Source organism: Mirounga leonina, unplaced genomic scaffold (assembly GCF_011800145.1).
Source record: "Mirounga leonina isolate KUSES-001 unplaced genomic scaffold, KU_Mleo_1.0 Mir_125, whole genome shotgun sequence".
Lineage (NCBI taxonomy): Eukaryota > Metazoa > Chordata > Mammalia > Carnivora > Phocidae > Mirounga > Mirounga leonina.
In genome coordinates, this window is record NW_023270305.1 from 8,755,026 (window position 1) to 8,887,325 (window position 132,300).

General features: G+C 40.0%; 1 protein-coding gene across 4 annotated transcripts; it reads right to left on the reverse strand.

The window, feature by feature from the left end:
- Positions 1–8,529: 8,529 nt before the first annotated feature.
- Positions 8,530–121,233, reverse strand: LDAH (lipid droplet associated hydrolase). Of its 4 annotated transcripts, XR_004678444.1 has the most exons (8): positions 110,795–111,553; positions 103,155–103,310; positions 94,493–94,636; positions 79,651–79,820; positions 42,371–42,605; positions 36,086–36,144; positions 27,378–27,460; positions 10,695–10,781 (listed from the first exon to the last, which is right to left on the reverse strand). XR_004678444.1 is itself a non-coding variant. In XM_035000663.1 (7 exons), exons 2-7 carry the CDS (start codon positions 103,306–103,308, stop codon positions 10,590–10,592), a joined length of 978 nt encoding a protein of 325 aa, XP_034856554.1. In that variant the 5' UTR covers positions 103,309–103,310; positions 121,156–121,233; the 3' UTR covers positions 8,530–10,589. The 4 variants fall into 4 exon arrangements, 3 of the variants coding, with proteins under 3 accessions (XP_034856554.1, XP_034856553.1, XP_034856556.1); XM_035000663.1 differs by lacking the exons at positions 36,086–36,144; positions 110,795–111,553 and adding an exon at positions 121,156–121,233 and having other exon boundaries at positions 8,530–10,781; XM_035000662.1 differs by lacking the exon at positions 36,086–36,144 and having other exon boundaries at positions 8,530–10,781; positions 110,795–111,555.
- Between the last annotated feature and the right edge of the window lie 11,067 nt (positions 121,234–132,300).

Below are 132,300 nucleotides of genomic sequence, written 5' to 3' on the forward strand. Positions count from 1 at the left end.
AAAAATTGAATTCTTTCCAAGAGGAGCTTGTGCACAGAAAAAGGCAGACTCTTGCCTTGCTTGAATCTGGTCTCCAGAGAACGGGGTGAGAAGAAGAGCCAGCACGATAGCTGTTTCTGGGTCACAAACATCATGGGGGCCTCGCTGATCTCCTGAGAGTGCGTCGGTGGGGATGCAGAAGCCTCCCCGGGCTCAGAAAGCAGGGCCCTCTCAGTGGGCCTGGGCCAGGAGGCTTCAGGCAGGTGCCCAGTGGGCTGGGAGGATTGAGGGTCTGGAAGGCAGCCATCTGTCACTGGCAGGGAAGGACCTGCATTGTCCCCTCAGGGGTCTGGATTGGGAAGGGAAGAGAGGCAGCTGACAAGTTGGAAGATGTTGGGAATGAGATGGGAGAGAACTGGGTCCCTCTGAGGTGTGTCTGAGCCGCACTGGTGTGTCTGGGGCCTTCTACGTACCCAGGAGGGAACCGCCCCACTTGAATGTGTGTACGTGTGTGTGTGTACGTGTGTGTGTGTGTGTGTGTGTACGGAGACTTCTGCAAAGAGGTGTTTCTGTAGTCAGGGGGTCTGTTGGCAGGACCGCTTCACACGCTGGTCTAGGGAGCACTTCCTTCCGCCAGGTTGGAAGCTCTGCATTCCAGACAGGCCCACCAGGTAAGAGCTGTGGTGCAGAAACTTTCTCCTTGCTCTAAGTCGGTGATAGGAAGCTGAAACAAGTCGTTGAGAAAAACAAGGACAAGCTTCTGATGGTCGAGCGAGTCCCAGGCACCTTGCCGCTGGGTAGCACAGACCTGCCGGGATGTGGCTGGCTGCTTGGTTTCTGCGTCTCTATTCCACCATCTTTTGAGCCGTCGGGGAACAGGAGCGTGGCCCCGGGGCAGCTGGAGATTTGGCCAGGCAGGAGGTGGGCCGGTGGCTGTCCTTCTTTGCACAGTCGCCTCCGCACTGCTCCGTCGGGCCTGCGGTGGCAGCGACCACACCCAGCTCCTGCAGCTAGAGCCGGGCCGGATGCCTGTGCTGAGCCTACACCCTGCTCGGCCGCTTGGCGGCCAGAATCTAGAACCTCGTCTGAACCTTCTGGTCCTGAGGTGTGCTTGTGGTTGACAGAAAGCAGATGCCCTGGGAGGCTTATTCGTGGGAGTCCTGCTGAATTGGAGGCAAACACAAACCCATCTGAGGCACAGAGGCTAACCAGCCCCTGAAGCCGGTCCCCGGGCTGCAGGATGGGAGGGGGCGTGGTGGCCCGGTGCACCTGCACACGGCGTGCGGCCGTCTTCTGTCCGCGCACGGCTTCCCGGCGAGCCTGGCCTCTCGCAGACCTCACGCGTGGGCAGCCCTAGCCTGGACTTGTCAGCCCAGGGAGTCTGAGAAGCAAGTCTGACGACGTGCAGGGGAAGCCTTTCCCGGTCTGCGTGCTTGTCTCCGAGTGACCGAAGGCTGCCGAGGGCCGAAGATGACACACGCGTCCCAGGTTTGCCCTGGAGCTCGGGACAGCAGCAGCATGGCTTGAGATGAGCAGGCTGGTTCGAGGATGGGGTGCACCTGCAAGACAGGGCTTATTTTTCTTTGCAGTTTACATTTCCGGGTCAGGGCCTGTCAGAGTCCGAGGAAAGCCAGCCATTCAGCATTCTGTTTAGAAAATGATGATATATGTTCAGGGAGAAAGCAAGAATGTATTTTCTGGCTGGGAAATCCTCGAGGGTTCCAAGCCAGGAACAGAGACTCTGGAAGGCGGAGTTTCTCTGGCTTTCTCCACCTCGGGTAAGTCACAGATCCAACATAAGCTTCCTTACAGTAACGGCTGTTTTGTTGTTGTGGTTGTTGTTCGGGGTGGTTTGTTTTGTAGTCCACTTTGACAGTAGTGCAAAGAGCTTCTGTGTTTTCTGTGACAAAGAATCATAACTGAGTCACTTTAGGTCTTTCAGCTGAAGTATTTCGCCCCAAATGAAAAGTTAATACATCTTTTTTTTTAGAAGGATTAGCATACTGACTGCAACTTGCCGTTCATCAGAGAATAGGGGATTCAGAAAAGTTTGGGAAGCTTTTTTTAAAAAAAATACCTATCAAGGGCGCCTGGGTGGCTCAGTTGGTTAAGTGACTGCCTTCGGCTCAGGTCATGATCCTGGAGTCCCTAGATCGAGTCCCGCATCGGGCTCCCTGCTCAGCAAGGAGGTTGCCGCAGAACACGGGCACCAGCTTACGGCATGCCCCTCTTTGTGCAGGCTCTGCGTGGGCAGCGTCGTCCGGCAAGACGGGCGCCTGCCTCTTAGCCAGTCCCTTGACTCTGCCGCCAATGCTGTGGTTCTAAGGAAATGGGCAAAACTCAAAGTGACAGCTATACCATCACAGCTCAATACGCACATTCCAGCAGCTGAAGACAGAATGTATTATTCTGGGGGCCTGAAGTCCCTTTCCTTTCGCAGTGATACCCACTATTTCTCAGCTCAGCTCGGCAGTAAGATGGGGCAGGTGGTGAGAATTGTAAACTCACTGAATGCAAGCTGAAATCCCCTTGTCGGCAGTCTTCCAGCTCTGGTCTGGCCGGAGCAGAGCTCCGAGGCTTGGGGGCTGGAGACCGGGCCATCTCCCCTCTGCTCCGCGGGGTGGCTGGGGCAGCAGCCGCTGATGTTGTGAGTGCTGCCCACGCCCAGGCCGGCTGGCAGGGAGCGCAAGGCCAGGTACAAACCCACTGTGTATATGTATTCTCAAGTTTAAATAGATTGTACATATTGGAATGTAAATGAACTGTAAAACAGCAATCTCTATTTTTCTTGACAGTTATATAGCAGTATATATTTGTTAAACGTGCTCTTGTATGCTCTTCACATTAACCATTTTAATATTTTGTACAGATAAGTTGATTAAATATTTTATTGATAAACCTGCTCCTGGCTGGCCTTCAGAGAACTGTGTTTTGCCTTGTTATTCAGCCTTTCTCTGGTCGTCTGCTCCCACTGCTGCGCACTGAGAACAGAAGCCGGCCACTTAGGCGGTAGGACACCTGCATGGAAACGGGGCTCCGTGGTAGCTCTGGGCCTGTCGGTCTTTATGTCCACCGCTCCCCCTTGAAACAGCTTCGGCTGTCACGTGCTTCGGGTCTTCGTGACCGGTGTGGCTCCCTAGGACACGGCACAGCCCGTATTGCAGGAAGCCACTGCACGGGAAGGTATCCAAGCTGGGGTGCGGGGGTGAAGGGGCCAACATGCAGCAGAAAGCATTTTCGCTTTAGAAAACTAGCACCACCATGTGTCGCGAGTGAGCGTTGTCCTGCAAACACAGTCCGAGTGGAAAGGTTTTGCTCCATACACAGCAGGCCGCAAAGCCTGAGCACCCCCACTCTGAGGCTGCACAGGGAGGCCTCTGCGACCCACACAGCCACAGCAATGCCTAACTGCGGCAGCTTCCTCTGCAGGGCCTGTTACATATTTTAGGGAAACCAACAGCAACTGCAGCTGCTTCAGCAACGCGGCCGCTCTTGCTCAGGACTCTTCAGACGAGTCCAGCGACCTGCGCTCTGTGGCACCACCTCGCATCCTTCAGGACCTCTCCCAGACCGGGCGGGAGAGGACCAGCCACTCACAGCTTTTTCCTGCAACACAGGAAGGAGAAAGCTATTTCATCTGTTCCTCCTGTACTTCTGGGAGAGGATTAGCGACAGAGCAGCTGTATGGGGAAGGTGACGGGAATGATTTGGTACCAGAATTACCTCCTCTGGGACATGGGCGCGGCCAGGGGGAGCCCCCTTCCTGCAGAGCAACGTCGGCTGTTCCTGCCGCGGGTCAATGCCAGTCCCCATGGTCACGTTTGTCTCTCTCTGGCGAAAGGTAGACCAAGAAAGTCTGCTCCCCTTCTGCTTCTTAATTTCATTACTACTAAATAAGGGAGTCTTTTTTCTTTGGAAGAAAATCATGTTCACCTTTCAAGTAACTCACTTGGTAGGTACATTCAAGTGTAAGATTTCAGACTCTGCCGTCAGAGTGTGAAGTCTTGTCATGATTGTTTATAAGGATCCTGGGTCGGTTCTTCATTTTCCTCTTTCTCGGTCTCCACGTGGCCCACCCTGGCATTCCGTGGTGAGGGGGATGCAGAGTCAGCAGACAGGGGGCAGTTTTGGGGAGAAAGGAAAGTCAGGGGTAGCATTTAGACGTTGATCCGCGTCCCCGAACACTGATGCGAGCAAGCATCCACGGTCCACAGTGACAGACGCTAATGGGAGGTGCTGTCTGCCCGCTGCGCCCTCTCTGGTGGGTGCTGGTGTGCCCGACCCGCCCTGCGTGCCCTCTGCCTGTCCCTGCCCAGCAGCCGAGGCGGATGCGTGCCACCTGCTGTCCTGCCAGGCTTGGTGCCCCCCTGACCTGGTTGTGCGTGCATCGTGCTCCTGCGCCCCGGCAGATCCCACACTCTTCTGTACGGGAGGAGGGGGGATCTGGGGAGGAACTCCTCCATTGCAACGTGTCACCAGCGTGCAGCCTCGGACTGCGAGGCCATGGGTGTCTGCCAGTCCTAATCGCATGCAGGTGTGCAGCCCTTCGGCAGTGCCAGCAGGAGGAGGCCCAGCTGTGGTGTGGAGCCGGTGCAGGCTGGACTTGCAGAGACGGGATTCTGGTCCCTCTGTGAGGAGGGAGGCCCTGCAGGTGCACGGGCACCCCTGGCTGTAATGGATGCCCAGTCACCGGGTCACATTCCCATCCCGGGGAAGAGGAATTTTCCCATAGACTTACCCAGCAAGGAAGTCTGTCCCAACGTAGGGAGGTCAGCACAGGCCCCTTTGCCAGAATGTCTGAGGAATGCAATCCAAGATGAAAACGCTCTGCTCTGAAAGCCCCGTCTCATGTATTGTGGCTGTAATTCCCACTTGGGGTGCTGCACCGTGTTAGCGCTCAACAAATACTAACTGCATATTTGGTAGTTGCTAAGACTCAAACTCCAGAGGCTTTCTGACCATGGAAGAATGGAAGTAACCACTGCAGTTGGAGGGGACAAGAATGGCCACGAAGTGCGGGGGCCTTGCTTTCTGTGGTTCCGCAGTGCCAGAAAGCCACCATTCCATGTCCCCAAGTCTAACTGCCCCGGCTGTGCCCGGCTCAGCTGGGGAAAGGCTTCAGGGATAAAAGAGCTAGTCCACCTCCCATTTCCATTTACACATTCAGTCGTGAGGGACGCAGAGTCCCTGAGATGTGATTCCCTGAGAGTCTGACCAACTGAGAGAATTGTGTTTCTTGAGAGGTTGACTATCGGGTATGGTAGAAACTTGTATTGAGTTAGGTAAAGCTTGTTGAATATTCCGTGCGGCGGGCCCTATTCTGTAAGCCCTGAGAACATGGAGATGACAAGACGCAAGTTCCATGTCCTAGGACTCTCCTTTTAAGGGCAGAAAGGAGTTTGGCGGTGGGGGTGGGAGGGGCAGATTGGAAAAATAGAATTCCAGCAGTATCTGGTAAGTACTCCAGTAGAGACAAGGCCAAGGCACCCTGAGGGCTCAGAGGGAGGGAGCCACGCTAGGAGGCAGGAGCTATTGGCCCTTGGGGCCGTGTCTGGGGGCGGGGGAGGGTAGGGGCACGGGCACGCTCTGATCTGGAGCTGTGGACGCCTAAGGTTTCAGAGCACATGTGTGGTCGGAGAGCTCAGCACCTGGAGGCCGAGTCAGCTGCGGCGGAGCGCAGAGGGTCACAATGAGGCTCAGCGGCCTCTGCTTTGACTCCTGCAGGCAGGCCTTCCTCCTTGCGATCAGCTGCCTGATGCACCGCGCCCCCCATGCTCCCCTCCCTGTTCTCTCCCTCATTCTTCTAAAACTATTCCCTTGTTACCAACTACCTATTCTACCCTGGGCCTGCTAACCGGGCCCGCATTTGCCCTTCCCTCAACTCCCTCGTCCAGACTTCCGCTCTTGCTGGGCGGCCACGGTTGCCTCCAGGAGGCAGCACGGTGCCGTGGAAAGGGGAGGAAGCCTTGACTCTTGAGTAGAGGCTGCCTTTGAATTCCCGCGGCCTCTCAGTAGCTGTGAGATCTTGAGCCAGTCACTTACCTGTCCCCTCTGTGACGGTCTGTACTGAGTACGGCCCTAGCCTATGGCCTACGGGACCACAAGGCTTAACTGAGACACTGAAAGTGCGGGGTGGCGGGGGGGGGGGGGGGGGGGGCAGCAGCTTCTTTCTGTGGGCTCTCTTCTCTCTCCCACATCACCCAAGCTCTCCCTGTCTTTCTGGCACTAGGAGCAGCCGCCTCCCCTCTCCCTCTAGGGCTTTCCTCTTCACAGGACTGCAGCAAACCAGAGCCTTCAGTCTGGTGGAAGAGGCCAGACCCGTGTCCCACAGTGGCTCCCCCCGTGGACCGGAGCCTTCACTCGCAGGAATCGCAGCCCCTTTGGAAAGGGACTCCTGCAGGACAGCTTCCGCTTTAAGGCCTTGGAGAGAGATCTGTTCACAGGACACACTTAGTTCCAGCCACTGACGCCTCTTTAAACCCCACCTCCCACGGGACGGAGCAGCCCAAGGATGTCCTCTTCTGTCCTGCAAGAGAAGGCCAGGACAAAGATGATGTCTCAGGTTAAGAAATGTTTTGCTTCCTGCACCTTTTCTAAATCCACCATAAGGTCCTCAAGGTGATGTTCCAACATCCTGCGCTGCATGTGGGAGGCCTGCATGGCCTGGGGCCAGAAAGCTGAGCCAGGTGAGCAACTGTTTCCCCCCCCCCCCCCCCCAAAAGCACCAGAAATGCTAAGACTGCAAGAATCAAGTTGCAGGCTGGGTGAAACCATGTCGAAGCTGAAACATCACTGGGTTGTCCGCTGCACCAAAGAGAAGAGACAGCAAAAGTCTGCTAGACTTTCCTTCAGGTACCATTTTACAGAACATCTACCATAAGACAGACAGGGTGCTAGATGCTGTTATGCATGACCTCAGTTAGCCCCATTAAAAACAAACAAAAACCCTCCCCAAATCTAACATTCTAACATCCCCAAATGAAAGCAAGTATTTTCATGGACAACAAGATGGGGGGAGGGGAGCCTCAGGGAGGCTAAGCCAATGTAGCATCGCAAACCCAGTAAATGACAGATCCAGGATGTGAACTCAGATCTCCACTTACTGCTTAGAAGAAGAAATTTACTTTCTGGAAAAGAAGCAATGAGAGACAGATGCAGGAGAGAGCATGGTGACTTTTTAAAAATTGCTTTTACAAGTTTCAAACTCATCTCAAACTTATAAAAAAATTGCCAAGTACAAAGAACATTTTCTTTCCTCTCTGAACCATTAGGAGTAAAATGACATGATGCCTCATCACCACCAGAAACTTCAGTGTGTCTTTAGTACAAATAAAGACATTCTCTTCACAAACCACTGAAGCTGGAAAATTAACATTCATCTCTTACTCCTAGCTCATCTGTAGACCCCGATCAAGTTGTGCAAACTGTCCCAACAATGTTTTCTTTTATAAGAAAGCATCTGATCCAGAATCAAGTGTTACATTAAGTTGTCATGTCTTTTTAGTCTCCTTTAATGGAATTAATTTTGGTCGCCTGGGTGGTTCAATCGGTTAAGTGTCTGACTCTTGGTTTCAGCTCAGGTCATGATCTCAGGGTTGTGGGATTGAGCGCCTTGTTGGATTCTGCCCTCAGTGGGGAGTCTATTTGAAGATTCTCTCCCTCTGCCCTTCCCCCTACTTGCGCCAGCTGTCTCTCAAATAAATGAATAAATCTTTAAAAAAAATATGGAATTAACTTTAATATAATGTAGGGTGAAGAGCAATCAAGCCTTTGGAGGTCCCTGGCTCTCCAAGGGTTGGGTGGAGAAGTGGATGGTGAGAGGTCCCTAGCCACCTCGGACACGAGTCCAGAGGGCCATGGGAGCTGCCTCTGGAAATCCTCTCTGTCCCCTGGCCCGGGGCAGCCTGAGAACAACCTGTGGGCACTGGGTATGACTCCAGCTTAGACTTTTCACTCAGCACTAGATAAACCCTTATGAAGCTAAATCTTTGACAAGGACAATCCGTGTGGTTGACTGGTACATACAGGCAGAAATGCTTCTGGAAAATGAATTTCATCCACTGCTTATCAATTTTAGTCTTTTCTTTTTTATGATGATGATGTTTAATAATGATAATAATTATTATAGCCAATCTTTATTGAGAAGATACTCTCGGCCAAGAATTGTACTAAATGCTTTAATTTTATCATCCCACTTAATTCTTCCAACAATATGAGGTATGCTTTATTATTAATCCTATCTTATAAGTGAGGACACCGAGGCATGGAAAATTAGAGAAAGTTGCCTAAAAATCAGATGATGAGGCCTCCAGAATTCTTATACCGTATCATCACCTCATACATATGCATGAGAACATTTAGTGTTTTGTTTAATTCCTAATGAAATAAAATGAACTTCAATCTCCTAAAATCGGAATCTTCCTTCTCTAAAAGACGTACTGAGAAAATGGCTTTTCAGTTTAACAGAGAGACTTTGGCCTGAGTCTAACTCAGGAGGACTGCTGAGATTATACCCTCCTCCCCCAACACAGAAATCAGGCCAGGCAGTCATTAAGTGCTGGTAAAACATTTATTTTGCAAATTCATTTGGTGATCAGATGCTAAACAGAAAAAGCCCATATCTTTTACTTTATATCATTTCTTTAAGCTCTGAAAAACCAAAATAAGACACAATGTCATACATGTAGACTTGTGAAATACGGAGTAAAATAAAGTAATGCAGAAAGAAAAGCTGGGGTGGTGTTATCCTTTTGAGTAGGTGTGATTCACTTGCTCGAATGCTTCAAGTCAGTACTACTGAGCATCTCCTATACACAAGGCACTCCAGAGCCATGAATCCTAAGCTTCTAAAATGAGACTTCCAGAAGGCCTCCCCACACAGAGGCTGATCAGGATTTTGTGTACAGCCCTGTGCCAGTGTGTGTCTCCTGGCTTCTCTCCAGGGCCAAGAGCACTCCTGGCCTGGGGCTTGGCTCTTCCCCTCTGAGAAGTCATTTGCTTGGATGCAGAAGCCATGCCAAGGGACAGTAACTCGTTCAACACTCACCACTGGGTTGGCAGCATATCAGAGCGGGATCTTTCATCGGGGCTTTAGGCTTTGAAAGGAAGGACAACATTCTATTGTTCTTAAGGAATGGTAACACCATGAGGGGTCTCCTCTAGGAGAAAACTGAATGTTTCTGATCAACTGTCAACTAGCACTGCTGTCAGTGGGAATTACTGGCCCCTAGGGTCCCAGGATTGAGTCATTTTAGGGAAGGCAGAAATATTATGAGCCTACTCTAGGCTGGAGAACAAGCTTCTTCTCTACTGGACCTCAAGGCATCCAGAGAAGGTGAAGTTACATAATTCATTATGGCTTATTTTGGTTCAGTAGTCAATTTCTTTCCAACTAACAAAGCCAAGGCAGAAATGTAGAACTCATTTATGGTAATTCTCTATTCAGCGACTGAAAGATGCCCTCTCAAAAATTACTGGAAGATTTTCAGAAGAAAAAATCATGACATAGCTAAGAACTCGGTCCTCGATGCCTAGCGTAGTATTTGGCTCATAGCTGGTCCTCAATGTAGTTTTCTTGGAAAAATCACAGCAGAGACAACTCCAGGAGACAGGTACAGGCTGGCTTTGGGACACCCAGGGCCTCCACATCCTGGCCCTGCAGGAGAGGAGCCTGCAGGGAGCACACAACCTGGCAGGCTAGGGCTCAGCACAGAGCTTGCTGGTTGTCTTGTGGCAGGAGGCAGTCAGGATTCTTCAACAACTCTTACCGGGTTCCTTCGCCAAAGCAATGTCTGGTGAACTTTATTCTCTGTCTAACGCAGGAAGATCAGGAAGTCTCACTCCTTGGGGGAACTTCTTGGAGATGCAGACACGTGGTGCCTCCCCCACTGATGTCGGCTCTGTTTGTGGTTCATGACATGCTGCAAGGTGGGAATGGGGAGGGAGGGGGAGTGGGGAGGTGACGGAGGCCATGCTGGTATCCAGCCTGATTCCGATGACCTCAGCCAAGACCTGTAAAAAGTTAGTCTGGGCTGATCTTCAGCTTGTCTTTAAGGGAGACCCAGGTCCACTTCCAAGATCCACTACTCATCACTTCCTGCTACTGGACTGTGTGTCCTCATGATCTCATACACTTACATATCTGACTCTACACTTCACATTCACTGATCTCTTTCACATTTTCTAGTAGGTGTTTCATAATTTCTTCTAGGAGAGCCTATTGTACATGGTAAGTGGATTAAAATCAACTAAATTTAGACTTCCTTTTGTCTGCAAGGATCCTGCTAATATCAACTGCATGGTGCCACTGGCGTATCTCACGGAAACATAAGGAAGGGGTCTTGTTTAGGTCACTGATCACTGTGTTCCCTGAGTCTTGGAAAATGTGCTGTTAAACCTGTGGTGTATTTCATCAATTGTGTTTACTTCGGCCGGTAGTATGGGGAGCTAGCTGGGAGCTGATAGTAAGCCAAGAGGTTCTTTTTTGTTTTTCTCTTCTAATATCAAACATAACAATGAACACTTGCCGACTAAGGATACTACTAGCTAGTAAGAGAAGGCACAGCACTGCTGCTATGTATTATCTGTCAGTGATGTTTCCAGGTCAGTACTTATATTTTAGACAGATCATCCTTTAGCCAGTCAGCTACCATGTCAGCCATTTCCTGGGGAAAATGGAGGATAAAAGCATGAGGTATTTTTTTCTCACAGAGTCGAAAATCTCCTTCTGGAAAATCTTTCTTTATGTCTTCATAGTATTCCGTTGGACACCAAGCATCTGTAGTTCCATAGTAAAATGTAAGCTAAAAGGCAAGACAAAAACATTTCATTAGCAAACATTTTCCTCTTCCAACACAAACATGACACCAGCAACCTGCAGTGCTTTGAAAACAGCTCGCATCCCTGGCCCTGTAGGCTAGTCCCCAGGCTCCCTCCAGAGCATGGCTCTCTCAAGGCCGTGACCTTCATGGTGTACAGGAGCCAATTAAGAGGCATCTGATGGAAAGAAACCCATCCCCATCTAGGGAGAGTCTTATGTGAGAGATCACCCATGAGTCACTAAAAGGACGTGCCAGCCAAGTTGCGTACATCGAGGTTGGGATGGGCACTGGAGAGATGACTGGTGAGGACAAGGACGAGTTACTGAGACATAAACACTGAGTGACTAGTGACCATTCATTCACTACACACTTCACCGTTTCCATGCACCCACATGGTAGGCAGATGCAATAGGTTTGTTGAATGCATCCAAAGATGAATCAGATAGACTCAGGCTTCTCAATGTAGCAGATGAAAAGTGACCAGAACCCTGGTAACATTTCTACGAATAGGCTCCGTGTAGCAGGAGAGCATGTTGATTCAGTGGGCAGGTAACATACTCATACTTCAGGTGAGAGCAAGCAGCTGCATGGAGACAGAGTCTCCGTGAAGACATTATTAAGACCCTTAATGGATACTGATCTAGACCTGCTCATGATACACACACACACATACACACACACACACAAATATACACAGGTAACCCCTGCTTTTCCAAAGTCTGTGTTCTGCTGCTTTGCTTTTATGAAATACCTATGTTAGTACCTATTTTTGCCAACTGAAAGAAATCCAAAGAGATTTTCGCTTTTATGAATAAAGGCTAAAGGTGAAAGTAGTGTTCAGTGTTTGTTTGGCAGTGGGCAGGTAGAGAGGCTGCGTGTTGCACCCGCCGCACCTCCCCCCTGGAACGCCATTCCACATCCAGCCACCAGAGCTTTGAACTGTGTCTGCAAGCATCTGTGCTTTACCTGAATTTACTGTGTGCACCCACTAGCAAGATGTGTCCTAAGATATCAGAAAAGCCTACGAGAGCTTATTTTTGGGGTCTGGGAACACTCGAAAAATTTTCACCATATAGGTTGGAGGTGATGGCTTTTTTGCTTTATGCCATTTCAACTTATAAAAGGTTTCATGGGAATGCTCAACTTTCAGATAGTGGGGGAAAGAGGAAGTCCCCAGGACTTCACACAATGAAGTGTCATGATAAGGTCTGCACAGTAGGCCACGTACTCTGGCTACAATGGCGACGAGAGGCTGGAGGAGTCAAGGTAAGGTGGGAGGACAGGACGGGCACATGTTACTGTCCTCTGATTCTGCTCGAACAGCCATTAAATCCATTAGCTGAATATGGACAAGAGAGACTGCGCTTATAAAAACGTTGGTCTTTATTACAATACCCTTATGACTTAACCAATGTTTAAAAGGATAATTAATACTGTAAAGAGGAAAATATGTGACTTAGTAGTCCAGAGAGTCAATTACTAACAGCTAAACCTGGAAGTGCAGACTTCCTATGAATTACTTCACAGAGATTTTTCTGGGTGTCACCTGGGGTCTTAGTTTTGAATGCTGCAAAGGATCTGTGGCTCATAGGCTGCTCACTTATTCCTCCCATTCTCCTGGTTTTTGCTCACTGCAACCATTTCTGGGCACTCCAAAGGCCTTAAAACGGAAATTCATTTTTCCATGGCTCGTACCAGAGTGTGAGGTCCTTCCTGTTGCTGGAGACCAGAGGACCCGGCAGTGGCCTGGTTCCTTCCTTCGGGGGTCAGTGTCTCTACAGCTCAGGTGTGGTGTGTCCTCACGGCCAGTGGGTGACTATTCCCGCCAGGGCCACCCAGCCACAGCTTCCCTTTGAGGTATCCTGGGAGGACCAGCTGCCTGCAGGCATTAATTACCTACCAACAGGGCTAATAACTTTAGGTTCTCTCTACACCACGTCCTACCCTTACCCACAAGAACCTTTGAAATTCTATCTGGGAAATAGTGTATGGAACAGTCATCGTGCCCAGTGGTTCTGCACTTCCTCAGAGTAGGAAACAGTGCTGCAAAATCTGGAAATGCTGACTTGGGCTTGTGGCTGTCAGGGGTGTTCCTCTGCTCCAGCGCACTCTCCTGCTGGAAGATTCCTGGACACCGAGAGAGGCACTCTGGGAGCCCTCAGAGCAGCACAAGCTGGTGGTGAAGTCCTGGGAGAAGCCCTACTATGAAAGGGTCAACCGGAAGGAGGGCCAGGCAGAAAGAGCCTCTCCGACGAAGAGGACTATCACCATCCTGCACCCGCTGCTGCTTCTGCCTCACATCTCAGAGACTCTTTCTATGGCGAACTCAGCATTTACTTTTCAGTGAGGCAATCACCACTTGAAATGTCTCTCCTGAGAAGTCCAGCTTGATGAGCCTCAGCACTGGGGAAACACCATTCCTTCCCTCATGCATGAAAGTGTCAGACAGCTGAGCAGGAATAATACACATGGATTCCAGGGACCCTACACCTAGCTTCGGGTATCAAGAAACAAGTCATGTCCAAGTAGTTCGGGCATGTGCTACCCAAGGCATGTACTAGGAACCTTAACACAAAGTGTTCAAGATGGCCTAATAGTGAGGATTCCAGATTGCCCATATGTTCATCTAATTTTATTTCTCAATCCTCCATGACCAGTAACCATTTAGAGTGGCTAGATATTGTTAAATCTCTAAGTGATGGTGCGGTAAGGTCTTTTTTTTTTTTTTTTTTTGTAATTCTTCTTCAGACTATATTCACTGAAGGGCCCTCTATGAAAATCTTGGCTTACAAGTAAAACACATGGTTATTCGAATGCCTTTACATACACTGGCTCAAGATACTTCCCGTCCCTATAGATTACAAGTCATAGGCAATAGATCTGAACAGAAGACTCTGCATCTGTAACCCTAAACAGGAAACTGAAAAAGGATGGGGTGTGTAGAGGTACTAGTGGGGGTTGGGGGCAGACAGGTGAAGTAGAAAGAAAGGAAGAACTGGACACCAAAGCATGGTGGTTAAGAGTGTATACTACTGTTATGTCCATATGTCAAAGCAAATTACCATCACAACACATAATAATGAACTGATAAAAACTGAGAATAAGGTGCTAAGGTCTGTACTCATGGAGTCCTCACAACAACACTCTGAGGAAGGCATTTTATCCCTATTTTACAGAAAAGGAAACTGAGTCTTAGTGGGAGTATGTTGCTTAAGTTCAAACAATTAGCGAGTTGTAAAGCTGGGTTATAAACCCAGGGACAACATTCCTAATCAGTTCTTTTTACTACTCTTTACAATTAACAATGAACTGACCCAACCAAAGAGGCAAAGAATCTGTACTCCGAAAACCATAAAATACTCATGAAAGAAATTGAGGAAGACACAAAGAAATGGAAAAACGTTCCATGCTCATGGATTGGAAGAACAAATATGGTGAAGATGTCAATGCTACCTAGAGCAATATACACATTTAATGCAATCCCTATCAAAATACCATCAACTTTTTCAAAGAAATGGAACAAATCATCCTAAAATTTGTATGGAACCATAAAAGACCCCAAATAGCCAGAGGAATGTTGAAAAAGAAAAGCAAAGCTGGCGGCATCACAATTCCGGACTTCAAGCTCTATCACAAAGCTGTCATCATCAAGACAGTATGGTACTGGCACAAAAACAGACACATAGATCAATGGAACAGAATAGAGAGCCCAGAAATGGACCCTCAACTCTATGCGCAACTCATCTTCGATGAAGCAGGAAAGAATGTCCAATGGGAAAAAGACAGTCTCTTCAACAAATGGTGCTGGGAAAATTGGACAGCCACATGCAGAAGAATGAAACTGGACCATTTCCTTACACCACACACAAAAATAGACTCCAAATGGTTGAAAGACCTCAATGTGAGACAGGAGTCCATCAAAATCCTAAAGGAGAACACAGGCAGCAACGTCTTCGGCCTCAGCCGCAGCAACTTCTCCTAGAAACACCACCAAAGGCAAGGAAAGCAAGGGCAAAAATGAACTATTGGGACTTCATCAAGATAAAAAGCTTTTGCACAGCAAAACAAACAGTCAATAAAACCAAAGACAACCGACAGAATGGGAGAAGATATTTGCAAATGACATATCAGATAAAGGGCTAGTATCCAAAATCTATAAAGAACTTCTTAAACTCGACACCCAAAGAACAAATGATCCAATCAAGAAATGGGCAGAAGACGTGAACAGACATTTTTCCAAAGAAGACATCCAAATGGCCAACAGACACATGAAAAAGTGCTCAACATCCCTCGGCATCAGGGAAATCCAAATCAAAACCTCAATGAGATACCACAGCACACCAGTCAGAATGGCTAAAATTAACAAGTCAGGAAACGACAGATGTTGGCAGGGATGCGGAGAAAGGGGAACCCTCCTACACTGTTGGTGGGAATGCAAGCTGGTGCAGCCACTCTGGAAAACTGTATGGAGGTTCCTCAAATAGTTGAAAATAGAGCTACCAGACGATCCAGCAATTGCACTACTGGGTATTTACCCCAAATATACAAATGTAGGGATCCAAAGGGGTACGTGCACCCTGATGTTTATAGCAGCAATGTCCACAATAGCCAAACTATGGAAAGAGCCAAGATGTCCATCGACAGATGAATGGATAAAGAAGATGTGGTATATATATACAATGGAATATTATGCAGCCATCAAAAGGAATGAAACCTTGCCATTTGCAACGACATGGATGGAACTGGAGGGTATTATGCTGAGTGAAATAAGTCAATCAGAGAAAGACATGTATCGTATGATCTCACTGATATGAGGAATTCTTAATCTCAGGAAATAAACTGAGGGTTGTTGGGAGTGCTGGGAGATGGGAAGGATGGGGTGGCTGGGTGACAGACATTGGGGAGGGTATGTGCTATGGTGAGCGCTGTGAATTGTGTAAGACTGTTGAATCACAGACCTGTACCTCTGAAACAAATAATACATTATATGTTAAAAAGAAGAAGAAGAAGAAGAAGATAGCAGGAAGGGAAGAATGAAGGGGGGAAAATTGGGAGGGGGGGACGAACCATGAGAGACTATGGAACCTGAGAAACAAACTGAGGGTTCTAGAGGGGAGGGGGGTGGGAGGATGGGTTAGCCTGGTGATGAGTATTAAAGAGGGCACGTACTGCATGGAGCACTGCGTGTTATACGCAAACAATGAATCATGGAACACTACATCTAAAACTAATGATGTAATGTATGGTGATTAACATAACATAATAAAAAAAAAAGAACTGACCCATGTTATGAAAACACAAAAGCTAAAGACTGGAGGGAGAGGGTCTTAAACTGGCTATGAGAATTGAGTGTGGTCAGCAAGGGCAGGAGCACACCCAACACCTGTACTTACATCCTTCTTCACAGTCTATGTAGTTCCAGGGCGCTGCATGTCATGGGCGGGATAACTGCTGGGAAATTACTGGAATTGTTACCTGAGAATCTCAGGCTATCAGCGGCACATTTAAATCGAAAGGTTTGTAAGAAGATAAATTATTTCCTGTAGTTTCTTTCTCCTTGGCACTTGCTTTGATATGCATGGGACTTGATAAGAAGTACACATTATTGAATGGGAATTATTCTGTGTTTCCAAATTGCTGTCATGTTAAGTAATCCATTTCTCTATTAAACACAAAATTTAATTTTCCCAGTTTTTGTACATTCTGACTTCTCAGGACTGCTTTTTGCTTTTCCTCACGTGTTTTCTGCGGTAAGGTGGAATTATGGTTACTATGGTCTCTGTGCTCACAGACATATTATCCTTTAACCTTTCAGTGTGCCCCTAAGGAGATATGTCCCTGCAGAAATGTCCCTGCAAATGGTTGCAGTTTGCCACCATACAGAAACCACATTTGTCTTTTCTCATGTGGGTGTTTTTTTCTCTCACTTTTTGCTGCTAAAACTCACAGATTCAAAGCAGTCCCACTAAAAATGACTCTAACCGTATCTCCCATCTGGTATTAGCTAAGTGGTTGAAATTCACCAGTGAGTAAAACAGCTCTGCCCTGGAGAAGCTGCCAGACTAGGGAAAAACACAGGCATGTACAAACTGGCCCTTCAACACAATAGGCAGAGAGAGAGGTACTGTTACAGGAGCCCAACGTAGGAAAACCCGAATTCTGCCCTGAAGGAGTCAACAAAGCTTTGTTTTAGTACACGTTTTGTATTGCTGGCTTTTATGCATTACTAACAGAGGATTTATTTTAAGAACAAAAGAAATGCTAGAAACCATCTTATGACCTAGGTTTATATATTTGATTTAGCTAATAACTAATAAAAATCACTTTCAATGACTTATCTTAAAATAATAAACATGAAAAAAAGCACAAAAATCTCTATCTGGTGGTGTACACACACACACACACACACACACACGGGAATACTATTCAACCATAAAAAGGAAGGAAATACTGCTGTTTGTGACAATATGGATGGCCCCTAAAGGCATTATGCTAAGTGAAGTAAGTCAGAGAAAGACAAATACTGTATGATTTCACTTATAGGTGGGATCTACCAAAAAAAAAAAAAAAAAGAGAACTCCTAGAAACAGAGAACACATTGGTAGTTTCCAGAGATGGGGGCTACAGGGGTGGGAGGGATTGGGTAAAGGTGGTCAAAAGGTACAAACTTTCAGTTATGAGATGAATAAGTCCTGGTGATCTAATGCACAGCATGGTGACTATAGTTAACAGTATTGTACTGTATACTTAAAAGCTGCTAATATAGTAGACCTTAAAAGTTTTCATCACCAGACATTTAAATTTATAACTACGTGAAGTGATTATGTTAACTAAACTTAACTGTGGTAATCATTTTGCAATATATACATATACCAAATTCATCATGTTGTATACCTTAAACTAACACAATGTTTTGTGTCAATTATATCTCAATAAAACTGGAAAAAAAAATCTCTGATTGTATTACTTCTCTTTGTTCAACAATCCAGTAGAACTATAGGCATTACAGGAATCACAGGTCTAATAAAAGGAAGTTTTTCATAGTCTTTGAATGTTATTTATTTAATTTTACTTATTTAATTTATTTTATTTACGTATTCATTCATTTATTCATTTATTCATTTTGTTAACCCTACAGATAAGCTGAATTTGAGAAGCTCCTTAGAACATAATTCACCACATAGCCAAGTTTGGTATAAACTAGTTCCTGGCGGTTAAACAAATTGAACTTCCTCTCTTCAAGTGGTCTTCAGGCAATCTGTTTCATGATAGAGCGTACACCTGAGCAGAGGGGTAAATGGTATTTCAGGGCTAATATACTCAGAGTGAAAGGGCTTCTCATAAAGCCTTCATGTTCTATTATGGTAAAATAATCTGTGAAACTGCTCAAGTTCATTATGCAGTTACAGGGGGAGAATGGTGCAGTGGGTGCAATGTTGAGAGCTTGGGCCCTGAGCCATACCTGCCTCGACTGGAATCTTGGTTCTTCCATTTATTAGCATTATTATCTTGGGCCAATTTCTTAGCCTCTCTGTGCCTGTTTCCTTCTCTGTAAAGTGTGAGATGGTAAGATCAGAAAACAAGCGTGTCAAGTACCTGACATATAGTAAACACTCTAAAGGGCAGTTGCTATTCTACTGCTGATGACAATGAAGACAAAGGGGATCTCCTGTGGGGGTAACATCTGTCTAGGTTCTTCCCTACAGTAGGAGCTGTGCTCAGGTCAGAGGAGAAAGCAGCCACATGACTTTAATTTTTAAGAAAATATATTTTCTTCTGATAAGCTGCTTTTGATATGTCAGGCTCAGAAAATATATAAGTATTATATGCTTTCTTTCCTTTTTTAAAAAAAGATGTATTTATTTTTGGCGGGAGAGGAGGGACAGAGGGAGAGAGAGAGAATCTCAAACAGATTCCCTGCCAAGCATTGAACCTGACATGGGGCTTGATCCCACAACCTCGAGATCATGACCTGAGCTGAAATCAAGAGTCAGTTGCTTTAACCGACCCAGGCGCCCCTTATACACTCTTTAAGCCTAAAGCAAAGCGCTTTACTATATACATTATTATCATATAGTACACACACACACACACACACAGACATGCTGTATTCCCGAGAAGATCATGGGGAAAGACACTGGTTGGAAGATCCAAGATCAGCTGTCAACCAGATACACAGTGAAACACAGCCCCTGTCTTCAAGCCACCACTCACGCTTGGCTCGCTGAGGTGACTCTCACCACTTTTACTTATTAACGAGACCTGGAACCTACACTGCAGTGCCATCTGGGCATTCCTGGTTGACTGTTTTCTAAAATGAAGGACGGCACCAGCATTCGAAGACTGTCACTTCGCCTCCTGGTAGGGTTCACAGGGGGAACCCCCGGGCTCTCACAGCAGCAGAGATAAGACCCCCTGCTTTCCTGGGCTGCTTTTGCAGATTCCTCTGTTAGCATACCATGAAGAGCTGTAGCTCCCTGGGTGCCCAGTACGTGTACAAGCCGACTTCTTTAGAAAGAGTGCTGAGCTGTCACGCAGTGCCGCAGGGGAAGCCCGCTGCATTGCGAGAGTAACCACAGAGCAATGGTGTAGATGCTCAGGGAAGAGACACATTTTCTCCTTCATGCTCTGAGAAGTCAGAAAAATTGTCATTCCTGCTTTCTCCACTTTTCCTCTCCTTCTCAGAAATAACTGCCACCTGACAGGTTTGGGTCTGTTTTTTTTTGTTTTGTTCTTGTTTTGTTTATGCTCAAAGAAGCCAAAGATCAGATACAAAGCAGCTAGCTGCCTACCAAGGGGTCAAATCAGTACCTGCACATCTAGGTACCCCCCAGCTAGATCTCCCTGTCCTGCCTTTATTTTCCTGTTTGCATCCCCCCCTCCCTCCAGCTTTCCCAGGCTCAGGGTACTAACCCTCCTCCATGTATTCCACCCCTGCAGAGAACCCAGGGCAGGCTGCTGTTTTCCCTGGATAGTCAGACCTGCACCCGCAGAAGAGGCCTACTCTGTAACATAAGCCTCTTCTTTTCTGTTATTTAAAAACCACATTCCTCTTGGGAACAGACGGATAGCAGTCACTAAGCTTTACAATTTCACTGCAGTCTTTCTGAGCAACGCTTTTTAGGAACTTGAAGAATTGCTAAAGAAAGGGAGATAGTTTAGGAAATTCATTTTCCAATTTACCTTGTTTCCTTTCTTCCTTTCATCCAGAATTGGCTCAATTATCATTCTTGAGAACATGAGAATTAAAATCCCCAAAGATGAAGAAACGTGGCTGAGGATGGAGGTGACAACACAATCCTTTATGACCAGAGCCCTCTTCCCTGCGCAGGCACCTCAGGGAGCGGTGGGACTCGAGGCACCAAAGGAAGTGGAGGAGGAGGAGGAGAAAAGCCAGTGGGTTACTGACTGGACCCCTCTCCAGTGGCTACAACTGAGCATCAACAGGCTTGCACAGTGAGGCTCTCTCCTTTCTGTGTGACTCAAGTGTAAAGGGCCAGAACACACTCCCAAATGGAAAGCACTGGACAAGCTAGTGACTGGCTTTGTCTCTTTCTTAACCGGGACTGGAGTAAGAAGCTGACCTGAGGCATCAACTTTCTTCTGGTGAGGCTACAGAGTATGAGGCATCGGGAACAAATTTATCCTCTTGTTTCTGTTTCTCCCTAGTCATATGCCTCAGGAAACTGGCAGATGTGCTCAAGGGTCTTGTTTAACTAACTTAGAGAAATGGCCAAGTGCAGCTCATCTGAATTCTCTGCACGAGGGTACTGGCCCAAGTCCTGGTAAAGATTAAGTACTCCTGCACTTTCCTTCACCACTGTTTGTTCCTGTACAACATTTCCCTTAGGCATCTCAAGGGGAGCAGTGGCTGTGACCTAGAATGGGGCTGGGCATTCCAGGGTCTCTTGGCTATATATTTAATATCACCAAAATCTTTCACTGCAGAATGAAAATATCTGGGAAGGAGTGTGTGTGGGGGGGGAGAAGTTAAGCAAATAGTCTTTTTAAAGCACTCAGAGGCATATCTAGGATATAACTAACTTTATGATAATAACAATAGTAATAATAATAATAAACTTTTGAGTGCTTAGCCCATGACAGATACTCTTGAAAGGTCTTTACATCAATTATAGCATTATATTTTTGGAACAAATGTATGCTATTAGATACTATTATTAAACCGTTTTATTGATGAAAAAAGGAGGCACAGTGAGGTCACGTAACTTAATCAAGGTTCCATAAGTAAGCCAGTGGTAGAGCTCCGCCCCCCCCATAATCCCTCTCATTTGTTAATCCAGCCACATTCCTAGAGATGACTGATATGAACTGATCGCTCCCAAGGATCAATCTTTAGATGTCTTCTCTCCATATACTACTCCTTTTTGTTACTGTTACCCAGGCTCATGGCTTCGAGTCTATCCTCATTATATCCAAATCCAAATTCCGCCCCGACCACCATTCTAAGCTTCATACCATATGTCCAGCTGCCCAGGCTGCGACTCAGAAGACTGCTCCCCAGTACACACCAGCTCCTTGCAATCTCAAATGATTGAGATAAAAACAAACCTATGTATTTCCAGGATGATTATGACATTCTGAACAGGTTTCAGATGACACAGGCAGAACTAACACCATCAGTTTCAGACAGAGGCGTGGCGGAAGGCAGTCCTGGCTAGCTGGTGCAGGCAGACTTCCTATGCCCCGCTAAGCAGGACGTGTGCGTGTCCGAAGGATTTACATGCCTGAGTCTGCAAACAACTGCACAAGGTTCCCAAAGGCAACATGCACCTCTGGGCTCAGGGGGGCCAAGAAAGAGCCATAGCAGAGGGGTTCCTGTTCCTGAGGACATTCTGCCCCTTTCCCAAACCTCCCTGTCGCCCTGGCCTGGCCCCCTGGGGGCAGGGACAGCACCACTTTGCAGGTGGCCCCTTAACGGCTGCCCGCCTTTGTCACAAAGCTGCACCTCGTGTGTTCTTGCCGGGAATGATCTGAGACCCTTGCCGACTGACAGTGGTGTTCAGATTCGGGCTGGCAGGAGCACAGACCAGCTGTTTCCATATGCCTAGGCCAGAGATGGTCACGGCAGTTTAGAATTTCCCTCCTAAGTGAGTTTTAAATGAAAACTTCAAGTTTCTAAACCAAACACTAATTCACTTTTCTGTGAGTGAGACATACATTCCCTTACAGTTTAGAACAATGACAGAACAAGGGAATGCTGACCTATTTGCCTCAGACACACCAGGTGGCTCATAAAGCAGAACATACCCCAGGGGCTCCCCAAAGAAATGGGACTGGGGTGGCGAAAAGGTACAGCTGATTCTCTTACTTGGGTTTATTCTCTCCTGGTTCTCATTCCCATCCCTCCCCCTCCACTCCTGTCTTGTTCATTAGCTCCTCTACTTCCTCCCAACCTTTTAAGCTGTGCTCCCAAGGATCAATCTTTAGATGTCTTCTCTCCATATACTACTCCCTTTTGTTACTGTTACCCAGGCTCATGGCTTCGAGTCTGTCCTCATTATATCCAAATCCAAATTCCGCCCGACCACCATTCTAAGCTTCATACCCATATGTCCAGCTGCCTGCCAGACATGTGTCCGCTTGGGGGTCCCACAGGTGTCTCAAACCAAGTACCCACATGAACTACTTTCTCAACCACCTCCCATGACTTGCTGGTACTTCTCCCACATTCCCTATCTTGTTACCAATCTACATAGGAAACATAATCTGAGACTCTTCCTTCTCATTCTCTCATGTCCTATTAGTACAAGTGCTTCTGATTCTACTTCCTCAATCTTCCCTATCCTACCTCCTCTCCACCCCCATCCCACTGCCTCAGTCCTTGTAAAAGCCTTCTGAATGATCTCCCTATCTCAAATTTCCCTCTGCTCTAATATTTTCCAGACATCCCCCCCAATAATCCCTCTCATTTGTTAATCCAGCCACATTCCTAGGGATGACTGATATGAACTGGTCACTCTCAGCTGGCTAGCTGTTCACGGATGGCACAGGCTTGGATAGGTAAGTCGCTATGTCAGATGGTGGTCAAACATTTTGTATATCACCCTGATCATTACCCCTTTGCTGAAACCATGCACTAGCTCCCCAACAGCTCAAAATAACCTCATCTTTTTAGTGTAACATTTGCCACCACCCAAGCCACACCATCATGCTGCCTAACCTTGTCTGTGGGTGTCACAAGAGTAGGGCCTCCTCACTGGGGCATCTATGGGTCCACGTGAGTTCATGTGGACGCGGTGACAGCGGGGGAGGGGTAATGTAAACTTGCTTGGGAAACAGATGACATCTTTATTTTTGCTAACCTCTAACTATAATTTCGTACTTCCTTCAATTAGGAATATAGGCAACAAACAATAGTTGTATGAGTAACACCTATATTTTGTTACCTATAAAACTATGGAAATTTTCAAATCACAGGAAACTTGAAGATAACTAAAAAGTTATTTATGCTCATTGCTACAAATTTACAATTTTAATTCTATTATATCTCATTATTTAATGTGTTAATAAAGGTGCACATACTATATACCATAAATTTGTTTTTTTAAGTTATTGTGATAACTGTACTTCAATACAATTGCTTTTTTTGGTAGTATTTTCATGTATTTATTTTACATACTTAAAAATGTTATTCTGAGTAGGGGTCCATACATGAGAGGGACAAAGAGACCCCTGGCACAAAAAAGGCTTAGAATCTATACCCTGATGGCTTCCCCATCCATCCATCTAGTATACATTAACTTATTTATTAACTCTGCAGGTATCATACATTGTTCTGAGTCTTTAGAGATACCAAGATGAGAAAAACATAGTTTCTGACCTGTAAGTAGACAAGAGGGGCAAACTGACTACTTAAATACTGTGTAAAAAATGCAATATCATAACTACACAAGGAGCCAGGGAAGCTGCAGGAGGGACATCTAACCAAAACCAGGGGCTGGGGCTGGGGAAGGCCTCTTGGAGATGACAATGGAGCCAAGTTTTATTTATTTATTTATTTAAAGATTTTATTTATTTATTTGAGAGAGAGAGAATGAGAGAGAGCACGAGGAAAGCGGGTCAGAGGGAGAAGCAGACCCCCCGCTGAGCAAGGAGCCCGATGCGGGACTGGATCCTGGGAATCCAGGATCATGACCCGAGCCGAAGGCAGTCGCTTAACCAACTGAGCCACCCAGGCGCCCCCCTTTTTTTTTTTTTTTTAAGATTTTATTTATTTATTTGACACAGACACAGCGAGAGAGGGAACACAAGCAGGGGGAGTGGGAGAGGGAGAAGCAGGCTTTCTGCCGAGCAGGGAGCCCGACATGGGGCTCGATCCCAGGACCCTGGGACCATGACCTGAGCCGAACGCAGACGCTTAACAACTGAGCCACCCAGGCGCCTCTGGAGCCAAGTTTTAAAGGACAGGTAGGATTCAGTCCGGTGAAGACAGAACACGACCTATGATGCCACAGGTCATGGTACACTCTTTTAGAAACAACTATGAGTCTGGTATATTTGCTCCAAGAAAGGGAAACAACTTTATGTAGTACTGAAGCACTGCTAATAAATGCAACTGTCTGATACTGTGTATAATGTCTCTAGACCTGGGAGGGAGGCAGGCAATCAGCCCAGTAGATTTTTCAGAGTTAAAAAGGCCCATTTACCTCAAGAAGATAAAAGTTCTCTTCACATGGACAATGGAAATCCAGTGGTAGAAAATTTCAATGTAGAGCCAAAGCCTGCTGATTATGGTATGATAGTTTTCTAGGGGATCAGAAAGAATCCCAAAGCCGTCCACATGATGTAGTAGAGAGACTATTTTTAGACTTTCTTGTGGCTTCCTGACTAGATGGCACAAAGACACATTTTTCAGAACTGTTTTAAAATTTGTTGAATAATTGAGATACCTTAAAGTATTTTTGCAACAAAATATGTGGTTCATGGAGTCTCCACACGGGACAGTCCTGGATAGGTAGGAAGTTTTTGAACCCCTATATTTGCGGCTGAAATGGGACAAAGTATCCTTGACCAGAGTATCTAAGAAGGGATATGTCTAGTCTTGGAAATCGGTTTTCAAGTTGAAACACTTATCAGGATTGTTTGGAAGGCAAGAGGCAATGCCCACCACCTTCCTAAGACTATGTGCCCTTCCAAGTTTCCTTATTTTCTCAAGCAGACTGGGACGTCTGTTGAATCAACCTTCACCAATATTAAATTACAGCATGTTTCCTCTTTCTTCATTACAGAAACAAAAAGTTGTAATAAACTTTCTGTCTCTCTGTACCTCGTTTTGCTTATTCTAGTGGAGAGATCAAACTGAGCCGGTACAAAGGATAATCAATTAATGGCAAGGTAGTTTTGCACCATTAAACTAAACAATGCCTTGCTTTCCCAAATTCCACAAGTCCCTTTAGTGCTGTCTCAAAAAACAAAACAAAACTATTCTCTGTAGTTGGAAAAGTTTATTCCTGTGACTGTGTTAATAATAACCTTGAAATGGCCTGCCATCTACCATTATACCCCCATTTCTCTTTTAAAAGTTTCTGTGAACTTACAGTCCTGACACAGTTACCATAAGCAGACTTCGATCTGGGAATGATTACACTTGCATATGGATTTAACTTAGGACAGGAATAAGTTAGCACCTTCTTTTGACCTCTTTCTGAGCACAACATACAAACAGAATCCAGAAATGATGAGTACTTTATAGCAGCTGGCTTCCACAGGTGGTAAGACAGGCTTCGACACATGATGGGTCTAGTCATTCTGCAAGTGTGAATTTTGGAAGTGGGCATCTTATTAACTGGGAATTGAGTTGTTTTTATGAACTTCTGGCCTTGAGGACTTAAATGCATTTTTGAAACAAATTCACTTATAATTTAGCTGAAAAATAAAATACTGTTTTTCTTGTATTTTTACATCCTTCAGTGACTGGAAACAGCTGAAAGCCCTGGAGAAAAGTGTTTTTCTGAGGCCCCAACCTCCCCCATTCAGCTAGTGAGGGTTTCCTTCTGGCTTCAAAATTTCAATCTCTAGCCAAATGCTGTTCTAGAAAAAGATGACCACTATGGCCGTAAGTCAAACACAGATTTTCAAAAGTCCTCTCCGGGTGAAGCTCCTATAGATCAATATTCTGAAAATATTTTTTTAAGAGAACATATACATTTTTGCTTTAAGATAATTGTATTGGGTTCTAGAAATATGAATTAACACTGTAGCAAGTTGAAGTCAAATGTCTCAAAGTTTATGAAGACATTCTAAACCTAAGGGGAGGGTATCTGAGATATGACTTGCAGACTGTAGGTTCTTGGGCCCTGGAAGAGCTGACTACTCAGCAGGGCTCACTGCACTGGGCCCTGCAGATGTCACAGCTCAGCACTGACTGTAAAGCTCTAGATTCTAGATTAGCACAGCCCCCCAGAAATATATAAGCACATATGTACTTTAAAACTTTCTAGTAACTACATTAAAAAGTATAAAAGAATGGATGAAATTACTTTTAACAGTCTATTTTATTTATCCCAATAGTCTAAAATATTATCATTTCAACATGTAATCGATATAAAAATATTATTGAAATATTTTATCTCTTATGGGTACTAAGTTTCTGAAATCCAATATGTCTGTTATACTTACAGCACATCTCCTTTCAGATTAGCCACAAAGAACCACACGTGGCTGGTGGCTATCATATTTAGACAGTTCAGTTCTATCCTATTCAGAATGGACAGCAGACAAATGATGCCATGGGAGTACCAGAGCCACCAATTCTAGGGTTCTTAGACATATTCTCAAACACAGTACCCTCACAGTTTCAGAGATTGGTGCTTCCAAATGTGTTTGTGTAAGACTCTAACATTTGGGGGTGCCTGGGTGGCTCAGTCAGTTGGGCGTCTGCCTTTGGCTCAGGTCATGATCCCGGGGTCCTGGGATCAAGCCCCCCACCAGGCTCCCTGCTCAGCGGGGAGTCTGCTTCTCCCTCTCCCTCTGCCGCTCTCCCTGCCCATGCTCTCTATTTCTCTGGAATAAATAAATAAAATAAAATAAAATAAAATAAAAAAAGATGCTAATGTTTGGAGCAGTAACTCCCAAATGCTAAATATTTCAATCTTTGCCTTTCTGCACCTCCTTGTATAGAAATCTGGTCTTGGTGTCAGAGCTGAACATTCCTATTCTAATGCACTGGAGAATAAAGAAAGACAGGCTGAGTCAACAGGTCATAGTGATGTTAGTTCTTGTCCAGTGTTTTACTCACATTTTGATATAACTCATTTATTTGATAAATATTATTGAGATCTCCTCAGTATAAGACCCTAGACAGAAGCACTGATTCTAGAAACAAACCTAACAAAAACAGGTGGTAAACTTTATTTAAGAATATACTGAAGTGTATAGTCAGCTTTACTTACTTCCTATGCAACTTTCAAGATCTGCCTTATTTGAACTAGAAGTAGAACTCTATGTGAAATCTACAAACCCTTGAGGTCTTACAGACTCTTAACCAATTCTAGCACTTCATGCTCAGTAAATATTTCTGCCCATCTACTTACTTCCTTGCAGCACCAAAGTGATTACCTTAGGTAAGTATGTCTTTATGGTTTCGTTGTCTCTCTTCACCACCTTCATCATTTCTTGGCCCCCAAGGTAGGCAACATTAGCTACATTTAAAAAAAAGAGTCAAACATTTAGAATACAGAGAACGAACACAAATGTCAAGTTAATTGGATTTAATTCCTGTTCCCCCTTTTCCTTTCAGCAAGCACTGTCTTGCTGATGTGAGGTGTCACTGAGGCCAAGAGAGGTATGTTCCCCTCACCTGCCTTTCTCGACAGTGGCACACAGCAGCGACAGGACTGCCGAATGTCAGCCACCACAGCTGATGGGGTATGGTATGGTGTACCCGATCGATGTGTTTTTGTGATTTAAGGAGTAAAAGCACACACTTCTACAGCTAACTCATGTATACCAGGGAAACTGCATGCAGTTACTAATGTGAAACTTTCCTGACCTTTTATTTATTTATTTTTTAAAGTTACAACTAAAATGAATGTTTATTTTAAAATAGGTTTAAAGGCTCCCTAAGAGTTTTTACTGAGGGTTAGTTCCATTGTACTGACTGCATAATGAGCAAAGTTGACCCTCTCAGTTTCAAGATGTCACATATCGGAGAAAGAGGAAGAGAATCAGAGACAATGTGAATTTATGTAGCTTTCTTGTACTGGTCTGCAAATTTTCATTAAATGCTGTGTGCCTTGGGTTCCATTTTGATTGGTGTATTACTGTCACTTTGCTTGCTTTTCTGTCATCATCTGCCTGATATATGTGTCCTTTTCTTTATTTTTCAATCTTTCCTCATTTTGTTTTAAGTATGTCTCTTGAAATCATAAGCAGACCTCTTTAAAAATGTAATTTGAAAGTATCTCTTAAATAAAGGGACTTAACACAGTCACATATATTAATATAAGAGAGATGTGGTCTGACTCCAGTCATCCTGTTTTGTATATGCTTTGCTTTCTTTTGATTTCCAACTCTCCTTTCTACTCCCTTTAGTGAATGATGTTTTCTTCTCCTATTTATTTTAAAGTTCATTTATTTTTTTTAAGTAATCTCTACACCCAACATGGGGCTCGAACTCACAACCCTAAGATCAAGAGTCGCATGCTCTTTTGACTGAGCCAGCCACATGCCCCTTTACTATCTCTTAAAAATTTCTTTTCACTAAATAGTCTGAAAGCACAAATTCTGTTTTTATTCACCAAGTGGTTAGCTGTACCTAAAATTTTGGAAAACTTATATTTTTTTCTATTGCTGTCTGGAATTAATCAGTGTCAATAATCTCTCCATCCAAACAAGGTGGCCCCTGGCATCCTGCACTTTCCTCATGCCTTCTTTCTACCCTGTCTCCTCCTGGGAACTGTAGGTAATAAACTCTTACTCCAAAGGCAGTTCTCCATGTGTGTCACTTTACCACCGCTGATTCAAACAAATTCTGGACACACTGTAAAACAAGGAGACCGAGCTGGTATTCTGGGGAGGTGAGTGCCCTGGTTTTGTAGGGCAGAGTAGTGGAGGGGAGAGAGCGGCTGAAAGAGGGGGTGGGGAGGAAGCTCCAGAGATCAGCAGAGGGTTTCTCTTCAGCTCCAGCTAAGTACTAACTGGCACTATCATGTCGGACACCACCAGAAGCTGGGGAAAGAACCACCTGAAAGGACTGGGAGGGAACAATGCCCAAACTGGGAGTAGTTATTGTTTCCACTGGCCTAGCAGGAAAATCTCGTAATTCATGGCGTATCAACTGTAGAACTTGGAAAAGTTTTGCCTTGGTAATGGGGTGAAATTAGCCGTCAACTACATGTGTCTTGCAACCAACTAACAAAGCTTAAAAGCAAGAACAGAAAGCATTAAACTATTTCCAAATAACATAACTGTCCTGTAACAAAGCTCAAGAATATCTACATAAATACAAAAATATCCAGCACCCAAAAAGGTAAAATTAACAATGTAAAGCATGCCATAAACAGTTATCAAACATGCAAGGCAAGAAAATACAACCCAAAATAAGGAAAAAAATAGTTAAAACTGACTCCAAAATGACAAAGATAATAAAATTGGCAAACATTCAAGTAATGGTGCTGGGAAAACTGGATATACACACACACAAGAATGAGTTGGACCACTACCTTATACCGTATACAAAAATTAATTAACAATGGATCACAGTCCTAAATTTAACAATTAAATCTATCTATAAAAGTCTTAGAAGGAAATATAAGAATAAATCTTTGTGATCTCAGATGAGGCAATGGGTTCTAAGACATGACACTAAAAGCACAACTGAGAAAAGGAAAAATAAACTGATTTTCATAAAAATTACCACCGTTCGCACTGTAAAGGACCCCATCGAGAAAGTGAAAAGACAACCCAAGGAATGAAAAAAAAAATCGTATATCCAATAAGGATCTAGTATCCAGAATATATAAAGAACTCTTTACATAAAACTTGATTAAAAATGGGCAAAAGGGAGTACCTAGTGGCACAATTAGTTAAGTGTCCAACTCTTGGTTTTGGCTCAGGTTGTAATCTCAGGGTCATGAGCTTGAGCCCTCCATTGGGCTCCACACACCCAGCTTGGAGTGTGCTTGAGTTTCTCTCTCCCTCTTCCTCTGCTCCTCACCCCCATGCTCGCATGCGCTCTCTTTCTCTCTCTAAAATAAATAAATAAATCTTAAAATAAATAAATAAAAATGGGCAAAGGATTTGAATAGACCTTACTCTAAAGAAGTACAGATGGCCAGTAAGTGTGTGAAAAGCTGCTCAACATCATTAGTCATCAAAAAAATGCAATCAAAACCACAGTGTCATACCACAGCACATCTAACAGGATGGCTACAAGAAAAAAGACAAACAAAAGCCAGTGTTGACAGGGATGCAGAGAAACTGAAGCCCTCATACACTGTGGGTGGCACTGTAAATTGGTACAGGCACTTTGGAAAATAGTTTGACAGTTGCTCAAAATGTTAAATATAGAGTTACCGCATATATCCAGCAATTCCATTTGTATGCACAAACCCAAGAGAACTGAAAACAGAGGTCCACAGAAAATTTGATGTGAACATGTACAGCAACACTGTCCATGATAACCAAAAAGTAGAAACAATCTGTATGGTCATCAACTGATGAATGGAAAACCAAAATATGCATAAAATGAATATTATTGAGCAATAAAGAAGTACTGATACATGCTACAACATAAATGAACCCTGGACACACCATGCTAAATGAAAGAAGCAAGTCACAAAGGGCCACGTACTGTATAATTCCTTTTATGTTAAATGTCCATTATAGGCAAATACATTGAGAGAGAAAGTAGATTAGTGGTTGACAGGGACTGGGGGAAGGTGGAAATGGGGAGTGATGGGGTTTCTTTTTGAGGTGATGAAAATATTCTAAAGTCAGACATTTATCAAGGTTGCATTACTCTGAGAATATACTAAAAAACAACCACTGAAGAGTGAGTTTTATTGCATTTTAATTATATCAAGATTAGGCTATTTTTTAAAAATTGGTATTCACAGATATTGAAAGTTTTATAACCTATTCCATATATTTGAGAAGTGAGAAATATTGAGCATGTTAAACAGAATTAGGGAAGATATAAGAAAGACTCATATCAAACTTCTAGAGATGAAAAATACACTGGATGAGATAACAGCAGAGTAGATATCATAAAAGAAAAATTAGTGAACTGAAGACATAGCAATAGGTACTATCCAAAAGGAAACACAGAAAGAAAGAAACTGGGGTGGGGGGGGCAAGGGGAAGACCAGAACCTCGGTGAACCACAAGTGAACTTCAAAGTGGTGTCATACATCATATACCATGTAATTGGAGTCCCTGAAGGAGGGAGGTACAGAAAAAATACCTGAAAAAATATTAAAATATTACAACCATAAACCCACAAATTCAAGAAGCTTAAAGAATCCCAAAGCACAAGAACCATGAAGAAAACTATACCAAAGTATATAATGAATGGCTTCAAACTAGTGATAAAGAGAAAATCTTAAAAGTAGAGAAAAACGATTTACAGTTGACCCTTTTACAGCATGGGTTTGAAGTGTGTGGGTCCACTTATACACAGATTCTTTCTGATAAATACAGGACAGTACTGTAAATGTATTTTCTCTTATTTCTGATTTTCTCAATAATGTTTTCTTTTCTCTAGCTTACTTTATTGTAAGAATACAGTATATAAAAATGCAACATACACAGCATGTGTTAATTGACTGTTTATGTTATTGGTAAGGCTCTGATCAACAGTAGGCTATTAATAGTTAAATTTTTGGGGAGTCAGAAGTTATACACAGATTTTTGACTGCACAGGGGGTTGGTGCCCCATCCCTCATATTGTTCAAGGGTCAACTGTATTACATACAGAGGAACCAAGAGTTAACATGACAGCAGATTTCTTCTTGAAATGGTGTAACTAGGAGACAATGGAGGAACATTTCTAAAGTAATGAAAGGGGAAAAAAACTTGCCAATCTACAATTCTATAGTCAGTGAAAATAGCTTTCAAAAATGGAGAGAAAATACATTTCCAGACATACAAAAGCTGAAAGAATTAACTATCAGAGGAATTACAAGAAATGTTATGAGAAATACTGAAAGCAAGATGATATCTGATAGAAATTGTGTCTACACAAAGAGATAAAGGACATCAGACATAGTAATTATGTGAGTAAATTTAAAATACATTTCTCTGTTATTTATATCACTTTATAAGACAATTGACTGTTTAATCGAAAACAGTAATAACATATCAAAGAAGTAAATATATAACAACAGTATCACAAATGCTAGGAGGGAGAAAGGGCTCACTGTTGTTAAGTTTCTTATGGCATACTTCAAGTGGTATAATATCATTTGAAGACTGTAAGAGTTAAAGGTGTTCATTGTAAATCCTAAAGTGACCACTGACACAGCAAAACAAAGAATGACTAATAAGCCAATGAAGGAGATGAAACCATAAAAAATACCCAACTGATTCATAGGAAGGTAGGAAAAAAGCAACAATGGAACAAAGAACAAAGGAGACAAATAGAAAATATATGTCAGGATTACAGATTTAAGCCAGCCCAATTCATAACTACATTAAATATAAATTGTCTCAACATTCAAATCAAAAGGCAGAGTGGGTAAGAAAGCAAGATTCAACTATTTGCTGCCTACAAGAAGTGGATCTTACATATAAAGACATAAATAGGCTAAAAGTTAAAAAATGGAAAAAGATACATCATGCTAACATTAGCCCAAAGGAAGGTGGAATGACTACATTAATATCAGAAAAACTGGATTTCAGAGACAAGAATATTACCAGAGATAAAGGGTCAATTCATCAGGAAGGTATAAAAGTCCTAAATGTTTTTGCACCTAATATATTTGAACTTCAAAATATGTGAAGTAAAAACTAATAGAAATATAAAAAGAAACAGACAAATCCACAAATATAGTTGGAGATTTCAATATTCATCTTCTAAATGATTAGAACAGTTAGAAAGAAAGTCAGTAAGGATACAGAAAATGACACCATCAATCAACTTGACCTAAGTCACATCTATAGAACAGTCTCCTGATCAAGAACAGAATATACATTCTTTTCAAGTATCCACAAAGCATTTCCCAAGTAAAGTCACATCCTGGTCCATAAAACATGTATCAATTAAAATCATATAAAACATGTTCTCTGGCCATAATGGAACTAAATTAGAAATCAATAACAGAAAGATACCTGGAAAATCGCCAAATATATAGAAATGAAATAACCCATTTTGAAATAACCCCTGGGTCAAAGAAGAAATCTAAAGGGAAATAAGAGAGTATTGTGAAGTGAATAAAAATAAAAACACATCATATCCAAATTTGTGGGACATGACCACAGTAGTATTTAGAGAGCAATTTATAAAGCACTAAAAACCTATTTTAGAAATGGAAAAAGATCTCAAATGAATGACCTCAGTTCCACTGTAGGAAACTAGAAAATTAACTCCAAAGTAGGGAGAATAAAGTAAATAATATTCATAGCAGAAATTAGTGAAACAGAAGGCAGTAAAACAACTGAGAAAATAAATGAAAACAAGAACAAGTTCAGTAAAATTGATAAGCCTTTAACCAGACTGATCAGGAAAAAAAAATACATGAGAAGACATAAGATATAAAACATTATCAATATCAGGAAAGAGAAGTGACACCCTATAGATCTTACAGACGCCAAAAGGATAATCAGGTAATCTTGTAAACAACATTATGCCAAGAAATTCAACAACTGAGATAAAATGAACAAAGTCACAAATTTTAAGCTTACTTGAAAACAAACAGATAACCTGAAAAGTCTTTTATCTATTAAAGAAATTAAATTTGTAATTTCAAGCCTTTTCACAAAGAAAACTCCAGGGTAAGAGGACTTCATTGGTCCACTCTACCAAACATTTAAGGAAGAAATAATACTGATTTTATATAAACTCTTCCAGAAATGACTACACATATATGGATATTGGGTTTTTGACAGACAGAGGTAGCATTTAAGAGCAGCAGAAAATAGTGGTCTATGGTAGGCAGAATTCTAAGCTGACACAGATAATCCTTGCCCTTCTACAGTCTCCTCCCTTTTGAGTGTGGGTGTCACCTGTGAATCTGATGACATCTAACCCCCATGACTAGGTTATGCTATACAGCAGAGATGACTTTAAGGATGATTATCCTGGTGGGCCTAACCTAATCACACAAGTCCTTCAAAATTTGAGTTTTCCTCTGGCTGGTGGGAGAAGAGGAAGTCAGAGATTCAAAGTGCTAAAAGGATTAGAAGTACCACTGCTGGTTTGAAGCTAGAGTTCATGTGGAAGGGAACGAAGAGTGACCTCTAGAAGCTGAGAGGGACCCCTGGCTCACAGTGAGCAAGACAGTGGGTACCTCAGTCATAAAGTCACATAAACTGGACTTTGTCAACAACCCAAATGAGCTCAGAAGTGGATTTTTGGATGTGCAGGGCCAGTAAGGGAGGTTTCTGAGATCGAGGCAACAGTGACTCTTGAGCTGGGTGGGAGTTACATGGGAGTTTACTTTGGGATAATTCATGGAGGTAAAAACATTCATGTTTTAATCACTTTTCTGTAGTGTTATTCCTGAATCAGAAACAACTTAAAAATTCAAATAACTTATAAGGAATTTTATATTTCTAAAAGTAAATTTTTTTTCTTTTTAATCAGGGAATGTACCTCACCCTATCTTTATTTCTATTCTTTTTTTTCCCCTGATAATTTCTGATCTAAGTATACTTTTTTTTTTTTTTTTTTTTTTGACTGAGCCACCCAGGTGCCCCTGGGTATATACTTTTTTTTTTTTTTAAAGAAAGTAACATACCAGTTTCCTTTCCAGTAATTGCTCCAAGGAAGCCATCTTTTTCATTCCTCAGAAATGCTCATAACACAACACAGTGGTCAGAAATAATAATACCAAATGGACATGTAATTTCCTAAGGGGAAAACACATTTCTCTTGGCAATGACTGTCAACAGCATTCCTGGAAACCCAGCAGAATTCAGAGTTTCAAGCACCACTGTGAAGGAAATATCCAGGAGCAGGAGTAATGGAAACAAAAACATGAACATGAAGGAAAGAGAATGATTTAGAAGAATGTGAATGAATTGTTTACTTTTTTCCCATTACAAATCTAAATAGAGGTATAAGAAAACTCACCGAAGAGTCTAATATTCTATTCTATTTGCTACTGTATCTTCTGAAACCTGCTTAGTGTTCAAGTATCACTACAGGACTTCCCCTCGCAGGAGAGTGGCTAATGGAATGAAAGGAGTGGGGGCTGACGTTGGAAGACCAGTAAGACTTTCAGCTCACAGGTCAGATGGCATCACTAAGTTCTCCAAGTACACATAATCTACGATGGAAAACTGCTTTCTGCTGAACTCCATCACCTGTCTTGATGCTATTCTGTCTTTCTAGAAAAATCCCAACTCATCTTCAAGTCCAAATTCATTTGTCTTCTCCCTTCCTTACCTAGGTAGAACTGATTTCTCCTTTATTGGCACCACTCATGCTGGGCATCTGTTCTCATGATCGCCCTGTGACAGATGACAATTCTTCACATTTGTCTCCCTTGCCATGCTGGAAGTGAGCTTAAAGGCAGGAGCTTTATTTCATTTACTATTCTTTTCAGGGCTTAGCTGAGTACTTGGTTCATGGCAGGTGTCAGTAAGCGTTGTTAAATGAAATGGGAAGGGACTGAGCTGGTGTTGGTTTTTTTGGGAGGTGTGTGGGGGGGGTGGCCAGGAGGAAAAACCTGCTGCTTTCCTTGAAGTGGTGCATGAGCTGATGTTACAGTGGAGACCAGAACTGAAGGCAGACACACACGGACACTGGTGAGCTGAGCTGGGAGGTACTGGTATAAGACTAGCACAAATCACTGCAGGGAAGAGGGAGAGTCTAAGAGATTCTGTTGAGACTGACCAAAAATTAGGCCTCATAAAGCACTGGTCTCAGCAGTGAGGGAAAATGCAGAGAGAGGTACACCCACAGTGAGTGATACAGGGCAGATGCACACACAGTTTTCCGAGGTAGAACTTGGGGACTGGAAGCCAAGTTGTCTTGCTGGTTTGGTGACAGGTAATCTAGAGCCTCCTGTAAGGTTTCACAGTAGAATGCCCCTGTTTGTTTGATTTTGCCATTATACTGGTTATTATAACCATCCATTTAGTCTGCAAACAGATCATCTTACCTCTGTGATGCTGAGTTCACCAAAGGGAAAAACACAACTCAAGGTGTACGATTTTTTCTCTTTTGGGGAAAAATAATACAACTTTTTAGAGTAGCAGATAATATATACATATAAATTTCTTTAGAAAAATATAGTAAAACTTTTTTTTTTATTCTTATGTTAATAGTAAAACTTTCATTGAATCATTGAATTCTAAATCTGAGGTGATATCCTAGTGTTGTATCCAATCACCTTTTGTCCTAAATCCTAATACTGACCACATACACACACACAAAACTTTTCTGTCATGTTGCATTTTAGGCTAAATTTCCACGAATTATTAAAGCTGCAGTTGCCTTTTAACAATAGATTTTTCTAAGCTACACACATAAATTAGGGAATAGGTAACATGGGAGTCTGGTTTTGTCTTACTCAAAAAATTATTCTGAGATTGAGTTAAAAATATTTTGAGAAGAAGTGTGTTCTTTTTATATCACTGTACATGTTTAAAACAGTTATTTCCATATAGATCAAGGAAAGGAAAGATAATGAAAGTTTTCTTTATAAGAATGTATGCAACAAAGTAACAGAACCTACCAGGAATGCCCTTTGTCTCTGCACTATGTTTTTCTAGATAGATAACTGATATGAATTAAAACATGAATTTGGCCTAACTAATGACCCTAGAATATTTTTTAATTATCTTGACCTGTGATATTGCTAAGCTAAAATATATTTGCTTTTAGCTTTGATCAAGAGATCCAATTTAGCTGTCTCAGTGAAAAGCCTATTTCTTATGAAACAGAAGAACATCTATTGTAAAGAAAATATGCAGTAGCAAACATTCCAGAATTAAAATTAAGCTAAAAAAAACCCCATATATTTTCTTTAAAAACAACATTTAAAACAATCTGATTACGCAAATTGATCTGATGAACATGGTGGTACAGTTTATAAAGTATGCTAACTAGAATTAGGGTACTCTTTGAATGCTGGGTAGGAAGTGATGTTTCACTCCCTCAATCTGCTGAAGAAGGCTAATGCGTAGACTCCCAGCCTGTAGGAAGTGCCTTCTTTGCCAAAAGGGCAATAGCATTTGAAATACTTGAATATTTTGGTTCCTTGAATTTTTCAGACCTTACTACAACAAAAAAATATGTGTATAAACTAAAGGATACAGAAAATCAGTGTCTATCTAGATAGGGCAGGATTTATTATCCACTATTTGGACTAGCAAACTTCCTCCGTTTGTTTCTGTGAGATTTCTACTGGAGCACAGACATTACATAATGTGCAAACACTGCAAGGCTTCCTAAAAGTCAAGCGGGCGTGTTAAAGGTCACTGTCTAGATGACAGGAAAGCCAGAGAAACAGGTCTGCAGGGGATGTCACGGATGGCACAGACCACCGAGAATGATCTTGGAGCCAGTCTTCCTTTCCCTTGGTGAGCCCTCTCTTTGTGTAACCTAAAAATCATACCTTCCGACTCAAGTGGGTTGGTTTGAATACTGATTACCTTCACCATTCATGGGATATAAGCTCGGCAGGAGCCCATTAATCATTTGCAAAAGCCCAGGTCTTATGAGTATTGGTCTCGCTCAGCTGAGACCGTCTTCCTTTTATAGTAAGCAAGGTAATGGGAATCACCTAAGGGGTAGCCAGGGCAAGCCCGGGCAAAGGCAGTTTCCGGAGTACTTGTTGCAAGAGGAGACCAGGGTGATGTGGGATCCCAAGCGGACAGGTAGGAAGAGGCTGGCTAGGATGACTGAAATGCTTGGTTAAGGATCAGCCTAGGGTCACTCCCAGGAGACTTAATTAAGACCCATGTAAACCATGAACCAAGAACCCAAAGAAAAAGGACAAGTAATTTTTGCCTGCTTTGCCTTTCCCCAAGGTACACAGACTGAGTGGGTAACAGGGAAAAAGACCCCTGAAGTACCGCTCACTTGAACATCAGAAGGCCAGATCTAGAACAAAGAGAATAGAAAATCGGAGAAGGAAGGATGGCAGAAATAGCAGAGCTGTGCTCCAGAAGTTTGTTTGCACGTTAGTTGTTTGGCACAGAGATGAAGCAAGGCAGCTGGGAGCTCAGTCTAGAGTCTAATTTGCACACAGTATCACTCTACAGTGGTTGTGTGGAAAAGGAATCCCAGGGCTCCCCAAGCAGCAATGTGGCTGGAAGACTGGTTGCCTTGAGCCAAGGAGGGTAGTGTGTCATGTCCGAACTATCTGTTTCTTTTCTTTTTTTTTTTTAAGATTTTATTTATTTGAGAGAGAGAATGAGATAGAGAGAGAGACAGCATGAGAGGGGGGAGGGTCAGAGGGAGAAGCAGACTCCCCGCTGAGCAGGGAGCCCGATGCGGGACTCGATCCCGGGACTCCAGGATCATGACCTGAGCCGAAGGCAGTCGCTTAACCAACTGAGCTACCCAGGCGCCCCCGAACTATCTGTTTCTTGATGCCTGCACGTGGGGTCTCTGGAAGACATAGCAGGTCAACTGCTACAGCTGGATGGATGATTCCTTTCTCTTATGTGCAGCTTAATCAGCCCACTTCTCAAAGAGGGTGCTTAGAACTCTGGTGTAGAAAAATTGGAAAATACCTTTATATAATTACCTCTTTTAGTTAAAAACATTAAACACTTGACTATATGTCATATGTGTTACATAGTCACTAAACGTATACAGAAAAACAAATAAAACGTTCATATACCCCATGTCCTGGTTTGGGTTTAGAAACTATTTCTAAGGAGGTATAAGCAAAGCACAGGTGGCTGCCTATCTAATGCCTATCTGAAACTCAGATGTTTTGGGTGAAGTGTTCTATAAAAGTCTATTAAATCCTGTTGGTTGATACTGTGGTTGAATTCTATATCCTTGCTAATTTTCTGTCTTGTTCTATCAACTGTTGAGAGAGGTGTGCTTAAGTACCCAACTGTAATTGGGGATTTGTCCATTACTCCTTTCAGTTCTATCGGCTTTGCTTCTTATATTTTGCAGCTCTCTTGTTTGGTGCACACACGTTTAGGATTGCTATGTCTTCTGTCTTCTTGGTAGACTGAACCTTTTATTATTATTACGCAATGTCCCTCTCTGTCCCTCGTAATTTTCTTTGCTCTGAAGTCTATTTTATCTAATATTAATACAGTCATTCCTGGTTCCTTTTGATTAATGTTTACATGATGTATCTTTTTCCATTCTTTTACTTTCAATCTACCTATATAATTATATTTGAACTGGGATGTCTGAAGACAGCACATACTTAGGTAATGTTTTTTAATCCACTCTGCCAATCTTTGTTTTTTAATTGGTGTATTTTGACCATTTACATGTAATGTAATTATTGGTATGTTAGAGCTTCAATGCTATTTTATTATTTGTTTTCTGTTTGTTCTATTTTTTTGTTTCTCTGTGTTCTTTCTCTTGCCTTCCTACATGTTACTGAATATGCAGGGGTTTTGGTACTTAGTAGGAAAAGCAGGGAAAAGTACATCCATTCCATTTTCCTGGAAGCAGAATTCCTTGGAGGAAAATGGGAGTCCCTAACTGGAAAATGCTTTTTATAATCTCCTCTATAGGGTAAAAAGAAAAATACCAAAACACTGCCTGTTCACTCTACAGGAATATTGGGCCTGGTTTCCTTGGCTGGTTTCTCCTAAGTTCTCACACTGGACTAACAGGGTCCCCCTGGATTATTATAAAGAGTCCATATATACTATATACAGAATTTTTCCCACCATCTGACAGCTAGGGTGGAGAATCAGAAGGATAAGTTTTAAAATTAAAGCTTGATGAAAATTAAAATTGAACCTTCTATTTCTATTTTTATGTCTAGGGAAATAAAATGATTTATTGAAGTATATGTGGAGTAATTTTATATTCATTTGCCGCAATTTCAAGTAACTTCCATTTGGTCTCAAATAATTTCCAAAGGTGTATTGGCCCTTAGAAATCATCAAGTCTAACTTATGGTCTGATCAATGACCAAGAACCAGACAGGGGAAGGGTTTCTGACTTGCAGTCAATGCCTTTCTCACTTAGGGCATCTCTTTCTCTTCTATAATAGGAGGGAAAGGATAAGGGGCCGGACCACGTCTTTAAGGGGCCTCTCCAACTTCGGTCATTGGTGGTTTTTATAACTGTCCCTAGCCCTGCTTCCCTTCTTCCTATCTCATCTTCTTCCACTGCTATGCTAAGTCTATAATAAAGAATGGGGGTTGGAGAGAGTATGGAACAGACACAAATCTACAAATACAGAAAATAATTTGAACTTTGTATTTGCAATCACTTTTCTTACTACATATTTGGAAAAAATACCTCATACAACCAATCTGTAGCTGCACAACAGGGCTGTGACTTGTTTCTAGATTCATTATATACATGATAGTGTGGCACTCTTTTTTTTTTTTTTTTTTTTTAGTGTGGCACTCTTAACGCAGGTGAGCATGGTAAGCTTTATTCAGGAGTCCTGCCTTTATGATCAACTGGGGCAAAAAGATGATAGTAGCAGTTATGGTAAAAGGAAGTTTTAGCATAGTGGTAGATTGCCAAAGTTTGAACACTACCCACTAGTTGTATGACTGTGCAAATCATGTAACTTCTCTGTATCTCTGTATCTTCAACTATAAAATGGCAACAGTAAAATACCCAAACCTGATTAGTTCTGAGGACTACAAGTAAAAGCTTAGAACAGTGCCATTAGCTGCTGCTGCAACTGTTGTTATATCATTCACTGAAGGCTTATTATAAATAAAATATTATATAGATACTTTGCATACATTATCATATTTAATCCTACAATAACTTTTTGAGCTAGAGATTAAGAAAGGATTATCTATTTATTTATTTTAATCAATTTTATTTTATTATGTTATGTTAGTCACCATACATTACATCATTAGTTTTTGATGTAGTGTTCCATGATTCATTGTTTGTGCATAACACCCAGTGCTCCATGCAGTAAGTGTCCTCCTTAATACCCATCACCAGGCTAACCCATCCTCCCACCCCCCTCCCCTCTAGAACCCTCAGTTTGTTTCTCAGAGTCCATAGTCTCTCATGGTTCATCTCCCCCTCCGATTTCCCCCCCTTCATTTAAGAAAGGATTATTTTATTATGAAAATGATTTATAAATATTCTAATTACTATTAACTAAAAAGGCAGATTACATTTACAAACCAGGGTTGAAGCCAAAAAGTAAAGTAGCAAATATTTCCTGGCACATTCAGAAAATATAATCAGCACAACACCCAGTGTTGTATTACTATGACTATTATTTATTACTTTTATCATTTAAACCCCTCCAAAAACATTTAAAGAGGAAAATAAAAGCACTGCCTGTTCACTCTACAGGAATATTGGGCCTGGTTTCCTTGGCTGGTTTCTCCTAAGTTCTCACACTGGACTAACAGGGTGCCCCCTGGATTCCTATAAAGATTACATATGTACTATATACAGAATTTTTCCCACCATCTGACAGCTAGGGTGGAGAATCAGAAGGATAAGTTTTAAAATTAAAGCTTGATGAAAATTAAAATTAAACCTTCTATTTTTATTTTATGTCTATTTTTTTTTTTTTTTAAGCTTTTGGGAGAAAGAAACCAACAAATAATTCCTTGCTCAATATTCACCGACTGTCTGAGGTTATTCTCTTACCACTTTCTGATACTAGAATAAACATATACATTTTATTTTTCCTTTCTTTTATTTTTAAATTTTATTTTTTAAATTTTATTTAAATACAAGTTAGTTAACATAGAGTATTATTAGTTTCATTGGTAGAATTTAGTGTTTTGTCAGTTACATATAATACCCAGTGCTCATTACATCAAGTGCCTCCTTAATGCTCATCACCCAATTAGCCCATAGTTAAGAGTCTCTTATGGTTTCTCTCCCTCTCTTTATCTTATTTTTCCTTCCCTTCTCCTATGTTCATCAGTTGTTTCTTCACACGAGTGAATCATACGGTATTTGTCTTTCTCTGACTTTCTCTGACTTGTTTCGCTTAACATAATATACTCTAGTTCCATCCATGTAGTTGCAAATGGCAAGTCAGTTAAGACTTCATTCTTTTAATCACTGCACAGAAGTCTGTTTGCATTTCTATATACCAATAATGAAGCAGCAGAAAGAGAAATCAAGGAATCGATCCCATTTATAATTGCACCAAAAAACCACAGGATACCTAGGAATAAACCTAGCCAAACAGGTAAAAGATCTGTACTCTGAAAACTATAAAACACTTAAGAAAAAAAGCGAGGAAGACACAAAGAGATGGAAAAACATACACATTTTAAAATGTGCTTACCAAGGCAGAATGGTTCTAATACATTCAGAACCGAAAATTCGCTCTGCAGGTTCATCATTCGAAGGCCAATTCTGATCACAAAGGACTTGATTTTCTCAGGCCATGGTTTAAGTAGAAGGTAGGCAAAAACATAGAGAGCATATCGAAGCTGGCACAGAAGTGGAGTGGCGATCCTGCCATTTGGTGACTCGGCCATTCGCTCAATTGTTGGAAAGAGCAGAAAGGAGCGAATTATCTATAATAAAAAACATACTTTGATGAGAAGTTTTCTTAAGGGATAACCCACTGTTTTATTGTTTCTTCCATACAGTATGGACAAATGGGGTTTCAGAATATGACTAAAGATCTGTTGTGAAAGAGAACCACCATCTGCTTGTCTTCTTACTGCACAAGCCATCTGGGGGAGAATATAAGGATGTCCCCTTGAGTTACTGGGGTTAATTTTTAGGGTGAGGAGCACGTCAGATTCCTAGATACTTTCCTGACTGGGACAGCAATTCACAATCCTTTTGAAAGGCTGCTGGAATTAGGAATTCATGTCCCATCTCAGTAGTTACACCACCTCGACTGACTAGTGATACCAGAAGAAAGTAGAGCTACATAAAGAACCCTGGTTCTAGTCAGCATTTCTTTTACTGATTATATTTGGGGATAGTTCACTTTGGAAAATGTCTTTTCCTTACTCTTACCAATAAAAGATAATCTTTAAGAGGACCAAATACACCAAATACATTTCTAACACCTAATTTAACCTTACTAAAGTGCAGGCCAGAAACAAGCAAAGCTGGAAATCTCTACCTACGTGGGAAAATGTTCAAGGACAAAAATATAATTTCAACTGAACTCATCAGGATATCAGGAAATATATACTCCACAAGAAAGAAGAGCATTGCTAAAACATTTTAAATTTACCATTATCTACCATATTAATATTTTAAAAATATATAAAAATAATTTCTATGAGGGGCCAGAAAAGGCAAATAGTTAAGCACAATCCCTATTAATAACAGAGTAACATAAGTGAAATAGATCACCAATGTTAACAGATTGTAGAACAGAAAATGAGAATGGACACAATGGTTTTATTTTTTTTTTAAATGTTTAAATTAAGTATAAGCTACAAACAGAAAAGCATATAAAACTTTAATGGCCAGTTTAACACATAATGGATAAAATGAACAGCTATGTGGATCCAACAACAAAACACTCCCAGGATGGCGTTTTCCAATCCCAACTCCTACCTCTGCTCACATCATAGGTAACCTCTATCCTGACTTCCTTACTTTGCTTTATACCAATACTTAACACTCCTTAATACTATAATCACTTCCTTCTTTTGCTTTACATTAATAGTTACCATCCTGCAATTGACTGAATTGTGACTCCCCTGAAATGTGATAAAAGATGATTATATGTAGAGATAAATGAGGTCACAGGGTGGGGCTCTGATAGGTAGGATTAGTGTCCTTACAAGGAGATTCACCAGAGAGCTCGCTCTCTCTTCCCAAGCACATACAAAGAGGTCTGGTGAACACACGTCTCACCAGGAACTGACCATGCTGTCATGCTGATCTTGGACTTCAAGCCTCCAGAATGGCGAGAAAATAAATGTCACTTGTTTGAGCCCCCAGTCTATGGTATTTTGCTACGGCCGTTCGAGCAGACTAACACATATTCCTTAGTACCAAAGTTCAATCTTGTCTGTTGATGAATTTTATTTAAATGCAATCAGCAGTATGTTTTTGTGTTTTACTTCCTTCACGCAACACTGTAAGATTCATCCATGTTGATATACGTAGCAACAGCTTATTATCTTGGCTCTATAGTTTTCCACTGTATGAATATACTGTTATTTATTTTACTGATAGATATTTGGGTTGTTTTCAGTCCAGAGATTTTACAAATATGCTGCTATGAACATTTTTATATGTGTCTCTTGGTGCATGTATGCATGTAGTTCTGTTGATAATATCACTAAGGTAGAAATACTATGTCATATGGTATCTGTAAGTTCAGCTTTAGTAGGTAATTCCAAATAGTTTCCCAAAGTAGTTGTACTAATGTACCCCCACACCAACAGACACAAGACTCCTATTGTTACATATTTGCACTACATTTGGTACTGACAAACTCTTTAATTTTGACTAACCTGATGAATAGTGGTATTTTACTGTGGCTTTGTGTTTCTCTGATGACCAGTAAGGTTGAACAACTTTTATGTGTTTACATTTTCTATATCCCTGAAATGTTTATTTAAGTCTCTTGCACACTTTTCTATTAGGCTGCCTATCATTTTCTCTCCTTGATTTGTAGTCTTTTTGTTTTTTTATTCTAGATACTAGTCCTTTGTCATTTTGTAGTCTTGGCTTGCCTGTTCCTCTATTTTTTTCTTAACGGACATAAATTCCTTAAGTTCAATGCAGTTGAATTTAAATCTTTTCTTTTGTACTTACTATTCTTTGTGCCTAGCTCAAAAAGTTCTTGTCCAACCTCAACTCATGAAGATATTACTTTTTTTCATTCAAAATGCTCCTTTAGAAATTAGGTAAAGCTACCTCTTAGTGGAGTCTTTTCCTTTGATTCCAGCTATCAGTGATTTGTCATTTCCCTTATGTGTTTACATTCCTCCTTTTGGATGAACTGAATGCACTTTTCCTGGAAGGACCCGACAGTACACCTACACTGACAGTCCTTTTCCATAATAACCTGTAGGGTGGCACTGCCCAAACGTTCAAGTTGATCTGTAATTCTCACTAATATACAGTCTCTCTGTTAGTGTCTCTAATAAAGAACAGGGATTTGAGGGTGAAACTGGGGAGGACTCTTTTCTTTCTAATCATCTTTCTTGTTTTTCCTTGGTCATATCTGTCAGTTGAGTGCTCAGCCATTTCCTTTTCGCTCAATAGTAGCTGAGATATTTTAGTTGTTTCCTTTTTGGTCATAATAATTTGACCTCTACTAGGTCTCCTCCTCTGTCACATCAGTAAGAATGTACTGTTCCTTGTGGTCTTGGTGGTGAATAAGACATTCTTTGGGAGCAGGAAGCCACAGCTTTTTCTGATGACTTTTTTAAATGCTGCCTTGGCAACTTTACATGTAAAATGCTCATAATGTGCTTTTGGAGTGAATGTAGGGTTTCAGCTAGAATATGTGAGTTTCTGCCACCTTAACATCTTCTTCAGTACAAAGCAGAGGAGATGGTAGATGGACTGTGTGTGCTTAATTAAGGCATTCATGGGGACTTGTGATGCAGATGACTGTGGACTCCAGAGCATCAGGTATGATCCAGAATCCTCCATTCAGAGCCAGCTGCCTACTCTGCAATGGGTTTATACAAAGATTATATATAAAGATTCACATAAAGGTTATGGAATCTCTGTGAAGTCTGACTAACCAAGAAAAATCAGTTAAAGGAATCATCCTCCCTGGATGCCACTTTCAGTGTGAATTCCAACCCAGTGTATTCAAACACAGACAGAGAAGGAATGAGATCAGCTCTGGAATCCCAGGACTTCTCTGATATTCGGTCTTCTTCCCCTCTGGTGTAGCACTGGGATATGGCATTCCTGATTCTGCCATAACCACCACAGAGTGAGAACACAAGGTAAGCAGGGCACGCTGCACCAGCATCATAACTGCAGGCCTCTGCCATTGCAGGAGGCGCCTGTAAAGAATCCAACAGCCCTGAACAGTGGTATGCTGCTACTGCACTTCTGCCTTTCTGTCCAAAGTCATTCTTCAGGACCACGACCAATGGCTCACAGTCAAATGTGACTGCTGTCACTCTTAGAGATGTGGAATATCCCCGTCAGACTGGCAAAAATTACGAAGTCTCACAATACTGTGTTAAAGATATGGACCAATACGAACTCTTACACAACATGACATTAATGACTATTACATTTTCTGCCTCTGTTTTTGAGACCCCACTTTAGGGGGTGTCTGGAACTCACACAGAAAGTACAATTTTATCATTTTGTCAAATGTTACCAGTTTAATTTGGGGATCTGGCACTTACTTGTTTACCAAGCAGCATGCTTTAAGAGTCCGAGACGTAGAAATGATGAATTCTCTCAGCACTGCAGTGGTGTAACAATTAACCACTGATTTTTACACCTTCAAATTCAGAAGTCTTTCCTTACGTTTTGGGTAGTTCTAACATCACGAGTCCTTTTATACCTGTAAGTGCTACCAATGTTCTATTGGACTTAACAAGTCGTGAGAGATTCAAACAGGGATGGATTTACACAGAGCAATCTTTGGTGCTGGGCGAGGCAGGGTTTCTAGCTGCCCTGCAGAGGCCTCCCAGCAGAAGGGCCAAGAAGGAGCTACTTTTCCCAACCACAGGAAGTCTTCTCCCTTGAGGCTGGAAGCAGGTGTTAGCAGCTGCAGTGGCCGCAAAGGAAAAATGAAGGAACTGACTTCTTGGCTTCAGCTGGGCTCTCATTCGCCAGTCTCACCAGGAGCCTTAGGAACACACCACGCTGACAAATCCAGGTGAGCCACAGTCCGCGGGCCCGGCAGCTAGCATTCTTTAATAGTATCCCCAAAAGCTCTGTGGTCTAGTCTTCCACACTTACGTTCATAATCTACCTGAAGCTGATTGTTATGTGTGCCATGAAATATGGGTCTAATTTAATTTCTTAACATATGGAAACGTGATTGTCCCAGCACTATGAACTGTAAAGGCTGCCCTTTCCCTGCTTTTCTGCATGGACACTCCTGTTGTGAATCCCATGTAGATGTGAATGGGTTCTTTTCAGTGCTCTCTGACCCGTTCTGCTGGCCTACCTCTCTCAGTCTGTGCCAAAAGCACAGTGTCATACTTAGAAAAGCTTCATTATATTTTGATATTTGGTACAGTAAGTTAAACCCCAGCTTGTTCTTCAAAAATGCCTTGGGTATTTTTGGCTCTCTGCATTTCCATAAACATTTTGGAATTGGCTATTCAAGTTCCACAAACATCTCATTGAGATTCTGATTGTGCTAAATTTAAAAATTAACTCGAGGAAAAGTAGTATCTTTACAATATTGAGTTTTCCAACCCATGAACATGGGATAGTTCTCTTTTTTTGTGTCTCTAAAAATGTTTATACATTTTACATGTAGTCATCTTGCACAACTTTTGTCAGATTATTAGGTACTTATTTTGTTATGCTATTGTAAATGGGGTATTTTAAAAATTTCATTTTCTAGAAGTGCTTGGGTGGCTTAGTTGGCTAAGCATCAGACTCTTGGTTTTGTCCAGCTCAGGTCATGATCTCATGGTCGTGGGATCGAGCCCTGCGTTGGGCTCTGTGCTCAGTGCAGTCTGCCTCAGATTCTCTTTCCCTCTCCCTCCCGCTTGTACTCTCTGTCTCAAATAAAGTCTTAAAAAAAAATTCATTTTCTAAATGGTTGCTGCTTATATATGATATAAATAATATTTACATGTTGATTTTGTGTCCAGCAAACTTTATTAAAGTCCCTTAGTTCTAATAAGTTGTCTGTAGATATTTTGGATTTTCTAAGTACATAGTCTTATCATCCACATTAATGATAGTGTTATTTCTTCCTTTCAGATCCTTGTATCTTTTTTTTCTTACATTACCTAAGCTAACCAAAACCTTAATACAATGCTAACAGAAGTAATTCTTGTTCCCAAACTAAAAAAAAATTTTTTCCCAATATAATCACAAAACATGATATGCACTGAAGGTTTTCTAGAGATATACTTTGTCAGATTAAAAACATTTTCTATTCCTAGTTCGTTAATTGCTTTTAAAAATCATAAATGGATGTTGAGTTTTATCAGTTACCTTTTTTGTATCTATTGGGATGATTTTATGATTTTTTTCCTTTCATTTATTAATGTGGTAAACTATCAATTGATTTTCTAATGCGAAATTAACTTTTCATTCTTGGGATAAACCCACGTGGTCATGATTCATCCTTTTTACATGGTTTCCTAGTATTTTGTGTAGGACTTTTGCATGTTGATAAGTGAGTCTGGTCTATGACTTTCTTTTCTTGTATTACTTTTTTCCAGGTTTAGATGTAAAGGGTTTGCTAGTTTGAGGAAATTGAGTTGGAGAGTATGGTCTCCTCTTCTGTTGCCTAGAGGATTTTGTAAAATAATAATGATTTATTCTCCAAATATTTGATAGAATTCATCAGTGAAGCCTGGAGTATAGTTTTAGGAAGTTTTGCCTATTGATGGATTCAATTTATTTAATGGCTTAGGACCATACAGGCTTTTAAAAGTTCTTCTTGGAAAAATAATAAAAGTTCTTCTTCAATATATTTAATGTTTTCTTTTCCTAGGGGTTTGTCTATTTCATTTAAACTTCAAAATTTACTGGCATGAAGTTATTTATAATATCCTGTGATTATACTTCAATCTCTGGACCACAGTAGTGATATTACCTCTTTCATTCCTGATATTGACTATTACTACCTGACAGAGTAAACCTTTATAATTATGAAAGAACTCTCTTCAGGGGCGCCTGGGTGGCTCAGTCAGTTAAGTGTCTGCCTTGGGCTCATGTTGTGATCCCAGGACTCTGGGATGGAGCCCCACATCGGGCTCCCTGCTCCGTGGGAAGTCTGCTTCTCTCTCTCCCTCTGCCCCTCCCCCTGCTTATGCTCACTCACTCTCTGTCAAATGAATAAATAAAATCTTAAAAAAAAAAAAAAACAACTCTCTTCATTTCTAGCATGCTTTTCCCTTAGGGCTTATTTTAATATGAACATAGCTACTACAGCTTTCTTTTGATTAGAATTTATAAGATACAACTTTTCCCACTCTTTCACTTTCTACCTTTCTATGGCCTTATATTCAGAGGTTATATTTGGATGTTTTTCTCTAACTAATCTGACAGCCTTTGTCTTTTAACTAATATGATTAATATGTTTACTACTTTTTTATTTAAATAATTCCTAATGTTTTGGAGCTAAGTCTAAAATCTAAACCTAAAATCCTACTTTGTTGCTTTTTTATTTTTTGTGTACCTTCACCTTATTTTTTCTTCTTTCTTACTATCTTTTGCAATGAGAAAGATATAAATAATAAATAAAATTGATAATAAATATTAAATAATTGAGTAAATGATCCAAAAGTGATTAAAGCATGTATGTAAGTCACAAAAATGATTAATAATTCTAAAGTAATTAAAGGACAATTTAAGGAATAAATAACAATAAATAATAAAATAATAAATAAGAAAAATGTGCATGTTAGTAAACTCAAGTCCATGGTGATAAAGGGAAGAAATACAATGAAAGGAGATTAGGAATTACTGGAAGTGGTGGTGTAGTTTTAAATAGGGTGTCGAGGGAAGGCTACAAAGAAAGCTGACATTTGTGCAAAGGCAGTCATGGAGTGAGCTGGAAGATATTCGGAAAAAAAGTTTTTCTGGGAGACGGAGGAGCAAGTTAAGTGCAAAGGGTGTAAGACAAAACCTAATTTGGTGTGTTGAGCAAAAGCACAGAGAACAGTATCACTGGGGTGGGGTGTGTGAAAGGACAGCAGGTCATGCTGTGATCACAGGGACAGCAGGAGGGAGAGAGGATGTAGGGTCTGATAGGACTTTGGGTTTTACTGTGAGTAGCTAAGAAGCCTTTGAAGGGTTCTGGAAACAAGATTGATGTGTTTGACTTCCATTTTAATAGAATTACTCTGTTGTTGTACTGTTAATACTGTCTCAAAAGTGCTAAATCAATGAAATTAGACAAGATAAAAAATGAGTTATAAATATTGGAAAGGCAAAATTACCATTATTTATGACTTATGTTTAAAACATTAAAAAATCCCATGTACAAAAATAATAGCTAAATACAAATGTAAGAAGAAATGTAGTGCACTTATCTAAAGAAAACTTTAAAACACAATGGGACATTTCTTTGTTCTTCTGTTGCAAAAGAGATCTGAATTCTCCCACTAAATTAATGCATCAATTCAATTCATTTCAATCCCAATTAAAATACTAAAAGATGATTCTTATTTTGAAATTTAATGAATTGTATTAATGTTCATTTGGAAAATAAAATGCACTAACTAGGAATTCTGAAAAAGAAGAGAAAGAGATCGGCTCTCTGAAATACTGGACAGATTATGAAGCTACAATAGTTGAAACTATTTATCAGAAAACAATCACATAGCTCAGTGGAACATAAAAGAGTCTCAAAACAAACCTGAATACATGCGGGAGTAAAATTTATGATGAAAGCATCAGTGGAGAAGAAAAGTTGTTCAATAAATGCTGTTGGGAAAACTGGAAAAAAGAATTACTGGGAGTAGCCAAGGATTGGAGATGAGAGTTCATAAGGAGGAGTGGACCCACATATGGTGGTATGCCCATACAATGGAAAACTATATTACAATGAGACATCAGGTAGATTTGCATGTGCTGACAACAAGGATGTCCAAATTCTCTTTCTTCTTTGAGACCAGCTGGTCGGGACTGTGAATAAAAGGGAGTTAGCAAACTTTAAAGGAATCATTCTATGTATTTGGGCTCATATGCTCTTTGGGCTTTCAATTCTGAAAACACAAAGGCAATTTTGCTTATTTTCCGGTTTTTCAACTACATCCTATGAATGATACCTGGAGAATTAACGTCACTGAATAATGCAGTCTCCACCAACTGGAATTTAACTGTTCAGCTCTCAATCTTATTTTCTCCTCCAGGCAACTTTTAAGCCGTATTAGTAAAAAATGAAACCAACTACTATCATCAGGGATTTGGCTAAAAGGATAATTCCAGGGAATAATGTGAGATCAGTACATTTAATCCTAATCCCCTAAACCTTCTGCCACTTATAAAATAGCACCGTGGATGATAAATGAAAATATTCAGAACTAGGACCCTCAGGTGCTACAAGTTCTTCATTAGGAAAGTAAAACGAATATATGTTCTCTTGAACTCTGTTTGTAAAAGCAGAAAAATACATTAAATGGGAAAGCTAGAAAGAAATGTTCTCATTTTTTTTCCTGGCCAATCCACAGTTAAACCAGAATAATCACCTAATGAAAATGACCTGCTTTCCCAGAAGTCTGATGGTTTAGTCCTTTATGATAACTCATTGCTCATTTTAGTTTCAAGTTTACTCACTTCAAAACAAGGGCTTCTTTGTGTTTATTAATATGTCCTTAAAAGATTTAGAGAATATAAATGGTTAATACAGTTACTGTCATACTAAAAAATATACCATACAGATTCCATACTAGTTATGTAACCCACAGTACAAAGAACTTCAGACTGATCAAATCAGCTGGCAGAAAGAGGAAGCAATCCATTACTTTGTATAAATGATCCATTACTGTGACCCATGTTAAACAAAACTGCATGCAAGGGAAACTCTAAAAATACACGAGCAACTACAGGGTTACATGTGGTTGATCTGTATCAATAATAAAATGAGACTTCAAGTGCACTCTGAAATCATGGGAATGTGCTGAAACAATAAGGAAGTTCGAATACATACTCTGAATGCATCATTACCTCTCAAAACTGTAAGAAGACCAAAGATTGCTTATCACAACTAATACTTAGTTGATGAGACTGGTTTTCCTCTCTTGCCTTTGGAGAACAACAGTTATTACCTGTTGGGTGAAACTTACATTTTTCATAGATACCATAATGGTAACTTCAATGAAATTTATAGTCCAAATTTGATAGGATAAGCCACAGTAATAAACATTTTTTTATTCATACAGAAACCTATTGGCAAAAAAATCACCAAGGTCAAGGAAGTATACCCAATTTTATAACACAGCTGTGCAGAGAAGGTTTCCAAATTTGTGTACGTGACAAAACATTTTCTTATGTTATGGTCTCATTAAAGAAAGAACTTCTAGGCTGGCCAGTTCATTCTACTCTAAGGAAACATTCTCATATACTTCACATGCTCATTTGAAATCTACCAGAGTCAACTTTGATGATGAAGCACCACCATGTTTTCTTGAATAGTGCAGGAAAGTAAATATACACATTGGGACTTTTTTTTTTTGTTTTCGTGGGACTTTTTATAGAAGGTACATTTTGGGGGATTAGAGATAGTATTTTGATGTTTATTTTTTCTGAATTTATTATTATTGTTAATTATTTGATGGAAAGGAAGTTAGGAACAATTTGAAGGTAAGATAAGTAAGATGTCTGATGTTCAGACATGGGTTATATGCAATCTGTTTCATTAAATAGGCATGTTTTTTAAACAAAGAGTACAATCTAAAGAATCATCAATAAACGTTATTGTTCAGATAGTATACTACAGATATATCCGTCTTTCTGGGATGCAGCCACAATGCCTCTACGTTTGGACTGAATGAAGCCAAGATAAATGGTACTTCAACAATGTCAAAAGAGCAGAATCACTGCCACTTTCCCTATTTGTTTATTAGCTGAGCCCACCTGCTGCAGTAAGGGCAGGGTGCTTCTTTACTGCAATGATGAAAACAAGAGCACACAGCACACGGGTTTTTCCTTTCACATGATTGCCAACACTGTTAAGACGTGTTAGAGAACCACACAGCCTTTAAAGATAAAGTTGCTAGGGATCAAGGCACAGACCTAGAAATAATCCTAGTTTAAACTGTTTATCTCTTCTCCCCATGAGGCATGTTTTCCTCTCCTTAGACTATTCAGCTTATTTAATCACATGTACGCAGTTTATAAACCGCAGATGCCACTCAGTTCTAATGATCAAGTGCTTGCTTTCTGAGATCTTGTATTGTTTTAACAGTTTCATACAGGAGTATGATAGGAATATGCCCCACAGTAGGGAAGGGCTTATAATAACAGTAGTACTGTCCATTTACTAACTTTCTAGGAACTATGTTAAGGCACCTTATGTACATTATCTCATTTAATACCTGTGACAACCTTATCAAGTAAGTTTCTTCACTCCTGAGAAAACTGAGGTTTGGCAACAAAGACGAGGTACACACTCAAGCAGGGTAACTCCAGAGCCCACGCCATTAACTATTATATACACTAAATGCTTTCATACAAAATAATTTCTTAGCAATCATTGTTTGTGACCTAATTTCCTACGGGTGAGCCAATCACCATCATTATTGTTAGAGGCAGGCCAATATTTACGAGTGTTTCAAACCATTCAGCTTCAGAAATCACTAACTCCATATCCTAAGAAGTAAAGCATGAGATCCTTCAACAATTGATTGCTGAAAAAAATTATGCCACTTCAACATGTTTTTCTTAAGATGGATGGCATTCAAGAAAATGACCACTTTTATCATTTTCCATTCATGTGAATTATACTCATGACCCTCTGGGACAGAGATTTTTCTATACTTTAATTACCTGAATGTTAAAAAAAAAAAAAAAAAGCCATTCCATGCATTTAACCTACATGTCGGTGCTGCTAATTACAAGGAATGCTTGCATATTTGCAGACAGATTTATATAGCTTATGACTGATTACACTTAAACATTTGAAACATAGGTTCAAAATCTTCCTAGAGCCCATTCTTCTCAAGCTTTTGTCATTTCATACACTTCACATTTATTTTCTTTTGAATGCAAAGTGCTCTTCTTCTCAGCTTGGTATCTCTTGGAATTCACTTCCTTTTGAGTCTTTCAGATTCAGAATCACAAAGAACTCAAGTAGAAAATAGTGATGCTCACAGACTCACTGCAGATTATTCTTCACAGGCTGCTGGGCAGCACAGCCTTCTATTACAGAGCATGTTACCCCGAACTGAACAGTGTCCTCCAGGCAGCCTCAGTGAATGGGGACTATAGCCAATCTATCCTCACATCTACACTGTGTACTACAACATTCTCACAGGACTACTATGGGCCTTTGGCAATTTCAGCTTTCTCTTGGTTTTCAATGGCAAAGCTACATAGAATCAGAAAGGATGGTTTTGCTAGTTGGCAATTCCCTAAACTTGGAGCTAGAGTAGTCTATGTGGGTCAGGAAGCAAAAAAAAAAAAAAAAATCCCAATTGTTCACAATGGGGTTGGGACTTTCCAAAGTTAGAAATGGCAGTCTTTAAAAGCTTAAGCCAAGAATGACTGAGAAGGAAGGGTCATTCATTAGGTCTATTGCTTGTTTTTTGGTTGGATGGTTGATTCATTCATTCATGATATACTAGTACCTACAATACACCAATGCTGTGGGGAGTGCAGGAGACTCACTGGGCGACAAGACAAAGTAGTCTCTGCTTTTAGAGAACCTGACTCTGAGCAGAGAGACATTTATAATAATGCATGATAGGAAGTACGCTACAGGAAAGAAAGAGTACAACAGAACCCTAAAATGGGCACTAGACACCTCTGATTCATCATGGCCTAGGAACCTTTGGGAAGGGCCTTGGAAAGAGAAATTGACAAATATTCACTGGGTACCTCCATGAGCAAAGTGCTGATGACAGAGATCAGGGTTATTTGGGGGAAATCTGTATAAAAGACTCCTCCCCATTTAACTTTGCTAAAGACACTGTGAAACATGTACACCTCTGTTTCATATACTAAAGTACCATTTTAATACCTGAGCTAAGATGAGGCAAAGGTATCCATCACAGGTTTTCAGACAGAGAGAGTGGAACAATGGAAAGGCCCATGGCCAGAGGCACACGCTGGGTGCGTGCCAAGCAGCACACAGCGAGTGACTTCTTCCACATAAGCTGTCCCAGACAACACGCCTACCTTCTCAGAAGTCAAAAGGAAGGCTCAAAGTACGGCTTTCTTGCTACATATTATCCAGCAAAAATGTAGGGTAGCTAAGACCCCAGGGCAGTCAGGGCAGCTAAGACCCCAGGAGACAGAGATTAAAACTTGGGAAAAGAAGTAATTGATTCACAGCAAAGGGTTAGGCCTAAATAACTGAAGTTCATGCAGAAACCCCATTACCAGCTTTGATAATGGAGGAGCTAAGGATGTGTCCTCCTTTCAGATCAGGAAAAAATAGAAATATATCGAAGTATCCTAACATTATCTTCTCCCTTCTAGGCCTCTGAACAGGGTGCTCCTCCTCCCATTGACTCCCAAGTTCTTGAAGGTAGTATCCCTCTGGGTGGTCTCCTGGGCTTGGCCAACACCTGAGTTAGTTTCTGAGTCCTAATGCTGCAACTCACCGAACTTCTGAGACCTCGGCTTCTACGGAGCTCAGAGAGAGGACAAGTGCCCCTGGGAAGGCCCTTCCTTACCTTCTCTAACAGGGTTGGATGGCATTCCTGAGAGCCTACAAACATCTCTGCTCTTAAGAGTGTTTGGCATACAAATATGATAGGTCACGAATTTATCAGTTAAAAATGTTCCATGGTATCTGAAAATGCTGTATGATTGAAATGGGCCTCATTTACTCTGTTACCAGCTCAAATTTTAGCCAGCAACTAATATTTTATATATATATATATACACACACACACACATATATATAGATATGTGTATGTGTATATACACATATAAATATACACACACACACACACACACATATATATATATATAGTGTATACATACCCCTATCCTACATATATGAGAGAAGACAGAGACAGATGGAGTATGAGGGTGGGGAGAGGGAGAAGAAATAATAAAGCAAATGAGGTAAAATATTAACAATCGTAAATGTGGGTAAAGTGTATATGGTGTTCTATGTACTATTCTTATTCTTCTAACTCTTCTGTACGTTTAAAACTGTTTCCAAATAAAATGATAAATAATAAAGTACAGTCCACCACTGCCCTCTATCCCCCAGCCATGGCACTTCCAATCCCCTTGATCTTGCTCCACTCTTTATCAAAGTGGTATCACCTTTGAACATATTAATTTCTACATTTTTCATGTTTATTATCATTTCCCCTTAGCAGACTGTGAACTCTGAGAGGGCAGAGCTTCTTTTCCGCTTTGTTCATGGGCACCTTCCTGTCTATTACAGGTGCTCAGTGATGGTGCACGGCGCCTAGCAGACTGAATGAATGCAGGTCTGGCTGAGGGGCAGTGAGGCTTCCAAGATGTCTGCCTCATCCAATATCCCCAAGCAACAACTCCTCTCCAAGCCCAGCTCAGGACTGTGGGTTTATTTAGAAACTGAAGGAAAGAGCTTTCTGAGCTAGGTACGCAGGCACAGAGAAAGGCAGGGCAAAGGGCCCACAGGAAAGAGGGATTAAATGAAAGCCCAAACACTAAATGCTGAAACTCTCACATGCAAACACCAGCCTCTCATGCTGTTTTGCTCTGATGCTGCTGCCCTTAGGCAGGAGATTTGGGGAATTTTTTTGGAGAAACTGAATGGCTCTAGAGAAAAACCATATAGATAGTGATGCTGAGGAATACCACACACACACACACACACACACACACACACACACACACAATGTCAGGATACCTGTCCAATCACCCTGCAGTGAGACCGACTAGCTGATAAGGCCCACTCTCACACAAAACCTCCTAGGATTTTCAGTGCTTCATTCTTACATATGAATAGATAACAAAGGAATGTCAGACATTTAAGCAAAGCTTCAACTGTACTAGACAGACCAACATAAACGAAACATGAAAAAAGGAATTCAGAATGAATCGTGATAGTGCTGAAATACAACAAAACTCCAGAAATTTTTCTCCTCAGAAAGAGAAAGCAAGTAAGCCGTGAATTAAAAAGGACACTACAAAAAGGGAACAAAGAACAAGAAATTATCTTAGAAATTACTTTCATGAAGGCTGAAATAAAAAGTTTAATTATATAAATTACAAGAAAAAGTTGGGAAAATATCTGGTATTTCTCACTGTATAAAACTAAAAAGAGGGGGAAGGAAGAAAGAGATTGACAATGTAAAAGAAATCAAGAGAATCATTTCTGGATGTTTAACATGTAAATAATGAGAAAACAAGGAGAAAAAAATACAGGAGAAGCTTTTGGTACATAAGGATGCCAGTTTCCATATTAAAAAGGATAAACAGTCCAAGGATTATCATCATAAAATGTAGTAATGGGGATAAAGTGAAGCTTCTAAAACTGTCCCGAGAAGAAACGAGTCACATAAAGAATCAAAAACTTGAAATGGCATACTTTTCAACAGCAGAGCTTGAAGAACCTGAAGCCAGGCAACAGCTGGTAATGGTGGAGATGGGGAGTGGGGGTGGCAGACTAGCTTACTGCAAAGCAATCCTCTTGCCAAGAACAATTAGAAAAGCTGGAAAAAGTATTTTTTAAAAGTGCCTTTGAAAGCATCAAGAGCAGCAGAAGAGACTGAAAGGGCCAAAATCCTAGAGAAAAAGAGAACTCAAGAGAGGTGTGTTATTCAAATAGCTCTTCTTTTTTTACCAATTCATGAGCAGTAGATAAGAGGACAAGAAGCTGGGTTTCTAGAAGTATACCATGGCTCAAGGGTCAAAATTTGGGCATTTGGTGCCCATTCAAGAGAAGGCACCCCAGGCTTTCAGTGGGAACTACTGAAGGGTTACCCCCTAGAAGTAGAGACCAACTGGACATAGACCAACTCTCACAGAGGTAGCGTTGACTCAGCCTGAGTCCAGATGGCATTAACGTGTGATCAGTCCTTACTGTAATTGCTAGTCAAAAGCAAAAGGAAATTCTCCATGGAGGAATATAGGAGCCTCATATTGTCTTAACAATTTTTCATATATAACGTCAGGAATTCAATTAAAAAAAGAACACCTTACTAAGCAGTGATGGTTCATTTTCTTTTCTTTTTTTTTTTTTTTTTGAGATTTATTTATTTATTCATTTGAGAGAGAGAGCAAGCAAGCGAGCTGGGGGAGGGGCAGAGGGAGAGAATCTCAGCAGACTCCCCGATGAGCACAGAGCCTGACGTGGGGCTTGATCTCATGACCCATGAGACCATGACCTGAGCTGAAACCAAGAGTTGGATGCTCAACCAACTGAGCCACCCAGGCGCCCCAATGGTTCATTTTCTGTGTCAACCTGATTGGGCCATGGGGTGATCAGATATGGTCAAACACTATCCTGGGTGCATCTGTGAGGGTGCTTTGGATGAGATAAATATTTGAATCAGTGGATCAAGTGAAGCAGAGACTGCCTTCCTTGATATAAGTGGGCCTCATCCAATCAGAAAGGCTGAGTAGGAGGGAATTCCTTCTGCTGTTTTTGAGCAGGGACGTGGTTTTTCTTCTGCCGTTGGGCTCTAACTGAAACATCAGCTCTTCCTAGGTCTCAAGCTTGCCTGCCTTGTGACTAGAACTTATACACCATCCGTCCTCCTGGGTCTCCAGTTTACGGACTACAGTTCTTAGGACTCATCAGCCTCCAGAATTGTGTCAGCCAATTCCTTATAGTTAATCTCCTTCTATATGCACACATATCCTACTGGTTCTGTTTCTCTAGAGAACTCTGATTTGTATACAAACATACTGAGGGACAAGATGGACGACCAGAAACAAACAAAGAAAAAGAAAAGAAATGCAACCACACAAGACTTGGACATTGAAAGTATCCAACACAACAGAATTTCAGGAATTGGTAACAACAAAAATAATAAAATGGAAATTTTAAAAGCAAAAATTACAATAACTGAATTGAGACTACAAAAGATGGGTGTAGGGGCGCCTGGGTGGCTCAGTTGGTTAAGCGACTGCCTTCGGCTCAGGTCATGATCCTGGAGTCCCAGGATCGAGTCCCGCATCGGGCTCCCTGCTCGGCGGGGAGTCTGCTTCTCCCTCTGACCCTCCCCCCTCTCATGCTCTCTATCTCATTCTCTCTCTCAAATAAATAAATAAAATCTTAAAAAAAAAAAAAGATGGGTGTAAATGGAGTTTATACATAGCTGAAGGGAAGATTGGTGTACTGAAAAATAGGTTGCAGAAAGTATCTAGATTGAGGCAGGGAGAGAAAAAAGAGCTGTTGTATGTAAATTATACCTCAGCTTAAAAAAAAAAGAAAAGCTTAAAAATCTAATAGGGAGAATCAAATAAATACGCAATACCTATAATACAAGGTGGAATATATAAGAATTATGAGAAAACGGTTTCAAAGGAAGGATAATAAAAATGACTAAGAAGAATGAGGAAAGAGTTCACGCAGGAGTTGGCATCAGATGATTTCAGAAGATGGATGGAAGGCATCTGTTGGGTGGTGGTAGGAGGAAGCAGAAAGGAAGTAGGTAGGAAGAAATACTAATAGGTAGGAGGGAGCACGAGGTACGCACTAGGTGCAGGGACTATGGCCGAGGGAGACAGAGGAGGCCATCTCCCTCAGAGAACCTGGAGGAGAACTCCCCGGTACCCAGATAATCACAATGGGCCCCTAAGATTTTATGAAATCACTTCTGAATCGGCATCAGTCAACATTCATATAATATGACAGAAGCCCTCAGAGCCTTTCTCCTCTGCAATGGGGCTCAAGAAGCTCCTCAGCATTTCCCTAAGGGTCCTGGGCTATGAAAAAGGAAAAGGCTGAATCTTTAACACTCAATTTGGTTTACTACAGAAGCTCCCAGAACTCTACTGGTGAGGAGATAAAATTATTTGTTGAAATGGAGTTTCTGGCTTGTCTACAGGCTTCATTTATGTGCGCTCCCTCTGGTCTCTGTAGGACTGATACTGGGAAATGATTTACTGTCTGCTTTCCTAGGGACAGGCTGCCAGAAATGATGCTGGCTTCAATCTTTACCCATTCATCAATATACCTTTCTGACACCTGATAATCTGGCTTCTTCCCAACCAAATGCAATTAGTCTGAACTGGCTTGGAATGCAAGATCTCAAAGCAACCACATTTTATTCTGCGAGGCATCTTTCATTTAGTACCTGCTAGGCCTTTTCCACTTCAGGGAATTTTTTGTGGCCTGCACTGCATACTGTTCACAGATTTTCCATAAGAGCAAGAGGGGAGGGTAAAATAGCCTCATGCACGCAGGATAACCATACTAGAGAGCCTTTTCCTTTCTAGATCACATTCACCATTCTCATCTCCACAAACTGATAGACCTAAAAAGAATCTTCTGGATAGAATAAATAAGAGCCACAGAAGAACAACTTCACAGAAATGTGTTCATCTGTTTTCATACTCTTGCATGCTATCTCTTCTGTCCTCCATCCACTAAGGCTCTATGAATCTGCTCTTCTGTGAACGCCCAGTTCACTGGCAAAACAAAGTCTAAATGTAGCAAGGTATGAGCTCTATTTTTCAGACCTGTATCCATCTAACTGTAACAGTATTCACAAAGATAACACTTCTGCTTTAGCATGGCCACTCACTCATACCGCAGAGCCTCTTAGAGTCATAGCCACTATGAACCTCATGGTCCGATGATGGCTCTCCTATTCTAAAAAAGAACCTGCTTCATTCTAACAGTATGATGAATGACGATGCTAATCCCAACCTGTGGTTGTTGTTTTTTTTTTAATCACATTCAAATAACAGTCAGGAAGAGACCATTAAAGACATACCTATCAATAATCCCAATTATTCTAGGAGTGGGGAGAAGCAGGTTAATAAAAAATTGCAAGGAAGGACAAAAGCCTAGCTACCTGAGTAGAGGAGGAAGAGTAGGTAAGATAAGAGGCGAGGATCACAGCTATTGCTAAAGATGCTGCTATCCACCTGGTGCCGCTACTGGTCCGGGGGGAGAGTTCTCCTGCACAAGAACCATGATGCAGACTTGACCTTTTTACTTTTCCCCTCTTATTTGTTATCTATCGCTGTGTAACAAATAACCAACAATTTTCTCTCCTGAGCCAACTTTCTGTTATGAACTCTTACAATCACATTGCTGTTTTTAAAAAACAGAGAGAATGTATAACCTCCAAATGATTAGGACAGTGAAGAAACATATGCCATTAAAGGAAATTTTTAAAACGAAAAGTAAATAGAAAAAAAAATCACCCCCAAACTCACCACTCAGACACAATCACTATATTCATTTTGGTAATTTTATTTCAAGCTTTTAAATGTATGTTTTCTTTTAATATAGCTGTACTCATATATTCTGTATATATTTTAACACCCTTAACATTTTATAATTTATGTTCTACAGTGTCTTCTGAGAATGTATTTTTGATACTTGCACATTCCATACTCTACTTAACCTCTTCATTATAGGAGGACAGTAGGGTGTTTCCAATTTTTTGTTACAACAAATAATATTTTTTGTATATGAGTGTTTTCTCTATCTTTGAGATTATTTTCTTAACATAGATTCCAAAGAAAAGAATGGACGTTTTTTAGGAGAATTTTTTTTTTTTCCTGATAACACACAGTCATAGTAAAATAGCAGAAACGATGCAGAGTCTCTACCACCAACATACCCTTACCTCTAACCCCAGAGGTCACTACTATAAGCCACTTGGTGTTTACCTGTTCAGACTTTCTAAAATGTATACAGAAGTATATACACACATAACACTACATTTTTTTTTTAAATACTGCAATAGTAGCAGCTCATTTTGATTACTGTTGAGGTCCACTTAGCAAGCATTATTAAATGCTACTACATACTCAATAAGCAGACATTATTACCCAGTGCTACCATATACTAATTTGTTAAGCACTGGGTCACACATTGTTCTGGGTACATTTTCTTGATAGATTTTATTAGCTAGCTCTTCAGCAGGAGTACGGACTTTGGAGTCAAACACACATGGGTTCAAATTCTAGCATAGGCACTTACCAGCTATCTAACCCTGAGCAACTTACTTCTGTACTAGGTTTCGGGTTCCTCATGTAGAAAATGGGAACAGGAGCCCATCGAAGACTTGCTGAGCGGATTAAGACCCACAAATGATAGCTACAGTGATATAATAATTGTCATAGTAAAAACAGTGCATAGTTTAATCTTCAATCACTCTATCTACAAGAGAACTAAGTATCTTATATAAATTTTTAAATCCTAATAAATAACAATGCAAAAACAGTTCAAAGTCTGTTTTCTTATTAAACAAAAACAAAATTGAGAGGGCGTGCTGTATTATCCTCTGGTCTAAACATGGAAACTCAAGGGACAGTTAGTTAGGTTTAAAATGACCTATATAAAGTCATGATCTATCCACACTTTTCTTTAAGCAATTTTACGTTCAGTTTTAAAAAGCTACTTGTTGAGTTATGAGAACAATTCATGGTACATTACTTTTTTTTTTAACTTTTTCTCCTACCTTCCTGAAACTTAAAAACATATGAACTTTGGTAACAGGAAGGAAAACTTTTAAACTAAAGAAAGATCTTGCAAACCAACTGTAAAAGAACATTTTGGGGACAAAGAAAATATGAGTATGGACTATATTAGATGTTATCAAAGAATTACCATTAATTTTGTTAGGTGTGATAATGACATGGTAGTTATATAAGAAAAGGTCCTTTTATAACGATGCACAGTGAAGTAATTATGGGTGAAATACCATGAGGGCTACAATTCAACTGAAAGTATTAAAAAAATGAGATAAAGATAACAAAATATTAGTAGCTATATTAATCTGGATAATGGGTTCTGGAGATTCATTATACAATTCTTTTTCTTTTTGAAGTTTTTCATAATAAAAATTTTGAATGATCAATTTAAAAATGAGTCTCTTTTTCCTTTCCATCTGTATCAGCTTAGGTAGCTGTATTCATGCTTCACTGAGATGGGTTGTAACTGAATATACCTTTAAACTGCTTAAACACCTCTCCCAGGCTATGTCTGAATTTTTCATCCTAACAACAAGCATTGGGTGATTAGCTAAAGGTCCACATATAGCAGACTGATGACTTCCATCACCAGGAGAATATTCTCAGAATTTGATACAATGCCACAAACACAGCTACCTCAGTGCCTAGAGACACACTAACACAGACACTGGGGTTTGCTGGAATGCAGAGGGCCAGTGCAAAACATGACTAAGAACTTGCACACAGAAGAGAGGGGCTTAAGGGGCGCCTGGGTGGCTCAGTCGTTAAGCGTCTGCCTTTGGCTCAGGTCATGATCTCAGGGTCCTGGGATCAAGCCCGGCATCAGGCTCTCTGCTCGGCGGGGAGCCTGCTTCTCCCTCTCCCACTCCCCCTGCTTGTGTTCCCTCTCTCGCTGTGTCTCTCTCTGTCAAATAAATAAAATCTTTAAAAAAAAAAAAAAAGGAGAGAGGGGCTTAAGTCAGCTTCCACTGACAGACTTCTGCTACCTTGCCACTTAAATCTTGGGATGTAAGACGGCAAAGAAATGAGAGTGACATACATGGGTCCACCCCAGGTGTGACCGTGATAACTCAAGGAAATGAGAAAATACTTCTTGGTAGCGCCATTTCCCTGATCAATCTGAGTATCAGCACCTTTACTCAAGAGGGTTGCAATGCTTACGGATCAGATCATAGGCAGAAAGAGCAAGGATACATGAAATAGAGACAAAAATAACTTTCCTTTAGAGAACCAGGGTGTGATGTGTAGTATCCAGAGAGACTGACACATTCCCGAAAGACCAAGGACAGATTTAATTGTCCACAAAATCTCCATTCATTCTGTGCTCCCAGCTTTTGGAAAGCTTAGGTTGGTGGCCCCCCACCTGGAGCACCTGTGAGAACACTGATAGCTGGGTCCGAGCCCGAGAAAGTTTCAGATTCAGGAGTTCTGAGTGGGGCCCGATAATTTACATTTCTAACAACACCCCAAGTAATGCTGATGCTGCTTTGAGAAATGCTGGCTTAGCTATCTGAATGAGTGCCTACTGTCCTCTCCCGCATTCAGCTCACAGCTACTCCCAGGCCAGGAAGACGAGGTGTTAACATGTGTGCGAGCAGTATGTAAGGTTTTCTCTGCCTTGTGGCCACTTCACTTCACTTGCCCTACTTGTCCCTTTAAACACATCTCACTAACTGTCAATACACTGGACCTGCGAGAAGATGGGGGACATTTTCCATATCTGACTGGATCGTGGATACACCAGTATTAAAATGGTTCAATATTTAAATCTGAAAAGTGCTCAGAAATACTCAGATGAAATGCATTAGATAAAGTACTAAGGATTAACATGCATGAAGAATGTTTTATTATAAACCCCTGTTTTCACTTTCTTGCAGCTTTCCAAAAAATTAGCCCTTTGTGGTGAAATTTTCCATGCTTGGTTTCAGCCCAAAGGTGATTTTTTTTTTTTTTGCAAAGTTTGAGAAAAATATATTAAATAGTTTTTGAGTTATGAAAAGATGAAAAAAGCCCACACAATTTTTCCACTTTGAAAGCAATTTTAGGATTTTAAAAAAATATGCAGATGACTAAAACATGGCTGAAGTCACAAAGTTGAAACTTTCCATGTGTTTGGCTTTTAGCAAGGTAGTCTCCTGGGTAATTAGAAAAGATAATGTGTGTGCACACACACAGATAAATATATGCATTTAAATAAATGCACAAGTGATTGGCAAAGTTGCATTTCATCATATTCAATACAAGCCTTCCTCAGGAGGGGATTTATTGTTTTCTGTAAGGGAGTCTTTCACCAAGCAGAGTCGCTAGCTGTTGACTGCCTGACACCTGTGGTTTTCATGTAGCAGGGGTCACTGATGGCTCCTGAGGACATAAGTGTGGTACTCCTGTGCACTGTGTCTCCAGAACCACCCACTTTCATACTCCCATCCCCCTGCTACCCCCCAGCTCAATTCCAGGATTCCGATTCATTGTCTTCCAAGTTCAATTTCTGCCTTTGGCCCATGCCTCAACACCAAGTCCCTTTATCTTCCTTGCACCAGAAAACACACACGTTCTCACTTCTCCAAATTCTCTCCAAACTGCCCCCAAAAGCATCGACCTGCTTCCCACTAAAGCCTTCCCTGTGTTATTTGAAGAACTCAAGTATTAAAGAAACAGTAGTAGAAATCTTATGTTTAGGTCAAATAGGTTTTGGTGGTTTGTTAAAGTAACTTACTCTAACCCATCTATAATCATCACCTCCCTAGCCACTTCACCTGGAAAACAGATAATGGGAAAGTCAGAAAACAAAAGACAGAGTCCTAGTTGTGCCCCTTCATGGCTAACTGACATGTTAGTAACTCCCAGTTACTTCAGTCTCCACATCTGCAAAATGGAAAAATTAGGTTGTCACATGACCTTGTTACATGTAAACATGTTCTGTAAATTTCAAATGACTGTTGGGTATAATAGTAATGACAATACATCAATTTTAAAAACTGTTTCAGGTTTCCAGACTCAAATGAAGAACCAAGTACAAGGCACATGTATCAAATGAAGAACCAAGCTAAATGACAAAAACGCTTTCGCAAGGATGTAGTCAACGATTAAGAAAAAGTCAACTTTCCTAGTTTTTATGTGTGCAGATTTAAAAGACAAATAGATGCTGACGTTCCTCCAACATATGTTCCTGTTCCTCTTTCATTTTCAACATATCTCTCTGCATGGGCTATTCCCCCCAGGATATGTTAAAGTCTCTCCCACTTACAGGAAAAAATGTTGTCTTGATCAGCCTTCCTTAAGTTATCATCTTGTCTCCTCCTCTTCACTGGCCAGTTCCTGGAACATGATTCATTTATCACCAACTGCCTGAGACCCCCTTCTCCCACTATTTTACTAAAAATGTTCTCTTCTGGGTCATTAATGACCTTCTGATTACCAATACCAGCAGCTTTACGTTCTCTTTGAACTAAACTCTTATCCTGTTTCAGTTATCTATATAATGTACCATCCCCTCACCTTATGGTTTAAAACCACAGTGATTACTCTTATTCTGTGGGGTCAGGAATTCAAACAGGACTCAGCTGGACTTCTGCTCCATATGTCATTGGCAGGGGTAACTCCCTGGGCTGCATTCAGTAGCAGATGGGATGGGCTGAAAGGTTCAAGAAGGTTTCACCCACATCTGGTGCTGCATGATCCTCTTATGTGGCCACCTTTGGCTTTTTCACAGCGTGGTGGTCTCAGGTAGTTGAACTTTGTATATGGCAGCTGGCTTCCAAGAGGGAAGAAATAGAAGCTCCCAGTCGCCTTAGGCTTGGAATTAACATCACTTCCACTGCATCCCGTTGGTGAAAGTCACATGCCCAGCCCAAATTCAAAACAGAAGGGAAGGAGACTTCACCCCTTGAGAGAAGAATGGCAATGAATCTGTGGCCATCTTTAATCCACCACATATCTGCATCTTTCTTGATGTTCTCCTTTTTCTTCTTTTAGCATGCGGTACACTCTGGTCTAGGGTAATGGCTTTCTTTTTTTTTTTTTTACCTTGATCCACAGTAAGATATATACTCTACATTGTAATCTAGGATAATCAACACACAAAAAGTGAAACAAAAGTTTCACAATACAGTCCACTCTAATATTTTCTATTCTATTTTACTCTATTATATATATATTTAAAAATGCTATTTTATTGTTCACAAACATATGCTTCTCTGCTCTGAGGAGGATGACACTTTGCAGCCTCCTTAATGGTAGACTTGGTCATATAACTTGCTCTGTGCAATGCTGTGTGAAGGGTGACAAATGTCACCTCCAGGCAGAGGTTTTAAAAGGCAGTGGGTAGTTTATTATTTCCTTTTTATCTTCTGCCATGAGACTGGAGTATGCCAGATAGAAGCTACTCCATCAATCTGGATTCTGGAGGAGTGCACAGTGACAACTACATGGGACAGCCAACCCTCAGAAGACTTGTAGTATGAGCAGTAAATAAATCTTTGTTGTTAAAAGATACTGACACTGTGTTACTGTACCACAGTCTGCCCTATCTTGACTGAGCCACTGGCTGCAACCCACTGCAGAATCCAGAATCCACTAATGGACTAATGTAGTCATTAATTTGGAAAATTACTATACCTGTGCCTCTTCCTCTTCTTCCTCCTCCTTTCTGTCAAATAAAGTCATTCTCCTAATATACATCTACAACCTGTTTCTTTTCTCTCTTAACAATTTCCCTTGGCAAATGCCAAATACCATCTTCATTATTTCTCATCTAAACTAGTATAACTTGCTTATCACTTAGTTGTTAGCTTCTTATTCTACACTCTCGCTCCAATCCACTCTCCCTTTTGCTGAGAAATTAATATATCTGATTCAGGACTATTATCATCACAGTTCCCTCAGTGGCTCCTTACTGTCCAAGAAATAGAGTCCACACCCCCTAGTGCACTTTCTTGTTTGCACTTCTATCAGCCTAGGTTCTTACATCCCACTGCTCTGTGCATCCACACAATAGGTTGCATCCAGATCAGCCCACTCACTGCTCTTTTCATGTGTCCAATGATAAAAACCATTTTTTCATACTGTTCCCACTGCTTAGAATATACAACAACCCCCTTCCACCAACACATCAAACTCTCTACTTCTAAACATTTCGAAGTATTGACTCAGTCTTCCCCTGCTCAAATACCAGCTCTTCATGAGGCTTTTTCTGATCTTCCCAGTTAGGAGCCATCTCTTTCTTCAAAATATTCAGAGCCTTATGGTACTTCCTCATTTTGCCTTCTGTTTCTTATCAGTTAATCTAGGGACAGGACTCTGACAACCTTTACTTTGACATATGAATGACCTCCTATTCTTTCCCCTCTCTCCAGTTTATCTTGCCTGTTGAACACAATGCAGTGATGTTATATGAATGCTTATCACAAGCGTATCTAACTTTAACTGCAGACATGAAGGTTCATCAGAATAGTGTAAGTGCATCATGGTCTAAATAATCTCACTTTCCACAGAATAGTTGATTTTATTTTTTTCCCTACTGTAGACAAGATGCACTCCTTTTTTAGTTGAAATTTTTAAAAAAATCTTATTTTATTATGTTACGTTAGTCACCATACATCATTAGTTTTTGATGTAGTGCTCCACAATTCATTGGTTTCATATAACACCCAGTGCTCCATGCAGTACGTGCCCTTCTTAATACCCATCACCCAGCTAACCCATCCCCCCACCCCCCTCCCCTCTAAAACCTGCAGTTTGTTTCTCAGAGTCCATAGTCTCTCATGGTTCATCTCTCCCTCTGATTTCCCCCTTTTCATTTTTTGCTTCCTTCTCCTAATGTCATCCATGCTATTCCTTATGTTCCACAAATAAGTGAAACCATATGATAATTGACTTTCTCTGCTTGACTTATTTCACTTAGCATAATCTCCTCCAGTCCCATCCATGTTAATGTAAAAGTTGGGTATTCATCCTGACAGCTGAGTAATATTCCATTGTATATATGGACCATATCTTCTTTATCTATTCATCTGTTGAAGGGCATCTCGGCTCTTTCCACAGTTTGGCTTTTGCGGACATTGCTGCTATGAACATTGGGGTGTATATGGCCCTTTTCACTACATCTATGTCTTTGGGGTAAATACCCAGTAGTGCAATTGCTGGGTCAAAGGGTAGCTCTATTTTTAATTTTCTGAGGCACCTCCACACTGTTTTCCAAAGTGGCTGTACCAACTTGCATTCCCACCAACAGTGTAAGAGGGTTCCCTTTCTCCACAACCTCTCCAACATTTGTTGTTTCTTGCCTTGTCAATTTTTGCCATTCTAACTGGTGTAAGGTGGTATCTCAGTGTGGTTTTGATTTGAATTTCCCTGAGGGCTAATGATGATGAACATTTTTTCATGTGTCTGTTAGCCATTTATAGTCTTCTTTGAAGAAGTGTCTGTTCATGTCTTCTGCCCATTTTTTTGACTTGATTATTTGTTTTTTGGGTGTTGAGTTTGAGAAGCTCTTTATAGATCTTGGATATCAGCCCTTTGTCTGTAGTGTCATTTGCAAATATCTTCTCCCATTCTGTGGGTTGCCTCTTTGTTTTGTTGACTGTTTCCTTTGCTGTGCAGGATTTTTATCCTGATGAAGTCCCAAAAGTTCATTTTTGCTTTTGTTTCACTTGCCTTTGGAGATGTATCTTGAAAGAAGTTGCTGTGGCCGATGTCAAAGAGGTTACTGCCTATGTTCTCCTCTAGGATTTTGATGGATTCCTGTCTCAAATTGAGGTCTTTCATCCATTTTGAGTTTATCTTTGTGTATGGTGTTAGAGAATGGTTGAGTTTCATTCTTCTGCATGTGGCTGTCCAATTTCCCCAGCACCATTTATTGAAGAGACTGTCTTTTTTCCATTGAATATTTTTTCCTACTTTGTTGAAGCTTATTTGACCACAGAGTTGAGGGTCCATATCTGGGATCTCTATTCTGTTCCATTGGTCTATATGTCTGTTTTTGTGCCAGTACCATGCTGTCTTTGTGATCACTGCTTTGTAATATAGCTTGAAATCGGGCAACGTGATGCCCCCAGCTTTTTCAACATTTCTTTGGAGATTTGGGGTCTTTTCTGATTCCATACAAATTTTAGGATTGTTTGTTCCAGCACTTTGAAAAATGTCATTGGAATTTTGATCGGGATGGCATTGAAGGTATAGATTGCTCTGGGTAGCATAGACATTTTAACAATGTTTATTCTTCCAATCCATGAGCATGGAATGTTTTTCCATCTTTTTGTGTCTTCTTCAATTTCTTTCATGAGTGTTCTGTAGTTCCTAGAGTATAGATCCTTTACCTGTTTGGTTAGGTTTATTCCGATATCTTATGGTTTTTGGTCCTATTGTAAATGGAATCGTTTCTCTAATTTCTCTTTCTACAGATGCATTATTAGTGTATAAGAAAGCAACTGATTTCTGTCCATTGATTTTGATTCTGCCACATTACTGAATTGCTGTATGAGTTTTAGTAATTTGGGGTGGAGTCTTTTGGGTTTTCCACATAAGTATGTCATCTGTGAAAAGAGAGAGTTTGACTTCTTCTTTGCCAATTTGAATACCTTTTATTTCTTTTTGTTGTCTGATTGCTGTTGCTAGGACTTCTAGTACTATGTTGAACAACAGTGGCGAGAGTGGGCATCCTTGACGTGTTCCTGATCTTAAGGGAAAGGCTCTCAGCTTTTCCCCATTGAGGATGATATTTGCTGTGGGTTTTTCATAGATGGATTTTATGAGCTTGAGGAATGTTCCCTCTATCCCTATACTCTGAAGAGTTTTAATCAGCAAAGGATGCTGTATTTTGTCAAATGCTTTTTCTGCATCAATCGAGAGGACCTTATGGTTCTTCTCTCTCCTCTTATTGTGTTCTATCACATTGATTGATTTGCGAATGTTGAACCACCCTTGTATCTCAGGGATAAATCCCACTTGGTCATGGTGGATGATCCTTTTAGTGTACTGTTGGATCCTATTAGCTAGGATTTTGTTGAGGACTTTGGAATCCATATTCATCAGGGTATCGGTCTGAAATTCTCCTTTTTGATAGGGTCTTTGCCTGGTTTGGGGATCAAGGTAATGCTGGTCTCAAAAGAATGAGTCTGGAAGCTTTCCTTCTGTTTCTACTTTTTGAAACAGCTTCAGGAGAATAGGTTTTATTTCTTCTTTAAATGTTTGGTAGAATTCCCCAGGGAATCCATCAGGCCCTGGACTCTTGTTTTTTGGGAGGTTTTTGATCATTGCTTCAATCTCATTATAGGTTATTGGCCTATTCAGGTTGTCAGTTTCTTCCTGTTTCAGTCTGGGAGTTTACAGGTTTCTAGGAAGGCATACATTTCATCCAGGTTGCTCAGCCTATTGGCATATAGTTGTTGATAATTTCTAATAATTGTTTCTATTTCCTTGGTGTTAGTCGTGATCTCTCCCCTTTCATTAATAATTTTATTAATTTGGGTCCTTTCTCTTTTCTTTTGGGTAAGTCTGGCCAGTGGTTTATTGATCTTATTAATTCTTTTAAAGAACCAGCTTCTAGTTTCATTGATCTGATCTGTGTTTCTGGTTTCTAATTCATTGATCTCTGCTCTAATCTTAATTATTTCTCTTCTAATTCGTGGCTTAGGCTTCGTTTGTTGCTTTTTCTCTAGTTCTTTAAGGTGTAGAGTTAGTTGGTGAATTTGGGATTTTTCTATTTTTTTGAGTGAGGCTTGGATGGCTATGTATTTCCCCCTTAGGACCGCCTTTGCAGTATCCCATAGGTTTTGGACCAATGGGTTTTCGTTCCCATTGGTTTCCATAAATTGTTTAAGTTCTTCTTTGATTTCTTGGTTGACCCAAACATTCTTGAGCAGGGTGGCCTTTGGCGTCCGAGTGTTTGAATTTCTTCCAAATTTTTTCTTGTGATTTGAGTTCCAGTTTTAAAGCACTGTGGTCTGAGAATATGCAGGGAATAATCTCAATCTTTTGGTATTGGTTGAGACCTGATTTGTGACCCAGTATGTGGTCTATTCTGGAGAAAGTTCCATGTGCGTTAGAGAAGGAGTATTCTGTTGTTTTAGGGTGGAATGTTCTGTATATATCTATGAGGTCCATCTGGTCCAGTGTGTCATTCAAAGCTCGTTTCTCTGTTGATTTTCTGCTTAGATGATCTGTCTATTGCTGAGAGTGGAATATTGAGGTCTCCTACAATTAACGTATTGTTGTCAGCATGACTCTTTATTTTGGTTAACAGTTGGCTTATGTAGATGGCTGCTCCCATGTTGGGGGTGTAGATATTTACAACTGTTAGATCTTCTTGTTGGATAGACCCTTTAAGAATGATATAGTGTCCTTCTGTGTCTCTATAGTCTTTAGTTTAAAATCTAATTTATCTGATATAAGAATTGCTACCCCAGCTTTCTTTTGAGGTCTGTTGGCATGGAAGATGGATCTCCATCCCTTCACTTTCAGTCTGGATGTATCTTTAGGTTCAAAATGAGTCTCTTGGAGACAGCCTATGGATGGGTCCTGTCTTTTTATCCAATCTGCAACCCTGTTCCGTTTTATGGGAGCATTTAGGCCATTCACGTTGAGAGTGATTATTGAAAGATATGAATTTATTGTCATCATGTTGCCTGTGAAGACCTTGTTTTTATAGACTGTCCCTGTAAATTTCTGTTCTATATCACTCTTAGGGTCTTTCTCCTTTTATAGAACCCCCCTTAGTATTTCTTGCAGGGCCGGCTTAGTGGTCACATATCCTCTCAGTTTCTGCCGGTCTTGGAAGCTCTGTATCTCTCCATCCATTCTAAATGACAGCCTTGCCGGATAAAGTATTCTTGGCTGCATGTTCTTCTCATTTAGTACCCTGAATATGTCTTGCCAGGCCTTTCTGGCTTGCCAGGTCTCTGTGGATAGATCTGACGGTATTCTGATGTTCCTTCCTCTGTACGTAAGGAATCTCTTACCCCTAACTGTCCTTAGGATGGTTTCCTTGGTTCTAAGATTCGTGAGTTTTACTATTACATGCCCGGGTGTTGGCCTGTTTTCCTTGATCTTGGGAGGGGTCCTCTCTGCCTCTAGGACACGAATGTTTGTTTCATTCCCCAGATTAGGGAAGTTCTCAGCTACGATTTGCTCAAATATTATCTTCTAGTCCTCTCTCTCTCTCCACCCCCTCAGGGATTCCAATAATTCTGACATCCGAACGTTTCATGGTGTCACTTATTTCTCTGATTCTATTTTCATGTATTCTGAGTTGTTTTTCCCTGGCCTCTTTTCCCTTTTTCTCTATTATTTGGTCTTCTAGGTCACTAATTCATTCTTCTGCTTTGCTTACCCTAGCTGTTAGATTATCTAGATTAGATTGGATCTCATCAATGGCATTTTTAAGTTCTGCCAATTCAGCTTTCATTTCTGTCCTTAGAGACTCTATGTTGCCATTAATCAATTTCTCCATTCTAGCTATTGTCTTCACAACTGTTAGCCTGAATTCCATCTCCGACATCTTGGTTATACCTGAATCCATTTGTAAATCTGTGGCATAAGTCATAATCTCTGAGTCTTTCCTATTTTTGGGGTTCCTCCTCCTAGTCATTCTGTTGAGGGGTGGTTGAGGGAATGTACAGAGTCCAAATTATTGACCACAACCCAAGCAAGAATCACCTGTTTTCTAGAGACCTTAGGGTTGCCTGCCTCTTGTTTTCCTAGCCTGTCTTCTGGGGGAGGGGCCTGCCACGCTGTTACTCAGGCAACCCTGTTTGGGCAGAGTTGTCCTGCTCCCTGTGGTGGGGGATGGGCTCAGTGAAAAACGTTTTTTTGAGGCTTTTGTTCTCTGGTGGCTTTCCCTGGCGGCTGTCGAGTCAGAGCAGAAGAGAGTTTCCAACCCTCTGCCTCAGAGCAGAGAGAACGCAGTCTGTTCTTCCGTGAGCTCTCTAGGCCACACTATCTCCGTTTCTGTTTGTGCTGCTAAAACTGCAGCGTTCTGGGTTGTGCGCCCCTCAGCAGTGCTCCCAGTCCTCGCCTCCAGGTCAGGGCACGTCTCTGCCCTTTGTGCTTCTAAAACCGCCAGCCATCCCCAGTTCGCACGCCTTGCCCTGCGCTCCGGGTTTCTGTCTGGAGGGCTGCCCTAAAGTCCTTTCCCCACCGCTAGCGGTCTGCGAATCTGTGCCCCGTCCCCAGCATGGGAAGCTATCGCTCACTGGTAGTGTAGGATCCCCATGGCTCAGCTCCCTTCCCCTCCCATTTATCCTCTGATATCTGCTGGCGAAATCACGGCTCCCCGCTTTGTACCTCGAAACCAACCGTCTGCGATATTCTGTTTGTAGAGATCCAGATCTATCTTCTTACATCTCAGGCTGATTTCATGGGTGTTCAGGGTGGTCTGGTAGATATCCAGCTCAATTCTGGGGACCAGTTAGAATAGGGTCCCCTACTCCGCCATCTTTTCCCCCTCTCTGACAAGATGTACTCCTAAATCAACACACACATGATCTAACATGCTATTTTAATTCTTTCAGTAAAAATTTTCAAGCTTCTCAGCTGTACCTGTGGTGTATTTTGAGTCTCTCAGATTTTGAGTATCTAAAACACCACTGGGCACCCAAAAGAAACAATCAAACAAAAAAGCTCTGAGCCATACAAAATCCATGTACTTAACTTCATCAACTTTACTCTTGTGTATGCATTTAAGACCTGTTCATCCTTACTTGAGACAAAATTCTAACATGATTATCTGTTTTCTCTACTAGAAGCAAATTATAGTAACATATTATAAGTAGCGAAGAGAAGTGGAACCTAACACTGAGGGAGAAGACAGAGAAACTATAAAAGAAACAGACAAGTTTTTTTTTTTTTTTTTAAGGCACTATCATCTAAGAAATTTCAGGACATAGGCAAAATCTCTTTGATTGTATTTTACTCTAGTATAATAACATTATGAAAATGATGCCCTTGAATTACTAATTCCTCCACAATCAATATGCATTGTTGAAGAAGATAGATAAGTAATAATATATTTTAGACAATTTTTTATCCAACTGGATAAAAGAGTCTGGTGCTTAAAAAAGTTGAGTTTAATCTGGAAATTTCATTTAGAGAGAAGATATTTTTGCCAACAGGACAGACAAAGGAAGCTCTATATTATTGTGCATTTTCCCCAACAAAGGCCAAATGATATAAAAAATTAAGTTTTTGAAGGATCTGCTATCCCTGGAAGGGAACGAAGTGTTTTCATAAAATGCTATACAAATGCTTAGAGGAGAATAAAAGTAAAATTACTTGAGGTTCACCTCACAACTCAGTTCAGAGTCCACTTAAGAATCAAGGTCTCTCAACTCCCAACCTTGAACTTTATGTGAACAATTTACCGGCAAAATCAGATGGCACATTTTTAACATACAGAGGACCAATGTTGAAAGAAGATTCTAAATAGTGGGGATAAGACTATCACTTTTTTGTTCCATTTACTCCCCCTCCAGGCCCCGATTGCTAAAGCAGCATTTTATGGGGTCTCCTGCTCCTTGAGCTGCAATATAACGGACCACATGAAGCTCGTTGTGTGTAGTCCAGGAGTATACCGTGCTATCTGCAGGCTCTGCTATCATCCAAAGTTTGAAAGAGCCATCAAATATCTTCTTAGATGCTCTTTATACCCACAGCTAATATAACTGTACCCCACCCCTGGATTGAGACAGAGCTGAGGCTGCATCCTGGCAAGGGACCTTGCTCTCAGTTCCTAACCATGAAATGAAAGATGGAACTAGACTGTTTCTAAAGCCTATTTCAGTTCTAAGATTCTGTGAGTCTAAAACTATGTTTGTTATTACAAGTCATGACAGCTACTATTGAATAGTCTTCCAATTACCTATTTTCTCAGGCTTCTTTTTAAATTCTTTATTACTGGACATTACACTCAGGAAGAATTTCTATAATTCTATGTACCAAATTTGCTTAAAGAAACAAAAAAATGTTAATACCAGATTTTTAAAAGAGCCAATTTTCTTAGTATATTAAAATATGTCAGATAATGTCTAAAGTATGCAATAAGTCTCTTAAAATGATTTTAAGACCAAAGTTTCCTATAATTAGTTATAAAAATATTGTAAACAACTGAACCAAAATGAAACCAAATAAACCAGCTACTAAACTACACATATGTCTTCAAAATCTTATGGGAGTCAAATATTCCAGTAAAAATAACAGAAGAGATGGAAACACAAGTTTCTTATTATCACACTTCATATGTTATAAAACATAACAGCTAACTTATTTTTGGCAAAATGATTAGGGATTGCAACACTCTGGCTTACACAAACTTATTTGATTGTCAAATGCATCTTAAATGGAGCGTGTCATGCTAACTTCAGGCATGCAGGCACTGTGCTGTCTTAGAGTAGCCCAGAGACACTGAAATTTCAACACTTCAGCAGGGATCACACCGATGATATTAACCGGGCCAGGTGTTTAAAGAGGGGTGGGGGGACTTCAACAATGCAGTTAATTGAAACCAGACAAAGCTTTTGAATAATAATAATAAAAAATCATACAGATGTTCACCCTCCTCCCTGGGTAATCTTTATGGACAATTTATTGCACGCATTATTTTCTAGAAAACACCCTTTTTAAGAAAACACAGTTTCATATGTCTCTCTGAAAACTCTATAATCACAGTATGAGCTATGCCTCCACAAACAGACTACATTACGCTCATGTCTCATTTCCCTTTCCCCTTTTCACCATGGTTCCTGCAAGGGCGAGAACACCTGGAAGGAGAGCAATAATTAGAAAGCTCTAAAGCAAAAGGAGCTACAAGAAGCTGGATTAACCTTAAGATGCATTGTACTTCTTTCCCAAAAGACATGTGAGTGCATGCCAAAAAGGAGAGATGGGTTCAAAACAAATGTGTTAACAACTGTTCGCAAATATGCACAAGAGAAACTATACAATACATGCAGAATCAATGGGAAGCAAACAAAAACCAAAAAGATCAGTGATTAAGTTAATAGACTGTGAAGGACTCAGCAATGAATATTTTCTTCCCTATGTTTATAGAATAGTGTATTTGTCAGGGTTCCCCAGAGAAAAAGAACCAATAGGATACATAAATATGCATATATATGAAAGGAGATTTATTATAGGAATTGGCTCACATGATTATGGAGGCCAAAAAGTTCCACAATATGCATCTGCAAGCTGGGAACCAGGAAAGCCAGGGGCATGATTCAGTCTGAGTTTGAAGGCCTCAGAACAGGAGGAGCTGATGGTGGAAGTCCTAGAGGCGAAGGCCAGCAAACCTGGAGCTCCAATGTCAGAGGGAAGGAAAGATGGATGTCTCAGCTCAAGAAGACAGAGAGAGAGAGAGAGAGAGAACCCCCCTTCCCTGAGTTTTGTTTTATTTGGGACCTCAGTGGATTGGAGGATGCCTGCTCACAATGGTGAGAACAAATCTTTTCTCAGTCTACTGATTCAAATGCTAGTCTCTTCTGGAGGAAAAGATGGATGTCTCAGCTCAAGAAGAGAGAGAGAGAGAGAACTCCCCTTTCCTGAGTTTTGTTTTATTTGGGACTTCAACAGATTGGAGGATGCCTGCTCACAATGGTGAGAATAAATCTTTTCTCAGTCTACTGATTCAAATGCTAGTCTCTCCTGGAAACATCCTCAAAGACACACTGAGAAACGTTTTACCAGCTATCTAGCTGTCCCTTAGTCTGGTCCAGTTGACACATAAAATTAACCATCACAAATAGTAATGCTATTATTATTTCACACATGCAAGTACTCTTTTCTTCAAAAGTTTTTTTTTTTTAAGTTTTCAAAACACCTGGGATAACTAATAACCCCAAACTGTATTTCATATCAGTTTGCTATATTTTATTAGACAGGACCAACTCACCTCCTACACTGGGAAGTAAACTGGGATGTTATCTATGTACCTATATGCTTGATTGTACACCACACAAGTGAAATACTAACTGTAGTAGTTGTGGAGTAGGCAGCTTCTGACAAGATCCTCACTTTCTAGTGTTCATGCTCCAGTGTAATCTGCTCCTCTTGAGTGGGGGCTGGACCTAGGGACTTGCTTCTAACAAATGGAATACTGTACAAGTAATGGGATGTGATTTCCATAATTAGGGGATAGTCTGTGACTTCCATCTTGCCAGCAGACTTTTTCTGGCTCTTCTACCACACTTGCTCTAATGAGGCAAGTTAGAAAGACCCACATATTAAGGAACTGAGGGTGGCCTCCACCCACGGGCCACTGATGGACCAAAGCCCTCAGTACAACAACCCTCATGGAATGGAGTCCTGCCAACAATCATGTAAATGAGCTTAGAAGCACATCCTTCTCAATTCAAATCTTCAAATGAGACTACAGTCCTGGAAGATATCTTGAGTGCAGTCTTATGAGAGACCCTGAAGCAGAGGACCCAGCTAAGTTGTGGCCAGATCCCAGACCCACAGAAACTGTTGAGAGAATAAATATGTATGGTTTTAGGGCATTACATTTTGGGGCAATTTGTTACACAGCTGTAGATAACTGATATGGTACTTAACCTAGTGACTGAGCCGATGATTCCACTGTTATTTCCATCACCATAATAACAGCTAATACTTATTAGGAAACTTCTAAGGCCGAGGAACCATTCTTAAGTCTCCCTTGGAGAACATATTATTATCCCCATTTCACAGATGAGGAAAGGGAGGTACAGAGATACGCAATAACTTGTCCCAGGTCACACAGACAAAATACACAGCAAGTACATGAACCTAGGTGTCCTAGCTCTAGAGCCAGGGCTTTTGGCAACTGTGGAGACAGAACCACAGAATGGCAGGGCTGGGCACCATAAAGAAGGTTACCTCATCACACAGTACTAGAGGAGATTTAGAAGACACAAAAAAGATCAGAAGCCATGCAAAATGCTAAAAAGAAAAAGTCTCCTTTCCAATTAAGGTGCCTTTTCTATGGAAAAAAAGAGTAGAAACAATAATACAGTGAACGGAAAGCAATCCTGAATTTACTAAAATCACACTTAGAAATGAAAAATACATTTTCTTATACCCAATAAGCGAAAATTACCAACCTCCATTTGGTATTAAAAACCACACCCAGGGAGGCTATAGTTGTACATTTCCTAAGGGCAATTATGAGTGAGACCTACGTTTGTCAAGCTGGTAGAAGTAGAAGAAAATTTCCAAGGACCTCTGAAACTCCTCTTGAAATTTTTATCATATGGAATGAGAAAAGTCAAAATCCTAGGACACAGAGATTCCAGGAAGGAATCACTTCCTCTCTTGCATTCAGATTACAAGGTTAAATAGCATTCCCTCACACTCCTACACAGTAGTTACCAGACCTATGGATTACTGTGTCTCCTCCATTAGACTTTGGACTCTCTTACCTCAAAGACTGTCTTATTCACTGGGATGTCCTCAAAACACAGCTCAGGGCCTGACATATGGCCAGTGTTTAATATGTGTTTGTTGAATCAAGAAATAATTTATGTTGTGAATTGCATCCATTCAATAGATCCTTTCAGTGGTACATGTTATTGAGAGTATGAGTTTCTGTTTTGTTTTGAAGTCTCTTCTAGCTCACTAGCTTTCTTGGGCACTTTAAATAGGTCTTTGTGTCTCCAGCATCTCACTTAATATCTGACACCCAGTGGTACCCAATCATTTGTGAACGAATGAACCCCAAAAGGCTGCCAACCTATAGAATGGAGAAGGATCCAGACTTATGACTAAATAAAGATTTAGTGTTCCATAAGGACAGCTGTTTGCTTACTGATGATGATGATGATGATAAATTTTCTTTCTTTTGAAAGGAGGAATGAACATTTGCAAAATATTCTCTCAATAAAGACAGATTCTTGTCTAGGTCTTGGCTGGGGACTACTCTTAAATATTCCTTTATAAATGGCAAGTTATATGCAACTTCAGATTTCCAGATAACCCTAGATTAAATGGCATTCATCTGGAAAATTTCTACCTTCTTCAGTATTATTTTTTGAAACACATGGAAATTGCGTGAACATACACTCACATAGGCCCATAGTAATATGGATAAAGATAAAGGCAGCTACCAAACATCCCCCTCTCTGTTATATTTATCAATTAGACAAGAGACAAAAGAGGGAAGGAAAGCTGAGAAGGATCTGCGCAAGTGCATAATCTAGCACCTACAGTCACCTCCTGAGGCATACTTACTGGGAGTTCAGGAGCAAGCTTCAAAATCTCAAGGCTAATATAGCAGCCTACTGAATGGCCAATGACCACAAGTTTTATTTCCTTTGGCACATGAGTTCTCAGGAAAGCTAGCTTGTGTTCAACTTGACCTTGTAGTCCATAGATGTCGTTAATTTCCGGAGCATTTGAATCTAAAAGCAAAAATATGAATATATTTTCACTCAATAAGGTAAAGTAATAAATTCACTGGGAAAACTATCTTAAAAAAAAAAACTAACAACAGTAGTAGTTCCCATTTATTTAAAGCCTACAATGTGCTAGCTACAGTGTTACTTAAATTACATCAAGTCTTCAAAACAGCCCCAGAAAGGAAGCATTATTTTCATTTTACAGATGAAAATCTCAAAGTTCACAGACATCAGGTGACAGACTGACAGTCACACATCTACGAAGTGAGAACAGTGAGATTCAAACCCAGGTCTCTGTCCTCAAAGTCCATGAACTTTCAACTAGTCTATGAACTACAGTTAACTTAGGCCACTAGCTCTCAAACTTGATCATGTATCAGAATCCTCTGCAGGACTTAGGAAGGTGATAACTGCTGGGCCCCACTACCAAACTCCCTGATTCAGTAGGTCGGGGTTGGGGCTCAAGAATTTCTAAGTTTAAAAAAAAAAAAAAAAAAGAATTTCTAAGTTTCCAGGAGATGTTGATATTGCTGGTCCCAGGACCACACACTGAGAACCACTGGTTAGGCTATTTTATATTATTAATAGACAACTAAGAAAACCCATGACACTGCTTCATTATTTTAGATAATCTTTGTTTGCTGAAGAACTTAGACTGAATGGCTTAAGGAGAAATGTTGTAAATTGTTCCTTTTAACCAGCAGTCTTAACCTGAAATATCCTTTCTTCCTTTCATAAATGAACTGTCTTCTGAAATCTTCAAGAGCTAATTAAAACTTTATCTAGCTAATCTCCAAGAAAAATGAATGAGCCTCCCTTTGTGCTTAACCAGTCCCCTTCCACTCTTATTAGAGCACTTTATCATACTTGTATAATTGTCTGTTTATTTCCTCTCGTAGCCTGTGAGCTCCTTGGAGGCAAGGTCCACTTTTTCCTCTGTGTCCTCTGTGACTAGCACACAGTAAATACTAATGTGGACTGAAAAAACTGAACTCACTGGACAGTCTCTGAGGATGCTGCCAGCTCTGGTAGTCTATAAATATGGTAGTCTGTAAATATGAATATAAATTTCAATAGGTTTTCCCTACGCACCTATAATATTTCAAAATATCACAAGGTAGTAAATTGTTTATTAAAGTTTGAATTACTGGGATACTAAATTTCTTGCCTTCGACTCCTACAAGTTACTGATGGGAACTGTAATGAGCCACAATGCAGCTCATTTGAAAGGCACCCAGAACTCACTGCAAAGGACTGCTCTTCAGTTTTATCTGTGCGTGCTGTTTCCGTTTCCTTCAGTGCTCAGCTCCCCTTGTTAATCTGGCTAACTCCTCTTCATCCTTCAAACTCCCAACAAGTGTTATCTCCTCTGAGAAGCTACTTTATGATTCAGTGGGCGAGGAGTAAAGTAGCCTTCTTTTCAGGTCCCCCGATATCCCATGTTTATCTTACCACACTACTCCTAGCTTATTCCTATTTTACAATTTATGTCTTGCTTATCTCTGTCCCTCAGTGCCTGGCATACAGTTATTGAAGACCTTTTTACTGAGTCAATGAGGCTTAGTTCCCTTTTTCCATGGTATTATTGATCTCTCAGGTTAAGATGTGCTCTGCCCGAATCCTTCTTCCTAGGTCAGCCTAGGATCCATTCTCTGTTTAACAAGGAAGTTCAGCATAAAACAGAATGGGGAAGAGAATCTGGAAGTCTGACTTTGGTAGGGCTCCTGATAGCTCCAAAGGCAAATGTTCACTGAGTATTACACTTGAGTACGTTATGCTCCCCTTTCAGTTTATCTGCTCTGATCACTCCATCCAGAAGGGATCATATTATTCTCAGATACCCCCAAACAAACATCTATAATACTTGCAAACCAAATTCTTTATTTTTCAAAATACATAATGGTTTGAAAATGTAAAAATCTTCATTTCATTGGGACAACATGGTGTAGTAACATCATGGGTGCTGGAGACAAGATAAATCTGGGTCTAAATCCCAGCTGAGCACCTTATTAACTTGGTGGCTAGGGCAAATCTTCAGTGTCCTCTTATCTGTAACAGAGTAATAATTCTAGGCTCCTAAGAGTGTAAGCATAATACTTTTAAAGCACATAGCACAAGCGTCTGGCCTAAATTGTGAAAGAAATGAGTTACGCCTGCTATCATTTCAATTCCTGTCATTTAAGTCCTCCCTCGAATATATACCAAGAACATTTACTTAGATAGTGCAAAGAGAAAGAAAATGAGCTAAATGCAGTAAACATTTTAAAACTTCACTGACACCAGAAATAAGGTTCTAAAAGATTGTATTTCAGATGAACTTTAATGAACATTATAATTCAAAAGATTAATCAAATGAATATTTCAGAAGTAAATCTGGTTTTACCTCTGGGAACTGCTCAGTAGCTTTCCAAGATAAAGACATTACTTACTAGCATCTGCCGTAGTAATGAGGTTAGAGGAGAAGAAAACACTTTCTAGAAATAATAATGACAGCAAATATTACATGTGCTATCTGGACATTATTTTACTAGCAAAAACTAAAGGTTAAAGGACTATATACTTCTTTATATATTTTCACGCCTATTATTATTTTAATATACTCTGAAAAAAATACTAGAAATCATTAACTTTCCATAAAATACAGTAAAAAAAATTACATGCAATTGTACCAAGATCAGAAGAATGATATGGAAATTACTTAAGCCATTCTTCCTGTAGAAAATGTATTCCAAGTTACAACAACTAAGTATGTTTGGAACATAAACGTTATCAAGGTATGGTCTTAAATATGATACTGACAATTCCCTTTTAGAACCTGACCCTATCTGGGGCGCCTGGGTGGCTCAGTCAGTTAAGCGTCTGGCTGCAGCTCAGGTCATGATCCTGGGGTTCCGGGATCGAGCCCTGCATCGGGCTCCCTGCTCAGCGGGAGGTCTGTTTCTCCCTCTCCCTCCGTAGCTCCCTGCTTGTACTCTCTCTCTCAAAAAAAAAAAAGAAAGAAAAAAAGAACCTGACCCTATTTCTTAGACCCATTTCTATGGAATTTACTTTGTAGCTTATTTATTGATTCTGGAGTTTATTTCAAAAGGTACATATAATCTGTTCCTACATAGTTCACAGAAGAATTAAGTAATATTAGTACTTCACATTTATTTTTCATCTGTTGTACAAACTGATTGATCCAGTTATTAAAATTTTGTCAATTTTGGATCAAAATATTATGCATCCCTTACAGCTTCAGGACACAGGTATCTGATAACTATTATTTTGTTCTATTTTACGTCAACTAAATTGACTACTCTGACAGAAAACAGTGACTAAATGGCCAAAGGTGACTTTGAAAATACAGATATAAATACAATGTGCTCCCCTTATCTTCAAGGAGTTCACAATCTAATAAGAGCAAACAAATAGATAAAAACACAATTATAAAACACTGAAATAAGTATATCTCAAGCATTTCCTTGAGAAAAGAACAAATTTTTACCGCATCACATTTGAAAAGTAATGCCCCTTTGGGTTCATGAAAACTACTGGGACCTTCTCCAAATAAATCAAGATAAATATCTAGAAAATATTCCTTACTAATGCACACTACTATAAATATGTAACTTTACATACTTGAATGCAATCATATGGCCTAAATTTAATAATACATACACATATACGTATGTCTAGGTACATACTGAATATAAACGCATAACACATAAGCAGATTTATTTACAAGTCACCTGTGACCACAGAACTAACAAAATTGGGAGATTAGTGCTACATGAGCCTTCTACTAGGACTGAGTCTGCACACAGTAACTCTCCAAATCTCATACCAGAATTTCTCAACTAGTGAACTCTTCCATCCTGCCCCCATCATTACTCCAAAGCTGTATCTTAATAATTTAATTAAACAACCTACATGTGGAGATTAAAAGGCTAAAAATAGCACTTCCTATTTTAAAGAATGCTTTGAGAAAGATATCTATCTATCTATCTATCTAGCTATCTATATATGGTTTACTCTTTAGGTAAAGCTTTAAAAACACAAAACAGTATCATCTGTTGTTCATCATTACATAAATGTCACCAAAAATATAAAAAGAGACATGAAATTTACTTTAAATTTGTGACAGTAAAACTGGAGATGGGATCTAAGAAATGGAATTTTATCAGGGCACCCGGGTGGCTCAGTAGGTTAAACGCCCAACTCTTGATTTCAGCTCAGGTCATGATCTCAGGGTTGTGGGATCAAGCCCCATGTCGGGCTCCTTGCTGGGCGTGGAGCCTGCTTAAGATTCTCTCTCTCCCTCTGCTCCTTCCCCCATCTCTAAAAAAATAATAATAAAAATAAATTTAAAAATGGAACTTTTTCTGTACTGTTTTATTTATTAACAGAAAATATTAAAGCAATTATGGCAAATATGGCAATTATGGCCAAGTGTTAACTATGAAGAGAAAATTGAGTAGCAGAATCTTGGACTGTTACACTATTGTTTGTACTTTTCTATATTTAAAATTTTTTTTCTCAAAGTAAAAGAAAAAATTTTACTTTAGAATGCTTTGACATGATGATCCTACCTACCTTATATCAGTTTTATAGGGGAACTTACCATTTGCTTCTCCACTACTTTCAGTGGAATACAAAAGCCCCAAAGGACTTTATCTAGGTTTATGCAAAACATCAGTGAAAGGGTAGATGAGAACTGTCCCTAATTCTTTATGCTTATTTAATTCACTGATCCAAAGGCCTTCCTTTCATGACTGTACCCTGACTTTACTAAGCTGATGTGAAAGCATACTCTCATAATTTAGGCCTCCACTGCCCCTGGCCCCCTAATTATTTCTGCAAACTCCTTGCATCTAAACATTGGTGCAAGTGTGTTAGCTTTTAAGGCATGCAACACAGGTTGTGGTTAGCTTATGGTAGGTAGGCATCCTATTTAAAACTGCTATCAAGCAAACAAAACTTTGTAAACCCCAAACATACCTTACAAAAATAATTTTTTATTATTATTCTCCAAATAGATGGTTAAAAACCAGGGTCATTAAATAATGCTTTCCACCTGACAAAACCCAGTGCTCTGCTACAGATTTTAGTGGGGAAAATACGGGAAATGAGAGAGAAAAAGAGAGAGACTGAGATTAATTTAGCGAGAAGAACATAATGTTTATTGACTTAGCAAATAACAAAAGCCAAAGACATAAAAGTGTGAGGTGTAATTCTGGACAGTGATGAATTCTGTGGCTGTTTGTGGTTGATAGGGAGGTGGAGCAAACGAGGCTGGAAAGAAGGCTGCTACTAGATGGAGGAGGACACCGGCCACCACCACGGAGTCTGGGCTCCACTGTCGGGAGCACTGAGAAGATGCTAAGGCCCCCGAAGACGGGGCAGTGGGCCGGCCCGGCAGCGGGCCACTAACTAACTGCAGAACTGCTCTCCTCGATCCTGCTGCGCTTCCCACTTCGGCTTCCCTGAGCCTCTACCAATGTGCTGGGTTCCTAACTTCTTCTCTGGCTCCGCCCTTTGTTTTTTTTCTGTTTCTTCCCACCTACTCACAGACTCGTTTACTTTCAGTGACTGTGAGCCCCCGAGACTGACTGACAGACTGTCCCTGCCTTGGGCTCTTCTAGCCATTCCATTCTGCCTCCATGTTCCTCTGCCAATCATGGTCCTGGCAAGAGACAACACCCGACTGTTTTTCTCTCTTTCCTTCTGTTTGAATACTGGAATGGGAGTGGTTTATTGTTTCCCTGGATAAGCATGACCCAAATTCATCATTAGTTGAAAGATTGTGTAACTTTTTTAGGTAGTGTTTTATCAGCTGAAACGAAACCACTGTGATTTCTAGCTTTTATGTTACACTTTTTGAACAAATGACTTAAAATAGTTGATAATGAATCTGCCGTCAAGTAAGCTGACTCTATAGTAAATCAAAGCCAGAAAGAGTTTATACTTCTAATTCCTCACATTTTCTTTTCACACTTTTGTCTTGAATCACCCCCTCCTGACATTGGTGAACATCTGTTCTCCCAATTATACTCAATTTATGATTGTGATAATGTGGTGCAACTAGAATATTATTTCCAACTGTTCATAATTTTAACATGTGCTAATATGAAGCAAAACATACTTTCAACATTTGATGGGTGGTTACAGCTTATGTCCTCTCTCTCAATGATTACATATTTTTCACACCATATTTTGCATGTCAGAAAACCTGTACTTTAGAGCAATAATCCTGGATGATGAATAATCTATCTGTTCTGCTGATCCACAGCAATCTACCATAGCATGCATTTGCAAACATAACCTTCAATATGTAAAACAAATGAAAGCAGAACTGTCTGGCTGAATGGGGGTGATGGTGGGGCCCAGAGCCCTGCCTGCCCTTCATAGAACTTTTGGGCTCCTCAGAACACAGATGGAAAGTCATTAACCTAAAAGGCAGAGACTGGAATGTCTATTTCTTTGTAGACCCTGTGGTACCAACGTAATAACCTAGTAGGTTGTCAATAAATCCTTGATGATGAGCTGCCCATTCACCCTGTCTAGAAAACCGCAGCTTCCTTTGGCCCTCTGGTGGCCCTTTGGGCTAATGCCTCTAGATGGCACTGTTTTCATTAGGTAGCAAAGGAACCAGCCTCCAATTACTAAGTTATTAACTCAACAGTACACAAGCAGTCTAAGCAATAAGCATACTCAAAGTTATAAATAATAAGATGTCAATTTAAAATGAGAACTAAAGACATTTCCCAGAAATTCAGAGACAAAACAGATAATTTCAACTGGTTTTCCTCAAGATCTACGGTAGTGGTTCTGAAAATAGGGTCCTAGGACTAACAGCATCAACATTACTCCGAGAACTTGTTAAAGATGCAAATTCTCAGGTCCCACCCCACATCTACTGAATCAACAACTTGAGGTGATACCCACTCATCCGTGTTTTAATGAATCCTCCAGGTGATTCTGATGCCTGCCAAAATTTGAGAAGCCCTGATCTATGGTTACCCTTTGAATCTATTTGCAACTTTCAAAGTTGCTCTTCGTGTTCAAATGCTTGATTTTGTCTTCACGTAAGGGCTTACTGTGATAATGGAGTTGAACGTTGCTCTCATTAAGTAATTCAGTACATAGCTTCTCACCCAGGTTAAGAATGTAGGAATTAGACATATGACCTACATTACATTAAAGATTTATTATTCTTCACTGAGTATCCTGAGGTTATTTTCACTACTTCCTAGCTCCTTCTGTCTTGGGCTTATCTCTTGCCAAAGGTAAGATGACAGGCCAGCAATAACAGACCAGCAGGGGGGAGGCTTTTGGAGGTTTAGCATGTTAATTAAGTCTGTTTTCCATTTTTCTCTTTTTTCCAAAAAGATTCTATCTATCTATCTATTGAGAGAGAAGAAAGAAAGAGAGAGAGACCATTCGTACATGCACAGGGGAGGGGCAAAGGGAAAGGGAAAGAGAGAATCCCAAGCCAATTCCACACCCAGCACGGAGCCCGACTGGGCCCGATCTCACAACCCTGTGATCATGACCAGAGCTGAAATCAAGAGTCAGACACCCAACAGACTAAGCCACCTCAAGTCTGTTTTCCTTTTTTTTTTTTTTTTTAAAGATTTTATTTGTCAGAGAGAGAGAGAGCATGTACAAGCAGGGGGAGCTGCAGGCAGAGGGAGAAACAGGCTCCGAGCTGAGCAGGAAGCCCGATACGGGACTCGATCCCAGGACCCTGGGATCATGACCTGAGCCAAATGAGCCGAAGGCAGACGCTTAACGTACTGAGCCACCCAGGTGCCCCTCAAGTCTGTTTTCTAAGAAGAATTCTAACACCTCTGTTTTCCAAACACAACCTAAGATAGTAAAAACACACTCCCAGGCAAACATATACATTTCCTGACAAAGGAAAAACTATGGTATTGAACCTAAAATTTTCTTTGGGCATAGAACAATAAAGTTGTTTAAGATATTTCATAGCAGAGCAAGTATCTGCTACACATTCTGTTCACCTTCAGTCACGTTTTAATATGATGGCTGTTGAAATACACGTTTTTAATCAAGGAAGCAAAATCTGTATATTCAGTTTCACCTCACTAGTGCTCTTAAAATCTTTCACTGCTAGGTAATCAATATTTACTTGTCTTTCAAAGTATACCCTAGTCTTTAAGCGAAGTGTTAAAGACTCTCAGGTGAACTGCATTCATAAACACACACACACATACACACACACACAGAGTGTGCATTAACACAGAAAAAGATACTATGAAAAAAGGCATTTTGAAGTATTTATACAAGTATTTGCCATGAGTTGCACTGTTTCTTCTACACCCCATTACCCTGTTCCCCTATGAACCACAGCAGGAAAAGGGTCACAGACCAGGTGTAACTGGTGATCATGGAAGGGCCAATCTGAGAATTAGCTCATAGAGTAACTCAACCTAAAAACGGAGTCTCGGGCGCCTGGGTGGCTCAGTTGGTTAAGCGACTACCTTCGGCTCAGGTCATGATCCTGGAGTCCCAGGATCGAGTCCCGCATCGGGCTCCCTGCTCGGCAGGGAGTCTGCTTCTCCCTCTGACCCTCCTCCCTCTTATGTTCTCTGTCTCTCATTCTCTCTTTCTCAAATAAATAAATGAAATCTTTAAAAACAAAAAACAAACAAAAAAAAAACGGAGTCTCATTAGCACTTTGCATTAGTCACCTAAGGCGACCCACCAAGAGGACTAGAACACTGAACTAAACATTCAAAGTGCCGGCTTCTTGTCAAGGTTCTGCCACTCACTAGCAGGTGATTTAGCCCTGTTGGGCCTTACTTTCCTTCCTTGAAAAATAAGGGTTCAAGGTAGGATTTGATGTGGATACTTTTAGCTCTACGATTCTATAATTTTTTTTCTTTCTTTAAAGTTTTTTTTTTTTTAATAGTGGAAACTTTCAAACATACATAAAAGTAGAGAGAACATATAATAGATCCGCATGTACCCATCTTCCACTTTCTGTAATTTTTTTTTTCCGCTTTACTGAAGTATGATTGACAAATAAAAACTGTATATACTTAGATAGTACCACATAATTGTTTTTATGTGATGATTTAATATACGGATACACCGTGAAATGATTACCATAATCAGATGAACATACCCATCACCTCACATGGTTTAGTGTAAGTGCCTGGCGTTAAGCTTTTGATTGACGAGGCCTCCATTTCAAAAGACACCCATCTTGAATGAGCATATTGCCACCTGTATGAGACAACTACTAGCAAAACCACCAGCTAAGGAACTAGGCCACCCCACCCACGATGGTACCTTTCAGAAAGCCTTGGGTAAGTTAAGGTAACTGACTTCTTGTGTGACCCACTTCTTCCTTCCCAAGCACTAACTCTGGCTCTTATGCCTTACATTAGCCAGTAAAGAGTGAACCTGCAAAACTGTAGGCACCCCACCCTCGGGCTCTAATAAAGGCAGGGCCCCAGGTCTGCTCCCCCTGCCATGTACCCCCAAGAAACTGTAGGTAATAAATCTTGTTCCTCGAAGTTCCCTCAGGGTGTCTTCCTGAAGTGCATCCTGCAGTCATAGTAAGAACCACAAGACCTAGCCCAGCCATAAATAAGGGCCCCCATGGAGGAAATGTCTGTGGAGCTCCCTACCAGTGATGTGTCCTGGGCACGCACAGCAGGCACTCCTAACTGAGGCCACTGCCATCAGGAGGCTTGGGATGGACAGAGTAACTACCTTCTTTCTTTTTTTTTTGTGATGGTGAGAACATTAAGATATACTCTCTTGGCAAATTTCAATTATACAATATAGTATTATTAACTAAAATCATCATGTTGTACATTAGATCCCCAGAATTTATTCATCTTATAAATGGAAGTCTGTACCCTTTGACCAACATCTCCCCATTTCCCCCATCCCTCAAATCCTGGCAGCTGCTCATAGAACTCTCTGATTCTATGAGTTCAACTTTTCTTCGATTCCATATATAACTGAGATCATACAGCATTTGTCTTCCTGTGTCTGGCTTATTTCACTTAGCATAATATCCTCCAGGTTTATCCATGCTGTTGAAAATGGCAGGATTTCCTTCTTTCTTCATGGCTGAATAATATTGCATTGTGTATGTGTGTGTGTGTGTGTGTATACACCACATTTTCTTTACCTATTCATCCATTAACAGACACAAGTTGTTTCCATATCTTGGAATTATCCACATACTGTGAATAACACTGCAATGAATATGGGTATATAGATATCTCTCTGAGATACTGATTTCATTTTCTTTAGATATAGATCCAGAAGTGGGATTGTTGGGTCATATGGGAGTTCTATTTTTAATTTTTGAGGAGCTCCCATATTGTTTTCTGTAATGGTTGTCCGAACAGTGCTGAGTTCCCTTTTCTCCACACCTTTGCCAATATGTGTTATTTTTTGTCTTTTTGATAACAGTCATCATAACAGGAGTGAAGTGAGTCTCACTGTGGTTTTGATTTGCATTTCCCTAATGATTAGTGAGGTTGAGCATCTTTTCATATTCCTGCTGGCCATTGGTATGTTTTCTTTGGAAAAATTTGCCCATTTTTATTTATTTATTTATTTTTAAAGATTTTATTTATTTGACAGAAAGAGACACCGTGAGAGAGGGAACACAAGCAGGGGGAGTGGGAGAGGGAGAAGCAGGCTTCCTGCGGAGCAGGATCCCAGGGGCTCGATGCGGGGCTCGATCCCAGGACCCTGGGATCATGACCTGAGCCGAAGGCAGACGCTTAACGACTGAGCCACCCAGGCGCCCCTGCCCATTTTTAAATCAGACTATTAGTTTTTTTTGCTATCGAGGCGTATGAGTTCCTTATACATTTTGGGTCAGATAGATGGTTTACAAATATTTTCTCTTATTCCATAGGTTGCCTTTTCGTTTTGTTGATTGTTTCTTTTGCTTTGCAGAAGCTTTTAGTTTAACACAGTCCCAATATTTATGTCTGCTTTTGTTACCTTTACTTCTGGTGTCATACTCAAGAAATCACTGTCAAGACCAGTGCCAAGGAGCTTTTCCCCTATGTTTTCTTCTAGGAGTTTTATGACTTCCAGTCCTAAATTTAAGTATTTAATCCATTTTGAATTAATTTTATGTGCATTTGTTTATTCTCTTGCATGTGGATATCCAGTTTTCCTAACACCATTTATTGAAGATACTATCTCTTTCTCCATTGTGTATTCTTGGGAGCCCCCGTCAAAGATTAATTGGCTCTATACATGTGTGTTTATTTCTGGGCTCTCTGTTCTGTTCCACTGGTTTGTTTTTATGCCAGTGCTATACCGTTTTGATTATCAGCTTTGCAATATAGTTTGAAATCAGGAAGTGTGGTGCCTTCAGCTTTGTTTTCTTTCTCAAGATCGTATTGGCTATTTGGTGACTTTTACGATTCCACACGAGTTTTGGGATTTTTTTCTATTTCTGTGAAAAATGCCACAACTGGAATTTTGATGGGAATTCATACAGGGATCACTCTGAATCTATAGATCTGTAATTCTAAATGGAAGATAATTAGGGCAGTAAACAAGGTAGTGGAGGTGGCAGGAGAACTCTGAGTGGTTGAAGTATGGAAGCATAGAGGCTCACCAAGGGCCTGAGCACTGACAGTGCAAACTGAGGAGAGGGTTTCCTGAGGAGGGTAATCTTACGTGTGATGCCTTAAAGAGGAGGACACAGGAAGTCTGGCCGGTGACATTACCTAACCATAAACAATTAAGTGCAACAGATGTGTTTTGAGTACAGGTGTATTTTTCCCTAAGTGCTAGCAAAGAGGCATATTCACAGCAGATACTCAAAAGTGACTAAATGTAGTGGAATTAGGGGAAAAAAAAGGAGACTGAATTCCATCCTCAAGAGCTGGTATCTGACGTTATCAATTTAAAGTTAACACAGGATTCTGGAACCAGAACTAAGATTTCAGGAAGCTGATCTATACTACTACATGTGAGAAGTAAGACAGAGGTCAAGAACTGGAGAGTTGTGGGGCACCTGGTGGCTCAGTCAGGTAAGCGTCTGACTCTTGATTTTGGGTCAGGTCGTGATCTCATGGGTTGTGAGACTGAGCCGTGGGCATTAGCACAGTGCATGGAGTGCATGCAGCCTGCTTAATATTCTCTCTCACTTTCTGCCCTCCTTTCCCCCCCGCCCCCCCAAGTTGCTTGTGCTCTGGGAGCTCTCTCTCTTACTCTCAAAAAAAAAAAAAGAATCACTGAGATGTTCACAGTGAGGTGACACACAAAGAGTTTGAGCTATGGCTTTAGGAGGAAAAAGAAAAGACAACCAAATTCCCTACTAACTACAGAACTGAAAAGTATCTACCCTGTATGCATGATGGTGATTTTGTTTCCTAAATTCTGCAATAATTATATTGTGTCTTGACCATATGCTCCAATTAACAGCCATAAATAGGATGTGGATAAAAATATGAATCACCTCTTAACTGTCACCCACTTTTTCAAATAAAGCAATTTTTATAAACTTAGCATACCTGCAGATGTTCATAAATGTGCAAAGAAATTCCACTTAGAAACTTCTGTTACTCAATAGGGTCAAGGCTTCAAAAAGGACCAGTTTCTATAAACTGTCAGGAAATACTTCTGAGGATAGACCAAAGGCAACTACTAAACCTGAATAAATATTTAGTAAAAATGTTTCAAAAAGTAACTTGTATGTTTACTATTATTCAGGTGCAATGTTCACATGTATGTGCTGACCTATACTTGTGATCAGATTTGGAATGTTGGTATATAGCATCCCTACTCAGGACTGTTACAGACTAAATGTTTGTGTCCCTTAAAATTCCTTTTTTTGGGGGGCGCCTGGGTGGCTCAGTTGTTAAGCATCTGCCTTCGGCTCAGGGTATGATCCCAAGATCCTGGGATCGAGCCCCGCCATCGGGCTCTCTGCTCCGCGGGAAGCCTGCTTCTCCCTCTCCCTCTCCCCCTGTTTGTGTTCCCTCTCTCGCTTTGTCTCTGTCAAATAAATAAATTTAAAAATCTAAAAAAAAAAAAAAAAAATTCCTTTTTTTTTAAGATTTTATTTATTTATTTGACAGAGAGAGAGAGAGACAGAGACAGAGACAGAGGGAGAGCACATACAGCAGCAGAGGGAGAGGGAGAAGCAGACTCCCCACTGAACAGGGAGCTTGACGTGGGACTTGATCCCAGGAGCCTGGGATAATGACCTGAGCTGAAGGCAGACTTAACCAATTGAGCCACCCAGGCACCCATGTCCCTTAAAATTCTTATATTGAAGCCCTAACCGCCATGAGAGATAGGGCCTTTGGGAGTTAATTAGGATTAAAGGTGGCCATAAGGTTGGGGCCCTCATGATGGGATTAGTGGCCTTGTAAGGAGAGATATCAGAGAGCTTCCTGGAGCACATGAAATCATTTTCTCTCCTTCTCTGTCATATGAGGACACAAAGAGAAAGAGGGCACTTGCAAGTCAGGAAGGCTCTCCCCAAAACCTAACCATGCTGAAACCCTAATGTTGGGCCTGTAGCCTCCAGACTATGAGAAAATAAATTCCTGTTAATCAAGCTACCTAATCTACAGTTTCTCTTATGGCAATGATAAAAAGCAAAATGTAAATACCAAATTATTTTTAAATTCCAGTATTTTTTTTACAGGTTTTGTTTTAAAGAATGGTTTTAGATTTACAGAAAATTTGAACAGATTAGTACAGAGAGTTCCCGTATCACCTGCTCCTTTCTCCCTCCCTCCCCACACACGATTTCCCCTATCATTAGATGCTCAGTAAGATGCTCATACCATAGGAGAGGCATACCAGAAACAGGAGCAAACCAAAGCCACAGCCACTTCTCTCCCACCTCAGATTAGCTAAGGGTCATGCTTGGGACAAACAGCCCTTAAATGGAATGCCTACAGAGAAGTGAAGTTATATTTTTCTTTCTTAGAAGAGTGAGAATGCTGAATTTTCATATGTTAGGCGCAGGTAATTTGCAGCTACCTGGTGCTACTTTCTCCATTTAAAGGCCTCCAGGAGTCTACCAATGGAGTCATGGCTCTCTCCCCAGCTCCGAAGTTCCTCTAGGTCTGGCCCTGCCCAGCACTAGCAGACCTATTGAATCTCTCTCCCTGTTGTGCTACGTCTTCTGCCTGTTAAACCTCTGCACTCCCCATAGCCCCCGGATCCAAATTCTACTCAACTGTTGGAACCTGTCTACTCCACAAAGCCTTTTCAAACCCATACCGTGTTCTTTCCTTTGTTTATTTCCCAAATAGCCACATGATCAGCAGGCCAGAGTTTATCACTCAATCATTCTCCAAAATTTAGGGTAGGAGCCTCTTTAGAGTAAGGACCATGGCTTACGATATTTTTTCCTCCACCATTCCTCTTAGTACAGCCCTGGAAATATAGTGCTTGATCAATAAATATATAGTTGATTACTAGTTGGTCCACAGAGAAGGCAATTTTAGACAATTGTTTGATCTACTCAAATTTTTAGAGAAAACTACCTGCAGAAAATAAAAAGGAGTTTAAAAATCCTAAAATTACCAAAACGTGGCAGCATGGGCCCAATGCCACAGCAGAGGTTTCCAATGGTGTAACTCTTAACCTTAGCAGACTTCCGAGACACATGAACACCCACTCGCTGTAAAGGAAAGGAGATGTTAATAAAGACATACCGTCTGAGGTTATAAGAATCTTCTTGCCTTTGGGGACCAAAACATGTCCAGCATGACTGATAACCCAAACTGGAAAGCATCGGTTTATTGAGGAGTACAAAGCCTTTGCAAATGGTACATAAAAGGCAGAAAAACCTGGATTACCTAAGAAAAGAAACACAGACCTTAGTTAACTAAAGCAATAAGCTCACATAAGATATGCAGAGTGGAAAAGAACGATTTATTTGACCTCACACTTTCTTCTACAAATCTACTAACATTTATACATACACTTCAATTTTAATATCCTTTATATCTTAAGTCTGGGAATGATCACTCAGAAAATTTCTGCTCCTGCTTCGTTCCCCAATGGTTTCAAGATAAATTCTTCCTCCCTATTCTTCAGCTTAATAAATGGAACCACCAATCCTAAACCTAATACTCAAGTCCTAACACCAGGAGTCACTCTTGGTTTCTCCCTGTTTTTCACATCCAATTCACTAATAAGTCCTGTCAACTTTGTTTCCAAAATAGATCTCACATCTTATGCATCTCATGTCTCTCCATTAGTATTACCACTTTGAGTTTCCTGCAGCAGCCTCCTCATGGGCCTTCTATCTACTCTTGTCCCCTGGGAGCCCATTCTGCAGGGTGCCCAGAAAGATAACTTCAAACTTCAACTCATAGCAGTATCCTAATTTAAACACCTCTCAGTGGCTTCCCATTATCATCCTAGTAGTTCAAAGTCATTATAATCCTGTCTCTAAAGCCCTTCAAGATTTTATTGTGCTCAGTTAGCAAGCCACATGAAAACAAATCAGTGTAAGAATCATTCACAAACAGTACTTTGAGTTTACTGAGGTTTCCTCATCATTTATAACAAGTACTTATATTATAAGCAGATGTATAGTTTCACCTTTTGGGAAAGAGACCACCAACTAATACATACAGACTTTTCTTGTGTATATACAGAAGGTATTTTTTTTTTTTTAAAGATTTTATTTATTTATTTGACAGAGAGAGACACAGCGAGAGAGGGAACACAAGCAGGGGGAGTGGGAGAGGGAGAAGCAGGCTCCCTGCAGAGCAGGGAGCCCGATGCGGGACTCGATCCCAGGACCCTGGGATCATGACCTGAGCTGAAGGCAGTCGCTTAACCAACTGAGCCACCCAGGCGCCCTACAGAAGGTATTTTTGACATGGGTTTGCTATAGAGAAATGGAATGAATAATGACCTTTTAGAAAAAGAGTCAATCTGATACATCTTTAGGGGAAAAGACAGTGAAATGGGGCTTTCATCCTGCAATCATCATCTGTATAATGCTCTCAGATACTGGTCCACTTTCATCAATATCAATTTGCCAATCAATTTATTATTTCTTCATGCTATTAGGTTTTCTCCTCTTTGCAATCACATGACATAGTTTTGCTGCACTGATTGAACCTCTGCCACCCTTGTCAAATGACACTGATTTCTTCATTACCTGCATCTTTCAGTGTCCTAGACAGGCAAAGAAGCAAAGTGGTTAAGGGCATAAGCTCTGGAGCCAGACTGTGTGAGGTCGAATCCTGGCTTTGCTACTTACCAAGTGTGTGACCTTCGGCAAGTTACCTAACCTCTCTGGGTCTTAGCTTCTTCGTCCACAAGATGAGGATAATAATCAACTACGTCACTTAAGAACTAAGTGAATTAACATATGTAAAGTACTTAAACACTGCCTGATACACAAGTGCTGCACAAATGTTGGCTCTTCAGACTTGTCATGTCTAGCCGTGATGGTAATAAATGGCCTTATCACTCATATTGCTATTTTGCTTCTGTTGCATTCTGACCTACTAACCCATGCTCCAAATTTCTTTTTGTTATTGTGCTAGTGTCATCTTTGTTAAATAGCACAGAAACTTCCTCAAACACAGTAATATGCTCCCTGGTTGGCTGACTGACATGGGGCAGCTTGAGGAGGAGGAGGAGAGGAGGGGTATATAGCACTGGGGCTGTAACATCCGTGGTGGATGTGGATAGCATTGTTTCGTGTTTTATATCTAAATCTTCAGTAGGTCTGGAATATTTTTGAGTATAAAGTACAAAGTAGCAATCCAACTTCGTTCCAAGTGATTAGCCAAGTGTCCCCTGGGAGCTTGTGGCCTTGTAAGGAGAGATTATTATATAATCTCTAGATTATTATATAGATTATTATATAATCTATTCTTTCTGCATTGATTTGAAATGTCTTCTGAACTTAACACTGAATTTTTACATTAGCTCGCTAATTCTTTTTTTTTTTTAAGATATTATTTATTTGACAGAGAGATAGAGAGAGAGCACAAGTAGGCAGAGTGGCAGGCAGAGGGAGAGGGAGAAGCAGGCTCTCCACTGAGCAGGGAGCCGGGTGTGGGGCTCGATCCCAGGACCCCAGGATCATGAACTGAGTCGAAGGCAGCCGCTTAACTGACTGAGCCACCCAGGCCCCCCTAGCTTGCTAATTCTGATTCCAAATAATTCCACTTATTTTTTTCCTTTTCTCCTCTGCCAGTGCCATACTGTCTTGATTACTATCTCGGGTATTTATTTATTTATTTATTTATTAATGTTTCAGTAACTGACAGGGCAAGTCCCTTCTCTTAATTTTTCCCCCTAGATTTTCTAGGCTGGTCTCATAACCTTTAGAATTACTTTCACCAGCTTCAATTTTTAAAAATCTTTTTGGAATTCTGACTGAAATTTCATCTCATTTATACATTAACTTAGAAAGATTTGATTTTTTTACATTACTGAGTATAATCTTTTAGGAATGGGTCATGTCTCATTCAAATGTTTTATGTCTCTCACAAAGTTTTACAGTGGTTTTCATATGGCTAGAAAATAATAACAGTCCACATTTTATTTTTTTAAATTTTATTTATTTATTTGAGAGAGAGAGAGAAAGAGAGAGCAAGCAGGGGAGGGGCAGAGGGAGAGGAAGAGAGAGTCTGAAGAAGACTCTCCGCTGAGTGTGGATCCCGATGCAGGGCTTGATCTCCTGACCCTGAGATCATGACCTGAGCTGAAATCACAAGTTGGACGCTCAACCAACTGAGCCACCCAGGCACTCCTAGTCCACATTTTAAAGTGCTATATGTTATTACATGCCAGGCAGCATTTAAGTGTTTTGCACGTATTAACTCATTTAGTCCTCCCATGAGGTAGTACTATTCTTATTGCCATTGTATGGATGAGGAAACTGAGGCACAAGGAGGTTAAATAGCTTGCCCAAGATCACACAGATGAAAAGTGCTCAATAAATATTTGATGGCTGGAAGAATACACAAAAGAAAATAGTAATAATGAATTTAAAAAAAGAGCATAAATTACCTGGTTTAGGATCTTCTGCATACCTTTAGTTAATCTTACAAAAGGCCCACAAAGTAGCTGGCATTATCATTAGGGGTAATGCACGGGCAATCACTTGCACAATACTTGGCACATAGTAAGTGCTGAATAAATGGTAGCTATTATTGCTAACATTATTATTACATATTTATTTTTATTGAATAAATTTGACATGTGACATTCTGTGGTTTAAGGTGTACAGCATGTTAAAACTGGTTTCAGAAGAATCCATAGGTAACAACTACATGATTTAGATGCAATCATTATGATGAGTTACAATATGAAACTGAAGAGTACTAGCTAATGAACTGCTATAAAACAATGTTTTCTCCCTATCTCTGGGTTCTGAGTTCTTTCCCTTAATGACTATAAGATCTTAAGCTTTCTTGTTCACCATTTTATCATCATTAAGTAAATGATAATGTCAACTACTCCATTCTGATTTCATTCTAGTCAGTGCTATAGCTTCTTTTGTATATTCTTTTAGCTATCAGTTATTTATTGACCACTTACTACATGGAAGTCACTGTGTCAGGCACAGGATAGATAAAGGTCTTTTTGTAATTCATATTCTAGTAGGAAAATATATACACATAACTTAATAAGTAAATAAGATAACTCAAGAGTGTGATAACTTCTATGAGGGAAATAAACAGCGTGTGATAGAGAAGGGAAGAAATTACGGTGGCCTGAGAAAAATGTCTGAGGAGGTGGCATTTAGCTACGACTGAAAAGATGAAAACAAATAAACCTTGTAAAAATGTGAGGTAGGAGACCAGAATAGGGGAAGAACAGGTGCAAAGGCCCTCAAGCAATGAAGAGCTTGGCTCCAGAAGAAACAGAAGAGTCCACAATGGCCAGTAAGTAACATGAAGATCCAACTTACAACTGAGATAGAAGTGGAAAACGTAACACACTATTTAAAGGTCATTGCATACTTCGCCATGTAAATATTATGGTTTATGTTACACTTTATGAGCCATGAACTTAATTTCTTGGTTAGGAAACAACAAAAGATTGAAAAGGGTCTTGTTTATGCAACTAAAATCAGATACACACACATGCATGCATGTATATTTGTATCTTCAGGTGTAGGGATGTTTGAAAACATTCCAATATAAAAATGCTAGTAAAACACTTCATCAAAGCATATCAAAATGTGTTATAAACACATACTTGACTGAACATATAGTCAAATGCCTGAGCAACATATAACAGAGGCTGCAGTGACCATCTCTAGACCCCAATTGTCAATAAACTCTAACTATTCAACGTTGCAACTGCAGACTTATACCTTCCAGTTAATCTTGTAAGGGACAAAAACTGCCACATATAAAGTTAATGTGGCACAGCATCTATACAGAAGGCTGTCAGGTGGACAGAACTTTGGGCTTACCTAAGGAGCCTTGTCCGTTCCATTTCCAATCACTATACTCCATACAAGACACAATTCATGACTCTATTATACCCAGATGACTCCTTGAGAGTTATAATGACTCAGTATGTTCTAGAGTGAGTTCTCAAATTGGTTTCCTTTGCTCATGTCCCTATTTAAAGAAAGTCCAAGGATATTGTTACTTAACAAAGACTCTAAAACATAGGTTCACTGGAAAAGATGAAATTAAAAGTTCCTCAATCTGTGGATTCTAATAAATCACTCCTCATTATCATTACCAACTTAAAAGTAATTGATTAATTTTGCTAAGTACTGTCATCCTAATTTTCCCCACAGTATAAATAGACTCAGCCCAAATACAAAATACAGTTCTGAATTCCAAAAACTAATGAGCAGCACCAGCCTACAGCTCCCATGAACTCCAAGAAAAAGGGCCAAGGGCAGCAATGAGAATAGAAGGACAAACATGAAAGAACACTAAGAAACTAAGTATCATCTGAAAATGTCAAAGCATTATAAAACAGCGACACCATAAAACTACAAATGTTTTAAGTTTCCCTTTCTCCACCAGGTCTTCACTGAATGCTCCCTCTATCTACCTCTTCGTCATATGTTAAACCTGGCCCTCCCCTACCACGGACTCTTCCTTTCACGCCTGTGTAGTACAGCAGGCACTCTTCTCTAACACCTCTTTCGCTTCAAGGAGAGCAAAGACTTCTGCAACACAGGGTTCCCCTTACCGAGGGCACGTGAGTGAGTGAATGAGCACCTCTGAGTGGGGAAGCACAGTGAGCAATCAGCTCCACTTACTAATCCATTTTAATGTAACAACCTCTCTGCCTCCATTTCCATTTATCAACTGTTTAGTCATTCTCACACATTCCCCGAAAACCTTGATCCTTAAATGACAGTTTCACTTGCCATTCCATGTCAGGAGATTTTAAATTCCAGGTGGATTCACTGAGCCAACATCTTTGTCTCGTAACTCATTACCTTGATCAAATTCAAAGAACTTCAGGTACATTAAGCTTATACAATGAGCTACGCCCTAGATCAGTGGTGTGCATATCACAATCCTCTGGAGGGTTTGTTAAAACAGAGGCTGCTCCAACCCCAGAGTTTCTGGTTCAAAAGGTCTACAATGGGGCCCCAGAACCTGCATATCTAGGGAGTTCTCGGATGATACTGCTAGTCCCGACCCCAACTTTAAGAATCACAGGCTTAGATTTTCTCATTACTCAGAAATGGTTAACATTCAAACCATTCTCACTCTGATAGGCCTTCTACTCTTTCAGATCTCACTCCCAATACACCAGCTATTCCATCACAGTGCTGCTCAGAATTTGTCTACTTGGTTTTGGTTGATAATTCTTTTCATCCTACATATCTGCTATTCTCAATGCTGATCATTTTCCTCAGGGCCCTTATCTACCCTCTGCCATACTTATTCTCAACAGATCATCTCAACTCTTAATTAGCAGAGAACACAGAGTTCAGGAGGCACGAACTACTTTACTCCCTCTGACATGCCTTCACGCTTCTCCACTTGAGTAATGAACTTCACCTCCTTCATGCTCGCCTCAGAAGAATATTCCATCTCCGGTCTAAGACAATGTTTCTACTTACTTTCTCAATTCTATACTCTGCCCTGGCCTCAAATCTCTGCTCCATCAAATAGAAGTGTCATGCCTATAATTTCAAACTCTCCCTCGCTGCTAGCAAAGCATATGTATTTTTAATTTTAATAGATGTCAAAAGACTGCTTTCCAAAAAGACTTTTACATCATGGCAGGAGACTGGAAGTTTTATTTCCAGAAGAGGTTAAACGGAAGAGACGTTTTGGATCAGGAATCTTAGGCCAGCTGCAAACAGAAGCACTATACTGAAAAGGGGTTAGATTAATTGTTTACTAAACACTGAAACTCCCAACCTTCTTTCCCTTGTTCAGCCCTGAACATCAGCAAACAGGCTTCCCATCCTCAAACTGGATACTGGAAGATTCCTTCCTGGAAAAACTGAATGACCCAAGAAACAGCTACAGATACTGAAAGCTGGAAATTCTCCAGTGAAATGCTGGGTCCCTACCCAATAACCCTAGCATGAGGATTCCTAGGGTGACCAGCCATCCTGTTTTGCCTAGGGCTGTTGTGGTTTTAGTACCAGAAATCCTGTGTCCTGGAAAATCTCTCAGACTACGATGGTTGGTCACTCTAGGCGCAACTGTAGACAAGTCTCATCACTGAACACAAAGATTTCAATTAGCTGTTTATGTCTTCCTCTGAAAAATGAAAGGGTTACCAAACATTTGAGGAAAAACAAACACTAATGTAAACAAACAGTAAAAACTCTAACAATGCAAGAAGCCAAAGGAAACGATAATGTATGTACCCATGAAACAAGAGACTATAAAAAAAGAAAAAACAGAGCTTTTAGAATTGAAGTATATGAGTTTCAGGCGTAAAAGGGTCCACTAAAGCTTACAGTGGATGAAAAAACATCCACAGCAAGGTACTTTTACTATAAAATTTCAGAATCTTACAACAAAGAAAAGATCTAAAATGTTTTTCCTTGCAGGGGAGCTTCAATCCAAAAAAATAAAAAATCAGAATAATATTGAGACTTCTCAAAACAGCTCTGAACCCTAGAAAACAGCTAAAACGCCCTCTAAATTGTCAGGAAAAATCATCTGCAATCTAGAAGTCTAAAACATTTTCTGACATGATAGATCTTTAAAAGATTACTTCCCATGCACCTATTCTCAGGAAGTTACTAGGAGATGTGCTTAAGCAATAAACCAAGAAATAAGAAAATATGGGATCCAGGAAATGGAATCTAACCCAGGAGGAAAGTAAAAAGAATCCCCAGGATGGCCTGTGCAGCAGACCCACAGGTTAGTTAGTCCAGACTGGAGCCAAAGAACAGAGTTCTGTGAAGGGTATCTCCAAAGAAAGAAAAACACAAAACCTGACTGATTACTCAAATGCAGTAAGAGGATTTTTTTCCCACTTCCTAGACAATAATTTTAGGATAAATAGTGATTCAAAACCAGAAAACTAAGCAAATAAGACAATCATTAACCCAGGGAGAACAAATAAGAAAAAATGTACAAGAAAAGAAATGCTGTGGACCTGAGTGGCTCAGTCGGTTAAGCATCTGCCCTGGGCTCAGGTCATGATCCCAGGGTCTTGGGATGGAGCCCTGTGTCAGACTCCCTGCTCCAGGGGGAGCCTGCTTCTCCCTCTCCTCCCTGCTCGTGCTCTCTATCGCTATCTCTGCCTCTCTCTCAAATAAATAAAATTGTTAAAAAAAAAAAAAAGAAAAGAAATGCAATCATAATACCCCATTGACTTAGCTATATATGATATGATACACATTTAGTTTCGCTTTTAATCTTCCAGGCTGATATAAATATGTTCTAACTCACAATTTTAAAAGCACTTTGAATACCTACAATCAAGCATCTACCCCTACCTAACATTCTATTGATAGTGATCCAGCAAAAGTCACAAATGATTCAGTTGCCAAATCTCAGGATAAATAAATGTTCTACTAAACTTATAATCATCTTGGAGTGAGACAGAAAAAACTATTAAGAAAACTGTCAAAAATGTGATAGTTCTAATTATTCTAAATATTAAGGAATTTTAAATAGTGGATTGCAAAACTATATGTATGGTATACTTCCAATTATGATTTAAAATATATATAACAGACAACATAACATACATAATATAAATGCACAGAAAAAAACCAAAAAGCCCAGCCACTAAAGGACCAACGGTGGTTGTTATCAATGGTTTGAGTAATTTTATTTCCTTCCACAGAGTTTTTTTATATTTATTAATTTCTCTTTAAAATCTGAAAAAGTTATTTTAAGTATCTGTAGAAAGACCCCTCATCCAGATTTTTAAACTTACCTGTAATAATAAAAATAAGCAGCTTAGGCCTATTGGCTCTTGGCTCACTGAAGAGGTTAGTCCAGGGCCCACATTTCAGAACCTGGGTTTCAACTCCACAACATAAAATAAATTCCTCATGTACAGGAACTTCTTCCTTGATTTCCGAGTCCATTTCTAAATAAGAGGAGAAAAACAATATAGTGAGTCGCTAAAATGTAAAGCTTTGGGCCAAAGGCAATATTCAAGAATTTTAAAAAAGGCGAATTTCAACATACACAAGCAAATGCAAGAGGTATAGGACTAGTCAACTATTCTGATTATAGGATCACACACACACACACAAAATTAAAACGAACCGTAAGAGTAAGGAGAAACAGACATGTATGTCTTCAGTGAAGTGAAAGACTAGACAGGAGTGTGACTCGGGATCCGATTAGCCAGGGATGCTGCCTAACATCCTACAGTGCTGAGGGCAGCACTCACAACAAAGAATTAACCAGCCCAAAAAGTCAAAGAGCACCAAGACTGAAAAAACACCCTGCTCTAGTGCTAATGTGCCTGAAGAGTACAGCTTTCTCCAGCATCTGGCTGGCTGCTATGTGTTTCCTCTTTCTCCTGCTCTCTCTTCTGGCAGCAACAGCAACAATACGGCAAGAGTCCCAGATAGCACAGGTGTGTACCTCAGACCAGGGGGCTGCTCCCTGCACCCTCTCCTCAGCCCACAGGCACACTAAAGAACCAGCCACCTGACCACACAGTAGCCTGGAACTGCCCTGCCCAATAGAGCTCTGAGTTGCTTAAGAGGGAACCTTCTCCAGCTGCCCATTCATAGCAGTACCCAAAACAGTGCCCCAACCTCCTCTGACCATGCTTAGCAGCCTCAACTCACCTGCATGGATCCCAGAGTGGTTTACTGTGGCCCTTCCAACAGATGCGCCACCAGTCCAGACCTCACACCTGCACCAGCTCCCTGATTCACTCTGCACAACCTCTCACCAGTCTTGGTTCACCTGCTGACACAGTGACTGTGGACCAGCTTTGGTGCAGGCAACCACCAAATTTCTCTACCACACACCTGCAACCACACCTTCTTCAATGAGATCTAAATCCACATTCTATGTTTGTCCTTTCTTGGGTACTCTCCCTCAGTCCTAGGCTATCTTTATATACAGAGTTTTCTTTATATAGTAATTTTAGAGTTTCTCGTTTTCCACAGATTAGTAATTTCTTAACTATTTAAGTTACTGTGTGGTTTCTGTCTCCTGAATGGATCTAGACTGACATATCTTTCATTGTCTATCCAAATTTTTCTCTTCAAATCTTTGCCATCTTAGATGTAGCTCAATTTCTACTTCCTACTTGAAGTCTCCCCTGAAAATCTCAAATAAAGGAAATCTCCTCTTCCTCTAAACTCATAGCACCTATTGTTATAAGTCAACAATGGTAAAGGTAGCCAGGTAAACTTTACCTAGTCATCTGTACACTTGTTATTCATGTCTCTCCCAGCACAACAGTCAATAAATCTACTGCAAGACCACCCACTCCTCCCCTGACACCCACCTTAAGGTAAACGTAATGGTAGTTAGGATGTAGTGACACCAGAGATTCCACATTCATGGTGATGGTGAGAATGGCCTTTGGGAAGCAATCTGGCAGAAGGGGGCAATATCCATAGGACATAAACTTTGACTCAGCAATTTTGGGGAAACAATTTTAAAAAGGAAATCTAAAATATTTTTCAAAGAATAAATGCATGGAATGCTATTTAAAACACTGAAGAGCTGAAGAACTTCAATGTTCATTAATGGGAGAATGGTTACATAAAATATGATAATTCATTATACAGACACTAAAAATGATATATATGACTCAACGTTCAGGGGGATGCTACAGTTCAATCTTCTGACCACTATTATGTTCAATCAAAACTGCTCAGCTCTGCTAAATGGTGATAATTTATCCATCTGCTTTCTAACATTTCTAAAACCTCACTTCTCTAGTCAGATATTATGTTGCTTCTTTCATTTTCTTCATTATGCCCTTATTAATTTTACCATCATTCTACTGGATTTAGGAATGAGGAAGAAATAAACATATTCTAATCTCCATGTGTGACCAAAAGTCTCTTAAATAAAACTACTTAGAAAATAAAAAAATTCTCACTCAAAACGTGGGAACTCCTCTTCATTCAAAATAAACTGACTAAATAAATAAAAGTATTATCTCACATTTTCTTAAGGACTGATTTTTAGTTTATTAATAAATGTCACTGTAGTCTAATCTCTTAAACTGTCACAAAATACATTATATTTATAAAAGTCTTATGACATTTATAAAACATTGGAAACAATATTAGATTCAGCTGTTCTATACTGCCTTATAGTAGAATACCATCAGAGAAGACACTGGTAGACTGAATACTTGTACCAGAAGAGAATCTAAAGTTATTAACTATATTCAACTCACAAATAGTTAACTTTAAGCAAATGACATCTTGGGAGTTTGATTAGCCACAAAATTAATGAGAATTCAAATAGATATGAAACTCAAACACAGTCTATAGAATTCGGAAAACAAACAAAAAAGTAACTACACCTCTAAAACATCTTAAATAAAATACAACTGAGAAACATGGAGTAAACCTGTATATTATAAAACATCTTTTTATTTTACTTCACTCTTATGTTTCTGAATCCTACACTGCCCCCCAAAAAAACAAAACAAAAAAGGGCAAAGGAAACCTTAGAGTATGAGAATTCAAAATCTTCCCTACCTAAGAATCCACGGTAATTCAGTCTGCAAACAAGTGTCTGATTAAGGGACAATGTGTTCTAATTATATAATAGTGGAGGCTGATGACCCCACCTAACAGCCACAGCCTACAAGCAATCTCCATTGAAATCAGTTTTGATAAACATCAAGACTTAGGCTGGATAAAAACCAAGTGTGGATACAATGTGTACAACTAAGGCGTGCCTTATTTAAATATAGATATTCATCTGCTTATATTGATGACTTTAATTTTATTTAGTAAAAAATTTTTTTCCAATTAAATCTTAAACAAACCAAGACAATATATAAAACAGAAAGCATTTGATCAGTATAAATTTTAGAGGTTCAAATTTATAATATTTATTTATTATATAGTCAGCCAGTGAGAACGAGGCTATACTAATGAACACAAATATTTGAAAGTGGAGTTATAAATGAGTCTCATTTAGCTTTAGCATCCAAATCCAAATAATGTGTGCATTTTATTTTGGCTACTCAATAAGAATTCTGCTTTATTCATCCACGTAAGAAAGGTTTTTTAAAAAAAAACTTGTGTAATACAAATCAAAACCACAATGAGATACCATCTCACACCTGTCAGAATGGCTAAAATTAACAACAACACAGGCAACAACAGATGTTGGCGAGGATGTGGAGAAAGGGGAACCCTCTTGCACTGTTGGTGGGAATGCAAACTTGTGCAGCCACCCTGGAAATAGTATGGAGGTTCCTCAAAAAGTTAAATATAGAACCATTCTACAACCTAGCAATACCTATTAGGTATGTATGTATGTATGTATGTATGTATGTATTTATTTAAGATTTTTATTTATTTATTTGAGAGAGAGAGAATGAGAGAGAGCACATGAGAAGGGTTAGGGTCAGAGGGAGAAGCAGACTCCCTGCCGAGCAGGGAGCCCGATGTGGGACTCGATCCAGGGACTCCAGGATCATGACCTGAGTTGAAGGCAGTCACTTAACCAACTGAGCCACCCAGGTGCCCCCTATTAGGTATTTACCCAAAGAATACAAAAATACTGATTCGAAGGGGCACATGCACCTGGATGTTTACAGCAGCATTACCAGCAATAGCCAAATTCTGGAGAAAGCCCAAATGTCCAATGACTGATGGACAGATTAAAGAATAGATGGTGTATATACACAATGGAATATTACTCAGCCATCAAAAAGAATGAAATCTTGCCATTTGCAACAACATGGATGGAGCTAGAGTATATTATGCTAAGCTAAGTCAGAGAAAAATGAATACCATATGATTTCACTCATACGTGGAATTTAAGAAACAAAACAGATGAACATTTAAGGGAAGGGGATTAAAAAAAGAAGAAAGGGAGACACTTAATAACAGAGAACAAACTGAGGGTTGATGAAAGGAGGTGGGTGGGGGGTGGGCTAGATGGGTGATGGGTATTAAGGAGGTCACTTGTTGTGATGAGTGCTGGGTGTTGTATGTAAGTGATGAATCACTCAATTCTACTCCTGAAACTAATATTGCACTATATGTTAACTAAATGGAATTTAATTAAAAACTTGAAACAAACAAAAAAACCAAACAAACTTGTGCAGCTACGTCCAGTCTTCAGTTAAACTATATTACCTTTGAAATAGACGTAGTGAGATGATTTTCTTTCAAAGTTAAAACACTAACAATATGTAACAATAACTTGTGCTATTTATCATATATATAAACAAGGCAGCTAAAAAGCCTAAGCTTTTTCAGATGACAAAAACTTTATACATAATGTTATTAAATACAAGTCGTAGGCTGTGTTATTGTCCCACAACACAGAACAAAGCATATACTATGCATGTGTCTGAGCTCTGCCTGGCACTTAATTAATGTTATTTCTGGGCACTAATACTAAAACTACTTGTAAAATATTTAGTGACTGAGCAAGTGAAAATTAAATTTTTTAAGTCCCAGGGACAAGACACAAAATTTGTAATTGTTTTCAAAACACAATATAAGAAGTACACATATGTACAAAAACAGCAGCAGAAGCTGTATTTAAATTCTGTAAATTTTTAGTTACTCTAGTAGCTAACATTAACATGCTGGCGATCTCTATGAATCTGGTCAATCTGGGAGTTGTTTTAAATTAGAGGGTTTTTTTGTTTTGTTTTGTTTTAGTTTAAAATGTACATTAAAATTAAGTTCAATCCCGCATTAGCAAGGAAAGACTAGCTTGTGTTGAAACAACCTTCCATTGAGAACAATTTGAAAAGCCAGAAAAAAATGTTGGAAAAAAAAATCAGTAACCAATAAAAGAACCATTCAAGAATGTGTAATAAAAGAGGAAGTAAAGAATATATTTAATATGAAAATGAGAAGAAAGCAGAGAATATAGAACAGTTGTAACAAATAAATTTTATTTTTTTTAAATTTAAAACGGTAGTAAAATTTTATATTTAAACCCAAATATATCAGTAATAAATTAAATGTAAATAGACCAATTATGCTAATTGAAGGCAAAGATGATCAGATTGGATAAAAATAAACAAGTAACTGTATGCTACTTATAAATGATACACAATAAGAATAAAGAATAAAAGTGAAAGGGTGGAAACAATATATCACGGAAATACTAATCAATGAAGAGGTGGTATAGTTATACTGAAATCAGATTTAAAAAGTAAATTTTAAAGTAAGAAGTACATGAGAGATAAACAGGAGCATTTCAAAAAGTCAATCCACCAGGAGACCATAACAATTTTCAATTAGCATGTACATAATATTTTAGCCTCCAGAGAGAAATTAAAAATTGACAAATGTAAAAGGAGAAAAAAAGACCACAATCATAATGGAAGATTCTGACACACCTCAGTATCTGATAGAATAAACAAAGAAAAAATCAATGAAAATATAGAAAATTTGAATAATTGTTTATATTAACACAATGAACATAATTGGCATGTGTAGAATTCTATACCAAATAATGGCAAAATGTACATCCTTTTCAAGTGCACATGGAACATAAACTGACCATATACTGGGCCACACAGCAAGTCTCAACAAATTTCCAAAAAGTGAAATAATATATTCTCTAATCACAGTGGAATTAATCTAAAAATAGCAAAAATAGTAAGAAAAATCCCCCAAATTTTGGAAATTAAGCAATAAACCTCCAAATAACTGATGAGTGGGGGAAGAATTCACAATGTAATTGAGAACTAAATAATAATGAAATAAATAATGAAAATAAGACATATCAAAATGTATGGGATGCAGATAAAGGCATGACTGAAGAAAATTCAAAGTCTTAAAATGCTTTCTAAAATATTAGAAAAAAGGGCTGGAAATTAAAGATCTAAACACCTATCTTAAGGAGTTAGAAAAACTAAATGAATTCAAATAAAGAAAAATAGAAAAAAGTAATAAAGAATAGAAATTAATAGAATAGGAAAAAAGTTTACATTTGAGAGTATTAACAAAGCCTGAAGTCTAGCCTTTGAAAAGACCTATAAATAAATAACCCCCTGAGAAGAATCATCAAGAAAAAGGGCACAAATAACCAGTGAGACGTGAATAGACGATTATCACTCTAGGTTCTATGGACATTAAAAAAATAATGAAAGAGTATCATGAAGAGCTTTATGCCAATAAATTTGATATGGTAAAATTCTAAAACACAAAAAGTCTAGAAGACTCTTAACAGTCCAACAGCTACTAAAGACATTGAATCCATAATTTCTGGTCCGGATGAGTCAACACTTAAGGAAGAAATAACACCAATCTTACAGAGTTGTCCAGAAAACAGAAAAAGAGGGACCACTTCCCAATTCATTTTATGAGCCATGCAAACCTTGATATCAATACCTGACAAAGTCTTCATATGAAAGGACAATTACAAGCCAACCTCTCCCATGAAAAGAGATGCAAAAACTCTATTCAAAATATTAGCAGACCAAATCCAGTGATACATACAACCAAAATGTGTATATATCAGAAATGTAAGACTGTTTAAACATTCAAAATTTAGTCAATTTATCACATTAATAAAGGAGAAAAATCATAGAATCATCTCAACCAATGAATGAAATGAAAATACATTTGATAAAATCCAATAAAGAATCATGAAGAATCTCTTTGCGAAAAGATGAAATAGGGGCGCCTGGGTGGCTCAGTCGTTAAGCGTCTGCCTTCGGCTCAGGTCATGATCCCAGGGTCCTGGGATCGAGCCCCACGTCCGGCTCCCTGCTCTGCGGGAAGCCTGCTTCTCCCTCTCCCATTCCCCCTGCTTGTATTCCCTCTCTCACTGTGTCTCTCTCTGTCAAATAAATAAATAAAATCTTTAAAAAAAAAAGAAAAGGAGAAATAGAGGGATCTTCCTTGATGAAATATAAGTATCTTAAAAAACACCTACAGTGGGGTGCCTAGGTGGCGCAGTCCATTGAGCACCCAACTCTTGGTCCTGGCACCGGTGCTGATCTTAGGGTTATGAGATCAGGCTTGTTTGGAATTCTCTCTCCCTCTCCCTCTTCCCGCCCTCCCCCCACCCCAATGCTCTCTCTCTCTCAAATAAATAAATAAACCTTTAAAAAAAAAAACACCTACGGTAAACATTTTACTAAGGGTGAAATGCTGAAAGCCCCTCTGAAAGTTTGAGATCAAGACAAAGAAATCTGCCATTAACACTTCTATATTGTACTTGAGGTCCTAGCCAATGTAAGACAACACAAAAAGAAATAAATGTATGTGGATTGGCTAAGAAGAAAGAAAACTGTCATTCACAAATAACAAGATAATACATATATATCATATATATATGTAGATATATATATTTATGAGTGTTCCAGTTACTCTTGCTACATAACATACTACCCCAAAACTTAGTTGCTTAAAGCAACCGTTTTATTATACTCACAGATTCTTTGGGTCAGGAATTGACAAACAGCACAGCAAGAATAGTCCATCTCTAATCCATAATGTCTGGGGCCTTTGCTGAGAAGGTTCAACGGCTGGGTGTGATATGTTCAGTGAGGGCAGGAGTTGTTGTCATCTGGAAGTACCTCTAGTCACATGTCTGATGACAGATGCTGTTGTCAGGTCTGGGCCAGGAACACATACATGGGCTGACTATATACAGTCTCTCCACATGGACTACTTGGACTTGTTCAGAACATGATGGTTGAGTTTCAACAGCAATTTCTCAAGAGGGCCAGATTAAAACCATGTGACCTTTTGAGACCTAGCCTCAGAAGTCACATGGCATCGCTTCCATGTTAGCCATAGCCCACCCATATTCAAAGGGAGGAAAAAAGGACCTCTCTCAATAGAGAGCATGTCAAAGTTTGATTGTTGGAAGAATACGCAGTATGGGAGTTATTGTGGCCAACTTTGGAAAACACAATCTGCCAAAATAGGTTAAACAAAGATATATAAATTTCAGTTCTGCAGAACTTTTCAAATTACACTAATAAGAATTTTTGAACCTTTAAGAGAGGGACAAAGTATACATACAACCTTCTAAAAGCAATTTGACCAATTTTGTCAATGGTGATCCTGCTAACCTTTCTTACTAATATCTCAGTTTTTCTGAATGGTTTGGGAAAATGTGAAGGCACAGGAAGTCTGACGGTTTTTAAAATGGGGAAGGACTTCTAGTACCATGTTGAACAACAGTGGTGAGAGTGGAAAATTGCTCAATAGTACTTGGCATCAGGAAAATACAAACCAAAAACACAATGAGATACTACCTCACACCAGTCAGAATGGCTAAAATTAACAAGTCAGGAAACAAATGTTGGCGGGGATGCGGAGAAAGGGGAACCTCTTACACTGTTGGTGGGAATGCAAGCTGGTGCAGCCACTCTGGAAAACAGTATGGAGGTTCCTCAAGAAGTTAAAAATAGAGCAACTGCACTACCAGGTATTTACCCCAAAGATACAAATGTAGTGATCCGAAGGGGCACCTGCACCCCAATGTTTACAGCAGCAATGTCCACAGTAGTCAAACTATGGAAAGAGCCCAGATGTCCATCAACAGAGGAATGGTTAAAGAAGATGTGGTATGGAATACTATTCAGCCATCAGAAAGGATGAAACCTTATCATTTACATCAATGTGGATGGAACTGGAGGGTATTATGCTGAGCGAAATAAGTCAATTAGAGAAAGACAATTATCATATGGTTTCACTCATAGGTGGAATATAAGAAACAGTGCAGAGGACCATAGGGGAAGGGAGGGAAAACTGAATGGAAGAAATCAGAGAGGGAGACAAACCATGAGACTCCTAACTATAGGAAACAAACTGAGGGCTTCTGGAGGGGAGGTGGGTGGAGGGATGGGGTAACTGGGTGATGGGCATTAAGGAGGGCACGTGATGTGATGAGCACTGGGTGTTGTATGCTACTGATGAATTACTGAACTCTACATCTGAAACTAATGATGTACTATAAACTGGCTAATTGAATTTAAATAAAAAAAATAAAATGGGGAAGGATTTGATTAATGTAGTTCTTTTAAAAAGATTGTGAAAGACAGAAAAAACCAGAAGACTACATTAAAGTTTGAAAACTATCAAAATAACCTAAGCAAGAAATGAGGGTGGGAATAAAGGAGTGAGTGTGAGACTCAAGTCTTAGTAATGATTCTATATGAGAAGCCAGTGAAGGGTAAATGACAAAGATGACTTGGATTTTCATGCTAAAGATGAGGAGAATGGAAGCACTATGCACATAAAGGGGAACTACCAGGGAAGGGAAGTTAGCTGGAGGAAAGGAAATTGATTCAGTTACAAACATAGTAAGTTTCAAGAAAATAAGGGACAAGACCAGAAGGCAGTGGGAGCCACAGAACTAAAGCTCCAGAAGATCACAGTAGAGATCTGATTTGCCCAGCTCCTTCTTAAGGAGCTCCCTTATCTTGGCTTCACTGATACCTCCCCATCTACAATGAGAACATTTTCCTCCCCCATTCCCTGTACCCAAAGGTTCTGCCCTGGGCCCTCTTCTTCCTCTGAGTGCTAACTACTGAGCACTTATCTGGGTGCCTCATTGATGCATCAAACTTTAATAAGCGCCAAAAATAAAAATCATTTTGTTTCAAAAATCAACTCTACAGACCCTATATCCTGACTTCTCTGTCACCATTCAGAGTACCATTATTCACCCAGTCACCTAACTCAAAAGATTCTTTGACAGACAGCTCCTGCTGGAATTTGAGGGGGTGGGGGGTGGGGAGGGATATCCCTAAGCAAGAAAAAAAGAAGCCAGCAAAAGAATGAAAAGGAACAATTAGAGATAGGCATGAACTAAGAAGATATGTAAAATCATGTAAGCCATGGGGGAATGCTTCAAGTAAGTTAGGGGCTGGTAATGAATTTTTAAAAATATATAAATGTCGGGCGCCTGGGTGGCTCAGATGGTTAAGCGTCCGTCTGCCTTCGGCTCAGGTCATGATCTCAGGGTCCTGGGATCGAGTCCTGCATCAGGCTTCCTGCTCCTTGGGAGCCTGCTTCTCCCTCTGCCTCTCTCTCTCTCTCTGTCTCTCATGAATAAATAAATAAAATCTTAAAAAAAAAAATATATATATATATATAAATGTCAAAGAGCAAGAGAAATGAGGCAATAGTAAGAGCTCACATTTTAAGAATACTTTCTATAAACCAGGCACTGTGCTAAGCACTTTATATTGTACCACTTAACCCTGAAAACAATCTTATGAGATGTATACTATTGTTTCCTCCCCTCTACCCCAACAAAACAAGTGAAGAGAAAACTGAAAGATATTATGGAAATTATGTAACAACTAGTAAACTGGATGGTGGCAGAGCCAGAATTTGAACCCAGATGTCTGAATGACTCCAGAGGTCATGTTCTTTGAGAAATTTTACATATATATATATATATATATATATATAATTTCATTTGAATGGATGAGATATAATATATGCTGGGATTTTTTTTAAACAGCTGATTATTTTTTAATCTTTTACATGCCTCATCTCTACTTCTTTTCACTTCCATGCATATCACTCAGAAACTCATGTTATTAACTCAGTATAAAGTCTTCCATGTTTTTCTATAATCAACTACAAATATACATAAGCATTTATACACATTTTGATAAATATGAGTTGTCAGTGTTTGATAAATAGAAGCATATTATACACACTTCAATGCATTTTGCTCTCATACTTAATAACACACGAAAATCCTGCCAAGTCAAATAGCATAACTCCAATTCATTATTTTTAATGGTTGTATAATATGGGTACACTATAATTCATGTGACCATTTCCCTGTTGGCAGGCCTCAATTAGTTCCCAGTGTTTTGGGACAATGTCACAGTACATACTCTTAAATCTCCCATGTTCTTACATATATCCATATATACCAGGTCTTTTGTTTCTAATGGCCAGATTCCCGAGTGTGGAATTACTTGGTAGAATTTTAATAGGTATTGCCAGATTGTTTTCTGAAAAAGAGTGTAAGAATCACATTTCCTCTAGCAATCTATTTTCCCTCTATAATCCTATCATTAAGAAGTGGTACCACTATTTTTAAGTCTTCAGGTACAAAATATCTCACTTTTTAGTTTGCATTTCTTTGGCTGCTAGTGCATTTGAACATCTTTTCATGTTTGCTGGGCTTTTGAACTTTTTCTTCTGTGAACTATTTATATTCCATGCCCATGTTTCAAATGGGTTATTTATCTTCTTCTTATTGGCTTGTAAGAGAACTTTGTATACCACTGACTCTCAACACTTTTCTGGGCTCCTGTATTTTACATACAACTTCCTAGATGTTTATTTTCATTTTTATTATTCTAGTGTTCACATTTAAACTTTTAATCCACCTATATAAGTATTCACTTTGTTTTCTTTCAGATAGAGAGCTACATGTGCTAAAACCATCTTTTCTCCATTGAATTAAAATGCAATCTTTTTCTTTTCTTTTTTTTTTAAAGATTTTATTTATTTATTTGAGAGAGAGAATGAGATAGAGAGAGCATGAGAGGGGGGAGGGTCAGAGGGAGAAGCAGACTCCCCGCCGAGCAGGGAGCCCGATGCGGGACTCGATCCCGGGACTCCAGGATCATGACCTGAGCCGAAGGCAGTCGCTTAACCAACTGAGCCACCCAGGCACCCTGCAATCTTTTTCATATAATAAATTTTCATACTTACTGGGACCTTCTTTTTTTTTTTTAAGATTTTATTTATTTGACAGAGAAAGACCGCGAGAGAGGGAACACAAGCAGGGGGAGTGGGAGAACCTGATGTGGGGCTTGATCCCAGGACCCTGGGATCATGACCTGAGCTGAAGGCAGACGCTTAACCAACTGAGTCACCCAGGTGCCCCTTACTGGGAGCTTCTTAACTACAGAAATACAAAGCACCTTATAGTCAAACTTTAGAAAATCAAAACAAGGGAAAAAATCTTAAAAGCAGAGAGAGAAATGACATAGTATCTATAGGGGAACAATAATTTGAATGTCAGATTTCTCATCAGAAATCAGGGAGGCCAGGAAAATGTGACACAACATTTTTCAAGTACTGAAGGAAAATAACTGTCAACCCCAAATTCTGTATCAGGAAAAATGACCCCTCAAAAATGAAGGGGAAATAAAGATATTCTCAAATGGAGAAAAACTAAAGGAATCTGTCACTAACAGACCTATTCTTAGGAAGTTTTCCAAACAGAAAGAAATAAGTGAATAAAGTTTAACTTCAGAAGAGGACGAACAATGGAATGGTTAAAAGCAGTGGTTAATACGGGACTATCCTTATGAATTTCTTAAATCATATTTGATGATTGAACTAAAAGTTATAGCATCATTTGATGTGGTGCTCAATGTATATAGAGGAAACATGACAATTATATATAAAAAGTGGAGAGGGTAAAAGGTCCTAAATGTTAAGTAAGGTTTCTACATTTCACTTGAGGTGGTAAAATATCAATACTAGTAGGCAGTGTGATGTTATGTACATATACTGTTATATCTAGGGCAATCACTAAAAAAATAGTATACTAAGCAATAAACTCAAAAACTCTATAAATAGGTCAAATGGAATTTTTTTTTTAAGAGAGAGAGAAAAAGAGAGAGCGTGAGCACAAGTGGGGCAGGGAGGGGCAGAGGGAGAGGGGGAGAGAGGATCCCAAGCAGGCTCCAGGATCAGCACTGAGCCCAACGTGGGGGCGGGGGTGAGGGTGGGGTTAATCTCATGACTGAGCGATCATGACCTGAGTTGAAATCAAGAGTTGGATGCTTAACTGAATGAGTCACCCAGGTGCCCCCAAATGGAATTCTAAAAAATATTCAAGTAGCCTACAAGAAGGCAAGAAAAGAGAAACAGAAAAATAATAAGAGGAAAAAAACAGAAAACAAATATAAAATGGCTGAATTAAGTCCTAACATAGCTATAATTACTTTAAATATAAATGGTCTAATTATACAAGTTGAAAGGCAGAGATTGGTATTAAGGATTTAAAAAGAAACATGACCAAATTATATGTTGTCTACAGGAAACTCATTTCAAACATAATGACAGGGGTAGTCTGAAGATAAAAGAATGAAAAAAGATATATCGTGCTAATATTATTTCTTAAAAGCAACATTGGCTATATTACTGTCAGAAAAAGTGGACTTCACAGCAAAGAAAATAATTGGATAGAGGGATATATCATAATGATAAAAGGATTAATCCACCAAAAAGATATCTGGTATATGCAATGAACAATAGACATTTAAAATACACAAAGCAGACTAATAGAACTGAAAAGGAGAACGAGAAAAATGCACAATTATAGTTGGGAATCTCTCAGCAATGAAAAGAACTACTAGATAGACAATCAACAATATGTGGAAGAATGGAACAACACCATCAACCAACAGGATGTAACTGACATGTAACTGATATCCAACAACAGCAGAACAGGCATTCTTTCCAAGTGCCCTCAGAACACTCACCAAGATACACCATATTTTGGGTTATACAACATATGTAAATGTAAAAGAATTAAAATCATATAGCTTATGTCTTCATTATGGAATAAGGCTAGAAATCAATAATAGAAAGACAATAACAAACACAACAGAAAGACAATAGACAATAGAAAGACAAGACAAATCTCCAAATACTCAGAAACTAAAGAACACATGTCTACATAACCCACAGGTCAAAGAGGAAGTTTCAAAGGAAATTTTAAGAATACAGAAAACTCAGTGAAAATGAAAATACAATATATAAAAATATGTGAGATGCAACAAAAGCAATGTTGAGAGGGAAATCTATAGCACTATATGCTAACATTAGAAATGAGAAAGGTCTCAAATCAATAATGAAGAAACTAGAAAAAAAAGAGTAAAATAAACCTAAAGCAAGCAGAGGAAGAAAATGATAACTATCAGAGCAAAAATCAATAAAATTGGAAGTAGAGAAAAATGAATTAAATAAAGAACTAGTTCTTTGAAAAAGACCAATAAAATCAATAAAATTCCACTGAGAAAGATAAAAAGAGAGAAGGCACAAATTACTAATACCAGGAATGAAACAGGTTTACCACTAAAGACTCTACAGAATAATAGTACACTGATAAAGTAAAAACCAGACAGCACACAAAAAAGAAAACTATATACCAATACCTCTTATATCTATATATTAAAATATTAGCAAAAAGAATCCAGCAATGTATAAAAAGTATTACATACAACAATCAAGTGCGACCTCTTCCAGATATGGTTAACATTCAAAAATTAATCAGTGTAATCCACCATATCAAAATGCTGAAGAAGAAAAAGCATATGATCATATAAATTAACAAATACAAACAATATGACCCAGCAATTGCATTCTTGGGCATTTATCCAAGAGAAATAAAAACATATTCACACAAAAACTTCAAAGGTTCATAGCAGTTGTAATTATAATAGCCCATAACTGGACACAACCCAAATGTCCTTCAAGTGAATGGTTAAACAAACTGTGGTACAATCATACCACAGAATACTACTCAGCAATAAAAAGAAACAAACTATTGACATACTCACCAACTTGAATGGATCCCAAAGGAATTTTGCAAAGTAAAGAAATCTCAAAAAGAGTTATATACTGTATGACTGTGTTTATACTACACTCTTGAAATAGGCAAAACTGTAGAGTTAGAGAACAGACTAGTGGTTGCCAGCGGTTAGGGACTAGGGTGGGATGAGATGGTTGGTTATATGAAGCTATATACATGTATACACACACAAATGATTGCTTGTGAAATGGGGGAATCTCAGTAAATTCTGTGGATATAATATTGCCAATTTTCTGATTTAAAAATTGTACTACAGTTATACAAATGCTACCATTGAATAGCACATGGAGACCTCCTTGTACAGTTTTTTGCAACTTCCTGTTAAATAAGAAAAATAAAACTACACATATATTTATTTAATTGCAATTGTTGTAAGTGGAATTAAAGAGAAAAACTGGAATCTTACCACGCAGCCCCATGTAAGCTTCAAAACATACAGCTGAAAGTCAACACATAATACAAATGCATGAACAGAACCTTTTTTACAATCTGCTCTAACCATTAAATTTATCTCTATTCCATCTTTCTCCAAATAACATATTGGAGGAAGTAATCATTTTCTATGTTGACTTGATGATCATCTCACCAACTGCACCAAAACCACCTTCTTTTTTGTAGTTCTTTTCATTTGTGAAGTACATTCTCATCTTTCTCATCTGACTTTAACAATGCCTGCAAAATAGGCAGTACAACCATTGTAATATTATTTGTCCAAGGTTATAAGGCTTTTAAATGGCAAAATCAATTCTATAGTCTTCTGACTCCTACTCCAGTATTTTCCAGTCACATATCACTGAAATTTTATGCAGTATTATAGAATCCAAAAACACAGCATAATATTGTAGGAGAAGGTCAGAGAAGGAAGGGCATGATGCACATTATACCAAAATGCTGTGTAACAGTCTCTTGATAAGTGGTCATGAGGCCAGCAATTTTACAACTTTTTTTTTCCAACTTTTATATTTAATCTGATTTTGCTATTTTAATGACTGCATACTAATCTCCAGTGAGATTCTTCTCAACCTGTATAACTGGATGAGCTTATATGATGAATATAAAGTCTATCACCCCCACTGCGGAAATATCAAAACTGAAGCACATACTACTCATGATGAACTTGCAGAATTATCTTTTCTCTTTTCTTGAAAAAGGCAAAAAAAAAAAAAAAATTTTTTTTTTTTCATAACTCCTCTGGGGATTTTAAGCTACCAACTATTACTTCAAATTGTATTGTAATGACACACAAAATAATTTTTTTAATGTCCCAGAAAGGAGCGTTCAACTTCTGGACATCAGTGAAAACCAAGAATTTTACAAATTTGTATGACCTGCTCTATTTATATATTAAATACGCTCATTAAAAGTGATATACTAATTTTTCTTTAAAGTATACTTAAAGTAGATTTCAGAATGAAATACATTATAATACTACTACAAATGAGAAAATGCTGAAAAGAGGATGGCTTTTAGGAAGAAAAAAAGAAAATCACCTATTACAAAGGTCTAAGTTATCAAAATAAATACCAATTTTAGAGGAGCACCTACTGTGTTGCTTTGATTGCCCCCCTATATACCTATGCTGGGAAGAGGGGCCTTAGGTCTATAAGCCTTCTTTATCTTTAGGTGGAAAAATGGAAAAAAAAAAAAATCCAAAAGAGACATTCCTATTTATCGTTTCAGAAAGAAGTTTAAAAAACAAAACAAAACAAAAACCTTCATGAATAAAGATTCCAGAGATTTTCCTAACTTTTCTGGGTTTCTTTTTGCTTTTTGTTATACCTGTCACTTTCACCAGAGGGATTTGCTCTTCGAATGAAAGTGGCTAAGAACTATGGGTCCCGACGTTAGACTATGAACTCTCGTGTTGGCATACCAGACACAAAGCAGGTGTCAGGTTACTACTCCTGTGGGAAGAAATGAGTTTGTGAATCAAAGAATACATGTCTCATCCTGCCTTGTGTGGAAAAATAAAAAACTCAAGGGTGAGAGTTTACAGTTAAGGCCTCAGGGTGAAGGGTGATTGTAAAGCAGTGTGAGTACCCCAGATGCCCGCAGCAAAGATCTTCTAGAGAGCTGTGGGTATGGGTTTGTCATTCCAAAACAGTTGGCGTTTAATGAGCGCTTACTGTGTGTAAAACACTGTTCGAAGTGCTATATGAATTACCTCAATGAATAAAACAATCTTAACAAACGGATACTAATGTATCCCATTTTACAGATGAGAAAAATTAAGGCACAGACGCCTTCCGTAAAATACCACCACGCAGGGTAAGTGGTAGAGGCAACTGAAAGCCTCAATGGTTTCCTGAACATGCTGCACTCTAAACTCAAGGGACCAAGCTCCGTTCTGACCTTGGTGCCACAGAAAAATAAACATTTTTTAGTTTAGAGAGGGGAGAGAACCTGTGAGCAGGGGGAGGGGCAGAGGGAGAGAGAGACTCTCAAGCAGATTCCGCGCTGAGCTCAGAGCCCCACTCCGGGCTGGATCCCACGACCCTGAGATCATGACCAGAGCTGAAATCAAGAGTGGGCACTCAACCGACTGAGCCACCAAGGCACCCCCATGCCGCAGAAAAATACTTGCGCAACTAAAGCGGAACATCAAGCATGTGGTTAGGGGCGTGTCAAGTTCAAAGACCGGCCCACGAGTCCATTCTCAAGGGTACCTGGTGTAACAAATTTGGGGGAGGAGGCTGATCCTACGGAAAAACCGGAGATCAAACCAAAAGAGCCTTTAATGACCCCGCCGATGGACAAGTGAGGAAACTGAGATGCACGGAGCGAAGACAGTGACTTGTCCAGGGCTAGTTAGAAGGCTTAGTCGGTACAAAAACTCTGATTTTTGGAGTCCCCGGCCCAGACTTTGGCCCCTTCTAGTCACTCCTCCTGGTTAGTTGCCCAATACCCTGGCCCCAACCCCCAAAAGGGTCGTTGTGAGACGCCCGGCCGGCAGGCTAGAGTGAGCAGTGCAAATGGCTCGTTACTGCGCCCAGAGGAGCGACTGCTGGGACAGCACCAAAGTGGTTCTGAACCCCGAGCGGTCGCAGCAGGGTTATTCATGCCCTTGCGGGCCGTCTGGCCCAGGGCAGCACGGGCTCTGCGAGGAGCCACACAAAGGAAGGGCTCTAGCTCCCATGTGCCTGCTCGCCCGTCAGCCCTCGCGCAAAGTCATCAGCCCCGAACTGCGAGCGATGCCTCACCTCTCCGCCTACAAAGCGACCGGCTCCACCGCACCGCTCCTGCTTTGACGTCACCGGGAGCGGAAGTCCCGCCTACCCTGACGTCACAGCGCAGCGCCGTGCCGCGCTACGGGGAGGCGGTCCGTTTAGGCGCGCGACGGGCTCTGGGCTGGAAGGTTTTGAACCTGGCTTGGGGCGTGTGTTCCAGGTCCCGCGAGACCGTTGGGAGGGTGTAGCTGTGCTGGAACTTTCTCTTCCCCTTCATTCGAATGTCTTCCTCCTCTTATTTCAGTCATTCTGATATACTTCTGCTTCCCTTACGCCGTTCTCCGTGCTCATTTTTTCCTAACGCCCGTGAATGGTTGCATCTCTTCCTTTCCCTTACCCACATACGCAGGACAGTTGGTTATCAGTTGACCTTGTTTATTAGCAGTAATATGGCCAACCTCTGCTACTCCGCATTTTAGCAAAATGGGGAAAATGTCGATTCATCTCGAACTTAATGCACCTAACCTCTGTGCAGACAAAGGTCACCCTGGTCTTGTGAACTGTTCCATCCTCAGCACCTGCCACATAGTAGGTGATCAGTGTTTAGATGTCCAAAAGCGCAGTAGTGAATGTGACATCGTTTTGGAGTTGGGGAAAAGCAGATGAGTAGACTGGCAAACCAGTGAAACTTACTCACAGGTAGGAAAGAAACCTTGATCATTTTGTATTCAACATCTCAGTGATAGGCACCACTCTCCAACCAGTTGTTGGCATAGACTGGTACCTCTTGTTCATTACCTTTCCACTTTTCAGTTTTACTTCCTTAATACAGTAGTTAACACGATGAGTTTAGAAAAAGCCTCTCACTGCCTAGGAGCTTTTTTTTTTTTTTTTTAATGAATTAACTCATTTTTAATCCTCATAGCAGCCTAATGAGGTCAGTATTAACATGTGACCACAGAGTCTGGAAACACAAATACACAAAATAAATGAGGGATTACATTACAATGGCATTACGCGATATGTTCAAGGTATTCTCTCTCATTACTAATGCACAACTCAATGTGTGCATTTCAATGAACATGATTCATTAATGCAGCCCTTCTTTCAATCCTTGCAAGTGCAAGTGCGTTTGTGGTGCACTGCTCAAGTGATTTATGACTCTGATTTCCTTAAAGAAGCCTATGCCAGAAAACCTAACCAAGGGAGTTCAATCATTAAAAAAAAAAAAAAAAATCTATCTTTCCAGACTGATGGCCACTCTATTATTATCCCCATTTTTATCTGCAAGATAAAATAAGGCACAGAGAGATTAACTTGCCCAAGGTCACTTGGCAGAGCTGGATTCTACAACTCTCTATATAGTACACCATGCTTGGATGAGTTCCCACCACCTCTGCTATTGTTGAAGCTCTTACTCTTCTACATGTGGGTTATTTGAAGAAGCCTCATTGTTTTCTACGTCTTCTCTCCTTGCTGTTTCTGGAATTCCCATGCTCTCTTCAGTAAAGCTTTCATATTTTTGTGCACACTATTCTCTCTGCTGGGGTTCCCTTCCTTATCCCTCCATTCCCCCCAGACTAACTCTAACATATATGCAAGATTCACTTTGGCATGGCATTCCCTGGTGCTCCCAGGTGTGGTGAGGTCCCTCCTTTGTAGTCCTGTATCACATTTGCTTTCTTCTGTGAGGGTGCTTGTTTGTCTCCAGCATCAGACTGTGAGATTCCAGAGGACAAGTGCCCCTTCCTTCTTTTATCTTTGTATTCCTTAGGTCTAGAAAAGGGTCTGAGACATGGTGAGCATTCCATAAGTCTATGTTTAAATGATTCCACTCAAGTGGAGTACAGTGCCCTGTGAGGATCCGTTTGGCATGTGTTCCAGGTAAACTGGTATTTCAGAGTTTTTGTGTGAGTATCTTTTTTCCCCATACTTTTTTCAGGTCTAATTAAGGCAGAGATTGCCCTGAAAATTATGCTCCATACAGTCCTTGAATAAAGACGGTGCTAATGTTCTTGTACATGTATTAATTTATTTGAAGGGCTGGATATTTTGAAATCAAATAATCTTTTCTAGTATTATCCTCCATCAATGCTTCTGAAATTTTAGTGTGCATAAGATTCATCCAGAGAATTTATTAAAACTGAGATTCTGATTTAGTAGGTCTTGGGTGGTCTAGAATTTGCATTTCAAACTCAGATAAAGCTGCTACTATTGCTATTCCTCAGGTCATACTTTTCCTGGCTCTGCATTATATGATGGGCATAGAGACAATGCTTTGTGGGAGGGCGATGGTCTTGACTTATAGTCATTTTTATCTAAGACTATGTATAAGTGTCTTCACTTCTAGCATTCACAACAGAAGTTCCACAAAATATTTTTGTGAAATAGATTTGCACCACAGCATTAATTTATCCATTCTTTCAAAAATATATATATTGAGTGCCTACTATGTGCTGGGTATTGTTTCAGGTGCTAGGGACAAAACAGAAAGGTCTTTGCTTTCTTGAAGGACAGCAAACAATATGTGAGAAAGTAAGAAATAAGAAAGTAATAAAAGAAAATTAAATGGTGGGGCACCTGGATGGGTCAGTCAGGTAAGTGTCCAACTCTTGATTTCAGCTCAGATCATGATCTTGGGGTTGTGAATTCAAGCCCTGTGTTGGGCTCTGCACTTCATGGGAAGTCTGCTTGAGGTTCTCTCTCTCCCCCTCTCCCTCTGTCCTCCCCCCACCCACGCTTATGCACACACACACTCTCTCTAAAATAAATAAATAAATTTTAAAAAGTAAAAAAGAAAATTAAATGGTAATGTGAAAGAGAGTGGCGCAGTTAGGTTGGGCAGTCAGGGAAACATCTGAGCTGTCCTAAATGGTAAGAAATCAGCCAGAAGATGTAGTGGAAGGTAATTCCTGCATTCCTTCTCATTTCCTGTGCCATTTATTTGTTTATTTATTTAAATTTTATTTATTTATTTGAGAGAGAGAGAGCGCATGAGCAGTGGGGAAGGGCAGAGGGAGAGAGAGAAGCAGACTCCCTTCTGAGCAGGGAGCCCGATGCAGGGCTCGATCCTAGGGTTCGGGGATCATGACCTGAGCTGAAGACAGATGCTTAACCAGCTGAGCCACCTAGGTACCCCTCTTTATTTAAAAAAATTTTAATTCTAGTGTAGTTAACATACAGTGTTATATTAGTTTCAGGTGTATGATATAGTGATTCAGTAATTCCATATATTACTCAGCGCTCATCACGGTATGTGTCCTCTTAATCCCTGTCACCTATTTCACCTATTCCCCCTCCCCGCCTCCCGTAACCATTTTGGTCTCTATAGTTAACAGTCTGTTTCTTGGTTTGTTTTTTTTTTTTTTTTGGTCCCTTTGTTCATTTGTTTCTTAAATTGCACACGTGAGCAAAATCATATGGTATTTGTCTTTCTCCGACTGACTTATTTCGCTTAGCGTCATACTCTCTAGCTCCATCCATGTTGTTGCAAATGGCAAGATTTCATTCTTTTTTATGGCTAAGTAATATTCCATTGTATATATATACCACATCTTCTCTATCCATTCATCTATCGATGGGCACGCGGGCTGCTTCCATTATTTGGCTAGTGTAGATAATGCTGCTATAAACATAGGAGTGCCTGAATCCCTTTGAATTAATGTTTTTGTATTCGTTGGGTAAATACCTAGTAGTGTGATTCCTGGATCATACAGTTCTATTTTTAATTTTTGGAGGAACCTCCATACTGTCCTTTAATACTAGCTGACTTGTATCCTAGAGCACTGTCCTTGATCCACTTCTCTATCTAAACTCTCTCCCCACCCCCACAGCTTTAAATACCATTTATAGATAACTCTCAAAGTCACATCTCCAGCCTAAACTGTTTCCATGGGTTCCAGGCTTATAGATCAAACAGTCTCCCTAACATTTCCACTTGAAAGCCAAATAGGCATCTCAAAGCACACAGAACTATTGATTTCCCACTCCAAGGGCAGAAATGCATCCAGATCTAAGTACAAAGTTGAAACAGGATCTGGAAAAAAAAAAAACCAGTTGGGAACCAAGGCAGAATTCTCTCTCCTGCCTTTACTTCTCTCTGGGTATCTGTTTTGTCATCATTCTTTGATCCCTAGGTTCATGACAGAATATGGCTCTTTACGGCTCATGCAATCTATGTTGTAGATTGAGGAGTCATTAGTGCTGTCCAAATAGTTTCTACTTTCTACCGTCTAGGCACTTGCTAGGAATATAGTTCCTTTATAGTTCAGGGGAGGGCAGGAGGAGGGGAGTAACTAAGAGTATGTGAGTAGTTCTGTCCAATGAGTTGTGAAGAAAAATGTTATGTCACTTCCAGGTTGAGCAGTTGATTCCTTATGTGAGTTCCTCCAAAGCTTCACTTGTTTCTTTGACAAGGTGATGTCAACATTCAAGATGGTGTCTGTCTTAACAGTCTGTATCCTTGAGTAGCTTCTCTTGTATAAAGCCTACTGATCATCCTGTGATGGACACATGAGAGAAAGAAATACAGCTCTATTGTTATTTTTGGTGTTGTTATGGCAGTAAAATGTCGCCTGTGCAGACTGACACACGGGGACAGCCACACAGAGAGGCTCTTTTTTCTCTTCTCTTGATTTTAATTCCACATACTCAGGGGAGATTTTCTGATTGGCTCAGTTTGTGTCTGGTTTCCAGCAGTTATCCAATGATCAATGACCAGGGCCAGGGGTCATACTGTACCTTATACAGAGGGGCCCTCTGCTACAGTAAAGGGGATCATAGTAAGTAGGCAAATATTCCACAAGGGTGTCTACTGTAAACACCAGGCTATAAAATTAGACCATTGTATACTGATTTAAAAACAGTATATGAAATTGAAACACTTTAACCTTTACATAAAAATTTTAGACTCTTATTACTCATTCAATGTTTATTTACCATCTGTTACATTCCAAACTCTTCTAGGCACCAAGGATGCAAAAGCAATCCAGAGAGAAAAACCCTTGCTCTCACAGAAACACAACAAATAAATGAAAATACATTAATATAAAATGATGGGGGAACTGAAAGGGTAAGAATCAAGATAGAGGAGTGCATTGGCTACCTATTGTTGCTTAACAAATTACCCCAAAACATAGCATCTTAAAACAGTAGACATTTATTATCCCACAGAGTTTTTGAGGGTCAGGACTCCAGGAGAAGCCTAGATGGAAACATCTAGCTCCAAGTCTTTTGTAAGGTCTCAGCCAAGCTGGTTGGGCAGAGCTGCAGACATCTCAAAGCTCCACTGGGGCTGGAGAACCCACGGCTGAGCTCAATCATGTGATTATTGGCCAGTCACTGTTCCTCATTGGCTGCTGGCCAGTGGCTGACCTACTCCAGGGGCATCTTGGGGCTCATTATAAAAGCATTCAGGAGCTGACTCCACATTTCATTGATGAAGGAATATCCACAAAAAGATGCAATACAAGGTTTTCTGATTATTTAACTTCAGGACTGGGTGGCAAGGTATAGTTTATGGAAAGAAAGCTTCAAATTATAAATTGAGGCTTATGTAGAAGAGGCTAATTATAGAACTCTAAGGATTGTAAATCACCAGAAGGAGAGACTTTTGTCAATTAATATTTATTGAACATTTACTATGTGCTGAGTTTTGTGCCAAATGCTTTATAGAGTTTTAGAAGGGGAAGAGAAATTTCAAGACAGAGTTCAGGATGATGATCTCAGATAAATGGTCTCCTCTTTTATCCATTCTAATTCATGTCTGAGTCTTAGAGAGAGAAGGATTATAGCAGGAAGCAGAAAGAAGTAATTCTCCCACATAATCTATGAGAGATTTGGGGATCCCAAGGCAGTACTCCTCAGGAACTACCAAGACAGAGTATGGTACCAAGGAAATATGTCTCTTGTTGAGCTCAGAGAGGCCTCTGCACAGTGTCCCATGGAGATGAAGTGATTTCAGGGGACTGTCAACTACATGCAGCCCTTACGAGGAGGGAGCTTCAGTGGAGGTAGTATCAGAAATGGGCAATGTCAATGAAGAGAAAGAGAGGAAAAATGGTAGCATCTCTGATATGGCCCCGATCAATTATGTAGGGACCCTTGAAGACAACTAGAAAGTGCCATGGTTGTTGAGGACCCTTTAGTGAAGGTAAGAAAGTTGCTGGGGACACTTTGCAGAAGGGATGGAGGACCCACAATAGCAATGAGAATGAAACGGAGAAAAGTGTGGCACTTAGATATTTATGACAGGAAAGAATACTTCTGGTGGATGTTAGAAAGATGTTAGAAGGACCTGTTCTTACTAGTAAAATACGTTCTCCTCTTCCTCATTATTCCATTGCACAGAAAGTTGAAACTCTTGGTTAAACCCCCTTTGAACTAAAATATGGAGATTGAAGGTTATGTAAAAAGGAACAAGAGGAAGAAAAAGAGCAAAGAAATAGAAGAAAATATTTTTTTCTAAATATAGAAGACAACTAAAATTTATTCTCAATATATGTTCTAGAGATAGAATCACTAGTCATAAATATCAGTTAGCTTTTGAATTGTGGTTTTCCACTGGCTCTAATAGTGAATTTTCTCCTTTGTAAATTTTTTAGTATAGGTAATTCTAAAAGCTTGTAAATATATGATTGCTTCATGCGGCCTCCATAGATGGCTCTGGTGCACCCTGAAATCCATATTAGTATCTTTTTCAAACACCTTAGATCAAGAAAACTGATCTACATAATGATTTATCTCAAGCATAAGTTGAAAATCAGTAGCTAAACCATTGACAAAGCCATATTTAACTCCTACATTATAGCTATCCTATTCTAGTTGGCATTTAATTATGCAGAGACCCAAAGAGATAGATGGTCCTAAGAGCCAGGAAACTTGAGCTGTGAGACTTGGAAATTCTTGCTAAAGGATTGTTCACTGATAGCATTGCCTTCACAGAGGCACTGGGCTTATAAAAAGAATGAATTTTTAAAAATCTGGCAAACATCAACATTTCGATGTTTGGGCCATCGACAATTTATATATGTATATACATTTAACACTTTTAGGGTCATTCACCATATATAATGTAACTGCAGCTCCAAATGTTTTGTTATAATCCATCAATATGATCCCTTAATTCCCCTCAATGAAACCACATCATAAAGAAGCTTTTAATGTCAGGACAGGGAACGGTGAGGATAAGAAAATATGGGATAGGTAGTTCAACTATCTCTATAAATTGAAGACAAAGTAGAGTTTGGGACTAGCTACACATGAATATTCCTTTAGAGTATGATATGCTTCCATTTTATTGGATTCCTCAGAAACTAATGCTCTGTTCAGTAAGGTTTTTGTGGGCTAATCATAGTGCTACTTTTACAAATTATTTCTTCTTTTTTAATTTTTTAATGGAAACTCCCCAGTAAAATAAGAATGGAATTTTTCATAAATCAAAATGTCTTCCCATATCATCCATTTATCGAACTGTTGTGGACTGAAAAACAGCCCTTCAAAGATGTCCATGTCCTAATCTCTGGAGCCAGTGGATCTGCTACCTTACATGACAGAAAGGACTTTGCAGATGTGATTAAGCTGTGTTAAGGATCTCAAGATGGGGAGATTATTCTGGATTCCCAGGTGGATCTAATGTAATCCCAAGGGGCCATAGTAGAGGGGATTGGAGGGGGAAGAATCAGAGAAGGATAATATGAAGGTGGAAGCAACACTCTTAGAAAGACAGGTCAGAAAGTGATATGCTGCTGGCTTGAAGATGCAGGAAGGGGCCAAAAACCAAGGAATGCAGGCAGCCAATTGCCGGACAAACCAAGAAAGTGCGTTCTCTTCTACATCTTCCAGAGGAACACAAGCCTGCCGCCATCTTGATTTTGGCCAGTGAGGTTGACTTTGAAGTTCTGACTTCCAGAACTGTAAGATGGTAAATTTGTGTTGTTTTAAGCCACAGATTTGTGGTAACTTGTGGCAGCAGCAATAGGAAAGGAATATACCAACTAAATAATGGCTTAGATCATTTCTGTTTTGTAGACAAGTGAATAATATTAGCCAGGTAGATTTCAAGCTTCAGAGTGTTAGCTCTTGCCAAAATACTATGCTTTCTCTTACTTCCACCAAACATTTACCCTTCATTGTACCTTTATCCTACTGTTGGCTGAATATTCCTGTTTGATGTGACTTTTGACATGTATTCAGTCTCGACAGAGAGAAAGCCAACTGACTCAGCTAATATATGTTTTTCTCTAATGCTTAGTTTTCTTTGGGCTTAGCCATATGTGTTAGTTTTCTAAGTTTCTAGCTTAGAATTACAGTATGTTGTGACCTTAAAAATTGCAAAACCATTTTATACTCAGCTCAAACCAACCAAACTCACATATTTAATAGCTTTAATGAGGCCCAGGCCTACAATTCAGTTCTCTGAATTATCCATCAGAGATACTGCCCTCTATGATCCTGGGTACCACATAGCAGAGGAACTAAATGTGTACTATTCTCTTACCCTATATTGTGGTTTCTTTGTTAAACTCCTGCCTTCTTGGATTTAGATACCTTTAAAAGAGTCTCATGCTTGCCTTTCTTTTCATAGTCTAGTTCCTAAAAACCAAAATGTAGTTGCATTGTTAAAATAGAGTTCAAATCCATTCTTAGATTCCATTTTAATTCATGATTTTCTTTAGAAATCTTAAGTGAAATTGACGAAGTTAAACAAAAATTTAAAAGAAATGTTGAAATTCCAATATTATTAGAGCATCTCAGCTTTTAGTTCTGATATTATCCATTTTTTTTTAACATTTCAGAAACATCAGGGAATCACATTCATTTTCCCTTTCTGGGGGATTTTCCCCCCCAGATGGTAAAACTGAAATATCAACCCCAAAGAGCATCTGTGGGTATTGAGTGGATGCATGAACTTTTGACTGCCCATATCTGGCCCTCTCCATCCCTGTGGTTGGGGAAATGCCCCATAGATGAGTCCTATAAGAACTTAAGGATTGTCCTATGCTTGGTTAGAGATAACATCTTCCAAGGCGATGAGATTATCGACATAAAATTGTCCTGGTTTTGTAGATGAGCTCATCATCCAGTACCACAATGAAAAGTCTGCTGTCAAGTCAGAAGAGGGGGAATTCAGTGAACTATAAGTTGGGTAAGGAGAACTTTTGACTAAAGGGAGTTCTTGAGTCCTGTCTTGAAAGATAGCTGGTATTTTCATAAAGGAAAAAAGAAAATGGCATTCTAGATGAGGAGAAAATTTAACAAAATTAACTGGTCTGAAATGGTGTGATCCAGTGGAGAAAAGTCGACTCAGTCTCAACTCTGCACAATTAGAACAAATAGAACTTTTTACCTTAAATATGCACATTTTCTACTGAAAAATTGCCCTGAGCTCCTCCATGTCTATTTCACCATCCGCTTGCAAGCCTGTGTGCCCTTACATATCACATGCCCTCTGTTTAGAATGCTGTTGCCTTCCCTGGTAACCTTACCCCAAATAGACCAGAAAAGTCTTACACATCTTTCAACACACAAATAACACTGCCCTCGTATTCCCAGGCAGAATCAGGCTCCTGGGCTTTTGAGATACCTTGAACATATCTAGAGTCTAGCACTTACTACATCTACAGTATGTTCACATTACTGTAAGTTTTGTTTGTTTGCTTTTTTTGCTGGAACATTTAAACGTGAATTCCTGAAATCATATTATTTTAACCTCGAATATTTTAGTATGAGTCTCTAACAAATACGGACTTTTTTTGAGATAAGAACTTTTAAGAACAGAACAACACTATTATCACACCTCATAAAATTAACAGTAACTCTGTAATATCTTTCTATTACCCAGTCTTTATTAAATTTCTTCAATTTCTCTAAAACGGATTTAGCTGACTACATCCTCAAGATTCCAATCTGGGGCTTCTAGGACAACAATAAAGATTTGTGTTTTACCATTGGAGTACCATAATATTGCCATTTAAACTGATTGCAGAAACTTTGTTTTAAACAGCACAGCAAGGACAAAAATTAAGATAGGAAATAGAATGGAGCATAAAATTTCAGCCTTGAGGACTCATGGCTTTGGATTTATTACATAGTGTACTTTTCTCAGGGAAATACAAATCAAAACCACAATGAGATACCACTTTACACCAGTCAGAATGGCTAAAATTAACAAGTCAGGAAACAACATATGTCAGCGAGGATGCAGAGAAAGACCCTTAAGTATAGGAAACGAACTGAGGCGAGGTGGGTGGGGGGATGGGGTAACTGGGTGATGGACATTAAGGAGGGCTCATGATGGAATGAACACTGGGTGTTATATAAGACTGATGAATCACTGAACTCTACCTCTGAAACTAGTAATACACTATATGTTAATTAATTGAATTTAAATAAAATAAATTTTTTTTAAAGATTTTATTTATTTATTTGAGAGAGAGAATGAGAGACAGCACGAGAGGGAAGAGGGTCAGAGGGAGAAGCAGACCCCCTGCTGAGCAGGGAGCCCGATGTGGGACTCGATCCCGGTACTCTAGGATCATGACCTGAGCCAAAGGCAGTCGCTTAACCAACTGAGCCACCCAGGCGCCCCTAAATAAAATAAATCTTAAAAAAAATAAAAATAAAATAAACTGACCCTCCACTTCTGGGTATTAGTCAAAAGCAAGGACTCAAACAGATATCTGCACACCCATGTTTATAACAGCATTATTCACAATAGTCAAAAAGTAGAAGCAGCCCGCGTGTCCATAGACTGATGAATGACTAAACGCAATGTGGGATATACATACAAGGGAATATTATTGAGCCTTAAAAAGGAAGGACATTCTGACACCTGCTACAACACAGATGAACCTTGGGGACATTGTAGCAAATAAAATAAACCAGACACCAAAGGACAAATGCCATTCGATTCCACTGATATGAGAACCTAGAGCAGTCAAACTCACAGAGACAGAAAGTAGACTGGGGATTCCCAGGGGCTGGGGGAGAGGGGAGTGGAGAGTTATTATTGAATGGGTAGGGAGTTTCAATTTGGGGAGGATGAAAAAGCTCTGGAGATGGATGGTAGGGATGGTTGCCCCACAACTTGAATGTAGTTAACACCACTGAACCGCACGCTTAAAAATGGTTAAAATGGGACGCCTGGGTGGCTCAGTCGGTTAAGCGTCTGCCTTCAGC

Bases quoted from the DNA above. Each gene is read 5' to 3' on its own strand.
- LDAH (XM_035000663.1), bottom strand. From the start codon at position 103,308: ATGGACTCGGAAATCAAGGAAGAAGTTCCTGTACATGAGGAATTTATT. The intron at 79,821-94,492 runs GTATGTCTTTAT...TTTTGCTTTTAG, and splicing joins GATTCTTATAACCTCAGACG to ATTCAAATGCTCCGGAAATT. The intron at 27,461-42,370 runs GTAAGCACATTT...TTTTAAATGTAG, and splicing joins ATTAGAACCATTCTGCCTTG to CTAATGTTGCCTACCTTGGG.